This window comes from Chelmon rostratus, chromosome 21 (assembly GCF_017976325.1).
Source record: "Chelmon rostratus isolate fCheRos1 chromosome 21, fCheRos1.pri, whole genome shotgun sequence".
In the NCBI taxonomy this organism is placed as follows: domain Eukaryota; kingdom Metazoa; phylum Chordata; class Actinopteri; order Chaetodontiformes; family Chaetodontidae; genus Chelmon; species Chelmon rostratus.
The window spans coordinates 11,686,878-11,819,658 of NC_055678.1; the positions used below are offsets into that span (position 1 = coordinate 11,686,878).

Below are 132,781 nucleotides of genomic sequence, written 5' to 3' on the forward strand. Positions count from 1 at the left end.
CCAGCTACTGTATCTGACCCACTGAGCTGAGATGAAATGCTTTGTCATCATCCATTTAATCACACAGAAAGCCACAGTTTGAGACCGTGATCACGGAGCAACAGCAGTGATTCTGCTCCTCTCCTCTCTCACTGTCGCAAATGTCTGAACACATCAAGGTCTCTTTGAGCTTGCAACAACCAGGCCAACCAGATGAGCAGAGGGACAAAAGAGAAGTGGAGAAGACAGATAGAGGGAGTGAAGAAAAGTGGAAATAGAATAGGGAGGAATGTAAAGGGAGCTGTGGCCGTCGGTTTTTATGTTGTGGTCCATGATGATTCACATTTCATGTTTTCATAGCACCGGTCCCCCACAAGGCATCTCTGACCATCAGCCAAAACATGTACTGTACCGCTCACTGAGATGCAGACATGGAGGGAGGGGATGAATAGCAATAGATGGATTTGAGAGGGGCGGACCAAAGAGGCATGCGGCTTACAGCATGTGTGCACACTGTGCTCCCTTCAGGAGCTGTCAGAAATGGTACAAACACTGATGGGTAATCCAATAATGAGATTTCCATGATTCCTGAACGGTCAGGAAGTTATTAATTTCATTGTTTTTAGTCAAGTTGGGTAAAAACTGGTGTGTTGGTGTGTATGCAAAGGTTCTACCAAATAGACTTTTATTTTTATAACAGAATATGTAGTGAAAGGAAGGATAAACTTTTACTTTATCATTCAGCAGCTTGATTTATTGCATATTTAAGACTTAGGTCTTAATGTGTGAGTGTAGTTTGTTATGTGGAGTGCAACATTATTGTTACAGCCCAAAAGAAGGTTATATGAGATAAGATAAAATAAGATAGATAAGATAAGATAAGATAAGATAAGATAAGATAAGATAAAACTTTATATATACTGTAAGGAAGCTCATTCCTGTCAGGAAAAGAAAAATCATATTAAAATTTATCGCAAAAAATATAACATGATAAGGCAAAAATACATTTTTTTTTTTAACCAAAAGCCAAATAAAGGTCCCCAATGCCCATTTCCTCTTCCTTATTTTCCATCTAGCTAACAGCTCTCAAAGACGACAGCAGCGTTAGCCTATTTTTAAATCTGTGAAACTGGGATGTGGGGATTACGAGGAGCACTTGAAGGCAGCACAGTGAGAGAGCGAGGGAGCGCGAGGGCGACAGAGGCGATTGACAGAGGGGGAAGGGGAAGCTCATTGGGCGGTAGATCGCGTGGAGCGGAGCAGCAACACCTTGTGTGTGGCCGCCGCACGGAGAAGACGGAGAGGAGGAAAGAGAGACCGCGGCAGAGGTGGAGAAACAGCAGCGCTGTCGGGTTCAGAGAGGAGCAGACCACAGAGAGACGCGGACGCACGCGGACGCACGCGGACGCTGTGGGGAGCCTCGGCAAGGTAAGAACACCTCCTCACGTGCGCTGACCCAACTCCGTGCGCCTCTTCACCGCTGTTTATTTGTCTGACAAAGAGAGGAACTGATGGCTTCAGGGACACAGTCAGGTTAGTCTTTATTTTGGCAAATGTTCACGGAGCAAATAACAATAATAATGAAAAAATCCTATTACGTTTTTGTTATTAAGGCTTTTTTTATTTTAAATAAATAAACGAGGTTTGAGTGGTTGCTTGAGCTGCATGCTAATGCGGGTGTGTATCACCTGTGATTGATTGCAACTCCTGGAGGATAATATTGCATGGGGGTCATACATCATCATAGACACCATTAAGCTAATTAAATGACTGAAGGTGACCATTCTCCTTCTGGTAAATGACAAGGAGGACGCTGAACACTGTTAACAGCACTGTTGTTGTGAGGGGGTTGACAGGACGGGCCTTTAGCTGTGACCGGGTCAGGCTCAGCTGCAGGCCAGGACAGGGTTTTATGTTTTATGGCTTCATTGGCTTTCAGGAGAGCCAGAGAGATTCAGTGAAGGTCAGGGATTAGTAAACAGAGACTTAAGGAAAAATGTGCACCTGTGTACTTAAACCCAGGAAGAGGTTAAGGAAGCCTTAGACTAGAAACGTATCATCTTATATGTGTATTTTTACCATGTTTTGGGTAAAAATGTTGCATTTTTTAAATGTAAATAAGCCAAGAGGGGGAGGAGGACATTGTTTGCCATCTCTAAAGTCTGGCTCCGACCAGTCAAATTGGCACTTTATTAACCATCTTGTCTTGTCTTGTCTGCCCCTAAAACTTATTCGGCTGTTGAAATTCTGAAATTGGCTCCTGAGAGAAGGAGACACACAGACGTTGGGTTTCCTTCACCTCAGACACAAAGCCAAATTCAATCTCCCATCACTGGGAGTGATTCTTTTATCCCGCGGTGTATCAGAGTGGGCATGCTGAAGGTGTTCTGAGGCGATGTTCTTCTTATAAACCTCTTAAAAGCTGTCTGACCTCCTCTGCACTGCTTTTTTTTGTTAAAGTTTATTTCCAGCAGTTTTTTTTTTCATCCTGCCACAATGAAAATCTAAAGTCATCCTCAAGGTTAGCTGCATGGAAATAAAGCGTTAACTATAAATGCTTGTTGCTAGACAGAGAGCATACCGATCTGCATAGAAAGTCCTCTCCTCCATACTGATCCCACACACTGTTTCAGCTGTTGGCTGACTCCAGGATTAGAGCTGAAGCAACTCATCGATGTGAAGAAAAATTGCAAGAAAAGTGAAAAAAATATTCAAATATTCTCTGGTTCAGGATTCTCAGATAAGAGGATTTGTTGCTTTTCTTTTTCATATATCATTTAAACTTGATATCTTTGAGTTTTGGACATCTCTTTCACTATTTTCTGACATTTCATAGACTAGATGATGCTATTAGGGGTGGAGACAGAATGCTTTTTATCCACTTTGTAAAGAGAACAGAGATCATTCAATTCTTTGAAATGTGAAACCCACTTTAAATCTTTTGTGGCGTTGCTATAGATTATCTTAATACCTCTGCGAAATGTACAACAGGCGACTTTTTTTCCCAAATGGATATTGGAATGAAATCTGTCATATCCAGATATGTCAGATCAGCCATGTGGGTGGCATCAATGGGACGCACACACACACACACACACACACACACACACACAGCGTTGGGCAGATGGCATCAGCAGTGTATCGGCGACCTCGCCCCTCTCTGCCTCCCTCTCGGGACCCGTCCAACTGCAAATGAGTCTGGCAAACAGGTGGCGTTTGTGTATGTTTGCGTGTGTGTGGGGAGGATAGACACATAGGTTAAGCTCTCTGACATATAATAAAGTAATGCACTGACTGTAGATGGTGCCTGTGCCTAGTTTAGTGGCGGGGTGAATAATATTGTCGCAGTCAAGTTTTGTGAAGATAAATGACGAAGAAGCAGAGCCAGAGAGACACCAGGGACAAAGTTAACCAGCGGAAAACTCTAATCAGTCCAAGCATAAAAGGGATTTTACAGTCAGTCATAAACCTTGATGCTCCGTGATACACAGCATCTGAAGCATGGAGAAGAGGCTTGTGAATATGAAATGCTGTCATGATCCAGCACGCTCATGTGAGCGCCAGCAGCCAGGGGAAAAGCCATGAGCAGAAACATATTATAGTAAAACCCAATGACAAAACAATAAAGAACACAGCTGGCAGCTTTGCTATGCTGCCATGGAGACCTGCCAGGTTATACAGCCTTATAAGATGAGAAACGCCACAACACCAGTGAGCTTTTAGGAGGTGCAGCAGTAAACAAGATCAGGTGATTACCACAGGGTCAAACAGTCGTCAGCATAATATATGAAACTGCTTTTATTATGATTATACAGACACCCAGCTTGTTGAAGCCCCTTTGAGCAACTCCCAAAGCCCCAATGTTCCTGAGACATGGTGATTAAAAAGAAAACAAATATGAATCATTCATTTTTGTAAAGGTAACCTCTTCTAAAGGGAGGAAAGGGGTTTCACTCTGTACAAGAAATGTCAATCACAAGTTCCAAAAACCCAAGATCTTCCTGTCTGCAGCCGTGCTATCATGTTGATGTTGTGATGCAGGTTTACCATGTTTACCGTCTTAGTTAAGTGTCTGCATGCTAGCATTTGCTAATTAGCAATAACAAAAAGCTGGGGCTGTTGGGATTGTCATCCGTTTTGCAGGTATTTAGTTGTAAACCAAAGTCGGGGATAATCTGAGTTATTGTGAATAATCCTGAGGGAGTGTGGGCATCTGAACCGAATGTCATCGATATTTCAGTCCACAAAAAAGTGGAGGATCAAACGACGAACTGCCATACCTAGAACCGCAGTGCTATTGTGGCTAAACCCCCCCCAAAGCCTGGAAGAGCAGAAACCTACATGTTATTGGATAAATCACTTAAAAATGATCAATCACTCATTAAAAATGTTGTGTTCTATCAATCTCAACATCCATTTTTGTTTGCTGAAGATTTCTTCCTCTTGATGAAAACATCTATTTCCTATCAACCCACACTGGCAAAGCTAGCTGAATGCTTTCCAGTGTAGCCTCTGCTACATCCTTGCTGCCATTCAGTGTCCCTTCTAATCTACCAGTCCTTTCTAATCTGCTTCATTGTATTCATTGAAATCCTCAGTGATGCACACAGCCGCGAGCCCTGCCGTCTTAAATCAAGGAGGCTAGATAATGCCGCCATATGGCCAGTGGGAACCTTAAGTATTTAGACGATAGACTCAACGAGTGAGAGGAAAAAAAGAAAAAACAGAAATATGTCGGGTTTAAGCACTTCTCAGCCTTGTAATTAGAAAGAGTGGGTCGGATGGAGGGAGGATGAGATGGAGGGAAAGAAGGTCAGGAACCCTGACCAAGTGTGCAGGGAGGAGGGCTGAATGAAAGCACAAAGGAGGAGTGAGGGGATTTACCCCAGAACTGTTGCCTTTGTTGTTACAACAAGTTTTCTCAGCAGAGTGGGGTTGTGTGATGGCCAACAGACAGCAAAAACAAAATCAGCTTTCATTTTAAGATGATAAGATAAGATTTTTGAGATTTTTAATCACCTCTAAATGTGGAAATGATAAAAACTGGAGGAGGCTTCTTTACAACAGAGCCAGCGAGCAATTACACAGGCGGAGGGAAAAATGGTGAATGTTTTCAGGGTGGCAGGAAAAAAAACTTAAAAAAAAAATTAACTTTATGCTCACTATTTTCAGTCCATGGTGTAAAGGATTCAAATATATCTCTGTTTTCTATATTTGTATTGATATACATATAAAAAAAAGCTGAGATGGCTGTTACTGCTACTCTGCTAAGCTAGGTAGCATTAGCAGGAGTTCAGGTTGTTTTTTATTCATCATGACTCAATTTAAAAACTGACTGTTCTGGTTATGTGGAATAGTTAACTTATGCGGTAGGTCTTCAAAATTGCTATTTTTGATGTACAGATAACAGCTGGAGAAAAATCAGCAAAGTTTTAGCTAATGCTAGCTGAGGCTATCTTCCAAGCTAGCTGTCCCGATTGCTGTAGCTGTCTAGTTAGCTGTCTCTCAGTGTGGCAGATAGTGGATTGTTGGTTTTGGTGTTTTCATGGGATTTTTTTTAACACTGAAGAAAATATAGAATAACCCAGTCTTATCCTTTGAACGTCATTTCTTGTATGAAATAAAATGATTCTGACTAATCTAATGGCCGCAGTATCAGATCCTAGTTTTTCCCTCGTTGTCCATCATATTTCGTGAATTGTCATGCTACAGATCCAGGCTCTGTATCCATCTGACAGAGAGGCGAAGCATTAAACAAACATGAATAAATATCACCACCTTGGCTTATGCCAGTTGACACTGCAGGCCTGCATGACTCGCCTAATAATGTGCAGAATGGATTTTTTAAAAGTGCTACTTTGTCACTGCCCTGCTGAGCGAGTGAATGAAGGGACAGGCAGGCTGCTGCTGGTGCAGCATTAGACTGAATCAATTATTACTTCAATCAATTATTGATGCCTGATTGAGGGCCACTCATAGGGAGAGGTCAAGGGTTATGTCATGCTTCAGCAGTGATCCTGCATGGACAACACTGATGATGCTAGTCTATCTGTCGTTGATACCACTCTCATGACTGTACAGTAAATATGAAGCAGAGGTTTAGCTTAGCTTAGCATCAAAAGTGGAAAAGGGGGAAATGGGCAGCGTGGCTCAGTCCAAAGGTAACAAAATCCACATACCCACACTTATATTTACATATATAAGTTCTGTTATATCTTGCTATGTTAAACTGTACATACCTGACATTTGGCAAACAACTACACATTATACTTTTATGTCGAATTAGCATAGCACAGTGACTTCCTGGAGACGCCAGTGTTGCTAGGCAACAAGTTACCAAGCCAACCATAAAACCTCAAATTGTTATTTTAACATATTGGTATTTGCCCAGATTGAACAAAAGAGATAAGGTGTTAATTAGTGAGCTTTAGAGGTAAGGGATGCTAGCAGTGCCCCCCATTTCCAGTGTTTATGCTAAGCTAAGCTTACCAGCTGCTGGCTCTAGCTTCATATCTGACTTCATATTTTCTGTACAGATGTGAGGGTGGTATCATTCTTCTCTTTGGACGGCAAGAAAGCAAAAAGGCATATTTTAATAACACATCAAATACTGAAGGAGGAGATGCAAATAGATGTTTCGTGGTTCATTCTTCAGTAGGTTGTATGGAAGGTAATTTTATTATCAAATGTTTCCAATAATGCTGTCAGCATCTGTGTGCTGCTGATAGACCAGCAGCATGGAACAATCAATCACAACATGTGATAGTGCTTTCAGAGCAGCTTAAAAAGCTTTTTTTTTTTTTTTTTGTCATCACCACTCGGCACTCTAAGGCACATTTGAATGCATAATATTTTAAACATGGCTCCAACCTGGGCTTTATGAACACTTGTCACCCACTAAATGAAGGGCTGTTTGTGCTGTGGCTGTTTATTCAAATTGCCACTTTGGCACAATGCCATCCTGCCTTAAATCAGTTTTTTTTTTCCAAACTGGAAATTTCCTTGGCAGCTGGTTGCACCAGAGGAAAATTACAATTTAGAGACAGAACTTGACAAGGAATTAGCACAAGGTAATTGCAAATCACTGTTTTGATATAATTGTCAGAAAATTTGACAAGAAAACAAGAAAAAGTGATTGTTTTTAAAAATTCTAAGATACCAAAGCAGAATTTCTCCTGCCTTGTATTCATAGATAAACCCCTGTGGGTATAATTGATTTCTGGAAATATAATCCGCAGTAACATCAAATTACTCAGGCTGATAGATGTCTCCATTCATCTGTCTTAAAAATAAATAAATTTGATGAGGGCTAGACAGCTCGCTACGTTGCTGACATGCTGATCAGGTGCTTCTGGCTTTTGATTATGGACGTCAAGCGTGTGCTTGTGGTAATTGTGGATGTCTAACAATGAGCCAGAAAATGCTGCTGGATTGTTTTGTAAAAACACAGACTGTGAAAAACACAGCCTTTAAGTTGTTTTACACAGACCTCCATGTCTGCTCTGTGCAGATTTCTCCTGTCTTTTTTGTGGCATCCAGGGAAGTGTTTAATTTGTCTCCAACTACTCCATAGTTGAATCAGTATTTTATCATTTCCCAGTAATGGAGTACCACTTCCTGTGCTGAAAATGTGATGGAGAGAGATTACCAGTGTGTCATGCCTGGTTGTTCAGATTACAAACTTCCTTGAACACATCATTATATTTTACTAAATGTAGACCCAGCTGGTGGCTGCGTTGACTTCTGGTCGTATTTCCCATTTGGAGAGTTGTGTAGAAAACTTGTAGATGTAGACATCTTGTCCATGGGAATGAGAAAAAAACATCACTAAAAATTCATCTTGTTCTACCAATGCTAGTTTTGGGTGGATTGGGTTCAACAGTGGCCGGCATGTATCCTTAATCAGGTTCTGGTCTGCGTATCTAGATAGAGTTAATGCTTGCTGCTGGATGTGATGGAATAACTGCCCTCATGAATGCAACCAGTAGGTTTCAATACATTGCTGCCAGCTGCGAGGGCCTTCAGCCTGCAGACAGTAAAGGGATATGTGTAGGCTGAAGAACGAGCATACTCCAAAACACTATGTTCACCTGGCATCTTATTACTGCGACCCTCCCACAGATGTGTCTGTTAGTGCTCAAAGCCTCCCGCCCACACAGCCAGCAGTTATAAGGTTGGAGCAGGTACACAGCAGGTGATGAATATACAGCTGCTTCACATGATTTACTGCAGGGACTGTTAATTCACTGAAGATCAGGCTGCCATCCAACCAATGCAGTACTGTGTCAGGACAGCTGAGGAGTAAAATGCACATCACCCAAAGAAAGGTGGCATTCTCACTTTAATCTATAAGATATATAAACATAACATCAGCTACCCTTTATTGGTGAATTTATGCTTGTCTGCCAAATGTGTTTCCTCTTGGAAAAAGGTGCTTCAAAGTAAGGTGATGTTAAATCATCATGAATCAGTTTAACTCAAATTCATTGTCAGAAGTTCATTGTTCATTTGTCAGAACTTTGGCAAAGTCTCGTATTCAGGGTTACCAGTAGGGCTTCAATTAATGGTTTATTTGTTTGATTTTTTTCATAATTTATTAGTCTCGTTTTTTTTTTTTGTATAAAATGCCAGAACACAGTACTAAAATATCACAGTTTCTCAGAGCCCAAGCTGACACCTTCATATTTCACTACTTATCCAACCAACACTCTAAAACCCAAAAAGGTAATTTACTAATAATAATGTCGAGGAAGACAGCAAATCCTAAACATTTAGAAGCTAAAACCAGAGAATCTTACACATTTTAGCTTGATAAATTGACTTATACATACCAATCTACATTTACTGTAAATGCTAATGTAAGTACTGAATATACTCTGTGTACTAAACCATCTTGATCTGGATTGCCAGGAAACTGCACTATTGTTTTTGCACATACATACACTGTATGCACGCTGCTTAGAGTAACATATTTCCCTCCTGGATCAGTTTTGTTTGATCCTGTCTGAAATGATTCTTCCATTGTCATTGTTGCCATGTTTTCTGTCAGTTGATTATTTGGTCTAATCTCAGCTGTAGTCACCAGTTAAATATAAAACTGCACATCTCCAATGGCAGCTAGCGAGCGGGCTGGTAAGAAATCTGTTGTTTGGAGACGAGATTGGAAACCTAATGGGAAAAAAAAAGCTTTGAATGAAATATAATGATGATGATGATGAAACTGATGACAGATTGAAGCCACATGCTTCAGTGCACCAAAATAGTGAAGTGAATAATGTGGCAACTCAAATACAATTCAATTAATCTCATCTGCGAGACACTGGAAATGTAAACACACCGGTACTGTGGGGTAGCCATGGTGACAAATGAGGAGAAGGATCCCATTGGACAAAAGTGGTCAATGCAGTCTGACCTCACTTTCCTCTAGTTCGGCAGTCACGCAGTTGTCAGTAGTGAGAGCAGACATATTTATATTGAAACTTCAACACAGTAATGGGTTTATTCATCACTGTTGAAGCATGGCTGGCCGCTTGCCCTCTTTTTATAAATGTATTTACATTTAGCAGTAATTTTAAAGAGAAATTATATGCTGTACTAAGTGAGCTCCAAGGCACTGACACGTATTTGTCTGACTTCACTGTGCTCCCTATTATTAGTCTATGTTTGCAGCAACAACCCTTAACTTTTTGGTGCGCCTACCGTCCAGTTTTTAATCTGTTCTCTATGATATGTGTCACAAATATAATCCCATATCTTAAATAATAACATACTTCAGTTTTAGGTCAATCACACAAAATTGTGAGAGGAAAACCTTAAACTCTGAGAAACTTTGGATGATTCTGCTGTTTTTTTTTTTTTTCCCAGCTGTGTGCCTGATTTTTCACCTTGGCCACACGTGAGGAACAGAAGGATTCCAGTGGAGGGAATTCACCGGCTTTGTGTTCCCTCCCTCCCCGTTCTCCCCCTCCTGCCTCCTCTGAATGATTGAAGCCATGCCCATCGTGTCTGCAAGCACAGGTACAGCCAAACATATGCTTAGGCTTACTTGTTCATTCTCTCTGATGTTTTATGTATCTGCTTATAATTAATGCAAGTGCTGATATAACAAGTAGACATTACTGGAGCTTATTGTACATGACATTGGTACCAAAGACGTTTCTGTAAGGTTACCCCAAATGTTTACATGACAAAAGATTATTGTCATCTCCAACAGTTTGGGATGCATACTGGTCTTTTTGGACGTACCCAAACAGAGAGCTGACATCAAAATACCTACAACAAATGATGGTTTCACTGAAATCAAGTATGCTAAACTGAGCCATACAGTTTCCACTTTCAAGAGGAAATGTTTTGGATGTCAGGAAGGCTTTGTGCCTTAGGGACTTTGATTCATTGTCAGTTCATGCAACATTTAGCTGTTTCTTTGTGTTTGAAACAGTAGACAATCTGATGTCTAATGAGACGGTATCAAAATAGATTTAAGTGTACTTGGTTCTTATTATGATCCCTAAAAAAGACAAGAAAACATCCAGATATTGGATCAGGTAAACAGGTTGATTGGTAACAGGTGATAGGATCATGATTGGGTATGAAAGGAGCATCCTGGAACGGCTCATTCGTTCACAAGCGAGGACAGAGCGAGGTTCGCCACTTTGTGAACACATGAATGTATAAAGGACGTTACTACATGTGCTTAGGAACACATTTTGGTGAACACAGTTTGAAAAATTGTTTCTGTTTTTATTCCCACTTTTTTTGTGATTGGGGTTGTAGTTCATAGTAGAAAATGGATGTTTGAATGGGCGATTAACACAGAACTCCTGTTTTTGATGATGTGTAGGGCTCCATGAGACTCTGGCCCTGCTCACCTCTCAGCTCCACCCTGATGCAAACCATAAAGAGGACTTGGTCTTCCTCAAAGATGTCTTCAGTGAGAAGAGCCTTGGTTACCTCATGAAGGTGCAGCAGACATGTCTGAGTAGAAGTGACAACTTGAGATTGTGAACAACCCGCAATGCTGCAAATAATATCAGTTTTGCACGATCTGAAATGTTTGTCGAGTATTTTCCAGATTTCACCTACTGAAAAACTTGCATGTGAATGCAACAAACATACAATATGACATGTCTGTAGAGATAACTAAGGATAGAAATTCCATATTGTATTTTCTTAAATTAAATGGGTTGATTCAGGGCAATTAAAACCTTCTGTCCTCCAAAAGTCATGTAGCTAAGTCACTCTTTGCATGTGTTTGTGCCATTTGTCCTACAGATCCATGACAAACTGAGGCAGTATGAGAAACACAGCCCAACTCCTGTTCTACACAGCGCCTCCTGTCTGGCAGAGGATGTAGGTGCAATCTTTCCTCAATAGCTCAAAGCCAAACTAAGGCAGATACCAAGTAAACATTTCTTGTAATCTAGCAAAGGCAATTTTTTTGCATTGCATGAGGAGATGTTTTGAAATATTTGGTCTTGTCAGCTGGCAGAGGAGCTTCAGAATGGAGCGCTGGAGGACGATGAGAGAGAACTTCTTCTCCTGCTGAGCACTCCTCACCTCAAGGTACACTCACGCATATACATTCAGTTTCCTTCTTGTTATAGCTGCATGACAGTGTCTCTCTCTGCTCTCATTCCTTCTGAGGTCTGATCTCTTTAATGTCGCTGCTCTCTCCCTGAGCTGCTCTGATTTTCCTCTAAGTTTATCATCTATTACATAACGACAGCGTCAGAGCTGTCTGTACCCCTTCCCCCTGTCCCCTAGACACAGAGCAGACCGCCTAATTAATCTGATCAAGTGATTGTTTTCAGTTTATTGGCTTTCTGGGGAGCGGGAAGAGATGACGGCAGTGAAACCGGAACACTAATTTTCCTTCCTTTTTCTTCTTCCTTTCCTTTTCACCAGATTTCTTCCTTCAAAGCCCACTTTTAGAGCCTTTTCCCTGGTGTATTACTTGTTTTCTTTTTTCTGTCTTTTTGTTGTTGTCAAGCTGTAAAATCTTACCTAATCTAATCTGTGCATGTGTCTGTGTATCATTTTGTAAAGGCGGTGCTGTCAGCCCACGACACAGTGGCCCAGAAGAACTTTGACCCGGTGCTGCCGCCACTGCCGGAGGATCTGGACGACGACCTGGAGGAAGAGTCGGTCAAGATAGTCCGCCTGGTGAAGAACAAGGAGCCCCTGGTGAGGAAAAATACGAGCTCTCCCTTCCCTCAACAGCTGCTGTTCTTGTGCCCTCAAGTGAGGCTTTAAGACTTCATTTACTTTAATGGAGCAGCTTTGAAGCTTTAGAGAGCTCCGGGGTGTCAAAGTGTGTCTCTGTGTGATGGTATTAAAAAAATTCATTCTCAAGGAAATCCTTGAAGCAAAGGACAAAAAATAGATTTGTTGTTAACTGCCGGAGTGACACACAGCGTGCAGCAACAAGCATGCATTAAATTACTAAATATCTGCTGAGCAAAACCCACTTCAGTTTGATCCAAAGGTGTTTGGTTTCTGTTCACCTGTGGGACTGCTCAGCTGTTTCATGTGACGTGCCCGTTGTTTTTCATGATGTGCAGATCAAATATTGTCCAACCCACCAGCTAAACTTAAAGAAATAGTTTGACATTTTGGAAAATTCTGTAAGGCTGAAGCTACAGTCGCAGCTGGTTAGCTTAGCTTCACATAAACAGAAGAATCTCTATCAACTAACTGTACCAGAACCTCCAAAGTTCACAATAAACAAATTATATGTTTGTTTAATCTGTGCTGAGGAAGATTTTGTTTCCTCTGGAATGAAAGCTACCTGTTTCCCCCTGTTTCTAGTCTTTATGCTAAGCTAAGCTAACCATATCCTGGCTGTAGATTCATATTTAGAGTACAGACATATGAGTGGTATCGATAATCTCATTTCTCAACAAAAAAGTAATTACACATATTTCCACCAGGGACTTTCAGTAGGTTTCAGAGATGAGACACCTGATGATCAAGTATCAATATCTCCAGTCACACAGAGTTTTGCCGTTTACTCCAACAGGTTATTGATCTTTCCAGCAAAACCACCAACCTGCTCGAGGATCAGCTTTTTACCAGTCCCCCACAGGACTGCATCAGCTCAGTGAACTATTAGTTTTGTGTTTGTAGAGTTTATCGTTGCCTCTTTTCCGCCAGGGAGCAACGATCCGGAGAGACGAGGCAACAGGTGCTGTGATCGTGGCCAGAATCATGAGGGGAGGAGCAGCTGACCGCAGCGGTGAGACAAACCAGTGCTCACACCAGTAATACTACGAGTAATACAGTTCTAGTGTTTTATTTCAGTGGAAAAAATAAGATGAAATCATGGCTCAGCTGCAGCAAAGTGCCAAAAGAAATTCATCTTGACTACAGAAACAAAGTGAAATCCTCTGTGTTCCACTTAGATGTGGAATAGGAACTTCCCTCCCAACAGGACTTTCTTATCTCTACTGATATACAGGCAGAGAAGTGAGGAGATTACGTTGTGTAACCCCCTCAACTGTTTACAGAGATCAAATCCTTGAGATTAGTGCCACGAGATTGCATATTTTGAGATTACAAACAAGGGTTACTCCTGGCTGTTGCCATGGAGATGTTATCGACTTCATGCCAGCGGAAAATTCTTTTCTTTTTTCTTTCATATCTGAGCCTCACACACTAAAAACGATGTGGTACCACACATGCTGGGGTTTTCCTCTGCTTTATTTTCCTTTTCTGGTTGGCTTGTTTTCAGTGGACTTGTTGTCGTGGGTGTGCGTGTGTGTGTGTTTCCAGGTCTGGTGCACGTTGGGGATGAGCTTCGCGAGGTCAATGGAAACCTGATAACCCACAAAAGGCCAGATGAAATCAGTCAGATTCTGGTAAAGGAAGGAAAAAAAAGCACCACACTAATTCAGATAGTGCATGATTATTCCCTGATGACTGCTGCAGATGCAGAGGATGATGATGCTGCTCTGATGTTTTTCATCAGTCCCAGTCACAAGGCTCCATCACGCTGAAAATTATTCCAGCTGTTGCAGAGGAAGACAAGCTGAAGGAAAGCAGGGTGAGGACTCCTGTGTCTGCAGCATTGTGCCTAAATATGTGACCAGTGGAAAGAGATGTCTATTTTATTGATTGATTGATTGATGTTTTTAATAATTTTCCATCGATGACCTGCACCCACTCTCACTGGCAGTCTCATTAGGAGTGGCAGAATTGGTCTCTTGAGAAATGTATTCATGGATGCGACATTTTGGGAAATATGCTTTTTCTTGCTGAGACTTTGATACAACTCTCATATCCGTCCATTCAACATAAGGCTGCAGCCAGCAGTCTGCTGTCTGAGCATGAAGACTGGAAACAGGAAGAAGCACCTCTAAGAGCCAGGTCATTGATCAGACAGTCACTCCTTGAAGACATTCATCGGCCGTTTGGATGAAAAAATGAAAGAAATAGTTGTGTCCAGAATGAAAAACAGAGAGCCAGAGAGAGTAGTTCAAACCCCGGGTCCTCTCTCACCTCCAGTGTGAAGTGTGAATATCAGATTGTCTGTTTCGGCTCCAGCAGTGGAAAGGTGTGATGAGAGGGGGTTTCTGAAGATTTTGGACCATCAAACACCACCATCATGTTTCTTTAATCTGTATGAGGATTGAAGAGACGGGCTAGCCGGCTTAGCTAACTGGCATCACTATCTTAACATTTAATGGACAGTGGAATCAGTTGTCTCATCTATCTCTTAGCAGGAAAGCCAACATTAACTTATTTCCCAAAATATCAAACTACTCTAAGGTTTCCTTTGCTAACAGAATATTCCCGCTCTGAAGGTCTACCTCCGGGCTTTGTTTGACTACACGCCCTACGAGGACAAGGCCACGCCGTGCCAAGAGGCGGGACTTCCCTTCAAGAGGGGCGACATTCTTCAGGTTGTTAGCCAGGAGGACGCCACCTGGTGGCAGGCCAAGAGGGTCGGCGACTGCAACCTGCGCGCTGCCCTCGTCCCCTCTACGCAGTTCCAGGAGAGGTAATGAGCATCGACTCTGCTGTCAAATCAATAACTTTATGTTGGAAGAATAGGATTTTAAAAATCTAAAACTGTAAAAGTAAATCTTTCCTTCATTGTTTTTTTGTTGTTCCCAGGCGCCTAAGATACAGGATGAAAATGGGTTCTTTCCCCACCCCCGTGTCCCCCAAAGCTCCTACATGTAAGCCCATTTCACGTCTGCAATCAGAACTCGTCTCCCATAAACTGCAGCGTAACTTTAAATGCACAAGAAGCTTAGATCTACAGACACCGTTTGTATTGGCTAAATCTCATCTAGACAAGGAGACGCAGAAAGAGAGATTATGGGAAGAGAACAGGGGATCTGAGATTAATCTCTAAAAACAAAAATACGTAATCCATCCTTGCATTTCCTAATCCAATTTAAAAGTAGAATGAATCATAGCAGTTTGAAAAACACCAGGTGGTGGTGAAGGCCATTCTTTTCTTGCATCTACTCTATCTGCATGAATGCTAAACTTCATGCTTTAACCTCAGTCTACACAAAGGACATAGGACATGTAGAGGAAGAGAGGCACATAAGACCCAGATACAATTTAGATGTGACATTTGCAACACAGCGTTGAAGTTCGACAGTGTGCTTTAGCCGTGTAAACGTACCTTATCACGTACACTAGGAGCAGAACAGTGGTAATATTACAGTGCAGCAGTTTTAATACTCTGTCACCCTCTATAGTGATGCTTTGTGTTATTCCTTGCATTGCTAACCTCAGATGATCGTGCTGAGAGAGGTACGTGGACAAACCCTCATGTCAGAAATTCATCCCTGCATTGCCTCCATGTGTCAGAATTTCTAAGTGAAATTCTATCACCCCGCCTCAAACTCAAAAGACCCACAAATGATGGTTTTCCTCCACAATGACCCTTTTGTTTGCCTCAAACTCTGAGTTGTTACTGCATTTAACCTCAAACCTCTCCTCCCTCCTCTTACCCTGTCTTCTCTTCCTGCATGTCGCCCCACAGAAGACTGTGACAGAGAGGGTGCTCTGAATGGAAAAGACATAGGTGAGGAGGACCGATCAATGATTTTGTACTAATTACTGCAACATCACACTTCTGCTCAATCTGTGTGCTGATCCATCCCTCCTTCTTAGCGACTTCTCTTGAGGTTTTCCCGTGGCGTGCTTTGTCCAGCCGTGGTTTTGATGGAGCGGTTAGGACAGGTGTCAGCTTAAAATCTGCATTCAATGCCTCAGAAAACCATTCACGTCAAAGATTTGCTGGTTCCGCCACACCTGACCTGATCCACTGATGCCTTCATGCCTCAGTTAACAATGTCACCGTGCTGTTCATCAGGCTTCCTGGCTGCTGTTACTGACTTAATGTGACTGTGCTTCTGTGTGCCTGAAAGAGATACCACAGCCATTTTGACCCGGGCCTTGTTTTCACATCTTACTCCATCATACAGACGACTCGCTAACACACACAGACACACGGTCATAAAGATATGTCAAGTGGCTGCTTCATTACTTCATTAATCTCTCCAGCACGCTTCGTGCAAAATAAATGTCATGAATTAACAGTGTGAGGTATAGCATTAACACAGCATAATGTTGTCAAATTATGCATTGGATGCAATGGACAATGATGTGAAAACTATTGAGGTTAAAAATAGCTGAACCCCTGCTTTAGCAGTGACCCATGTTTTTGCTCATTGTGAAACAGGATTGATAAATGGCCGTGTGTTTGTTGTGGGTGTATCTTCGTGCACCGGCGCTTCATGTGTGTGTGAGCTTGTGGACTCTGGCGGCTGTTTGTGCAGTCTGCTGCAGCCTCAGACCTTCTCACAGCAGCTCTGTGGCAGCTCATTTACTTCGTTGTGCTTCACAAACGGCCCGTCCTCACCCTACATGCTGACGGCGCTTCGCTTGTGTTCGGTGAAGAGGCGGACGCGGCATGCACGGCTTGCCAAGCTTCTATGCTGTTGATGAGTTTTAAGCTGGCTGAATAAATGGTCTAATATGAGCTGTAGTTTCTCCCAAGAGTAAGGCAGCCCCTGCCTTCTGTGGCCATGCTTTCTCATGGGATTTTTACTCAGGTACTCTTACTGATTTCTAATGGTGTTGTTCAACGTGTCTGTGTTGTGTGGTGTGTGGCAGGATGTTGATTTTAGTCAGGGAGAAATTTGAAATTGATGGAATCGTCTGTTTGCTCCTTATTGAGTTTGTAACGTAATAAAGGTAGTAAGTAAAGGTTTTCTCAAGGTGTGGGTTTCAAAGTGGCAGTGTGGGCTGCACACTTTGAGAGGGTTTTAAAATGTGGATCCCTTCTTACGTTTGCATGTGTTTGACCACAGCCGGCCTGCGCAGAAGTTTCCGCCTCAGGAAAGATCGTCCGTGTTCACCAGGAGAACCTCAAACTCCAGATGCCAATCACACAGAGTTCCTGATTTACGAAGAAGTAACGCAATACTTGCCCCGCCCTGGTGAAAGGCCTCGGCTCATAGTCCTGATAGGTACGTTCACTGGGGGGTTCAGTGACATTGAAGAGTCTCGTAATTATAGGAAGGAAGTTGCTATTAATCACACAGCACAAGACATGACAGACACAGGAGTGAGAGTGTTTCTCCTTTGATTCTCGTTCTGCCACATGTGAAAAACACTGCAGAGAGTTGAATCAGGTGTTTTCTGAGATGTTTTCTCAGCCCATGATCACTTTGTCTAACTGTCTATTCAGTTATTTATTCACTGATTATGTGGTCACAGGTTCCCTGGGAGCTCGAATCACTGAGCTCAAACAGAAGGTGATCGCTGAAAATCCTCGACGTTATGGTTTGGCCGTGCCTCGTAAGTCTTTTCCTTATTAAATATTAAGTTTTTGGCTTTAATTTTTCTTTGGCCTTACCTCCTACTTATGCCTTGTGAGGGGTGAATATATATATTTTTTTATGTCTGTGGTAAAGGTGTTTTCTGAGCACCTGTTCGTAGCCGCGATGCCGGTCATCTAGGATTTAAATTGATCTGCTGTTGCAGACACTGTCACGCTGTGGATGTTTTTATGTAAAACTACACCAAAGCTAACTAGCTACGATGTGGCAACATTTGCACCAGCCTTGCTCTTTTTTTTGCATTTGTTTTGTTCATCGCCAGCCTATGATTAAATATCGTGATATAAGGGTACAAAACGATGATTTAATTCAGGATGTGTTATGAATTCCTGTTGTCACTGTGAGTTTCTGTGATCAGTTAACGGCTCATCCATTCATTAATGAATGTTAACTCACAGAAAAATTCATTTATGTGCCATCAAATTGGCTGGACTCAGTAACATAAAAAAGCTAATTTTAGGTTTTTAGTTTGCTTTTGACTACCAGTTTGATAAAAACAGCTTTGTATCTCAATGAGAATACGTACTGTTCTGCTTTCAGGGAGTCTGATCAAATGCATGGGTGTTAAACCATCATGACTCATGCATTGGTTCTGCATGTGTTTTGTAACCTTGTTATAAAATGTTGCCCACAAAACCCAGAAACGCTCCGTAATTATCTTCTCTCTCCACCCTCTCTTCCTGCTGGCTGGGTTTGAACATGCGGCCTCAAGACACCACTCGAGCCAGGAAGTGTCACGAGAGGGAAGGAGTCGAGTACCACTTCATCACCAAAGCCGCTTTCGAGGCCGACATCCAGAATAACAAGTGAGTACTGGACGATAGTTTTTCCACTGTGTCTTTTAAATCAAGCAATGAAGTGCAACAATTTTATTTCTATTGTGAAGATTCAGGCTATCAACAGGAAACTGATTAATTGAGGCCTCTGTTCAGCCAATGCACATTAATTTCTAATTCATGATGGTGCTGTGTTTTGTGCAGATTTATTGAATATGGGGAATATAAAGATAATTTGTATGGCACCAGTTTGGAATCCATTCACCGAATTTTGGATCAAAAGAAGGCCTGTCTGGTGGATGTGCAGCCAGAGGTTAGTATCTAACTGACATGCAGCACCGCCAGCCAACATGATGTAGATTACAATTACATTTAGGGTGTCATTTAGAATATTGTCATTGATTGAGAGCGCAAACACATGACTTAACATTGAACAACAATCTGAAAGTTGTACAAGCCTTCAAATATTTTGTGGCATATATGCTGTTCCAGCTGCCTGATGAAATTGATGTTTCCCCCTCCCACACACTCAGGTGCTGAGGACTCTTCGTACCTCTCACTTCAAACCTTATGTCATCTTTGTAAGGCCTCGCATCTATGATAGTCAAAGGAAACCTCTTGGCTCCTCTTCCTCACTCAGCTTAGGAGTCACGGTGAGTTGCTTGAAAACACTGTCCACAGCACCACTTCTTCATGAAGAATGTCTAAATGCCGCATTTTGACAGTAACAGTCATTTGAATAACTAAAACTCATTACTGTACATTGAAGTGTGTTTTTTTTTTTCTTCACCTGCATGCTGCTCTGAATCAACCCCTCTTCCTTGTGCTGACTAGGAGGATGACCTACAGGAAATGAAACAGTCAGCTGAGCGGATGGACGAGTGCTACGGCCATTGGGTGGACTACATCTTGGTGAAGGAGGACCCAGTCAGTGCCTTAGCTGAGCTCCAGGTCGTACTGGAGAGGGTGCAGATGGAGCCTCAGTGGGTGCCTGTGTCCTGGCTGAGGAGCTAACCTGCTTAACTTGACTGGTTCAAGTTGGATCAGTGGACGAGGTGTGGATGTCTGTGTGTGTGAGGACAGATAAAACTGCAGGAAGCCTTCTGAGTGTTGGAGTGATCCAGTGTTTACTGCCATACTAGCCATTCCACAAGTACAGGCTTGTGATAGTTGGCTGACTTAAGTCGGTATCATAAAACGTGTGCAACGACTCAAAGTTTCAGTCAGTCTGAATGTCAAGCCTTTGTTTTAGATTCTTCAGTGTAAAATAACATCCTGTATATCTAAACTGTGCAATGGCAGTGTAACAGCTCTGACAGGCATGTAGCACATGCATGTAGGACAAAGTTCCTAACGCAAGCCGTAATCAAAGATCTGCACTCTGTTTGATCAATTATGTGAGACGTCTACTGTAATAGCAGCTACTAAGTGAAGTGCCATATCCAGCATTTACACGTATAATTGTAAAATTAAAGAATAGATCTGCAGACCATCTGCTCATGCAGGAGACTGTACTTAAGTTACTGTTACCTGACTTTAAAGTCTGAATTAAATAAGTAAAACATGTTGATTTAATGCGTTGCCACTGTTTTTGAGGATGAATCACTGAGAAATAAAACTCAAGAGCCATCCATTATTATGTGGGGAAACAATTTACTTTAGAACGAGTTATGTAACAATTATAAACCAAACCATAAACAAAAGGAGGAAAATATACATGTGTTTGCATTGCAAGAATACACACAGCTTTTTACTTCCACAGCTTCTTGATCGACATGTTCTTCTCGCTGTCTTTCTGCATCACCTGGAGAAGGGAAATATGTCTTAATAAGCAGGTGCTGGTAGAAACATCCCATTAAAAAATGAGGTGAGGGATTAACTTCATTCTACTGAGGACACGAAGATGTGAGGTGGACCTGAACTTCATGTTTAAAGAATTTTGAAACAATGTAAATTAGGCAGTTAGACAAACCTTTGCTACAGCCATCTCAAAGTCCTCCTGGGTGACATGAACTCTCCTTTCTCTCAAAGCGTACATCCCTGCCTCTGTGCAAACACCCTAAAAAAATACATGCACAAGAAAAAAATTAAAGTCCAGCTGTGTGCTCCCTTCATTTACCACCCAAATGCTACCATTTAGCAGGCCAATTCTCACCTTAACCTCAGCACCAGAAGCTCCAGGCATCAGCTCTGCAATCTTCCTCAGATTAATGCCACGTGTCAGGTTCATCTTCCTGGAGTGGATCTTCAGGATGTCCAGACGGGCCTATTGGTGCAGAATTAAGATATGCTCAGATTAAAAAGAAAAAAACTCAGCATGTAGACATTTGTCTATACTGTGCGAGTGTCTACCTCTTCATTAGGAGGGGGAAACTCAATCTTCCTGTCGATCCTGCCTGGCCTGAGCAGAGCAGAGTCCAAGATGTCAATACGGTTGGTGGCCATAATGACCTGGGAGAGAAAGTACATTTTAGTCAAATTAAAGCAAGATAAATTGGTAGGATTTTTAATTACAATACTTGGATAAGTACGATGTATAATATGTCTCCTCAACAAAAAAAAACAGTAGTCAAATTGAAGCTGGGTCTCTAGGTGCCATCAGATAAAACAAGGCTGGATAAACTCCTGGTGGTTGTCGTCATGTGCATGCCAACACAGCATAATGTACAGCTCTATCGCTTTTAAATTAATAAATTTAACAATACAGTCATGGTATTTTAGATTAATTACGTTTCCTATACATGTTTCACAATAAAAGCCTGGTTAAGAAATGAAGGGTTTCTGTCCACTGAAGCGGGCTTTTAATTTGATACAGATACAGGAAGTGTTGAGTTTGTATCAACTGAATGATGACCCACAAAATCTTAATTACAAAAATAACAGGCCTGACTCTAATACAAGCCTATTTCAAATAAAGGCCTATTATCTTCTGTGGTTGAGGAAAATGGTATATAAAATAAAAATAATAAAATAAAATGCATTCCATGCATTTGTTGAGAACAGATACTTTTTTTTTAATGTTAAACTTTAGTTAACTCCTACAGTGAAGCATCCATTAGGTGGATGCTGGTATATAAACAGTGAATAAATGATAATACAACAGTTGTAATAATATGAAATACGTTTCCATAGGAGGAGTTCCACCTGTTGAAACACTGTGCATAATTAACACCTAAAAATGTCCATTTAACTATATTATGTCTTATGTCATTATTTTTATATTCTGCTAAGCCTATGTACACTATAAAACTACATTTAGGCATGCATAAGGACTCAAGTAAATTTTGATGAAAAACATACAAGGGGAACTGTAGTCTGAGTCAGTAAATATAACACTTGCCTTTGATCAAACAACAAAAGCAAATGGAATTATTTCAAAGTGTGTGTGTGATACCTTGATGTTCTTAGTGGCCTCGAAGCCATCCAGCTGATTGAGCAGCTCCAGCATGGTCCTCTGCACCTCACTGTCACCACCTGAGCCACCCTCCAGGCGAGACGACCCGATGGAGTCGATCTCATCCATGAATATGATGGAGGGGGCGTGCTCTCTAGCCATGACGAACAGCTCGCGCACCATACGGGCACCTGGTGCAAGAAAGGCAGGCACAACCATTTAGTTCTGAAAAATAGATCAAGAATGGAAATTAATTTGATTGTTGTGTAAAAAAAGAAACAGAAGACGTCACCTTCTCCAATGAACTTCTGGACAAGCTCAGAGCCGGACACCCTGATGAAGGTGCAGTCAGTGTGGTGGGCCACAGCTCTGGCCAGCAGGGTCTTCCCTGTACCCGGAGGACCATACAGCAGCACACCCTGCACACATTCAAAGCAGAACAGAAATCAGAACCACCTGTACATTGATGGGTGGATACCTCATACGACTCGAGCTGCAATCAATTCTAATAATCATTATTGCAGCCCTACATATTACTGTTTCAAGTAAAATCTTTACATCGCCAAGAAACCTATGTAGTCTTTTATTTTTTGGCTGGACGACAGTGCAGTTTGGACTTTTTCAAAAGGCTTCTGCTAGAAAATATTCTCAACCCTTATTGAAACCTGTAATCTAATCTCAAAATGTGAATAAACAAAAATTTATATAAAAGATCTCATACAAATCAACAATATACAGAGTAGAGACACTCCTTTATCTGAAAGACAGGGGTTTGTGTTCAGTTCCATATCTGCCTTGCTGAAAGCTTCAGGAGCACACTTTTGCATCTGAACCTAATTCTCTAACCTAAGGCAAAAAAAAAAAAAGAGTTTGCTCTCTTGTCAATCACTCACCTTGGGCTGTGCAATGCCTAAAGCCTCAAACAGCTCGGGGTGCTTGACAGGCAGCTCAATCACTTCCTTGATCTCCTTGATCTGCTTATCCAGGCCACCAATCATTTCATAGGTGGAGTCTGGTACCTTCTCCACCATCATAAGGGATACCAGAGGGTCCACCTTGTTGGGCAGGATCTTGTGCAGGGTGTAGCTGTCGTTACGCAGAGCCACGCGGCAATTTGGAGTCACCTGGTGTATAAACAACAAAGGGATGATAAAATATTGCAGCTTTCATGTTTCCTAACATGAAATCCACCTTTATCTTAGTGACTGACTACAGAGGAGCACATTTGACTTGCTATTCAGTCTTGTGCTATGGTAGTTGCAGTTGAAAGGCATGATGTTTGTTCTGCAAGTGTTCAGTTTGGTTATTATAAAGATAACAATGGGAAACCAATTTGAGTAATCTTCCTTGCAACCATTATCAAGATGACAACAACTACAATACTAACATCATTGATGTCGATGTTCTTGTCCACATCCACGACAAATTTCCCTTCTGGATGCACCTGAAAATGACCAGGAGATGTGTTAATTTAAATGGCGAACTTGTATGCAAAATACAGTGTGCTACAAAGTACAAGAACACAGCTGACCTTCACCAGCACTTTCTTTTTGTCCATGACCCTAACCACTTCTCCCACGTAGGACCCCTGCTCCTGTAACAACTGCAGCTCCTCACGAAGGAGACGCACTGAAAGCCGAAAAGTGGAACTTTAATATTACATAATATTTATAACAGGGAAAGTTTACATATAGCTTTGCATGAATGAATGATGAGTGTTGCGGTAATGAAAAACAGCATACCTTTGGCATTGAGCTCATTCCTCTGAGCCTGCAGACGTCGCAGATTTTGGCTCTTATCGTTCACAGTCAACTGTTGAGAAAATAGCAGCTCAGGATCGACAGCGACGCAGTTTCAAGTTGTCAGTTTGCATATATATTACTTTCTTACCTGTAGCTCTTCTATCTTAGACAAGTAGTATTGCCGAAGACCTGAACCACCTTTACTCTCCCCCATCTCCATCTATCAAAAAACAAACAAACAAAAACATTAAAGTTTCCCAGAGTTCCACTACCATCTTCAAAATTCATGCTTTGTGCAACAACAGCTGAAACACTGAAGATATAAAATTTACTAATACATGAAACAGCAAAAAAAGAAGCAAATCCTCACATTGCAGAAGGTAGAGACAGAGACTATCTAGGGTTTTTGCTGGATAAATGACAATCCTAACAATTTATCAATTGTTCAACTATTAACCTCATTAATTCTCTTCAAAATAATGCTAAATTACATCAACCACACAAATATGCTGAATTTATGTGAACACTGACGGACAACACATCGAGCCTCGTTATTAGCTAAAGCTAAAGTGTGAACACAATTGAGTCAGCAAAATACCGTTACCAAGAACCTGCATGTGGAACAACACAATACTAAAGTGAGCTCAAACTTAACGTTACTTACTTCTCCATATCTGTAACTACTACTGCTTGACTAAATTTAACATAGGATAGCGGTAACATTAGCTTACTCGCACTAAGATAACAGTTAGATGAGATCACACTTGGTAATGCTCAAACTATTGATGATTTCAAGTAGTATTTAATAGCCGTTGTATATTGTTAACGTAAAAATAGAGAGGACTGTCGCCGACATACAGCTGCCAGTCATTCAGTGTAGCTAGCTGAAGCTAGCAGTACCTTCAATTGATAGTGAGCCTTAGCTTAGCTAGGTTAGCTACAATGAGACAGCAAACCGGCAGCATACTATACAGTTATTGTTTTGAATGAAGTGACATTTCACTATTTACAACACAGTCGCCGATAATTCCATCTCACTGATTTAAAGAAAGTAGTCAACTTGACGCGCAACAGTAACTTTTCTTTGATAATACAGCAATAAAACCAACAAAACGGCAGAAAAAAATACACCTACATGATCAACACCGTCCACCTCCATGTTGAAAATTTCAGCTTCCGGTTGAGCCGAACTCTTCTTCTTCGGGGTATCTCTATAAAATACATCCGCACATCGCCACCCATAGTCCTTGTGTGAGAATTACAAATTATTTTTCAGTCCCAGACGTTAAACGTGTTGGTTTAGCTCTCAAAAGCGCTTTTATGTATCCATTATCCAAGACCTTGTTATGCTAATTAAACAAAGCTGAGTTTACTCATATAAACACATTAAGTATTTATGAACAAATAAAATTGAGTGTTAATCTTTGGTCACATCCTTGTTTTGTATCACTGTGACCATAGAAACTAACACCCAGAGTGCATGATGTATTTGTTTTGGCCGTTATTTGAGGAAACACACCTGAGATGTTAAATACAAGTAAGACCAGCCATACCTGTTGAAACTGCTGCTCTCAGCAGCACCAGGAACTCTTCAACCAGCCCTAACATGCACACTCATAGCATGACCCCATCATTTATCATAGAGCTGAGGCTGTACAGTAAAGGATTTGAATATAAGTCTTTAACTTGACATTATAATAATAACACTATGGCCAATACTTTAGATAAATTATGTTCTTTTTTTGTAACAGGGCCTACATTGTGAAAAAAATACAGTATGACAAAGATTTTAAGCATATTTATTGTAAAAAAAAAATCCTCCAAATGTATAAAAGATAAAGGCCTTTGATTGATACACAACATGCAAACAATTTTACAAAGAGGCTGTACAAAAAATATTTGTACACACAACATTTCTCAAATTTTAAGTGCCTTCTTCACGAAACAAATTTTGGCACAACAATATCTGTTAACATGGAATGTTTTAAAGAAATTCAGATCATCTCATGCAAAACCATAACAAAACATTTCAATGAAAAGTTAACTCATGAAGCTATAAACTGTACACAACCAGTTGGTGCATTGTTTAGATGACATGCTACAACTGCATTCCTATTTTATTAACACCAGTTAACCTTCTTGGGAGGTATGGATCCTTCAATCCAAACAGCCTGCCATAGTTCCTCTTCCTGGAATTAAAACAATGAAAAACCCCAATAATAAATGAAAATGGCATGTAAACATTCAAGAAGTACAAAAAAGCTGCGGACTTACAGCTGGAAACAGTGGACTCTCGTCCTTGTACAAATAAGGAGCTCAATCTTTTCCCAAAGTAGAGCTTTTCTGGAAATCCTGCTTTCTTACACAGTAAAGAAAGGTTCAATTTCAAATGACATGTTCACCAATATAAAAAAACAGACAAACCAGCACCTAAACTTATAAAATTATTATTGGCATAAAAAGCTTTTTATTAGCTCCCCCTGTATGTAAGTCATAAGACATCTCAAGCATTCTTACATTTTTGTAGAATATAATCCATATTTACTGAATGCATTTTTGAAAGAAAACATATTTCTGGTACTGATAAGTATGAATCAAAATTTTGGCATGAATTCTACCATTCCTCCCGATTCTTGCTTTTGTTGTTACCAGACATCAGGCATTGTTGCTTTCTAAAGATTATGGCTTTGAAATGTGAAGGTAAACAGAAACCCTTTCGAAATAGCACACAACATGGTGAAAAACACCAAGACAGCACCGATGCTTAAAATGTTTTAAGCATATTGTACCATAAACAAAACATATTGCAGAACAAGGCAAAGATTATTTGAACAGGCACAAAATGACAGACAATGCAAGGCAAACATATTATTAAGGACACATTAATCACCACTTTGGTCCCATATACTTTGTAGATTTTGAAACTATTATCTCGGGGACAAAAAAGATATGTATCCCACTTAGAAGCTGGTTCATCATACCATGTCATTGACAATGGCTTTGTGAACATTTAAGCTACAACATTAGCTCAAGTAGGCTGTGACTCCTCTGGTATATGTCTTTAGGTGAGTCGGATACCCAGGACCTGCTCCAACTCTTGTCTTCTCTGCTGCACCTGAAACAAATGAAGGAATGTCAACACACTTAAAACTAAAAACAATCTATGGAAACCTTACAATAAAACATCAAACATGTGTTTTATTAAGTGCGTTAGGCTCTTTCATTCCTTACTTTGGAGTAAACGTATCTGCCCACTGCCTCTGGTACCCAGGGCGCCTGGTAGAACTCAGTCCTCCTCTCCTCCTCTGGGTTTCCTGTCACATCTGTCATCAACTGGTGGAAAAAAAGTATCATTGAACATGAGGAAGCACCATTTCATTTACGCAGAAAATGCTTTCATTCCCATATGTCTGAATAATATTTTAAAGAGTGACTTTTATATTGTGGATTTACTAAAAATCAAACAAGTGACTTCACAGAATATGTGAACAAAAACAAATATTTGACAGGGTTGTCATGAAGATAAAACAGCCATAAAAGATATAAATATGAAAGAATAAAGAAAGTTAAACCTAAGAAATCATAGTTCGAATTAACTGACACTTAACATGTATATTGTAGTACTTTGACACCCTATAAAAACTCCTGTGGTGAAATGGTTACAGTAAGATAGTGCAGGAGAGCAAATGTTTACCTTCAGATCTCTGCTTTGAGACTTGAGCCAGTCCTGGATGAAGTCCTGTGGATTATTGCTGAAACTCAGCATGAAGTCTCTCTCAGTCTTCAGCTGGTTGATGTACTCAATCGTCTCATGTATCTTTAGTGAATACAACCAACAAAATAACAAGTCGGACTTTTTGACCAAGCAAAATGTTTTTTGTTGTGTTTGTTTTTTTCCTTTCCTTGACGTTAGCCTAAAAAACAGTGAGGAGCAGGCATTTGTGGTCGACAGACAGGCCTTACCTTCATCTCCAGCGCAGCAATCTCCTGTTGGTTGGTTGTCGAGGACAGGAAACTGTTCATTTGGCCCTTCAGAGGGTCGTCCACCTCCACATCAATGTCATAGCAGGCCGTCTTCTTCTGATCCGTGGGGTCCACGCTGCTCAGAGAACACAGACAGATAGCAACACAGAGTTAAAGTTGGGCTGTAATCAGGAGGAAGTGATGCAAACTTGTTAGAGCAGACTAGGAATGAACATTGATGGCCTAAAGCATAAAGATAAGGAAATAAAATCAGCTGCTGTTTGCTCATATAGATGCAGTGTGATTGAAACTAAACGATTATAAGTAAAAACTGAAATTTTTGGTAATACTTTAACACACACACACACAAGAAGAGGACAGTGATCCACACTCCCCTACCTAATCATGTGATTGATAATGATGGGGTCAGGGTGCTGCAGCAGGCCCGCCAGTTTCATGGGAATCTCAGAGAACCGCATGCGAGGACAGCCGAAGATCTGCACAGCATTCAGTTAGAAAACAGAACACATTTCACTTGCCAAAAGTTTGGTTGTCACTTTGTCTTTCCACAAACATTAAAACATTAAACAACAAACTTAAGAGTCTAGGACGGTGGTACAATGTGGACCTGAATGATGTTGAACAGGTTGTGCAATTTAGAAAGGATGTTGCAGAAGGGCTGGAGAGAATAGATAAATCAGGGCTCCCAGGAAAACTGAGGTTGTGGTGCTTGCAGTTTGGCTTGTATCCTAGGTTAATGTGGCCAATGTCAGTATATGAAGTCCCATTATCTGTAGCGGAGAGAATGGAAAGGCTAGTTAGCTCTTATATTAGAAAATGGTTGGGTGCTCCCAGGTGCTTAAGCAATGTAGCTTTGTATGGGAAAGGAATGCTTCAGCTGCCAGTATCCAGTCTAACAGAGGAGTTTAAATGCACTAAGGTTAGGACAGAACTTTTATTATCTGGGAGTAAGGACATGTTAGTTAGCAATGTGGTTCCGAATCCTTCTGGGGGGAGGAAATGGAACCCAAGGGCAGCAGTGCAGGAGGCAGAGGCAGCTCTTAGGCATGCAGAAATAGTAGGAAATGTTCAATTTGGCCGGGGAGGCTTGGGGCTTGGCCCAGGCAAACCAGTGCGGAATAAAGCAGGTCTAAAGGAGAAAAGAAAGCTTGTAGTGGAACAGGTGCGTAGGCAGGAGGAGTTGTTAAGAGGGGCAAAAGCAGTTGGTCAAGCCAAACAGGGACAATGGTTGAATTGGGAAGGTGTTGAGAAGAGGAAACTTAGTTGGAGGGACCTGTGGACTATGGAGGAAGGCCGTATTAAATTTCTGATAGGGGCAACATACGATGTGTTGCCAACCCCGCAGAACCTAAGTCTCTGGGTACAGGGCGATCAATCGTGCCCACTCTGCTCAGGTACAGCAAGTTTAAAGCACATTTTGTCAGGTTGTAGAATTAGCTTATCACAAGGCCGGTATACATGGCGGCATAATCAGGTGCTGAGAAGCTTAGCCGCAGGCATTGAGGAGAGAAGGAAGCAGGTGAATTCTGGAAGTTCTAGAAAGGAGAGGTTAGATGTGCAGTTTGTTCGAGAGGGGGAGAAAAATAGAGCTGCTAAGTCAGGGAGAAAGCAGGTAGGTGGCTGCCTGGTAGGGGCTGATGATTGGCAAATGCAGGTCGACTTGGGAGGAAAGCTAGTTGTGCCCCAGGAAATAGTTTATAGTAATCTGAGGCCGGACATTGTCTTATGGTCCATGAGTAAAAAGACTGTGTATTTTATTGAGTTAACAGTCCCTTGGGAAAATTCAGTGGAGGCAGCTTATGAAAGGAAGAAGACTAAGTATGCAGATTTAAAGACAGAATCTGAGCAGAGGGGATGGAAGACCAGGGTCTGTCCGGTTGAAGTGGGGTGTAGAGGTTTTGTTGCAGGGTCAGCTGTTTCACTGTTGAGGGAGCTGGGAGTGCATGGGCAAAATTTAAGAAAGACAGTGAGGGAGATGTCAGATGAGGCTGCTAGGTCTACTCAGTGGATATGGATCAGGAGAAATAATAGTAGTTGGGGGGTGAAATAGGGACAGTGGGGGGGGGGGGGCAGAGGACATGCATGCCTAACCCGGCAAGAGAAGAGGTTAAAGTCTGAACAAGACACCTCTCCTCTGCTCTGCTTTCCCCGCCCCATCTTCTCGCTCTGCCAGTAGGAAGAGAACCAGGAAGAGGAAGTTTAGATAAGGTGGGGGTGTGGCCAGCTAGAGTCTCTCTTTGGGACCATGCGGCCTGTTCAGGTGAGTGTGCGTGGTAAGATACAGAGTTGGCTTGTTTTTTGATCTTTTTGGTTGTTTTCCTGTTTTGTTTGCTTCTTGAAGGAAATGTTAGGGTTTGTTTTCCTGCTCTGTTTGCTTTTTGAAGGAAATGGTACGGTTTGCTGCTTCTTGAAGGAAATGTTAGAAGAGGCTGTTAAATCTAGTCTGTGGTTTAGGCCTCCACCTTCAGCACCCTCTAAATTTTCCACCCCCTACCCGAACAAGGGTCTGTATCCAATCCCTACTTTCATCTTTTGACTCTACCTCTTTATTTTCTATCCCCTACCCGAACCAGGGTTTGTATTCCCACCCCGCTTTTTCTTGGTGCAGTTGGTGTGAGGCAGGGGTAGATGATGGTAGTGTGGCAATCGGCAGTTACATGTGGCATCTAGGCCTGTGGTAGCATTGTAGCAGCTAACAATAGCTAAAGCGGTGAGAGTATGATAGTATCTTAGCAGTTAGTATTGGTAGCTAGCAATTAACATTAACAGTATAGGTGAATCTAGCTTTATTGTCTTCTTCTGTTCCTCTTAGCAGGTAGCGGTTAGCACGTAACATTAGCTAAATGGTAGCATCGGAACTGTATTGTCTTCTTCTGTTCTTCCTAGCGGTTAGCATTAGCATTAGCAATAGTTAAATGGTAGCATCGGTACTGGCCACTACCTGGAGCATCTCTGGGTCAGTTGAACGTGGCGGTGCTGTTTGGATTGTGTAGGAGCAGTGTGAACTGGCACTAGGGGGGGTGACTCTGGGACGCCGGAGTTCACTGCCTAACCTCCTGGAGGTGTAGTGGGACTAAGTGGGCGAAACACTGTTGAAGGGAGGTTTCCACCTGATGACCCCCAGAGACATGTTAGGAATCACTGCTCTTTGGCAGGTATAGAGGCAGATTAGAGCTCCAAGGTTCTTCACTGAGAATGAATCCTCTTTTTGAGCACAAGTATCTTGTGTTTAAATTAACTTAAAAACCCACTACATGTATGTCCGCTGCACATTTGAAGTCCTATGCAGTCCACACGTACCTCATACAAATCCAAAACTATGAAATATTAATTTAATGGTGTGAATTATTAACTCAGGGAACAAATCAGGTAATTACATGCATAATGGTATTCTTGAAATTAATAATGCATGCCCTTAAATTAGAAATTATGGTAAGTCCTACACACTACACAAATTATGGCATTTCACTCTATACTAGGTGTATGAATTATTTATTAAATAGTTTAAGGGAACAAGTTATGGAATGAAACTGCACATTTGATAGAAAACAAAGACAAAATGATTTTTGAGCATTTTCTCCTGTCAAAGCAACACTTTGAAATGCGTGCATTAAGTGCAGAGCTCGTATTCTGCTCTTGGCGTAACTTCAAACCCATTCCATTACCTGTCTGAAGTAGCGGTTGCAGTTGATGTACTCCTTCTCATGACTATCCTGCAGCTTGTTGTTCTTGATGTAGAGCCAAAGAGCTTGCATGATGCTGGCCCGTGTCTGAGTGTGCACACCCAGAAGACGGGCCAACCGCGGGTCCAGTTTGTACTGAGGGGGCTGAAAAAAAAAGAAGAAAAAAAAAGCATTGGGGCAAAGAAAGTCAAGGTTGAAAAAGGGAAGTAAGGTGTACAACTGTTTTCAAGATGGTATCCAAGCAAATGGGCGGTACCTGGTGGTCGAGCATGAGCAGAAGGGTGCATTTAACATTCACATCGCCGGGCCTTTTCACCTGGAAACCATCGGTCTCCTGAGTGGTGGGCATTCTGTGCCACTGAAAGATAAATTCAAGTGAAAAGAGCTCTTTTATTCTCCATTTATTAAAGCCATAATCTAAACTGAAACATGTTAATGAAATAAAATGTTACGCAAGTACAAACAAATGCTCCCAGATGATACTGCTTCAGTGCCAGTTTTACTAAATGATGCAATACTTGCTTTAGCCACTTATTTTTGTGTGTGAGACACTCAGTTATGCAGCTTGGACTCTTAGTCATGCCAAACCATGTTTTTTGATGTTAATTAAAAATATGCCAGTCAAACTCATATCTATAAAGGGCTGGTTTAACCATATATGTGGGATGAATTCAAACATAAGCCACAGTAGGTTGGACTAACTATGGTGAGCTCTTACTGTCAAACAAGTTCAGACATGACTGCTTCCAACATTTCTACTCCACTTTCTGACCAGGGCTCACAATGTACTGGGGCTGGGGGAACCAACAGCAGTCTCAGAACATTTTGGTGTCCGTGTGCCTAGAATGTTCCGAGGCGGTTGCATCAAATGCCTTTCAAATGATGTCGTACCTCTACTAAGTGGTTGTCAGGTCCGTAGAGCTCCTTATCGAGCTCGATCACCAGGCTTTTGAAGAAAGATGAGAACTTCTTCTTTTGCTTGCCAGGCTGGGAACACACAGTGCATAAAAGAGTGTGAAAAAAACAGAGTAACCAGATTGCTATCTATCTATGTCTCCTCGCTGTGCTGTGTCAGTCTGTGCAGCTGCATTGTTTAGCTCTGACCACACTGGGGGTGGTGAAAGCGCAAAACTGTAGACAACTAGAAAAAGCTGTTTCACCCCCGCCCTCTCCCCAGCCCTGACAAAGTCTGTTTGCACAACATGACCCTTTTCTCTGCTCCCCTCACATCCATTTTCTTTTTCTGTTACTCCATGCAAACTCCTACGCATGCCTAAACCAACGAGCCAGGGGAAAAATTAACAGAAAAAAAAAAAAAAAAAATCCTCCTTCATGTGGCCCCAGATGACACAATGAGTTGAGCTGGAATTGGATGGAGGGAGGGGAGGCATGTCAGCTCATGGTATGTAACGGCCAGTGGTTTCAATTCCTTGTTTCAAAAGAGAACATGAGCTTGTGCGTGTGTGCGTGTGCGTGTGCGTGTGTGTGTGTGAGTGTGTGTTAGGAGCTGTGGGGTGGAGTGAGGAGAGCTGTAAACACACATCTGGTTGCGTGGTCTGAGCCAAGGACACAGGCCAACCAGAGCTGAGTGACTGAAGCTCTCAGCAACACAATAACAGACCGAAATACTTGAGAGTCAGACCACACTGGGGCGATGGCGACACGGAGCGAGAAGATGCAGAGGTAACGAGAGTGTTATTCACTCACTTCCTCCAGAAGTTTGCCCTCCACTCGCAGTTCCCATGAGGACACCTTCTCCGCCTCCTCGCCCTCGGGCTTGCTGGGGCTGTACGTGTTGGAAATGTAGATCCTGAGCTTGCGTTTTTGCTGTGTCACAGAGATGAACAAGCAGACATATCAGGAATTCCAGTGAAAAACAAAAAGGAAGCATGGAAATCACAAAGAAAAAGATAGAAAGTCATAAATTGGTCAATCAAGACAACTTAAACTTATGATCCATCAGATTTTCATGAAATGAATCTCATCTTTTTTTGTACTATTTATGGGCAACAATCTAATGTATTTCCATTCTTCTTCATATATTCCTTCTCTTTATATTAGTTTTCATTGTCATGATTTCATATCAGCCTCACCATTGACTGTTTCACTCTCCTACAGCCACACCAGAGCTGTATGGAGTTACTGCTTAAGGACTATTAGGTTTACATGTTAAGGATTACAACATTGAATTTGTAAAGACAGCGCTTGATGAAGCCAGAAATGTATCCCAATACATCCTTTCATTATCTGAAAGTCTGACAATGCACTATCATAAAGAGATACCATAATGGGCTTCTTGATGGCTTCCTGAATCTCCATGCGCTTTCGGGCGATGGTCTGATCCAGTTTTCTCTCAAAGGCCAAGAGGTCCATGTAAGCCTGGGACTCTGGGACCAGGTCTCGGATCTAAAGAGCCAACAGCAAGACATGAATAATAAGGTGCAGCCAACTGCAATCAAACCGGAGCCTCCTAAAGTATGATTCAGACGGTCAAACATTTCTTACCCTCTGTGGGAGAACCTTGTCAGCCATCTTGCGTCTTTTTGCCCTAAATCACACAGAAAAGATAATACATACAAGATGACTTCCTAAGAACTATATACTCATTTGCCAAAGATAGAAACACACACACACGCACACACACAAGAATTGAGCACATTAGCCATATGCTTCCTTTTAAAATACAGAGGATCCATTGGCTAAATACTGCTTGGTCAAACAAGGACATACTGTACTTTGTACAACGTTGTCTCATCATTTACAATTTGCCCTTTTAGATCCTCATTTATCTGTTCACTAAAAAAACTGACTGCACACTGACACATGCATGATGAATAGAAAGACCTCATACTCTTGCTTTGATTATAAATCATTGGTGAAATCTTCATAAAGCGATAACAAACTCTTGGCCAGAGCTATCTCTTCATTAACTCCCCAGAATGAGCACCTCAGGCTCCCACTTACCATTGCTACAGACTTCATAAAAGCTGTTTTGTTTCTTTAATTAAATTACACAGATCCCCCTCATTATGACTAAATTTAACTCCAAGCTCTTTAATGGACATTTAGGAAGCTGCCTCTAGCCCCCGTGGCTCACTAATCCTCCTATACTGACAACGATGTTATGAGATAGAGACAAGCGCTTCATTGTGGAAGAAACTGTAAATGCTGCCTCACATCACGGCTCGCCACATCTATGAGCGTGTTTGATGTTCAAAAATACCCACTAGGCCAGTCATGAGATCCTCTCATCCTCGTGTCTGTGTGATCTGAGCTGTGCTTTTAACAGTACAGTAAACTTGACAAACAGACTGCAGAGAGAAGAACACACCCTGAATGAGGACATGGTCATGTCTTTACACAAGTTGTCTGTTTCAGTCAGAGTCTGAAAATTAGGTTTTTGTGTCTGTGTTTTTTAAAAACTGAACAAATATTAGGGAATGCTATAAATGTATAAAATTGCAAAAAGTATGACTCAGTTGACCAATTAATTAGTAACAATCTTATTAAATGACTACATCAATTATTAAATAAAATGAGCCTCTTAAGCCTCTTAAATGTGAGGATTTGCTACTTTTCTCTGTTTTATATCAACAGAATTTGAACGTGTTGGTTTTGGACTGTTGTCAAATGTCACTTTGGGCTCTGGGAAATTGCAAATGTTTACTTTTTTTTGACTAATTGAGAACAGAATCCGCAGACAATGAACAATGAAAATAAGTTACTTGAGGCCTTATTTATATGACAGTCAAGTCAAAACCTCAGGCAGTGCTATTCCCTGATTTAGCCCCAGACTTTCTTGGTCAATGAACCTTGGCATTACTCCTCCTCCTCTCTCACACCAACACTCTCACTTTTCCACAGTTTACCCTCGTCTTAGGCCTCCCATCGCCTCCTGCTGCTGCTGCTGCTGCTGTTGATGCTGATGAAGGAACCGCTTCCTCGAGGCGTCCATGCTTGGAGGCCCCATGCCTGGCCGCATGGACATGTTCCCACCACCATAAGAAGGACCAGGCAGCTGACCCCCCATTGACCCCAAGGGGCCCCCGACTCTGTTGGGAGGCATCCCTGAGCGCTAAAGAAAAGAAGAGAAGCTGAAGCCATGATTTCAGATCTATAAGAATGTACTGAAAAAACATTGCTGTGTACCAAACAAGTTTCTCTCTCCAGACCTGTGCACTTTCAGTTCTAGTACTCACTACTTCCCTTTTAAATAAATTGTGGTTATCAAATTAGAATGTTTGCTTTGGCAATATTTTCTTCCTGTTTTGGTTTACAAAAGACAGGCTCATGCTCCCATCGTAATGCAGATTTTGATATTAGAATTGAAGCCAAAAAGATTCAATGAATATAATAACATGAAGAATAGAGTCTTTTTTCTTTCTAGAAGGTCTTGGAGACTATTCTGCGGTTGATTAATGAATGACAGTGATAAAATGTGGTCTCAACAATGTAAAAGGGTAAGTGCTCATTCCTCCTTCGTAGAGGCAACGGTCAAATGAATCCACATCATATAGCAGACCCGTAAAGATCTTGCATAGTGCAAGAAGAAACCAGTAACTCATAAAAAGTGCAGGGCTCTTTTCTGGCCTTACCACTATCATTATAACCCCAATGAATTGTGAATTAGTATTGAAACTGTGCTCCTATTCTACTACTCTACTTTATGTTGTAATATGTACTTTATGAACATACATTAGACTATCATACCTTATTGACTGAAATTTGTGAATGAGGGAGAAATTTCTACCCTACCAGAGCTGTGGGCGGGGGTTGGTACAGGATATAGTTTGCTTCAGCCAAAACATATTAAAAAAAAAAAAAAAAAAAAAAAAAAAGGTATGTGCTCAGGCAAACACGCCTGTATGTAAATTTTATAAGACTCGCCTGACTGGTGTCAATATCCTTGTAATCTGCTCAGGACCAACTGAAAGTTTTTTTTGTATATTTCTTACATAGTGTGCAAAAAGAGTGGCGTGCAGAGACGTGCTTACTGTGTGTGACATAAATTATAGTGCAAGTCAGCATCAGCATAAATAACAAGTCAGGCAGTGGAAAAGAACATTTGGTATAAATGCAGAGTATGCGTAGATTGGATAATGTAGTAAACATCAATTTAAACATTTGGCAAATCCTAGCAAAAGCTTTTAATTGTGATGCCTTATTTTGAGGGTGTGTGCATAGCAGGTATTTACTTGATGTTTTGATTTTTATCTTGTTTTACGATGCGGTTATAGTTTGATATAAAACAAATTTACCTGTCACCAACAATGTGTGTGAATTTTCCACCTCAACGCTGCTGCTTACCTTACCTGGTCTCTCCTTTGACAGAAACAAGTATTTGGACCCATATGGCCTCGAACTGACAAACCTGAGACTACTGTAATAGTGCATATTAACTAAAGGCCACATGAGGCTGCAGATGGTGGCAGAACTGGAATAACATATGCAGGCTGAGCTCTGACAGATGGTGCTGATGATAAACTTACTTCTGTTTTCAGGCTAACTGACAGGGCGCACAGGGCAGCCACGTGATGTTCTCCTTCACACATGCACAAAACATTGTTCTGTGAGACTAAATTTAATTAAACATCCAAATATTGAAAGTTTACACAATGACCACTGTAAAAGCCATATTAAAAATGCTACACTCGAGTTATTGGCGGCAGTAAAGACGTATCTTTGTCAAATGCGGAAGTACGGTCCACACCTTGACATTTTAAGAAAAAATAGCTTTAAAGTTGTTCTTACTTTGGTGTCTTCCAGGTGATAGTCTTCACCTGGAGGCGACTATTTTTATAGTCCCAAATTTAGGACTGCATTTACTCTTAAAGGCAGCCGAGGTAAGTGAGAACATAAACTAAAAGAAGCCACGTTAAATTAACTTTACACAACGTTGCCCTCACCTTTGGCTCAGTACCAAGTCTCTCTATTAAATCAAGAGAATTTAAGCAGGAAACCAACCTGGGGGTACTGAGGAGCGTTGCTCATACTGCGGGGGTATCCCGCCGGAGGTTGAGGCATGCCTGGCATCCTCATGCCCGCAGCATGCCCAACACTCATGGGGTGCACATTCGGATTCATCGGCGGACCCGTGAAGCCTCCTCTTGATGCCATCTTCTGGATCCACAAGTGGTTAAAAGTGACGGAAACGTCTTACAAAATTCGGTTTAACAACAAGTCAAACAAGCTACTAAATAAACGTCACTGCTCCAAAGTCGGAAAGTAGCTAGCTAGCTAACCACAGTTACTTTAAATGAGGTCGGAATCTGGTTTGACAGCAAGCACACTGTCAACAAAAAGCTAGCTAATGTTAGCTCGTTTCCTATCGTTTCAAGTTCCGGGATTTGCTTCTGCCCACAACTGCTTGTTTTCTGGACGCCGAGTGCTGGCTGTTGTTTGTCATCTCCTTCCCTTGCTCTGAAGTCTTACCATTGCTATCAGCTATTTCACCGTGAGGCTAATGAAAAACATGACATCCCCCGAAGAACTGAGCGTCTAAAGCGATACCAACTCCTCTTATAACTGCCTACACACTCAACGCGCAATGCTGCCTTCAAGATGTGGGAAATTTAGTTGTTACAACTTTCGTCGTACAGTAACGGTTACCCTCGCCCAATCTTACGTGGCAAGAACATATTAAAACAATGCTTGGCCTGAAATCACATCTTTTTATGTTTATTTTATTAAAACTCGTATTTCCTGAGTTCCTCAGATGTGATAAATACAGGCACTGATGTACACTCTTCTTCATTTTTCCATTTGTGTTACTTTATTTGAACATCAAAACTGTCATACTGTAATTACTGATGCAATACACTTGAATGTATAGTAATGATGTGACTTGACAGCATGGTTTTATTAAACTGTTGCCACCACTGACACCTTACTATCTACCTACCACCCTCCATGCACCGTGTACCACCCTGACGCCTCCAAAAGGATGCCACCCAAGTGGAGGACACCAGTATCCTTTATGGTTACACCCAGTGATGGAAGAAGTATTCAGGTCCTTGAGTACCAATACATCAATGCAGGGCGGGGAATTCACTTTTTAACATGTGAACATCTACCAGCCCCTGACAGACTGCTAGTTCCCACCCTGATCCGTGTAAAAATAGTCAAGGTTCTGCAAAATTATTAATTATTATTATTAAAATTATTAGCAAAATGTACTGTAAGTATCAAAAGTAAAAGTATACAGGGCTATTAATTGAACTGAATAGTAACTGATATTATATATTCCATTATTAGGTGATTAATACTGAGACCTGAGTGTGTACTCAAAAAAAGAAGAAAATAGACATCTGAAACATGACAAAGAGACACAACTAGACACTGCTTTGTTTAAGACGAACCTGCTTGGAACCACTTATCTTTAACAATGCATTGTTTTTCATAAGCTCATCACAGTTTTTTAATGTTAAATCGTAATGTCAAGTAATGTAGTAGAGTATAAAGCATATAATTTACATACCAAAGTACAAGCACCTAGTAACTGTAGTTGTTTTTTGTCACAGATCTTCGGATAATACTGTCCACATCATATGATTTATCTCAGATACATTATTTTTCTATATGCCTTATGGTTCACCAACAGCCAGCATTAAGGACCTTTGACTTGAAGGTTTAATTTTCAAGCCAACTCAACCAGTCCTATGACCTACATGTGGAACTACATCAGAGCTGATGTGTCGGAGTTTAGGATGAGTGCATGAAGGCAGCATAAGTTTTGAGTTCTGAGGCTCAATGCAGAACACTGATTAAAATCTCTAACTGTGATCTACAGCAGTACATGACCAGGGGAAAAAAAACTGTCGTAGAGCAACATTTAATGTCTCAGACAATAGGTGTATTAAAATAACCAAAACTGAAAAAGCTCCAGAGCTCTTCATTCGATGAACAGCCTCCCCTGCTGGCCATTTGGTCTTTACTTGTGAAGCAGTTACTGGTAGTTTTTGAGATTTATTCAGTGTCAGTTCCAAGTTAACATGAGACATAATGACAGGTAACAAATCATTTATTATGTTAGACAGATGAAACAAACTGAGCCATGATAGCAGCAATTCAACTATTGGAATATTTACACTATCACTTCACACCAAGGATATATGTAACCCTTTACAATGTAAACACATGATACAAAGACATTTTTGAATGCTAGAAAACAAGCCGATCTATCCACAAAAAATGAAACAAAACAAACCTGCTTTCTGCAGCAAATACCTGCTTGTACAATGAGAAGTTCACTGACTGAACATTATTAAAACGAGTTTCCACAGGTGAATGACAAACTGTGAGTCTCTCTCACACACACTGTTATTGTAATTCAACGGGACAGCTATGAGCCTGACAGTGAATGTGAAAATAAAAAGACAAACCATTAGTAATGATTGTCTTTGACATTATTATTTTTTTCTTTCAAAAATGAGATTTTAAAAGGTGAGGAAATGTAAGTACACCTAATGGTTAATCATTTTTGTATTTTAAAAGAAAGACCTTACTGTATGTGCACACTTTCACTCTTAACACTGCCTGCCTCTGTTTGGCTGCTGATGAATTACACCAGCATCTATCTGTGTGCAGTGAAATCGTATATATATATCGTGATTTTCATTATTTTGGACTCCAGCAAAAACTTCTGAAACAAAATTAACAACACAAAAGGAAAAAAAAAAGTGTTGGTACGATGATTTTACGGAAAAAAAACAACAACAAATCAGTCAAGTATACAGTGGGAGGTCTGAACTGCTTCTGCAAAGCAGCAAAACGCCATAAATGTCACCTATAACATCCACGTCCATTGATTTCACAACATAAAGAACCAAGGGTGAAGCGCTGTTGGTCTTCCTGCGTGTGTGAGTTTGTGTGTATGTGCACACACGATGGGACGACGAGAGAATGTGTTTTTGTGGCTGAGTGCGTTATTGAGGGAATGCCTCGTCTTTCATCAGCATGCGCGGGCTTTCCTGGTTGTCCATGCGACGTCTGGGACCCATCATGTCTGCGGGGAAAAACAGGAGGCTGGATGTCACCAGACGATTACAGCAACTTAAATGAGTATTTACTTCATCTCATCATCTCTCTGATCATGGTTAGGCATAACGGAGGAGACGGATATTCAAAACAATGTTGACAGGAATGAAAGGAATCCTCATGTAGACATGAACAAAAAGTGGGGTTGGCCTCTTTACTCTAAAATCCTAGAATTAAACTATAAGGCTGCACTCAACAGGATTTGTAAAATATATCAACATGTTAAAGATAACCAGCCAGCAAAGTTACTGTCCAACCCACCATAACTGAAGTATGGTAGGAAGTCTTCACAGTCACGAGAAACTAATATAACAGCAATCCATTTCTATTAAGGTGTCTTATAAGCAGCAATTAAGCAATTTAATACAATAACTGTAATTAAATAATCTCATTTAATGTAATAAAAGCTCATAATGTTATCGCCTTTTGTATATGTACATTATCCACTCTGCGTATATCACTGACCAAGACCTCAGACTCATGAGCAGCGTATGATGAACCTGATGGCAGGTTTTATGATTTCTGACTATTTTGGTTTCGATTTTTCAACAATGTGACTTTCTTTGCAATTTGGAACCACAAGCAGGCAAAGGGTCACAACACAAAAACTGTACAGGACAGAGAAACTGTGTATCATCTAAATGCTGCAGTGTTTATAGTGTATTTAGTGTCTCTACACCTCAGAGGTAAGATAAATACAAGCATGAGACTGTCAGCACTCAGGAATATTACACGAGCTGACACGTGTTCCTCGTGTGCCGGGATCAGAAGTATTTCCATAACTGTCGTGCTGTTTCTCAACAGGTGAGGTTTCCTTAAAGCACACAAAGTACAAACTGTAGAGAAGCCATGAAGAAGAAGCGAAAAGCACTTATTTCCACTTACTGTTCTTATGCTTGAATGATTTGGATCTTCTGGGTGAGTTTGGATTCTGAGGTAGAAAAAGACAATCAATCAATGATGCGGGATGATAAATCAGTATGATGCTCTCCAAGACTGTTGCACTTATCCTTATGATTTTTACAATGAAAACAGAAATTACCTTATCGGATTTCCTTTTCTTCGCTGTAAAAGAAAGACATACATTTTCAGGTTACATGAATTTCACATGTGTCCGACTTCATTCGATCATGCCGATCAGCATTCAGTATCGCTACAAAGAGGTCAAAAGTAGCACCGGTACGTCACCTTTCTTTTCTGCCCCATAAGACCAGTCATTATCATTGACGTCGTCGTTATCCTCTTGGTCGCTCTCGGACTTGTTGTTGGTGTTGTTACCGGTGACTATTCTGTAACAGACGGCAGAACGAGGCGTGACACACTCACAATGACTCAACATTACTCACTGCAAATAACAGCTGGATTATAAAACAAATACTTTCTGACCTCGAGCTACTTTCTAAGATTGTTCTCATCACTTATTTTGGGAAATATGCAGAAAGAGAACATAACGTCTCCAGCACATATAGCTAGAAAGTGTGATTACACGTCTTCAACATGAATACTGGACATGTGCATTTATTATTGTGCTCGTTGTAGGAGGATGAATTTCAATGAGCTTACAGGACAAAGGCAGAGCTGTGCATCAGTACAGCATGCAGTCAGTTTAGTGAAGCAAGCATGCGTTGAGCTTGTGCTGAGATCTCTCGGGGTTTTACCTGCGGTTGGCGATGCGGCTGCTGTTGCGGCCCATCCCCAGGCATTTCTCCAGGTGTGGGGCAAAGCGTGACGCAGCAATGCTTCGGCTGCAGTTGGGACACACACACTCCTTGTTCTTCCACTGGTTGTACACCTGGCCAAACACGTCCAATCCCGGCTGGTCCACAATTTCTGGAAACGTAAAGCACACGATTGATGGTTCTGCTTTATAATATAGTTACAGGGAACAGACATGAAGCTCAAAACACACAAACCTACTGCTGGTTTAGAGATTTTATTGCCTGAATGTATTCTTGCAATGCCGTTGGTCCTTTTTAATCATCTAGAGTCATTCATTTGGACAAAAAAAATGACATTTTCACAACCCTGAGGCAATAAAGTGTGGGCAGCTTTATTTCACTAGAGAGATAGAACAACTTTGTGCTCACCAAAGTCCCTCATGCTCTCTTGGTCCGTGTCATCCAGGAAAAAATAGCCCTGCTTGACAGCCCGGTGGACCTCGAAGCAAAGACCCAGGCATGCATCCTCCACCAGGTCAGACAGGATGTCCTGAGCTAGGCCCTGGTAGGGAAGGGCCACAGACAGACACACACAAGTTAAGCCCCTGTCTGCAGATGTAACGTGCATTTCCAAAGCCACTTGTACTGTTGTCACACTGTGCGTCCTGCTACTGTACCTCCAGCTTGCTGTTGTCCAGGCTGGACATTGAAACCTCCTCCATTTTCATTTGCCAGAACTACCAGATGAGCCGACACTGCTGTGGTCATGCTGTAGCGCAGCAAGCATCGGCTAAAACAGGGCTGCAGAGGGAGGGAAAACACAGTTAGCAGCACGGTGGCATTAAAACCCTGGTTAAATCATGAATGGAGTCAGGGGCGAACACTTGACGCCTCGCATGTGATGCGGCTACTTACAACTGCACGTTGAACACCGCCGGGGAGACGCTTCCCACGCTTATAACCTACGAATAACACAAAACGCAAGAACTTAGCGTCGGCGCCAAACATGACGTTTGCTCAGCTTTCAGAGCAGCACCGTGCCGGTCCGAGCATTTCTGTCTGGTGAGAGTAGCTTAGCCAAAACCTCGGTGAAGAAAACAAAGAGCGTGGCTATGAATAGGCTGGAGGAACCGAACATGCCAAGAGGTTACACGAGAGGCGGCACACGAAACCTCCGGGTCAACAGCGGCTAAAGCTAGGAGTTAAACATGTCGAATGTGCGAGGCTAGGCTGAGCAAATACAAACAACGTTAAGATGTTTGTCGGTGACTGAATGGTTGAAGATTTAGATTTGACTACAGCGAGGCTCGTCCCCGAGCCCAACACTGCTGCTGCACTGCGGCTGTTCGCCTCTCAACCCCTCGTACAAACCCCGAAGGAGACGAAAACCACCCTTGTACCCCAGCACAAAGCCCATCCACGAGGAATCCCGCAATCACGGCTTAGCAAATCGCTAATTGTGTTTATTTACCTATTTCGGCAGGCATCCATCTTTACATCACAGAGATCAGACAGTAGCAATCGATCGACGCACGAGTTCCCACCGATCGCTTCCTTTGCAGCAGTTGCCGGGGCTTCAGTCAACTCCAGCAGTGTTTCCCATCCAGGCCAGCATGTGACTGCGTGTTACCCCATGCAATTTAGGGTTAAAACGGCCTTTTGTTTGGCTCTGTTGTAGTCATTATAAAGCAGCGCATTTTCACATACCCTGGCCTGGTTTGTGCTTTGTTATTTGAAGTTCTTTTGCACGAAAAAAAAAAAAATCTAAGATGAGTCAGATCTTTACACGTTTATTAGAAAGGTCTCTTCTTTCTCCGATTTACAAACAATAAGGCTTCCTTGATAAGGTGAATTCTTTTGTTTTCGCACGCATTTAAAAGAAAAACAATTGGCTATTCCAGAAAACACATAATTACATTCATTCAACAAAATCAGGAAAAATCCTGTTGTCATGCTGTTTTCTTTTAACTTTGTACACACATGTTGTCACATAAAAGTAAAAAGGAAAAAAAAAAAACTTCCTCAGATGCATTACTTTGTGGCAAGGGTCAAATTAAGATCTTTCCCCCATTTTTCTCACCCTAACCCTAATTTGGGGACACATAGCATGTAAATACAACATAAGATGAAATAATGAAGGGATTCAAACTGGATTTTTGCACAGGGATCCTACAGTCACAGCAGGCTGTAAAGCAGGAGCCACCAGGACCTGAAGCTTGATTTCACAAATAGCCTGTTACTATGAGCAATCAACACACAACTCTGCCAAAGTTACAGCCACTCTGGTTATTCTGATTAACTGTTGTATAACACACAATGCAATAACTACATTCAGGAATATCTACTGTTAAAGAGAAATACAGGTTTTCAGGTGTTTAAGACCCTCATCTCGACAGAATATGTTATGCTTTAGTAGCGCATGTTCCCATACTAAACAGATTTTCACATAGTAGGTAACCTGGGGCTTGTGTGGTCGCAGGTCAAAGGCACTTTGTAATCCAGGCTTGGTTGTGGCAAAACGCAGAAGAGCACTGGTGATGGCTACCTTCCAGCCAACATGGTCGCCAAACAAGGAGGCATTAAAGTCAGCAACTGGAGCGATCGTCCATCGTCTCAAATCCATAATCCAGCTCTGAAACTTGACATTTGTGTGTGTCTGTGTGTGTGTGTCTGCTGTCCATCTCATCACCATCTAAATAATCTCAAACGAGATGTCATCCCCTTCTTCTTCTTCTTCTTCTTCTTCCTCCTCCTCCTCCTCCTGTGGACCAACAGTTGACATTTATAACAGATGGATGCACAGCTGCAAAAATACAAATATATATTAATATATGTGTGTGTGTGTGTAAGCATTTAAACCTCTTCATCACTGTCCTCCTCTTCATCACTGCTGTCATCCTTAATGTCTTCATCTTCTGAATCCTGTGTCATACAACACATGGGGACTGAAAATAGAGCTTTTCCACTCTGAGTGCAGCATATAGAATATTTCTTTCAATTATGAATTATCATTTTGTTTGTTTTGTTGTTAAAACTTACTGATGGTCTGCACAAGTTTTCATTTGTCGTGTGTTTGGCCCCAAGATGTATACATTTCTGCAAAGATAAGTATATGGTGAATCTGAGAAAACAATCTTAGAATAAAGACACCAATGTGTACTTGAATGTTCTGTAAGTGCTTACACTAGGGTGATGTGTCTGATAGTCTTCCTGCTCTGCTGGAGTCAATGTCTGAAAAATGCAAAAGTGACACATTTTAAACCAGCTTCCGGTTTACAGTTAAATACTGTAGTTACTAGAAGTTGAGGATTCCTTGTACCTTAAACCACTCCTGGAGCGCCATTGAGTATTTCATCATGTTTTTATTTGCTTTCTTCTTGTAGCATTGCTTCTCATTTTGGGAGAGGCTCTGCCATATTTGATTGACCTTAATGAAGCGCTCCCTCGGGTTTAGGCATTTCTGCTTCAGAAGTTTCATGTGATCATTGTAAAAAATCCCTTTACCAGTTCTGCGAGTAAAGAAAAACCCAGTCAAAGGTTTGACTTCAGACAGACAATAGAGGATTTAATGTGCTGCGAGTTTTAATTAATGCAGGGGCTCAAATTTTGTTCGATGGTCATGCTCACCGAGACGGCATCTTCGGCTCGCCGGGAAGCGTCGCTTCTTCTTGAATGGCCTGCGTATCAATGACATAAATCATTGTTCAAAGAGGAGATCAATCCAATGTAGCTTTCTGGCGCAAAGAGTACATAAAAAATCAATTCAAGAAAAGTTCCACAAATGTGTTTCTTCTCACCTTCAGTCTCTTGATGCCATGCTTATTTAGGATCCGCTGCTGCTCCTTTTTATCCAAAGTCTGAGGAACATAAACACTGTCGTCACACAAAGCCTGTCAGCGCCAGCTCAGCGCGGCACCTGTCGTCTTTTAAATGACTCACCGTTAGATATTCATTCAGCTGGATCCAGTACTGACTCTTCAACTGGAAGAAATACGCATTTTAATTTGGATTTATATTCTTACAGTAACCCACTGTGATGAGTCTTATCGTGCAACAGTTGATGAAAAAGTTATTTTTTTGTTGCGCTGTCTATGTTGTGTGTGTGTGTGTGTGTGTTCATACCTCTCTGCATCGCTTGCTGTACTCGTCCCTCTCTCTCTCAGTCAAATCTCGCCAACGTTGGGCCCACACACTCACAAAGGAATTTCTTGAGACGCCCACCATGGATGCCAGTTGCTCTTTGCAGAACAGATTATAGCCATTGCTAAAGACACACACACACACACACACACACACACACACACACACACACACACACACACACACACACACACACACACACACACACACACACACACACACACACACACACACACACACACACACACACACACACACACACAGCTATCAGTGAATGAACTGCTTGTATATTTGTTATCTTAAGTTAGTTTAGTTTACTTACCCAAAGCAAACACATAATAGGTGATTAAAGACTACAATGAAGCTAAGTCTATGAACTTAAGCTAGGTCTAAAATACGGCTCGACTTCCTCTAGACAAGGGGTGGGCTTCCAGGCCATATGCAGCCCGTGAGGCCGTTTGATCAGGCCCACATGGCAATTCATAAATACAAAAAAAGGGAGCCATTACATTTTTCTGCAATATAAGAAAATAATATAAAATAGTAGACTAAAACAACCTTCCGGGCATGCATGACATCATCATCATCACTTGCATCTGACATCAGACTCGTCACCAAAAAGAAGCACTTCTACCCATCGCAGATATGTGTGTTCAATAATTTAGCATGGCCCTCGTAGGATGTAATAAAAATTAAAATAGCTCTTGATATGAAAAGGTTCCCATTCCTGCTCTAGACTTTAGTGGTGCACCACAGGGCTTATTTATATCTAATGGCAGGCAGGAAATATTTAGCATGTACTCCTAACGAATGTCATCCCCCCAGTGGATGAGGTGATAAATGAGGTCACCTTTTAAGGGCACCAAGTGTGACGCACCCACAGTAAGCACATTTTTCATTTGGCTTGTCATGGTTGAAACCAAATAGAAAAACTACTGTACCATCTCTGCCAAAACTTAAAAGCTGTGAGAAGATTAAATTAAAGTTTTAAAGCATCTCCACAAAGAAGACACATCGCTTTTAGCACCTTCTGGTCTGGTGGCTCCAATTAAATCCTCACTCCCACGATGGTGGCAGCAATTATTTTTCACCCACTTAGATGAAGCTTCACAATAAAAGTCCACTGAATTATTGATTAAAAAATAGAACTGGGGCTTGGCATTGAGTAACTATGATTAAACAAAAGTGAAGGAGATGTGAGCTGCTGATTTATGAATATAAAGAAATGCACAAAACTGAAGTCCCCATAACGTAGATCATTAAACTTTAGGGTGAAGACCTTGAGGAGTGTCTATGTAATGTCCCAAAACATCACGGAAACACGACTGTGTGTGTGTGTGTGTGCGTGGCTTGCCAAGGAGGCTTGGGAGGGAGGCCATCTGCATCTTCACCCTGCTTTAGAGAAGTCACACATCAGTTTGAAGATAGTTAAGATTTTGAAACTCGCCATCAGTGTAATGTTCCTTCCCAAACAACTACTCTCATAAGAAGTGTATAAAATCATATGAATATTATATTAATAGGTATTTGGGGGGAAAAAGAATAAACCAAGTTAAATATACACAGCAGTTTATAATTACAACTGGCTGATGTGACAAACACTTACATCTGGGGTGCCTGCAGAGACTCTCTTCGGTTTGGGGGATTTACGATATCGTTTCCTGAAAAACAAAAAAATAGCTTGACACTGAATTTACATGGGTAGCCTGGGCCAAATCACATGTGTTCATATGCTATGGTACTAATTAAAATGTATTGATTTATTGCCTGTACTCCAGCATCCGTCTGTTGTATTCTGCAGTTGCAAGTTGGTGCTTCTCCACATATTTAGCCTGGAAAAAGTCAGTAATTCATCATTTAAAATGCAAACACCAAATGGGAAGATGCGTTTCCTTTGTAGCAGCCTCTCACTGAATGTACCTTCTCTTCATCTGGAAGCTCCTTGTATGTCTTGATCAGCAACCTGAACAGCTTTTGGTTTGTCATTTTTGGGTGCTTCTCAAGAAACCTGGCCCTGTTCTCCTCATAAAAAATAGCATTTGGAGGGCTGGGTCTCTTCGGGAGTGCTGGGTGGACCTGCAGAAAAAAATCACTCGCTGTTAACTCCCACCTCTCTCTCTGTTGCAACCAAAGCCCGCTTAAACCTGACTGGTCAATACTAATTGGACTACAAAAGGAAAGTAGAATCCTTCCAATACCAAAATCTTTTCCCTTGACAACAGATGTTGCCATCATACTCAGATATCAGGATATCAGTTTATAGCATTTACTACTGAACTTAAACACAACATGAAGGGCTGTGGATTGTTTCAAGACTGATGAGTCAATATTGTTTTTGTTTTGTTTTTTATTGCTTTGCATGAAATACATACAGAAGACACAGTGAACTACATGATATTTAAAATATAACACCACAGAGAGCAAATTTATATTGACAACATGAAGCTGTCTTAAGCTTCTGTGTGCTGTGGTTACCTTCTGGACAGGATTGGAAATGGCACCTTCAGCTTCAATGATGAGCTCTGTGAGGGAGCGAATCTTGCGCATCTGAGGAAGAACAACAAGGATATCACGCTAAACTAACAAAATCTGCAAGACTCCCTTCAGGAACTATTTTGAAATTCTGAATTGTAGTTTGCTGAGGTTCTTCACCATGGAAGGAAATCTTTCAAATGAGCTGTCTTGTTAATTTGAAAAGCTTCCACTATTAAAACCAGTGTGTTCAGTGGGTAGCATGACAGGAAAAAAAAGAACAAAAATGGACATCATGGTGACATTATGAGCTGGAGAACATTCCCCTAACCTGTGGATCCAGATTTAAGTGGAAGTGTGATGAAGAAATTCTATTCCGGGATCATTAAAATACATTTTATCAAAATATCCTAACACTCTTTAGCTGATTTGATATCTCATCCACAAAGACCGACATACAGTCACAAATTTATTCAGCAATTCTCAAATGATATGCGTTTTGTGATGAGAGAATACTTCAGGATATCATAGTTAATTCACGTCAGCTCAGACTGTCAAATGTGAAATCAAGTAACAAAATGGTAAAATATACCATACTGGTAACATATGAAAAGGGATAAATTACAGTGGTGATAAATAGTATTGTTGTAAACTATTGATAAGATAAAAAAGAACAATGAGATTTAAGTGTCCACATTTCAGACAACTGGGCAACTTCTTCTGTTGGAGTGAATTGCAGGATATGACTGAAAGCCTCAGAACAGCTACTGAGTGGAACTTGTGACTCACCTTGTACAACATCTCTGTCCACTTTTTTTGACATGCTTCCGGAGAGAAAGGGGGAAAAGCCACCTTCTTCCAGTCCACAGCTTTCAGTCCTTTGTTGTATGCAGTCATTCTGTCTTCTTCTGGAATGCTGGTTTTCATTGCAGCAAGAAGCTTCTGGAGGCTTTTCTTGGTCCAATCTGTGGTCACAGCTAGGGAAACAGGTAATCATGAGTCAATCAAAGGAAATCCCACCTACTTTTTGTGTGATCTGACTTAGATATTGTGAGAGTTTAGTATTAAACGCCACAGGTACCCACCGGATTTTTTAGTGCCTGCTTTAATTCCGCTCATTTTTCAAAATAAATGTGTCTCCTCGGGATGTTAGCCGGATGAAAACGTTCAGAAATTCGGCTCAATCCATGCGACTCCCAGAAACTGAGTAACGACATTAACTACTTAGATAAACTATCGAGTTTAGGTATAGTTTGATTAGCAAAAGATTAACAAGCAGCTAGCAATCACCACAATCACTTTTGGCAACGTGCAGAGCAACTCCATGTTTGCTAAGCGAGTCTTCGCTACGAATCAGGAACGCGCAAAGAGAACGTCATCCAAAGGAGCCAGAAAATAGCCAATGAGTTTGCTCTTCTTCTTATTTGTGGCTATAGGTGGCTGGTGAGCTTCGCCGATCTGCATTGAGGTGGTAAGACGCCACCTATCGGGCCGGAGGGTGTTGAATCATGGCAATAAAATGTCTGCATGCTGATAAATGATCAACAATATAAATTATAACTTCTATTTTATATAGTAATACAAAAAAAATAACAAAATCCCATTTCCTTGGCCTGTCTGCAGGGGACACCACATTTCCTTACGTGCACTTTTAACCTTCATTCTAATTTCTACCTCATTCATTCTTTAACACTTATTTAAAGTTTTAATGTATCTATTCATTGTGTGGATATTATTGTATTGCTACATTAGATAAATATGTTATAAATAAATATAAATATTGTTCTTTAATGTATGTGTACCAAAATGAAGAGTAATCAATCAATGATTTAATAAATAAGATATTAATAAATAAGAAACAGGATTCCTGCTTTCTTTAACTCTAATAAAAAGGCTAACCACACTTAAAGAAAGAAAGTTGATGGGTCTTTTGGGAGGTAGTTTTTTATTGTTTATAGAGAAAAGGCAAGAAGACAGCAACATAACACACAGTATAAATCTTAACAACACACACAAAAATTCACTTTTTTCTCAGCATTGTTGTGTTGTCCTTTTGCTCTTCAATGTTACCAGGTTGATCGTTGCTTGCATCGTTGCCTTAAAAGTCACTTATTATTTAATTCAGAGTTTGGAGTTTACTTTCATCAAAAAAGTGAATACAACAATAACTTAAGTGGCACAAGTTTAACATTACATTCAATGTGCGGTTGCTTGGAAAAACATCCAACTTTGGCTATAACACTACAATATTTTCCACTCAGTAATTTCTCCACTTTTGGAGTGCTGGTATCACTGAAGAGTTTTTATTTCATTTTGATTTCATCTATTCTGATTGTTTTCAAAAGCATTTGCAATTTTTTGTCTTTCTCTTTTGTAAAAACATGTCAGTGTTTTATAAATATTTCCAGCTTCAGTGGTGTATAAAGCACAGGCTGTCAGAAACAAAACAACATGATGCAAAGAATTTACCTGAGCGACTGCTGAAAACTCTTTGGGAATGTTTAACCAAGACAGTTTTCATTTAAAAAAAAACACTCTGAACATGTTTGTGCTCTTAGGTAGATGAAACATTCATTTGAGCCACATATAAAATAAATATATTCTTGTTAAAATAAAATGTTGCTGGCAGCTGTCATTGAAAAACATCTACAATGGCATCTGAGATTCATAGTACACATCCTGCCCCGGCTCCTCCTCGAAAGTCACTTTGGCGTCGTCGGCATCCAACTGGAACAGACACACAAAAGTTAGTGTTTAACACTAACGCACACACCTCACATCACCTCTCATGCTCAGCTATCCACATATTCCTAAAAGCGCTGCTTGGATCTGCATTTACTTCACTGAATTAATATGAGGTGACCACTTACACATTTCATTTCCAGTTCGGTGAAGAGACGCCCGGTCATGCACATGCGTAGAGGGATGGTGAGGATGAGTACGAAGGGAAGTGCGAGGGACATCGGACTGGACTTAACAAGCCACAAGACTGCAAGGCACACTATCTGGATGGCCGTGAACAAATGCATTCGTCCTGTGCTCACCTGCAGCCAACATGTAGAGATATTAGTCACATAGACATGAGTGAACACGTGGGTACTTTCTGTCTTGTGATGTGATTGAGAGGCTTCAGCAGTGGCCAACGCACCTGACATGATACGAGTTCAACAGTGGTGGAGGAAGTATTCAGATTCTTTACTGAGGGAAAAGTACTAACACCACACTCTGAAATACTCCATAACAAGTATAACTCTTGGATTGAAAATGTCATTTAAGTAACAGTATGTCAGTATTATCAGAAAAATGTACTTAAAGTATCAAAAGTAAAAGTACTCAATGCAGAAAAATATCCCCTGTGAATGTTGTAGTGTTATACATTATATTATTACTCATGCATTAATGTAAAAGCTGCATTTCACTGTTGTAGTTGGCTGAGGTGGAGTTAATTTTGAACTTTATTTGATTTTTAGGGCTGTATAATCAATTTAATTGATTTCTTGGTTTGTAAAATTTCGGACAATATTTACACCTTCGCGATGCTTGTTTTTTCCAAGCAAAGCAAGTCCAAATCTCAAAATTATTAAAAAATAAATTAAAACAATTTATAACAAAGCATCATAAGCTCTTCAGATGTTTTGTGTGTAACAATCAATAAATGTAAATGTTAAATAAATGGAATGAAGTAAAAAGTATTACTATAATATATAATATATAATATTTCCATCTGAGATGAGGTGGAGTAGAGGTCAAACTCGCATGAAAAGACTGAAGTACATTACATTTACCTCAAATTTGTAATCAAGTGGAGTACTTGAGCATAGGCACTTAGTTACATTCCACCACTGGTTGTCAACCACATCACACTCAACAGCTTTCTACACAAGTACTGGTAAAGTAGATATGGAGTATTTCCATTTCCAGGGAAGGAGCAACAGTCCTAACGTGCTCCACAATTATTGGATATAAAATGTTTTCAGAACATGACATAACACATCTAGAAATCAAATGAAAATCAACTGGTGTGATCTGATTCTAGTTGCGCTAAAGGACAAGACATTGTTTACTTAGTTATCGTGTAGTCATGGAACTCTTACTCTAGTGGCGTAGGGTTCATCAGGGTGGTATTTCTTAGGAACGAGCAGAAGCAGCATGCGATCCCACAGCTGGATGCCGTTGAGTGAGGTAACACCCATGTAGAGAAAGATCCCAAACAAGGCCGACATCGGGATCATCTTCAGGATCGGCTCCATCAGAATTGACAGACCTTGCGACAAACAGACGTTCAGATAAAGGATGCGCTTAAACAACAGACCTGCAGATTTCTAGACATGCAGTTGCAGGAAAGACAGATTGAGAATGAAGGATTAGACAGCACCTACCAACCAGCAACGCCACCAGAATGCCGCTGATCCTCTGCTCCATCACCTTCTCAATCACAGGTTTTGGTCCTTTGCTCATGACGGTGAGGGCATTGGCGTGGGTGACAGATCGCACTGTGGCAGCGCTGAGCCATGGCACACCGAAGATTGCACTGAGCCCTCCCATGCCGACTAAAACCAGCAAGTCATAGTGGAACCCAGAGCCTTTGACCATCTTCCTCTCAGGTTTGCTCACAATCAGGCTGTTAACAGGTGCAATGTGTGAATCAGGTTTGGTTAAGGCCAGGACATGTTTTCTGACGTTGATAATTCAGATAGTTTGTTGACTCACGTTGTGATCTGAGACTCCAGAAAGATCAGAATGAAGACGAGCAAGGCCGGGATGCAGGATGCGAACATCAGCCACACAGGGAAAGGCATGTGCTCTCCGAAGGGGTTGATAAGCCAGCCCCTTTTGGCTGGGTTGGAAACCATGAGACCTTTGGGGACAACTAGTTTCTGTAAAGGAAAAGAAACCAGTTTTTACTAAAATCTGTTTCAAGTCTGTTTTCAGCACATAAACTGGACTTGGAAGCTTGGACTCATGGCCCAACCTGAGTGTAGGTATCCTCAATGTTGTAGTCCACGACAATCATGAGGAAAATGGAGATAGGCACGCCAAAGTCACCCATCAAACGCCTGACCTGGAAAGCACAGATCACAAACAAACAAGAGTTTAACATTTGATTAATAACAGAAATAACTTGCTACAATTAGAAACAATCTGGAATCACAGTCCTCAGTCGCAGCCGACTCACCTTTCCAGGAAGAAAAGTGCCGTTCTTGAACTGCCGCAGGAAGTAAGCAATAAAAAAGCAGCCAAGCATGAGGCACATGGAGAGCAGGGCCGTGTTGGGGTACGCTGATTTAATAGTGTTGATAATAACAGTCGTGTTGCCTGTAGCATTGTCATACAGGATCGTCTCCTCCACCTTAGGGTGCCAGGGATTTTCTAGAGATGAATTCAGGTGATCGTAATTCAGCACCAGCGGATGGGCCTGAAATGTCTAAAGAGAGGGATGAGGACAGATTATAATGTGGCCCTGAGAAACACGACTTTAATCACAGACATTCACACCACAATCACACCTGGTGTTAACATGAGCTTTTGGATGTAATGAAATGGATGAAGATGGCTTTACCCTCCCTAGCTTTGCGAAGGTTTCATAAATGAAGATGAGGGAGATGAGGATGGAGAAGATTTCCTGGGTGAAGCGGGAGATGAAACGCACCAGGAAGCTGCCCTCAAAGGCCACGATGACCACCACAATGATGACCAGCCACACTCCGACCCACACCCTGCCCACAATGTACTCAATGCCCTGAGACTTGCAGAACTGAACGAAGGAAACAGGGGATGAGTTGAGCACGGTGGGATCACATGGATCAGAAGAGACCATAAAAAAAAACTACAGTTCCCCAACATGTGGATATAACTTACAGCAAAGAAAGCCTCCTCAAACACTAACAGAGGGCCTGAGAATCCAATCACCAGGACGGGCTGAGCCGCGATGAAGCAGAAGATGATCCCCTGAATGCTGGTGGAGATGAGGAGCTCTGGGACGCCCATCATGTTCTCCACCTTATCAGCTGTCGCGGCGACCATGACGGCAAAATATTATTCTCGCATCTATCACATACGACAACAGTACCACGTCTCAAATAAATATGCACACATACCAAGCAGTCCTCCGAAGGTGATGGCTGGAGAAAGGGCGGCAAAGTAGATGAAGATGACGGCAGCAAGGACCTGGGCGTTAAGAGCATCTGTGATGTCACTCTTGTAGTACTGGAAGCGCCTCTTTATGTCTCGAATCATGCCACCAAACGGTCGACCGGTGCGGGACAGGGGGTCTTCAGGTGGCGGCCCGGTAGAGATGGAAACTTGAGGAAAACAATTTTAATTGTATGTGAATACCAGGAATCAATAATAGAAAGCCACTGCAGCAAATGATTGGTTTGTTCATGTTCTACGACTGCCGCTGTAGTCTTGGGCGTGTTTTGGCAGCACTCACCCCTGCGAGGCTTGGAGTCCAGGCGGGCCGTGGGATCAGAGGCCTGGAACCTGTCCTGCAGCAGTTTCTTCTGAAAGCTGATGATCGAGGTGAGCATCGCTTCGTTCTGGATCTCGGTGGGCGGGATGACGATGCTGCAGTCCATGAAGTCGCCCACGGCGTCGGTCAGCTCGCGGGCGCTCTTTGCCTGAAACGCTGTCTGGTTGAACACCTGGGATGGAGGTTGTGGAGGGGATATTAAAGCATTGGACAAGGCCTATTTTCATACTATCAAAAAAAGCCTGAACTTTTCCTCAGTTGTGACGTAATATATGATGACTGTGATCAGTTTGGTTAAAAATGGTGTTAATCTCTATAATCAGATAAATGCACATGAATGCAGAATCTGTAGGCAAAGATTTTGCTCTCTGTGCTTCTGGTTTCTGTGTGCAGTCTGAGTAGTATTAGCCAATCATTTTTGAGTATGCAGGTAAACAGCTTGTGTGGAGAGCAAAAGAAGCCGAACACATTGGCCAAAATGCAATCTCTGAACCCATCTCTGTCATATGACAATGATCTAGCTTTTTATTAGCTTTTTTTACTCTGTCTGCGTCCATAAGCAGTTATCTGTTTATATAGATTAGCCGAAATGCCGAGTTGTTCACAGGTTTGAAAGTGAAGTTGCTAATCAGACTGTAAACAATGAGGCACATGGACGAGGAAGTCTTGGCAACAACGGCAGGCCATCAGACGATAGCCTGTGGGTTCTGAGCATGGGATGGTGTAACCGTCATGTGCTACGAGAGCAAAACTGTCACTAATAAAGTGTCAGATTCACTTATAGATTGTATTGATGATCAAAATAACCAAAGGGAGAAATGAGGAAGAGAGACATTTGTCCTGTTCTTCAGTTGTAAGTCTCGGCATAAAGGGTAAATTGACTCACTTTATCAGCCAGCAGCGCTGCCATAGCGCGGCCAGTCTCGTGGTAGTCCATGTCAGTCTTGCTGGGGCCCACCAGAACAAAGACAAAGCGCACCGGCACCGGGGCCTCCAAGGCAGAGTCGAGCGCCGCTGATTCCTTCAGACGCACAAACGCGACCGTGGGCCTCTCCAGAAAGTCCAAGGCTCCTGGATCAAAGTGACAGAAATATTACATTCATAGATAAACCCACACATATGGAAACACACACACACACACACACACACACACACACACACACACACACACACTGTACTCCTGATCCTAAATGAAAACAATGCAAACACTGTCTTACCTACTAGCACCATGGAGGCCTCTACACGGTCTGATTCATCCCTCTAAAGGGACACAGAATGAGCACATCATGTGAGCAAACATCAGACTTTCCCATTTCCGCCATAACTTTGAAAACAAGCATTTATAACTTGGAGCTTGCCTTGATCTTCTCTGCTCCTTGAAAGTGGCAGCAGCATTGCATATTATTTAAACATGTAAAAACTTGTGTCACAGCCCTCAAAACTGAATAAGATCCAAAAAGCTCACAAATAAACAATATGTGCAAAACAAACAAACAAAAAAAACTCAATGTCTGCATCTAGAAAGAACAGGGCCCTCTGAAGTAATCACTTTCACCTTTAAGCTCACTGCCATCACCTTTGTCATGGAATCACATTATGTTATCATCACTGACACGTTCAGACTGATGATCTCCTCAGAACTTACTCTTTCCCTCACTGAAAACTTCTGCAGGTCCACCCCATCAGACAGGGCTTGTCTCTCGGGGTCATCTGATTGGCTGGAGGGAGAAAACGGGACGTGTCATTGGCTGCTTTTGTAAGACTGAGTGGCTGCGATGACAGACGAGCAAAATATTCACTGCAATCATTCAACATGATAGATGATTAGATAATAGACGAGGAGCTGGTTAACGTTTTATCTCATCAATTTAATTGATTTTTGTAAATATCTGCTTATTCTGAACTTGATGCAGCAACTGGTTTTAGACAAAAATTCCTGTTTGGAACACTCCACAGGTAAACAGGTTGATTGGTAACAGGTGATAGTATCATGACTGGGTATGAAAGGTGCGAACACTTTGTTTGCAAATGATTACATTATGTTTTTATTCATGTTTTACACAATATAAAGCTACAGCCAGCAGCCGTGTTAAGCTTAGCTTAAAGGCTGGAAATAAGGGGAAACAGCTAGCCTGGTTCCCTTCATAGGTAACAAAATCTTCCCAGCAGCAACTCTTGAGCTCTCTGATTACATATATCCTAATTGTTTAATCTGAACAAAAACTAAAGTGTAAAAATAACAATTCACAGTTTTATGAGGAACTATTTCTTGGCCGGAAGCGTTCCCCAGATCCTGTCATCTTTGGACAGAGCCAGGCTGGCTGTTTCCCACTGCTTCCAGTCTTTATGCTAAGCTAAGCTAAGCTAACTGACGACTGGTGGTAGCTTCACATTTCCCATCCGGACATGAAAGTGATACTAATCTTCTTATCTAACTCTCAGCAAAAAAGCAAATAAGCGCATTTCTCATTCTGATATATTTTAGTGAAAATATTTTAAAATGTGTCTGTGCTCAGGCAAAGGAAAAACTAAATAAATCACAATCAGGCATTTAGTTTTCACCAGAACATCTTTCAGTCTTCTGATTAATGTATTTTGCACATCTGGCAGTGGAAAGAATCAATATTTAGACTATTGTAGATTGACTGAAAAGTTAAATGGATAAATTAAATATGTCATCTTTTTGTGATTGTCAAAAATTCATAAGATTTGCTGGGGCCAGTTTGGACTCTTGATCTTCATGTTTCTATAATTCTGGTAGCAGAAAAGCAAAATGACCAAATACCAATCTGTCATCTTAGTGAAATAGACTTGGGCAACTTGAAGATTTAATTTAGATTTCTAATTTGAACAAAGGATTGAAAACATGGTGATTGTACTGTATGTACCCTTTAGAAGTGACCTGAGGTAACTGCAGTACACGCTGGTCACCTGTAATAAAGACTTGTAGGTAGGTAGAGTGGTTTGGTGGTCAGAGACAGTGCTTCATAATTACAGGTTCGGTCTTCACAATAGCTACGTGTTCACTTTCTCTGAGCAAGAAACTAAAGCGTTCCCGTCTCACTTGCAGCTAAAAGCCTAAATGTAGGTCATTTATGCTTGAGTCACCGCCGACCGATGTCTTGGGGCATACCTGCGGTTCTGAAGCAGAGATTTCAGCACGCCTTCCCGGTCTCCAGCTCTGATCTCCTTCTTGTTGACCATCTCGTTGACCATCTTCTCAGCGATGCTGGGCAGGGTCTGCTCTTCACAGTCGAATATCGTCACACCTGGTGGAAAATAGTCAAAGGCGATCACAAAGAGGAGGCTGTGCAGCGTGGTTGTGGTTTGAGGGCCGGTTCAGGCAAAATGAGCTAATGTAGGGAAGCAAGCAAGACATCAAGGATACAACAACCAGAAGAATCTCAAAATCTAATGCTAAAATATTTTAATTGCATAGCATTATATGTAGAATAACAAATGATACTCTACTCATCGGTGTGTAACCTTCACATTAATTGGCAAATAATCATTGGTGGAATAGCACAAAGTACAAATACTACAAGTACAAGTACAAGTACGTGTCATGCAAATGGGAAATATTATATTACTGCTTTAGGATTTTGAATTCTGACTTTACAATGTAACTAAAGCTGTCAGGTACATGTGTAGTGGAGTAAAACATACAGTATTTCCCTCTTAAAGCAAAGAAATATAATGTAGCATGAAATGGAATTACTCAGTTAAAGTACAAGTACCTCAAAAATCTACTGGAGTAAACATCTTTGATTACTTTCCACGACTGAAAATGATTGCACGCTCATGTTTTCACCGCTTTTCCCTGCTGACCTGTATTCATGGTGCGGCGCAGCTGGATGAGGCTCTTGAAGGTGAGGTAGGAGATGTGCGAGGCCCCCCACACCCCGGACTGGGGGTCGAAGCTCTCCTCGTAGCCCCCCCATCGGCCCGTCTCCTGCCAGTAGGCCTGCTGCTTCTGGTCCTTCATCAGCTCCCTCAGCTCCACGTACCTCTGAAGGCGCAGAGAGGACACAGCGGTGAACACCGGCTGACATAAACGCGGGACGCGAGCATGCTGGTGTCTGCCGGGCAGAGAGTGGAAGTGTGGACGGGGCAGGTGGATGAATCGAGCTTGCGCCTCCCACAAGCAACATGTGGTGAACGACTGTGGTTTCACGGGTCACGTCCTGCCTGTCAGTGTGTGTTGCTGCGAGTGAAGGATGGGAGGATGGGATGTTGATACTAAATGACTGTAATTTTGATAGATTCTCTCTTGATCTGACTAACCCAGACTGTAGGAGCATCTTGTTAGCTTCAGCTGAACTTTAGAGGTAATTTTAAACTTTTTTTTTAATGTGCATAAGAGTATGTGAGTGTCAGCAACAGTCTTGGTGACTATTATCACCACTACTGCTAATATTCAGATGTATTGATAGCTGTAATGTGGCTGATGCATTGAGTCTACACTTTAAGATATATAACACACACTAATAACACTTTTATAATCACGTTCACAAAGAGCTTTATAGAAGAAACAATGAAGCAAAACACTGAGAAACTGTAAAATTTGCCAAAACAATGAGGTACAGAGGAAAATATTAGCAAAATAAACAGACAATTTAAAAAATGTATTGATTTTAAAAAATAGATGATGTATTGGAAGGGCTGGTTAAAATAGGAAAAGTGAGTTTTAGGAAGCAATTTAAAAGTTGGCTGGTCTGAGACTCGGTTATTCGGTTACTGTGTTTGTGATGTTTCCATTTTAATTCCAGGTATTTATATCAGTTTCTTAACAAGAGTAACTTGGAACACGAAGCCAAAGCTGTCATTTCTATCTTTTTCTTGGCTGCAGCAGTGTGGATAAAGATTAGAATGAGGTGGAAAGGTGTTTTCCAGGTGACACTTTGTGTCTATAAGGTAAACATGGTGGCTGTTCTGCCTCAACAACCAGCAGGCTCCAGACTCCGGGCCGCTGCTCGCTTCCGGTGCGGACATGACTGAGGGCTCGCCCTGGACATGTTTGGACTGTCAATACATGTCGTGTGCCTGGAGTGGAGTTACAGTGTGTGTGTGTGTGTGTGTGTGTGTGTGTCCTTTACCTGACACTCTGCACTGGGGTTGGCGTTGGTGTTGATGTTCCAGCCAGCTGGAACAGACACAATGGACCCAATTAAAGACCACTCTGTGTTTCAACACCATCGCATGCTTTCTATTAGCACAGTAAATAACACCTGTTTCATCACTGAATTCACTTTCACACACATCTCAAAGTTGGAATAAAGTGTGTGTATTAACTTTGCTGATTCAATTTCTTTAGATAGGAAGCAGTAAAGAATGAGTTGAATGAATGATAAAGTCATTAACTGCACAGAAAACAATGGTGATTGATGTTCTAGTTGGCAGATGACTTCAGTCTTATGTAAGATATCACCAGAGTGTCCATTTTATGTCAGATTGGACCGAAGCGCTGAAGTTGTGACAACAGAATGATTTATTTCCAAAACACAGCTGAGCAGAGGGGTGGAAGATTCAGATCAGACAGAGCAGACACTGTCTACAGTCCATCTGTGTGTGCGTACGCGTGCATGTGTGTGTGTGTGTGTGTGTGTGTGTGTGTGTGTGTGTGTGTGTGTGTGTGTGTGTGTGAATCACCTAGTGGAAATTTGCACGTTTTTGTGTGTACAATTATATCATGTGAGCCGGTGTAAGTGCAGTGTGTGCACACAGGTGCATCTGCTGCAAGTGTCTCAAGTTCATATCAAGTAGGTAATTTATCTGTGAGGTTATCGGTTTGGTTTTGCATCCAGATATGTTTCTGCGTCTAACACAGAAGAACGCTGTCAAAAAAAACACGCATTTCCATATGTTTCAAAAGCAATGTGGGTGTCCACTCTTGTCTTTGTCGATATGCACATGGGAGGATGCTGCTATTATTTTTCATTCCTTAAGAAAATGTGACTGCACCGGAAAAATTTACGATGCAAGTTCAAACATTTTCTCTTCCTTCACGTTACATAATTTATGTGTGTCAGGCCGACTTTTAGTTGCAGTTGCAGCATCAAATTTGTGTGACAAACTGTCGCACACACTCATCATAACTCAAGCTGGACCTGCCGTGCTGTCTTGAAGATGGCTGTAAGGCTTTTATCAGTTTTACTGACTGGTCACCCCATGACTTGAAATGCTGAGGGCCTCCTTAATGCATTTTGCAATGAATACTAAATTTCCTCCACAGTTTTACACATTACTAAAGCATGAAATCTGCAATCTTCACTGCATTCTGGGACTTGCTTTGTTGTAAAGTGTTTGCAGCTTTCAATAAAGCTGAACACTGCACCGATCTTTAAAATCATCCAACTGCAGCATTGACCATAAGACAACATTCTAGATAACAGTAAGTGTGCAGCGCTCTGTTCAAATGCTACAAAGTTACTCCAAGTTTATTTTTGCACACCTACCATTCATAGCTGTGGCAGAAAAGGTGACACTTACCTCCTGCAGGCACTCGCCAAGCCGACAGCAGTGACAGGCGACTGACCCCAGAATGTCAAAAAAGCGTGACTTTATAAACACCACCTCTTTAAAGCTGTCTCTGTGTGTATGTGTGTGTATGTTGATAATGGGCGGGACTAATATATGCTTGCACGCACACACACACAAGTGGACATGCACGCTCTAATTCTCTCTGAAACACACATCCAACAGAGTGATGCGCTCTGGTCTCACCCATAATATTGATAGTAAATACAGTGGCTTGGTATGCGCAGAAAACCAGTCGCACTGTGTCATTATGCAACCAGCATCTTATCACATTTAATGTCTGTGTTTGGACGACAACAAAGGCTTGGATAACAGCTCACCTTCAACACCACCGGGGCAGCGAGTGACACTTTGGGTGAAGTCGGCTCTCTTTTCATCTTCCTGCTCTCCCTTTAAGACGGTGATGGTCTCATATCTGTCCATCGCCTGAAACGGAGGCCTGAGAAATGACAATTAGTCACCTGTACATCAGAGTTTAGCTCAGAATAAAGCAGAGTTAATGTGACTCACCCACTGACAAGGATGTTAATGGAGCACTCCTGTTCGTTTCTGCTCTGTTCGATAAAACACATGGAATCACATTTAATCATATTGAAAGCTAATTTTTCATCCTTTGGCGACATTTGGACGGTCCATTCATTAAAGGGTTACCAGCAATGCATTACTGTACTCATAAAGGTGGATGACTCACAAAAGACAGAAAGATTGAAGCACCTGCAGGACATGATATCTTGACTTTTAATCCCTAGTTTAGGTCAAGCTCCAAAGCAATTTACCCACAATTCGTTTCTCTAAAATTGATATAAGCGTCCATAACTCACCTGGCTCTTAAAGACTAGGTACTGGATTGGTAAGTATAAAGAGTTTCTGCACATGCATTCACAGGCTTTCAGCCATTAAGGCCTAGGAAACTTCTTTCTTTTATCAATAACAGAACAATACGTACACACATTATGTGCAACCAAAACTGATCACACCAGGGATACAGTCTGAGCATAAGAAATGACAAAATAAAAAAATGAAAACAAGAAAATAAAATAATATGGCAACACGACAACAAAATACAGCCTATAATTTACAGTGTAATTGTGTTGCTTGAATCAGGTAGTAATAAGATACTTAAATTAAGGTACAGAGGAAGAAAACAGAACTAAAAAGGAAAAGAGGAATAAATTGTACTGTATTTATTACTCATTTAACTGGGGAACAAAACTTGATATTTTTTAAACCCTCCATGACTGTTAAATACCAACATGATCCGAATGCCACACTTCCAGTTTAGCAATGCAAGCCATTTGTGTAAATGTATAGTCAGTCACAAGATGAAATTAAAAAATAATATGACTTGAGACAGCAGACAGATATACACCTGTCTTCACAGGCTGTACCTTAATGTCCACTCACGCAGACTTGTGTGTGTGTCTGTACATATGTGTGTTTGAGCTTGCACTTACGGTCCTGAGCGACAAGTCAGAGGCCATCGCACACCAAATCCTTCGCTGCTGATGAGTCAGCAGTGATGCCAGTTACCTGGAACACAGAGCTGTATGTCATCGCTCCTCATAAACACTCAGCAGGGGTCAGAGTCATGCATGACGGTGTTTCAGTGCGTTCGACTGCTTCAACACTCTGTTATCAATGTGTTGTTACCGTCAACTTCACACTGCATGTCGCCTCTGTTCGAGATTTTACCCGAGATACCACAGACACACACACACACACACACACACACGCTCTATATACATTCACACATGCATGGCTGCACACATGCATACAGTATGTAAACAGTATATGTTACAACTTAGTCTTTACATCTTCAAGATGCTTTTGATCTCAGTGGTTGTGAGTTACCCCAAATTTGACAAAGTCCTCGAATAACTGCACGTCTTTGAGGTATTAAGAGCTAAACTGTCGATTTCAAAGTTAACATTCAGTAAATGATACCCTGAAAATGTTTCCAGTATTTTGATAAATACTAAATATTTCATTTCTTCCAAAGAGTTTGTCAGAATTGCCTGTGCTCAGTGGAGGAAGGAGTATTCAATTAAATTCTATTCAATTCAATGTTATTTATATAGCGCCAAATCACAACCGAAGCTGTTTCAGGACACTTTCCATATAGAGCAGGTACAGACCAAACTCTTTAGCTACAGAGACCCAACGGTTCCCTCATGAGCAAGCACTTGGCAACACTTGCCACTTCTGATCCTGTACTTAAGTAAAAGTACTGCAACATCAAAATGCTTCACTGCAGGAGACGTTGTTATTGAAAATGTCACTCAAGTAAAGGTGTGTAAGTATTGTTAGTAAAACCTGAGTATCAAAAATAAAAGAAAAATGCCCCATGTTGTTCCTGTACTAATATATATTCTATTGCTTTTAGTAATTATTGGTGATGCATTAATGTATAAGTAGCAATTCAATGTTGAGCCTGGTTTAGGTTAGCTATTTTCTGCTGCCAGCTTATTTTGTAACAATATGCCACATTTTAAAAGATTGTCATATATATTACTTTTACAAAATCTTACTTTGTAAAGCTGTCATATAAATGTGCTTGATTAAAACGTGCAAAGTGTTGTGGGGGAGAAGCAGAAAGGAATGGGGAAATATTTTGCATGTTTTCATTCTTTGGGAAACTTTCCTTATTGCAAACAAAGCTCAAATAGATACTTTACAACTGTTGCAGTATATGGGGCTGCATATTTCACTAATTTGAGTCAGTAACAATCTAAATTTGCTAACCTCATCATATTTTGACATGAAATTGATTTTACCCCAGTTCAGTTGTGTCATAAAACAGGCAAAATGAGATGCATTTACTCACCCATATACACTGTGTTATTCAACAAATGCAGCAATTCAGCAACTGAAGTGTTTAGTACACATGTATGGAAAGTGTATAAACTGTAAATAGAGGACACCAGCAGCAACCTCCATCAGTTGTGATGCATCATTAGTTCCATAAGCAGAATTTTAGCAAAACTGATTTAATAGGAAGGCAATGATTATATGGTATATATGTGGCTGTTGTCATGTACAATAATCTCTCATGAGTCATGTGCACCAGTCATCAATAATAAGCATTACTATTATTATTATTATTACTATTATCATAGTGAACATCTCTGCAATGGTCTCATTAGACAAATAACTTCTACTCAGAAATAAATAAATCAAGTTTTACCTGTGGAGAGTTTTTTCCAGATGACGTTCAGCTCACAGTTGAGACACCAGGACTCACAACGGTAGAAGGATCTACACCCTAATCTGCCCCTTGTCAAAACTGAATATGGCCCACTGATGAGTGGTCAGCATGCTCATGAGTCAGTATAAACTGACCTCAGAACAGTGTTTCAAAGGGGCTCCAGTACTCGGAGGCCCCAACACCAGTAACCCACCCTTCCTTCACTCGGACAGCAGCGAGATAAAAGCTGTCCAGGGGTGCACGGATGCTATCAGCCATCCACATCTGGCTCACACAAGGGGCTATCCGACTGAAGATGACCCCTCCCTTGACCCCCCAACCGCACCCAGCCAGGGGCCACAGGTAGATGTTCTCGCTCACAAACAGAGCGGTGAAAGTCATGATTAAAAAACATGTGGAAACAGTGATGGTGAAGATTTTTCAGACAGTGTGTGTTTTGTGTAGGACAGGCTTCCAGAATGTGCACAGGTAGCATTAAGGATGAAACCCTGATGAACGCTTGCTCCTTCATATAAAAGATTTGATGTGTCTTTAGAGAAAGAACACACAGACACTCTCAGTAAGATTCATTCACTCAATTTCTCAGTTTGATGAGCAAGTACTTACAGAATGGAATAAAAGCAAATGGTATTAGCGGTGCTGACTAAATCAAATTTATACTAATTCAACATTTCAATTCCAGTGGAGGAGATCTGACACTTAGATTTGAGGCAGAGAAGCTACAGTCGTTGTTGTTGTTGTTGTTGTGGTGGTTGCTGTTGTTGTGTGCATGGTGCTGATATGACGACTCGCGGTGTTATTTTGAGAATATAGTGACAGCATGACAGAGAGAGAGAGGCTTTATCTGCTGAGAGCACTGAGCCGAACAACAAATCCCCCCAAGAAAAAGAAGAAGAAGAGGAAGAAGGTAAAACCACTAGTGCAAAGTGATAACTTTTGCTCAAGTACCGAACTCTGGGACATACACTGAGGAATCACTTCACATAATGAGTAATTTATTTCTGAACACTTTTTTATGCTTTTAACACATAAACACAAACACAATACCAGCAAAACACAGTGGCCACAAGAACTAATCTGAGTTAGATCCTTGATGTATAATGTGCATAGCACATAATATCAATAAATATATCAATATATCAGAAAAACTAAAGGAAAAATCTGTCTGTCATTCCTTTTAATACGCTATTTGTATACTATTTAAAGTAGAATGTCCAGATCTTAAAGAAAAAATCAGTTTTGCATTTAATTCTGTGTATTAATTATTCCATTGGAATTTGCTCAAATATCTGCTTATGTCATCCCCCAAAAAATCATATTTGTCTGTCTGTACTTTCACTGAAGTTAAAAAAAATGAAAAATAGACAGTTTCTATAATAGAAAAGTATCATAATGTTGATATTGAGGCATTCAGGATGTTTCACTTGACTGTATTCTTTAAAATGCTGACAGATGAAGCTAGAGATGAAGTTTTTTACTACGACTATTGAACTGTCACTGGCAATAGAAACTGGTCAGTAGAGCTTCACTAATACTTAGACATATTATAATTTGCAAATTAGTACTAAGAAATTCCAGATCAGTTAGTAAAGAATTGATAAGGACAGCTTTTGGGTTGCCGGGTTGTCGCCATGTTTTGAAAAATCCTTTTGGTTGGTTGGCTCTATTTTATTTTGTCCTTTTAACATTTTGTTATTTATCAATGAACTGTTTTAGTGTTCCTGAGCAGTATGTATGTAGTATCATCTTTTATACAACCATGTGTTCACAAAGTGGTGAACCTGGCTTCATCCTCGCTTGTGAGCGACTGAGCCTTTCCAGGATGCTCCTTTCATACCCAATCATGATACTATCACCTGTTAGCAATCCACCTGTTTACCTGTGGATTGTTCAAAACAGCTGTTTTTGGAACGTTTCACAACTTTCCCAGTCTTTTGCTGCTCCTGTCCCAACTTGTTCGAAAGGTGTTGCTATATCAAAAAATCAAATATTGTCTTCGTACTGTTTCCAGTTGAGTATATGTCAAGCAAAGAATCACATTCTGTTTATCTGCGATTTACACAGCGACCTAACTTTGAAATGGGGGTTGTTTTCGTGTTTGATGACTTATCAGAAAGATGAAGCAACATGTCCTGGAGGAGGACAAACACGGATCAAAAGGATCTTTCTTTAACAATCTGGCAACTCAAAAACTGTTTAATAAACTCTTGAACTGATATATAAAGAATGAATAAATGATTTATTAACCATTAAGCCCCTATAAAATGTAACCTGTCCCATATAAATTACCTTTATATACAGCTGATTATCAGCACTAAACAGGTTTTGAGGGAAACATGGAGACTAAATTATGCCTTCTGTTAACAGAATAATAATTATACCTGGCACTTTGTAAAAAATGTTGATACTGAACTAATGTTCACTGGCAACACATTTTGTTTTCTGACAAAATAGGCAATCTTGCAATGCAGCTACACCACAACATAATTATAAATGATAATTAGCTGCATATAAACGCAATTTCTAAAACTTTGAACACATTATGTGTCGCACAAACAGATTTATCTTTTTTTTTTCAAAGACTAGAATTAGTGCTGATTAGCAGATTGAATTGTAGGTTGCTGTTTCTGAACTGATGTGAACTCCGACTGCATGACCGTCTTCAGCTCAGCAGGGGGCAGCACAGAGCTTAACTGAACTCTAGGAGACACACAAGATGTTGATTCTTCAGCTTCGTGGACAGTCATGAGTGGTTTTCCAGGCGACATGTTTTGATCAACACTAATATCTATATCTTCACAACTAATGCGAATCAAGGCTAATAAAATGAGTGAATTCATATTATCTTCCAACGCAAAACAAGCATCAAACATAAAACAGCATCTTCATCTTCATTAACCATTTTACTGCCTGGACTGAAGACAATGTGGTCACAGTGGTTGAATGTAAGTACATTTACTCAAGTACTGTACTTAAGCACAAATTTGAGGTATTTTAGTGCAGTCTTTTCTTTTCATGTCACTTTATACTTCAACTCTACAGTTCAGCGGGAAACACTGTAGTTTTTACTCCACTACGATTGTTTGATAGTTTTACATGAAAAACTTTCGAAAGTTTTTCATGTAAAAATGCAATTTCATGGGTCCAAATTTAAAGATTTTATGCTTTTCTTTTTCATTAGTTGGAATTTGTGGATATACTATGTTAATTTATGTTAATATATATACATATATCACTATATTGGTTGGACAAAAAAAAGCACTTTGAGCATTTCCCACTATTTTCAATTTTTTTTTTGAGAAAATAATCATCAGATTAATGCAGACTTCAATTAATTAGTTGCATTCCTGAACAAAATAGTTCAAACAACTACAACAGTAAAATGCTGCTCTTATATAAGTATTTTTGCAGAGTAGAATTAATACTTTAACTTGAGTAAAGTATCTGAATACTTCCTCCACTGCTGCCTGGACATAAACTCTGATCCTCAAACAAGAAAAGCCACATTTCTGAAGAGAGTCTATCCTGGAAACAGAAGTGAAATACACCTGCATTCGAAGTGAGAATATATACCCAACGGCCACTTTGGGTACACATGTACAATAAATTGCAATCCAATACAACAATACCCTAAAAAAGACTTGTGTTTTGACTGACACCATCAGTGAGGTGTTAACCACATGTTCATTTTCTTGGCTGTAGTTTACAGCGGTGTTCGACTGAACTGCATTATATTGACAGGTGTTTTTTATATCTTTATTTATACCCATATTCCATACATAAGACGGGCCGAACATTAAGAATATGTTTCATCATAATGCAGTCCAGTACAGCACCCACTAACCTCAATGATAAACATAAAGTTTACTTCATAAGAGCCACAAAAGTAGAATTCATGGCAGAGCTGTTGTACTGGATTGCATTACATTGTACAGTCGTACCTACTGTAGTGGCCAGTGAGTGTATATTTACTGCACTATACTGCAGACTCCTGAGATATGTTCTGATAGTTACATGAGAAAAGAATACAGTTTACCGCAAAAAGAGACGCTTTAGCCACATTTGGGAGAGCAAGTGTTTGTATTAACAACCACCTCCGGCCAGACTACCTGAGGAAAAGAGACGCTTTTACTGGAAAAAAAGTTAATTTGCTCATAGTTGATCAGTATATTAAACTAGTCGAGATCATCGGCTCAATTTGTGATTTTCTTCTGAGTCACTGTTTTATGTTTCATGCATTTTGTGCATTTAATAGTTTCTACCATGAAAAGAGCAACGGTACAACATAAACCATCTGTACCTTAACGCATTTTAATATTGTGTCTGTGAGTGCACGTACTCGCTTCACATCAGCCAGATCTGTGTGCCTCTGAATGCATAATGGGCTGCATTGACCGTCAACAGCCCGAGGCTCATTTTTACCCCCGTGTGTTAAACCGAACTGTGTGTCTGCCCAAATCTGATCAATGCAAAGGCCTGTTCACCCCCCTGCCGAAAAAAGTCCCTTCAACGTCTGCTGAACGTCGACAGAGACGCAAAAAAACCCCCTTTGAAATCAATACTTTTATTATTGATCCAGAGGGCAAACATGTTCTACACAAACACGTGGACATCATGTTTAATGGAAGTACAGACAGGACTGGATGTACAATATCACACGCCTTGACCATGTCGTCGACACAGGCGCTCGCTGGGTTCAGGTCACGTCACAGGTGAAAGGTCATGCCACAAGTTCTTCAACAGGGGAGACACATTCATTCATTCTGAGTTTTAGAGGGAAGTGAGTAAAGCTCATGGTAATAGAGATATGTAGAATAAGAGAGCCTCAGAGCATCACACATATCTGTTTTAGATTATTACATTCATATTTGTGCATTAAAGTTTGTTTGTGCGGTTAGCTCCTTTTCAGTGCCAGTTAAATGTCCAAGAAAAGGTTAAACATCTCATCTGATTAGACAGAGCAGCAATGAAGCAACCCTGCGACTCTGAACAGGGTGAATGGCTAAAGAAAACAAACAGATGAATGCTTTTCCTTCATATTCGTAGAGACATAGATGCTCCGTCCGACTGAATGAACGCTGCGTGGCAAAATATGTCCACGGTCTTGTCTGAGAGATGTTGCAGCGAGCGAACAGAGGACGGAGGGGTGGATGTACAGTAAAGAGAGAGGAAAAAGGGGATCGGATCAATAAAGCGCAGATGAGGGAGTCCCACGGGAAGAAGCGGGGCTTGTTGCCATCTGGCCCGACTCTGGCACCGTGCAAAATGAACCCAATCTTTGATCCGGCAGGCGCACAACGAAGTGAAAGATATCTGCGCCGACTCACCAGCCCAAACCTTTATTGCACATGATGATGCCGCTTTGTTGAACTTGTTGTTTACCAAACACACTACATAACAGGAATGCACCGCCGGCGCTGCAGTGCTCTAAAGGTTCCCTCTAAACACAACATGATATCACTCTCATGCCAGTTATTGGTGTGAGTGCTCTCAGAGTAATTTAAAGGCTTCCTCGGCGAGTCACGTGACGGTCCTCCATCTATTACTGTGCATTAGAAGGAAAGCTCGCAAGCAGACTGTGGATCACGTTGCCAGTGCTGTTTGTGCTCCTGCGTTGCTGCTGCTGCTGCTGTGTGAGTGACAGGTGCTCTCCTCCTCTTCAGGCCGGTGATGGTAAAAAAAAGAACAGAAAAAACAACTGTCACATGTAGAAGATGAATACACATGGGCGCATGTTAGATACAATCATGAAATATAGACATGGGACCTAAACAAGCGTGGAAAGCTTACCGAGGCTGAGGTATATGAAGACGTATGCTAACACACACACACACACACACACACACACACACACACACACGTTTTTCCACAGGACTGGCCACCTGGAACAGAATCCTTTTCTCGGAACCTGAGATGGGACAGTGAACGTCTCCTGGACCACCCATCCTGTGTCCACTCACTGGTGACAGATGGCCTGTGTGTGTGTGTGTGTATGTGTGTCTTTGTGCCCTTGTGCTAGCATCTGTGTGCATGTGGCAAAAAAAAGACATAGTTTTGTTCTCACTTCCACATTTCAATCACAAGTCTGCATGTTTTCTTTTTCTATTCTTCCACTGAACAGAAACTACTGATTGTCCAAACAATAAAGTTGCAAGTTTTAGCTTGTATTATTATTTTCCTCACTCACTATATATATATATATATATATATATATATATATATATATATATATATATATATATATATATATATATATATATATATATATATATATATATATATATTATTTATTTATAGATTATTTTCAGATTTTATTAATTAAAATGAAGAACTCTAACTGTCTAACTGGATTGAAATACACAGGAAATATATTATTGAACCAGAAAAAGCCAGGGCATCATTTCAACCCCATTGTCTGCCCATAGTGTCCTGAGTAATGAGTTCTGATTACACAGCTTCTTTGTAGCCAACAGAAGAGGCCACTCTGTTTTCCTGCTAGTTTATTCAGAGTGTGCCGTTAATCTAAGTCGTCTTCACGTCATCTCAGCATCGAAAGGCAGTGTTTTTAAAGAGCAATTTCAGATGGAATAAACTCTCTCTCTCTCTCAGTCTCACTCTATACATTCATGCATTATTTATCCATCCATAGCCACCCAGCTTCCTCTCTCTCCTGCCCCCATGTCCCCCACTGCCCTCAGCCCTGATGTGCTCTATATGAATCATCATACATGTCTTATCCAGATGATACATGTAGAACAGCACAAAGTTACGATGTGCTGATTTTGGAAGGAATGATCTGTGTCTAACTGAGATTTGCAACTAATCTAATTACTGCTGGATAATATAAGAGAATGTAAAGAACTTAGTAAAGAATATAGACATTTTCTGAGGGCGATATTACAACTTTAACCTTATTATGATTATAAGCCATTTTACACAAAACATGAATCTCCTTAGTGAGTTCTCGCCAATTCTTAAGATTTTTATAATAAAACAATGACAACATGAGCTGCTGGAGGTTAAGAACCCAAACATTGTCATATTACTGCATGTTTCCTTATATTCTTTCACAATACCTGACAAAAATGTAACTCAGCTACACCCCACTGTGCTCAACCTGCTGAAACATTAGTGAGACAACAAGTGGAGCATGTTTTACAGGGAAAAAAAAGCTCTTTAATGGCTTTATTATCGTGCCAGGAATCATTCTGCACCGACTAGTTTCATGCAACATATCAAGTGCATCAAGTGAGCTGTAACACAACAAGTACAGTGAACTCTATTCAAAGATGCATTCATTTATTTATTTTGGCTGCAGGGAAATTCAGTTTGTGAAGACCATGCACCAACATGACAGATCGCAAACCTAACAAACAACTTTGCCAGTTGTTTAAATCAACCTGCTGCTCTTCTGCATGAAACACACTGAGCGGGGTGGCATGTATCGTCATGACCTGAAGTGGAGCATGAGGTGATCCCAGGTTTATGTCAGGCCAACGTTTGGCCTCAGGTGTCAGCCTGATCCAACGGCAGGCTGCATCTTCTTCTGCAGAAAGGTGGCAAATATTTAACATACAGTGGACAGCATCAGTGTTACAGTGATAACACAACAATGCAGTTTGTATGCATCTAATTTAGACTGTGGAGTGATGGGATGAAGGATTCAGGGGCACTCTTAATGCCAGTTTGTTTGTGGCTCAGTTCTGTGTTTCTGGGTTAAAGGTGCGTTCACACAGTCGGTGGTGATGTCTTCATGCCTTCGGGCACTAATATGCAGCCAAACAAGGTCAGAAAAAAAGAAAAAAAAAAAAGAAAGAGTCACCACGCAGACAATAAACAGTGTGATGGATCTCAGTGTTAGATGGGAGCTGCACAAGAAAGGCATTTGATCAGTTGACTGGGTTGCAGCGAGTCACTTCACTTAGTTGGCACTGGCACACTAAACCGCATCCTAAACGGACCATTTACGCAACACTTAATTTGTCAGGTGATAAAAATTTAAGTTGGCTGGTTTGTCCGACTCAGCAAGAACATCCCAGTGCGTGAAGCTGTTGAGGAGAGAGCAGGCTTGTGTGTGTGTGTGTGTGTGTGTGTGTGCAGTGGGCGTGGAGAGGGAGGGAGATGGCTCCTTCCCTGAAGCCGTTGAGCCGAGCGCGTCTGACATATGAGCCCAGTAGGAGAAAAGCGCTCAGAGCCGAACATCCAACGGGTCAATCTCAGCAAGTTTACTCCCTGACTGGATTCTGTCTGCAGCCGCAGCTCCTGGACTGAGCGCTCACCCGCCGCGACGCGCACCTGGCGGCGGAGACGTCCTTGCAGAGTTTGTTTTCCTTGAAGTGAACTCAGAAGAAGCGCACGGACGCAGCGATGACAGCCGGGCTAATTTCACCTCGAAGGCACTGAGACCCGCATCCTGCTGCGCTGCATCCGATTCCACTGACCCTTCTGGGAAGATTCAAAGGAGATAAAGGATGAATTCCGCTTTCGTAGCAGTGTTACTTGGCGTGGTGAGTAGCTCCTGCGCAGTCAAAGTGTGCGTTAAATGTTTGCCCCAAACTTAGCGTGGATAAATCCTTCCAGCGCACGAACCCCTGCGTAAATGCGCGCAGCCATATAGAGGATAGTTACTGCTGTTGTCTGAGTTTGTGGGAAACTCTCCACAGATTTTCCTCCAGCCTTTAACAGCCAGCACCCTTTGACAGGAAACTTACCGAAAAATCTTAAAGTTACAGGCTTTTCCTTGCGTCGAAGTGACATTTGATGCCTTCAGCTTACTTTATGGCACATCAAATGTCACGAGCTTGATCTCTTTTTGGTGTGCCACTTGTTCAAATATCTGCAACAGATCCTTCAGGTCTGGAACGTAAGAATCCGTGTCCTTGCACCTGTCCTGTCCTCAGTGTGTCAGTGCGCAGCAGAGCGGATGTATGCAGCAGCCAGTCAGGTTGACACCTTATAGCTCCGCTTGCTGGATGTGTAGTTCCACCCTTCTCAGTTACATGTGGCCCTACAGCCTGCAGGACAGTGTGGTAGCGGTCTCTGTGGAGGAGCCCGCCAGTCAGTGAGAATTAACCAATGTTTTTTTTCTCCATTAGCAGAAATCAACAGCAGAAATCTTGAGAGGATGCATGAAAACTCAGAGGAGCCACAGCTCACAATCTCCCTGATTCATCTCTACCTCCCTCGAGGCCGTGCAGGCCCAGGGAGGAAATTTATTTTCCAGTGTCTTCTGCGTGACAGGACATGGTCAGTGCTACGGGCTTGTCAAGGTCCTGGTTTAGAAACAGGGCTGCATCACTGTTACATGACAGCTGCTCCCACTGATGGGTATGCATCCTCTGCTGGCTCAGCGCATGCAATATTGATACAGCCTGAACCCCCCCCCCCCCCCCCCCCCCACCTTCAGTGCTCCTTCCCTCTCACAACACTCTCTTCTTCTTCTCTGTCTGCCTCTTCCCCTCGCTGCATAAGGAGATGATGATTCAGCGTTGTTTGGGAGGGCATCAGCTGTAATGTCTTTGCCACCCGCAGTCCCACAGCATTTCAGGATCCATGCCTGGATTTAAATTAGGCCCAGCTTATTGGAAGGCTGGTATAGTGGGCACGCTAATAGCTTAACAAGCGCTGACAGCTGAGGTCCAGAGGTTAAGTGCCTCCAACTGAAAATTGACTGGAGCATTAGTAAGATTGGTTGGAGCTCTGAAGTTATGTGTCCAGATGCTGCTGTCTTGTTGCTGCTGAGCGTGTGATCAACCCGCTTCTTGCTTTTTGCTCCAGGGAGATCGGCTGACAGAAGCTGAAGAGTGCAACCCCCAAGCTCCCGTCTAAAAACCAATTACAGGAAACGTGCGAGTCGAGCTACAACTTGCTAAGTGCGGCGCATCCTTTCCTTTCATTCCACGAGCGATTTGCTCAAATCACATTACCCATTAATTCATCTGCATGCACAGCTCAGCAGTCATTAGTGATGCACTTGAATCTCAGTTTTCGGCCTGTGAGACGTTTTGGTGTTGCACCCACACCCCAAGCTAGAATGGGGTCAAAAGAAAAATGAGTAGAAGGCGAACGCCACAATGGCGGGAGTCATTTCAAAAGTGTCAGTCAGACATTTTGGAGCAGGTTTGTTCACATGCGAAATTGTTTAGGCTCGTGTGTGCGAATGCATGCGTGCCGATGGGTGTGCACAGTATGCAAGGGGGCAGGTCAGGGGAAGCAGGAGAGGTGTGAGCACGCGTGTGATTCATCTCCAACTGAATGCCTGTTGCATAAAGTGTGTGTGAGGTGGAGAGCGTGCCGCGGTGAAGAAAGCAGAAACGTCACTGCCGTCCTGAAGGCTGAAAAAAATCAATTGCTGCGCAGTCACGTGTCGAATGTTTGCATTTCTGCTAAAGTGTGTTGACGGAAAACCTGTTTTGTGCATTTTCAGTGAGTTTCTGTGTGTTTGTTAAGATCCTCGAACAGAAGTGGATGATTCATTAATTTAACTGAAATTAAAACAGAAAAATCACCAAAACTGGAGCGACAGTGTCTGAAGGCTAAGATCAGTGGGGGTTTTTTTGCACATTATCAGCTTGAGGTGACGGACGTGAATTCTTTCCTAAAAGTCTTACGAAACTGCGAAATGTTTAGATATTATCAGGCGAGTCAGAAGTTTCCCCGCAAAAGCCAAAGATGCATTCTTGAACATGGCCACGTGGATAAGTAAAAAGCAGAAACTTAAAGGTGAATGGGCCGTGACACCATCAAGGGCAAGAGGGAGGTGTTTGTGTGTTTGTGTGTGTGTGTGTGTGTGTGTGTGTGATTATCTGCCAGCTGACTCAGAGGTGCCTGAGGGGGCACTTGATGTTTTTTTTTTAAAGCTCTCCTCTCCTGTCAGCAGCATTCCACACACACCTGAACCCTGACACCTGACGATTTATGTTGAGTGTACCTCCTTCACACTAATGTACCCCTCAGTATACACACACACACACACACACACTCACCACTTTTTTATTTGGGTAGTGCATGGCTCCTTACACAACGTTCAGCCAGAAGAAGTGAGCCTTGAACAATATTCAAATCACAGAGGAGTGTAATGACTCACATGCTGCTCATGTGTTTGCAGAAGGAAGATGTATTATGCTTTAAAATCCCGCCCAGGATGCTTTTTTTCAATGAGATGTGGGATCAAAACAAGTCTGAGATGTAGCTCTCTTTGCCCTCTGGTCTGTGGCTGGACTGGATTTTTAAGCCAACCTCATAAATGATTACCTAAAAACAATCAGTTCTGGAGCGAATGAAGGACAGACCTCTCCCCTGGCCCGGTGTCAGAGGGCAATCGCTGCTTTTGTCAAGGTTTGCTTTGGGGATCGAGGTGTGCAGAAGATAAAAAAGACCCGGTGCGTGGAGGATAAGATTTAGTGTGATTTGACGTAAAAGGTTACACAAACAGACTCGGCGGAACATCTACGCCCGGGTGCGAGAGTGCAAGAGTGTACGTCTTCACCTGCCAACGGCCAAAAAGATAAAGCATTCAACAGGTTGCTGTTTGTTTCCAGCTTTACCTGGTCCGAGTGTGTGATTTTGTTTATGTTCATTACTGTACCTGTGAATCTGTGAATTCAGATGTAGGCCTACTTTTAAATTGCATACATTTGATGCAGGATTATGGTTTAAGGCTGAAGTGGGTCTTACATGTGTGTCTGGTCAGATAAGAGCTGTAGATAAGACCAGCAATGTATCAGTGCAAGCTTACATTACAGATCCCATGTGTGTACGGGTTGTAGGCAGTTCAGCCAAAAAGTGCTTTTTTCCCCCCTTGGATTGTTTCATTTGAATACTTTTAGAAGCCCGATAATGAAAATCTATGCCCTATTTCCACAAGGACATTGGAAATAGAGAAAGAACCTGCAGCAATGGACAATTTGCTGAAATCTTCTTCTTTCCCACCCTGCTGATCAATGCACAGGCCTGTTGCAAGGTCCTGACTCCTGGGCTGGGAACCAGTGCTTCCAAAATAAATGTTAGGGGATGCAGTATGATGAAAGGAACGAGAAAAAGATTTGCCTTTCTTTCTGTTGCTCTTGCTTATGAAATATTGGAAGTTTGTACCTCTTTCGGGCCCCTGGAGTGAATAATGAATAATGAAAATAAAAGAAAAACACTGTGGTTGAAGTGCTCACATTGCACAATACTAGACTTTACAAATAAATATTCTTTTTTGTGTGTGCGAGCGTATTGTTATTATTAAGGGTGCTGCTGAATGTAAATGCTACTTTGTTTGTCCCTCTTTGAGTGATCTCTGTGGTCATTGCCAGGTTGGGGCTCTGGCCAATAAGGAGGACTGTTTGTCGGGCCAGTATACGACCAGCGGAGAATGCTGCGTGCAGTGCCAGCCTGGCGAGGGCGTCGTCAAGCCATGTGGAGCCACACAGACTGTCTGCGCCCCCTGCCTGGACAGTGAGTAACACAAAAAAACAGCTGTATGATTGTCATGCGCAACCAAACGATTTATGATAGAAGCCAATTGTGCAGAACTACACGAAAGCACATGTGTGCGTTTGAACGCTGGTGAACGAGCCGTGCGGGCAACGTGCCTTAATGCAGAGATAGCGACACAGGCACACGAACACCATGCCATGCACTTCGTTCTGGTTTTGATGTGTTCTCCAGCGGTGCTGATTTAGCGTTTCATGGGATGCAAAAAGCATTAAATGGTTATCACTGTGACATCCTCTCTGTAAGTTATGTCCTCCTCGCACAAATCCTCCACTGTACCTACAGTCCCTGGAGAGCACACATGGTTCAAGCAGCAGTTTTCCTCTTTTTTTGGACTATTTGAGTTACAGTAGGCCTAAGTATGCAGGGTCATAAATTACAACAATGTTGTTCTAAATTATGTTGCTGACCTATTAAACAGTAAATAAATCAGGACGATGATGGTTTCTGTAGTTTTTGGCAAACAGCTTGTTTTAGTATGACATTAAGAGTTATTTTCTTTTATCTTGTAGTAGCAGTTGTATTTGTTGACGTTATCACTCTATGGATCTCCTTTGACTTTTTAAGTCAGGAACATAAACAAGACTAGTCTGCAGTCAGCATGCTCACAATGACAGAGCAAAGATACTGATGTTTGCCAGGTGTAGCTTCACTGTGGAAGCTCACTGTGGATCCAGTCTTACTTTAAGCATGCTAACATTGGCTAATTATCACTAAACAAAGAACAACTGAGGTTGATGGGATGAAGGTCACATGTTTCGGAGGAATTTGGTCATGAAGCATTGGATGAATTAAAATTTTGACCTGATGATGGCGCCAAATCAAAATTCAGGGGATCACCACAATCTGCCCAGAAGTGGGGCTTGCATGTATGTGCATGTGCAAAAATTTCATGGCTTTGGTCTGAAGCAAAACCACGGACCTCACAGTGGTGCGTGGGGAATAGTCAAGGGGTCATCGAAGTCGTGAGGATATGTCGCCTGGGAATGATGAACATTGGTACCAAACTTTGTGCCAATCAATCCAGAAGATGGTGAGATTTTACATTGGATACGTCAGAATACGCGACATAATAGACGTCAACAACGAGTTTGGATCTGAGGAAAGGTGGCTTCTGAGCCTAAATGTAAAGTCTTCAGCTGCATGTTAGGAAGTAAACTAGATGCCAGAACCCAACTGTGCTCCAGCATTACTGCCCTCCTCGTGGCCCTTACCATTTAGGGAGAGAAGCTGTGTTGGACTGCATGACTTTATGAGGACAGTGATGTTGAGAGGATACAACAGTTGGACCAGCTCCAAATGTTGTTGCAGACAGAAAACTGCAGTGGAAGATATTTAGAGCACCAGACAAGTCGTTATGTCACAGTGATTCAGATGTAAGAAGTGTAGACTTTGATTGGGTGAATGTGAGTGATGACTGAAGGGCTCGGAAGGATATTTAAGGTCACACGTAGGAGGTGGGTTTCTGCTTGAGTGTTGGGAGAACAAATATCAAAACATTTAAGGCTTTTTGTAACTCTATCACGTGGGGTCAAAGGGCGGCTCGAGCCTGCAGAGGCCAGGGTTGGTCCGCAGCCAGTTCCTACGCCGTTCCCAGAGTTTTCCTTGTGTAAATTCTCCGGCTATCCTGCATCCAGGCTAGGAAGTAGCTGTAAACCTCCATGGGTCAGTGAAGGATGGCAAATCATGAGCCAAGGAGCCCCATGCTCAGAAGATGATTCAGGCTTAAGGTCGTGAGAGAAGTCACCGAGACTGTGAACACGGAGAAAATGATTTACTTTTGCACATTTTGCAGGGCTTCTTTGGATTTGATATATGTTTTTATAAGTGTTTCAGATGAAGAGTTAGAGCTCTCATACATCTTAATAACATATTGTTGCCTTGTATAATAACATTTAGCCATGGACCGCTTACAATGAATTATCTTCTGTTCAATTTGTGTAGAAAACGTCACGTTTAAAGCTCAAGAATGATTTTATTTAATGACACCAGCTGCTTCCTGTTGCACAACGTGCAGGCTTTCGCTGCGGTAATTTTCACTCTCGCCGTGCTTGCTCTGTTCAGACATGAACAAACACAGACAGTGACAGGCTCTCAAAACTGTCATGAGGCCAGACAGGCTCTGCTCTGACTCATGGAAAAAGAGAAATGCACCGTAGATAGCTCTCTATCAAGTCACATCATAGCGATATTTTAAGAACACATCAAACGTATCGATTAGATCGCTAATGCGGGCTGATCGAGCTGAAGTGTGTGTGTGTGTGTGTGTGTGTGCAGAGGCATTTTAACAACAACTTGTTTTGAAGTCTCAGCCATCAGTGGGTTGTTTATCTCCTACCTGTTGACCATCCGCTAAAACCCGCCCCAAAACAGTGATTGTCCAATCATAGCTTAGCGACCACACTTTGAATTTCTCCTTTTTAAGGTGGCGTGCAGAGGGCAGTAGTAATTTGGATAGTGGATAGAAAACAGTTTGATCTCTGAAAATCTGTCTTGCTTATTTTCTTTCAACACCGACCCACCACAGGCCCAGTACGGTGTGTCTTCATGTGTGTTGTTTCAGGCCTGTTGCCCACAGTTAATAGCCTCTAATGTGCACAAGCATCCATTTATAAGACAAAGACTGTGGTTTCCAAACAGCGTTCAGGCTTCATGTAGCACAGACAGCGAGCAGGGGACGGCCGGCCGAAACGCACGGAGGAGTTTGGATGAATGAACAGATAAGTGAAGATGAAACAGAGCAATCACAGCTGTACAGCTGGAATGGAGACAAGGCGAACTTCTCAGCCAGTAGCTAATGGCTCACACGCACACACACATACACATGTACAAACACGTCCAGGAAAACACATTTTTAAGCACACACACAGAAGCAGACACAAAAAACTTTCACACATCGCACACACACACACACAGACACACACACACACACACACACACACACACGCGCGCACACACCTTACGCTGAGCAGCTAAAGTCAGGAGTCCTTTTATGGGTGTTGAAAACAAAGCGAAGGACTGGATGTTAGGCTAGAGGCGAAAGTACTGTTATGACATGATATGCTGAGCCAGGAAAAGACCGTCTGCACCCCCCACCTCCATCACCTCCCCCCTCCTTCAACCCCCCTCCTCCATGCTGCAGGCTGGCGTTATTAATGTACTGACTTGCATTATTGATGCATGGCATTATGATAATGGCTCTGAGAGCACTCATGGGGAGGAGGGGGTGAAGGCAGTCTGAGTGTGTGTGTCTGTTTGAGGAGAGGGAGGGTGTTGCAGGAGATAATGGGGTGAGGGTGGTGAGGGGGGGTAACAGGGTATGGACACCAACAGGCCCACATATGAGGGGGGGACAATAGATTGTCCACTTCCCAAAGACATAATTAAACAAAAAATGTGAAGGGCCACATTTGACACCACCAATTTAGGACAAAATTGCACACACATCCATCTCAGATGACACCGTCTCTGCTTTCCCGCCGTCTGTCCAGTTGTCTCAGTGGATATCGCTCCTCATCTCTGTTTTAATCTCTGCATCATCAGAGCGCTCGCCGTGGTTGGTGGGCCAGTGACGCAGACCGAAAACTTGATATGCTGTGAGGCACTGAGCTGCAACCCCCTGTCTCCTACACACAGTTTAGTTCAGATTAATTTAGTGTAGAGTGAAATAAATATTCACCTGCAACATATTGATAAGAGATTAATTATGTTACATTAGACTAATTAATTAAGCCCTTTTTAAGACAATGTCCCACAAAGTGTCTGATACCAGTGTATGAAATGTAAAAATGTAGAGACTTTCTTTTCTTTCTTTATTTCTGAAAAATGAACCCAGTGTGGAAGTGCCTAAAACTGCAGTTCCTCAAATGGCCACTTGAGGCTGGTTCCAAAAGTGAGTCAGTCCCCATAGACCCCATATTAAAATGCCTTACTCTACAGCAGATATAAATGTGTTTACAGCCAGGGACAAAAGATAGTTTTGGTCTCTATAGCTAATTTCCCCATTCATTACAACTGTACAAGGGGTGTTTTTTTTTCTTATCCTATCTAATCTTTACATTATATTAAGGTTTAAAGTTATGCATAATTATGGGCATGGCTCTTAGAGTGACAGCTAATTTTTCATCAGAGAAGGGCTGCAGCTGACAATTACTTTTGTTGCTGATGAATCCAATGTGATCTCAAGGGATCACACTCTTAAAAACATTTTGTGTGTCATTTTACACATTTTAAGCTTTTCACGCATCATTTAACGCCATCATCATGTTATGGGTTTTAGGCTGTGCAAGAAAGATTGCCTAGGTTTATGCACCGTGAGCGCTTGGGTAGGTTAAGGAACAGATAGTGAAATAGTTTGGGTTAAAATAAGTTTACTTTTCCTGACATATACGTGACATGAGTGGATGGATGTTAATTGATGAAACGTATTCATGCCTTGAATGACATAACATCGATAAGTTATTCATACACCATGTGATGAGACCAGGGTCATTAATTTGTCTCTTATTGTCTCGATAAATCAGTTAATCCTTTGGTCTATGAAATGTAACAAAATACTGACAAATTCCCATAATAATTTCTTAACAACCAAGATGAAGAAAAGCAGCAGATCCTCACAAATGAGGAGTTTGAACCACAGAATATTTGACACTACATCGCCTCAGATTAAATAAAACATGCGTTATACAGAATATTCTTCTCAACAGTTTAGACATAGTGTGTGATAGAGCTTTTGAGGTCATACTTTCACAGTCTGTCCTCTCTCTCTCTCTCTCTCACACACACAAACACACACACACACACACACACACACGCACACACACACACACACACACACACACACACACACACAAGCTGCTCTTACAAATAGGTCTGTTGCATAATTTAGTATGTTTCCCAGTTCTCTATCCAGCCGAAACACAATTCCATAAAACATGCAATATTGATTGTGTCCTCTGCAGATATATCTGTCCTAGGAATTTTTTTAAGGGATTCAAAACATTAAGGATATATGTGATTTAAGTAAGTTAATCAGCTAAAAAAGGCCATTGCTGCTGCTTATGCATGTTTTTAGACTTTTTTCTTGTCCAAAATGACCTCTGTGCAGCGACATACATACCAGGAAATCACCCTGAAGCCTTATTCCCGTGGAGGTGTGACTCTGGAATGTTGAATCCAAGTTTGTTCACAGAAAAAAAAAATCTTTGGCAAGATGAAAAATAACATGGTTAACATTTTTGCTTTGTGACAGTTACAGCTAAGTAAAAAAAAATGCATTCAAAACTAATCAAGCGCACATATGACATAATTTGTAACATACTACACATATTATTCTTTAATACACAATATGTACGGCTGTGTTAAACATTTTTGGTGACTGTAAAATTGAAGTAAAGACATAGGCCTTTAGAAATGTCAAAATAACATTGATTCTGACTGGAAGTGTGTAACCTGTGCTTAAATACAGAAGGATTTGTGCAAAAATTATACAGTAAGCAGCCTGGAGGTGCTCTAGAGTGGGTTGCTGCAGGAAAGTTTTTTTTAATGCATATTTGAGGCCTGTATTCAAAGTGCACATTTTAGAGAGGCAACAGAAATTAGTGGAGAGAGAATGAGAATTACAAAAATCAATAGGATGAGATAAAAGCATGAAAAATAATCTCCAAATCTGTAATCGGATAGAAAAAGCTTTCAAAGCTAAGATGTGTAGAATTCATAACTTTGGCCCTTGTGATTTTGGTAGTATCCAAAAAGACACTGCGGCGTACGGTAATGCATGCAGCCACTGCCCACCACCCCAGAGGACTAGGCGGGCTGCATGATATTTTCACTGGCATTGTCTATTTTCTCTATAAAAAAATAATAATTTAAAAGATGCTGTAATCCCATTTTGCAACACACCTAAGAAGGCTTTTGTCATATCTAAAGAGACACTTATTGTGCCAGTATTGTGCATATCCTGTGAATGCTTTTAAATGGAATACCCTCTCCTTTCAGGTGAAACCTTCTCGGAAAACTTCAGTCACACAGAGAAATGTCAGCCCTGCACAGTGTGCACAGGTCTGCTCCGCATGAAGGCGCCCTGCACGGACTCCAACGACGCCACCTGTGTGTGCAACTATGGCTACTATCTGAACGAGGTGTTACAGCGGTGTGAGCCCTGCACCAAGTGTCCTGAGGGCCAGGGCATGCTGTACAGCTGTGACTTTGACCACGACACGGTGTGCGAGGAGTGCAACGGGGACACCTACTCGGACCAGGAAAGTTCTCGGGAGCCCTGCATCCCCTGCGCCACCTGTGATGAGGGGGAAACATTACAGCAGTGCACCTCTGTCACTGATACCGTTTGTCAAGGTAAGAGTGAAGCACCGCCTCCACGTCACAGTGTACCTGCACGGACGTGTTCGCACACGTGTAGTCGCCTCGTCGTGTCGTGAAATGCGGAAGCAAAAGTTTGATGTGTTGGGAAATATGTTTATTTCATTCTCTTGTTTTGGCTAGCTTAGCTTAGCACAGGGAGTGGAAATAGGGGGAAACAGCGAGTCTGGCACTGTCCAAAGGTAACAAAATCTGCATTGTTGGTGGTGCATTTTCTAGAGTAACGAGGACACTGCTTCTGAATCACATCACTGTTGAGTTTTACAGACGTCATGTTTCAGTGCCAAATTAGGTTTAATTCATTCCACTGTATTTAGGTGACAACAGTAATTGATGGATATCTCTGATATTTCTGTTTTATCAGCAGCTTTTTTGCAGTTTGGCCCATAAATAATGGACTGTTAAGTTCAAAACTCTTAAAACACTGAAGTTCTTGTGCGAGATAAATAAGGCTTTCATGGAATTGTTTTACTCTGAGGAGGAAAAGAAGTGATCCTCTTCTTTTAACGAGACAATTAATTCTCTTGTTCAGAGATTTATTTTTCAGCTCTTTAGCAAATGGCTGCGGGATGATCCTATCTAAACACTTGGCAAGTTTACCATGAACGTCTCAAGTTGAGTGATGGGATGTATGGCCCGGGGTCACGGTGGCCTCAATAGAATCCATGTGGGCACATATTCGTTGTCCAGCGCTGCCCGGACAGCGCGATGTGCTGGACGTCCACATTGTCGGCCACATAATCAGATCATCTCAGCGGGACATTGTGGACGTTGTTGGCCCATCGACCTAAATGCCACGCCGAAGCTTGTCTCATTGTCTTCACAGGCTCATCCCTTCCACGGACACAAAGACCACACTCTTTCCGTGTTGAGGGTTTAGAAGGGGGTCATATCTCTGAACGGGGTTCTGAATTTCTTTTATATCATTGCACCCTGTGGGTATCACACTTCAAATCACGAATTCCTTATGACTGCAGTCACTGCTCATTCCAATGACCTGATGCCTCCCAGATTAAATCAACGCTTTTGTGAAATGACAATAAAAGGAGTCTGTTGATCAGCCGGGCAGTCGGTTAGGGCAGCGGTTTGAAGGATGTTGTTATCACAGTGATGAAGACAGAGCAAGTCTCAGGCTAAAGGGAGGCTTTTGTGCCTCTCCCATGATCCCATTTGGCCTGTGAGGGCTTTCAGTTTAGCCCATGGGGCTACTTGAAGGAGCTAGTAATGAATACAACAGACAGTGAGACTATTAAAGATTTGTCCTACATATATCTATGTGACATTTTCTTCTGCTTTGAATATTTTTATATTATGCCTTGAGTTTCAAACTTGAGCCACACTGGAGGGATTGTTTTATTTAAAGGCGTGAAGGTCACGATCTTGTAGACATCAGTGAAAGTTGGCTGCTTGATTTGAACAGACACTGAACAGATTAAACCTGATTAAAAGCCCAATATGTCACCAGTACAGTCCTGTGCTTAAACCCAAGTTCAAGGTAGCTGTACTCTACTTGAGTATTTACATTTTATGCAACTCTTATACTTCTACTCCACTACATTTGTCTGACAGCTTTAGTTACTAGTTACTTTTTTACTTTTCAGTTTAAAACTTTTGATCTAGTGAAAACCATCTCCAAATATGTTGAATATTTGGATTTTGAATTGGATACTAATCCAAAAACATCAGGTATACTGTAATAGTGAAACGCTGGCAGAAAGAAGAAGTAAAAGTACTCATTCTGTGGAAAAATGCCACAGAATGAGTACTTTAACTTTTGATACTTAAAGTACATTTTGCTTACAATACACACTTTATTGAATGCAGGACTTTTACCTGTAGTGGAGTATTTTCTCGGTGTGGTATTAGTACTTTTACTTAAGTAAATGATCTGAATACCTCGTACACCACTGAGAACAGGGCTGAATTTCCTCCAGGGCGGCTTCTTTATGAGGAGCATTGTGGTGCCAGATTCATTGGTTGAATGATCAATGATCCGGCTGTTGGACAAGTGGATGCATGTCAGCCTTGGTGGGCTGTTAGAGCAGCTCCCCAATCTGATTCCTCACATGGCTGCCGCCACTGTAATCGTCCACGGTGAACTTGTTTTGATATTACTGTGGTCGCGTTTTACATGTTGCAGCCCTCGCTGCGAATTAAGGTGCTTACCTAAACCTCGACCAAATAAAAGGAGAAACTCAAGAGTTGTCTTATTTTTCTCAGCTGGCTTTCTAATATTAGCCAGCGTTCAGGAATCAGCTCAGTTGAACAGCTTCATTGTGGGAATGTGGCCTCTGAAGCTCTTCTGTGTGTTATCACAGGGCCAAGATGACTGTTAGAGGCCAGTAAATACATCCAGAGAGACTGTATGTGAAGCCAGTTTATACACGTTCAACACAGAAAATTAGACATGGCGAGGCTTGGAAAGTATCTAACAAATGGATGAGGAGTCAAGGATTTGCTTTTCAATTGATGGAGATATAATGAGTAAACATGGTGCGTTTTGGCCGTGCACAGAGTGATTAAAACATAAAGTGTGAGTTAATGCTTTATAACAACCAGGGGAAATGCCACAGACAGAAAAAGGTTATTTGATAGGCAGAAGTGGGCGCAACATGTACTGCTGTTTTTCTACCACTGCTGTTAAAACATTCTCCATTAGTGTGGTGGTTGGAGAGATGATTCATCCGAGATCAAGATATAAGGAGCCAGAACTCCAATGCTAAAACCTCCTTTAGATAATTAACGCTGTGCACTTCGTGATGAATGTGAACTGGCTGCGATTCCGGGCGATTGCCCGCTGTGTATGGGCTTCATCCTCGTATGTTGTTCCTCACGTTAACCCAATCATGTGCTCTTTATTCCTAATGTAATCTTTTTACCGAAGCACGAGCGTTATCAGCATTTACAAATCTGTAGAGCTGCCAGACGTCCATATCCATTAGTGTTTTGGAGTCAGGCGACACAGGCCTGAAGGCTAAACAGTCAGGAGGGACGCACAGACGGCCACTGCCCATCAAAAGACAAGCTGTAATTTGAGACATTGGAGAACTGAGATCAGAGGGACCAGAACATCACCTTGACTATACTGTAGGTTGCCTTCGGAGAGAAAGTTGGATTAACCGCTGTTATTATTCAGATTATATCTGAGTTTGGGCCAGAGGTGAATTTTCCCTTGTGATGATTCAGCAGCCTTTTATGTGGATGCAAGCTCAACCGTCATGTGAGGTGAAAATCCAATTTCCTCCCACACTTCCAAAGGGATTAGTGGTTTGTTTTGAGTCTTGCGAGGGAAAAAACTTCCCTCTCTTCATCTCTCTCCGGTGGTAAAACATGCTTACACCGACCAGACTTTCTTAGGCTAAACCCACGGAGTTGAGCGTCCGAGGGCGAGATGCTTATCTAAAGAAGTGTGATATGACTTCCACTCTTCTGCAGGCCGCCGAACACGGTCAGAGGTTGAAGGTCATGGGAGACTTTTATGTGGAGGAGGTCTTTGTGGGAAGGTCAGGCAGTATGAGTTTTCCCCTGGGGATGCGCACTGAACAACACGGCATAATCCCCAAAATCCTTTCAGGGGTCACGACAACGCAGGACAACTGAGGTTGATTAGAGCTCTTATCAGCCGCCCTTCCTAGTGATATCTACCGTGTTATACATCAGCAAAGACAAACCGATACTGTATGGGTCAACAATGTCTGCTATGAATTATGCATATATATGAGAAAATGTTACTTAACCTATCTAACAAGTTGCAAAATGTTGAACAGATCAGTAAAATCTTCCATGACAAAATATTTTCTTTTCAGTTAAATATCCTCTGCCTATGAGCATAATTCACCAGAGATGTTTGTGACCATGACATAACTGGGAAAACAGAGTTTGTACTAAACTCCTATGAGACAGGTTAGCCATGGGTGGCTGTCCTATCAGATATAGAGGGGTTGGCTTTGCAGAGGACATGGCTGGATGAGAAACTGCCATGTAAAAGGCTCGTGATAGGTTTGTTAACAGGGTGATTCCTGTCAAGTCTAGAGAGATTATATGAAAATGCTTTATCAATAGGAGTGGCTGCTAACACACTGTGACAAGGCCCTTTCACACCACGGTTAAAGCTGAATGAGCAGTGCTTGTTGAGTTCGTCAGATTGGTTTCTGCTTGTCCGTATCAGTTTTTTTGCTACGAGCATTCAACGGCAGCGGCACACACAGGCTTTAACTCTTTGACCCCGTTCCACGCTGAGATTGTACCCAGGATCGACTGCACACATGTGGGCTGACCTATCACCCAAAGCTTGGGTTTCTGCTCCTGTGGCAGCAGTGGCAACAGGTTGACGTTTGCAGCACACGTACAATTATAGTATTCATGCACATGCACGCACTAAAAGGAAGCTTACAGGAATGCCCAAATATGAGTCACCTGCACAGAGCCGTATGTATGCAGACGGGCACTGATACACCCACTCCTACGCACTGACTGAAATCAATAAGATGACTTATTGAACATTACCGATGTGAGACAGCGTATGGAAGGATGAAGGTCGAGTGGGTGCGGTTAAGAGGAAGCAGGAGGGGGGAGGGTGATTGGACCAAGTGCATTTGGTTATTGAATTGATAGGTGAGCAGGAGGAGGGAGCCGTTTCCTTCCTGAGTTTGGTTGACCTTAACGATTGACAGGCTGCCCTCCAGAAATCACAAAGCATGATCTGCTAACCAGCCCCATGCACAGCACTCAGTGCCAGACCAGTTGAACTTAATCAAGACAGAGAGACAGAGGAAGAGAAATCGTGGAGTGATAGATGGAGGAAGGGAGGGGAAGAGAATAGGGGAATGAAACCTTTCATGGTTTGTGTCAACAGAGGAATGCATGTAGTAGAAGCCCTTTATGTTGCTGCGCCTGTCATGCTCTGCATCCTATCACAGCATATACGCTGTTTAAAATGATAAGAGTGGCATATTTACCAAATAAAATACTTAGTAGTCTTTGAGACAATGGGTCCTTGATTACAGACAGAGGTAGACAAAAGAAGGTGTTTGACTTCAGGGCACTGACAACTGTCCCAGGCAGATTTAATCAGTTGCAGATGGCTATCTAATTAAGATGTTACCTCTATAAATTGGTTGATAATTCCATCTTCTGCTGACCTCGCTGTTTTTAAGCTCACTCTTTTTATAACATGCTAAAAGGCTAAGTCGAAAGCTACACGTTGCGGGCGAAACATCCATATCCTCAGCAGCTGATGATCCATGTAGAAGACAGGGAAATGCTTTATTGTTTGCAGTATTGTGTTTCACCTGTCGCATGAGGCTTTTAGACTTTCATGATGAGGACTTAGAAATTAGTTTGGCAAACATAATGCTATTTCACATAGCTGGGAGAGAGTAAACTTCCCCAAAGTCAATAAAGATCAGGACAGTGCTGCTAACGTTAGCCTAAACTTTGATATAATAGCATCCAGAGGCGACTTCCACACAGTGGTGAAATAGTAATATTGGACCGTGAGCGGGGCTTTAAACAACAAAACCTGTAACTCTACAACGTATGAAATGCTCCCTGGCTTTGGAAGCTGGATAAGGTTACTACTGTCGATAGTAAGGTAGTTTGAGCAGACAAACTCATATTTTACTCCATTTCTTTAACTTTTGCTCTTGTATTTTTAGTTCTTGAAAGGCTAAACTCTCAAAAGAACCTCTCTAGAAATCACTTTTTCATACACAGCGTTTCAGCATGTGGATATTTCCAAAGCTCGGCCATGCTTGGTTATGGTTGCTCAGCTATGATTGGACAATCGGTGTCTGTGGGAGGGGCTTGATGAATAGTCAATTGGAGCAAGCATCTGACAGGCAGATAAAGAGAAGGAGACAAATGGGGAAAACGATGAAGGAAAAAATGCCATCGACATTTCTGATTTCCTGCTCCCAAAGCATTTCCATTTCAATAGCTGTGCAGAACCCTAAATCTGACTAAACAATTCACTGTCTTTGTGTTGCACAGTCACTCATTGTGTGGTAATAGCTTGGTCACACATCTCCTGACTTATATCTCCATTGACTTGGGCTCTATGGCCGCAGTTGACCTCCTCACTTTAACCCTTTTGCTCCCGACTCCACACAGTATGGGCATTGTAGCGCTGAATGAAGTTTTAAAGTCTCCGCTGCCAAACAAGAATCGACCCCTTGTGGCCGTGACTCAGTCTCCTGGAGTCGCCTGCCATCCCTCAGGAATTTACCCCTCCACATTCCAGGGGACATTTTTGGAGGTGATTTGGCAGGAGTGGGCTGTTGTGGTCCAAGGGTGACCACAACAATTGCGCTTTCGCTCGTGCCGTCCATTCATCGGCAGAAGTTCTGCTTGGGGGGCCAAGGTCTTGTCCTCGTGATGATTTACAGTATGTACTGGGGGGGTGTTGTGCCTCTGCCAAGCCAAGTCGTGTTATTTATCTTTTTATCTGCCATAGCAGTCAAGAGCTGAATGACCACACTGTGGCATAAAGAGGGCATTTCATGAAGTTATGTGCTGTTGGCTCATTTGCTGCATTATTACTGTCATCGTTAGAGCCGGTTTTGTAGTTTTATGTGTTTCAAAATTCTTTACAGGCACTAAAATTCCGGAAATTAGGATTGCATTGTTATTCCAAAAATGTGCAAAGTGGCTGGCATACAGTGTGTAAGTGCCAACGCATGATTTTCATGATAAAACTAAAAGGCTAATCTGGTTTAAAAAAGCTCACTATCTTTAATATTTACCCTTTATATCTATATGTCTATTTGCACTGGAATCACAGCCAATACTCCAGTTTGCAGAGAGCAGTGGCACATTTTCACAACAACAAGTTTGGAACCACTTTCTAATAAGGCACCCATTATAAAGAGTGTATATGTTAAAACTAATGGCTTTGTTAATGGTTAATAAATCATTTACTAACATTTTATGGATCAGTTACATTAGAGTCATTAATAAGAATAATTATGAGGTCGTGGAAAATTTCTCTGACTGACAGGGCGCTAGGACCACTTAAAAAGTGGCTGCAGAGAATCTGGACCAAAATGCATTTATTATTACTTATTAATGGTTACCAATCATTAATAGAATTATTAATACATGCATTTAACTGCGTTATTACCAAAGAGGAAGCGTAAACAAAAGCCAAAGTGATTTTTTTCCCACAACCTGGCAACCTGAAACATGAACTTATTAATGGTTTATAACTCATCTATAAAGTATTGTTTACTTTATAAACCATTCGTAAATAACTTTCATAAAGGGTGCCTGTCACGTATAAAACTGAAGTGTGTAACAGAAAATAGATGTAGCACACGGGAGCTGCAGTAAAGAGCGAGATGGAGAGAGCGGAGAGAGGGGACAGATGCTGAGAATGTGGCCCGGTCGATAAACGCGATGGAGTTACTCCTCTGCACTCTCAGGTTTCTCTGGTTGACCTCTACGAGTGCTGATCACATTCTGCCGCAGAACACACACACACACACACACACACACACAAAGACACAGGGGTGCACACACAGGCCCTGTAGGTATTCAGAAACATGCATCCACATTCAGAGGCGTGTTCAGTCCGGAGCACGTGGGCAGAAAAATGAGATGGGTCATGCGAGGTAGGACCCGAGCCAGAGCGCTCAAGGAGAACAGCCAGAGTGTGAGAAAGAGGGAAGAGAGAGCGAATCGTGAGGAATCACAAGTGTTGAAAGCAGATCAGCGAAACAGGGGTGACAGCATTTTTCAATAATCTTTCATTTATCCCTTCACTTGTGCTTGTTGTTGCAACATGAATACCATAAAAATGTCCGTCAAAGATGAAGGGATTTCAGGTTTTGTTGGGCAGGTCTTGGCAGCAGTCGCGGCTGTACTCAGGTGCAATGACATATAATAATAACAATAAAAAAAAAACAGCTTGGCTTGCGTCGGAAGCCCCTCCCCTCCTCTCAGCCTTTAAAGTATATGGTGTTGAAACAGCAGCAACACCTGTTTGCAGGCGTCTGTTTGCAAGAGGTTGGAATGACGAGTTAAAGTCAGGCGTGGCTGCTGGCCCACACATACACACAAACACTCGCTTTGAACATAAATGACACGCACACACACTCACACTCCCGCTGTATATGCGGGGGCACAGAGCAGAGAGTTTTTTTCTTGAAAATTACTCATCTAATGCTGGTAAGTACACATGCTCCCGGATTTCCAGTCACAAGTTAATCATTAACAGACAAAGCCGGGAGGAAAATTCCAGTAATTTCACTAACAACCGAATAATGCTTAACAATAACAACAATAAAAGAGCTGTTGACAGGGGTTACAGTTGGCTGAAGCTGTAATTTTAACAGCTCCACATCTCTCAGTTTTTATGATCTTAATGACAAGCTTTTGCCACATTTTGACCGGTAACATTTTTGTTCTTTGAATTGGACACACACCCTCCAAGTCTGAACTCCTGTAATTTTAAAATGGGAATATCATACATGAGGTTTAGTGTGTCCTGTGTGGGCGTTGACATCAAGAGTGTTACAGAAGACCACTTCAGGACCTAAACTTGTTATTGTCATCTTGATAAGGAAAATATACTGAAAGAGATATAACAAAAGTATTCATGATATAACTTCTGATAATATAGATAAACAGTAGAGGAAAAAATTATTATATAATATTGTTGCTGTCCAGTGCAAACCATGCAAGCTTGTCTTGAAATAGGAAAACTGAAAAAGAGCATTTAGTCAGTTTATTTAGTCAGACCTTAAAAATCACCAAATGTGTGTATTAACCCACATTTTGTAATTATAATTGATCTAATTTCATCTAACATTGTGATTCAGCATCTTAAATGAATGCTGTTTCAGTTATTTGGATTTTGCCAAATCAGTATAATGATGTATCTACGCTCTCCATGCAGTGGTTCTTTGTGTTGACCTGCACGTCTCGTTCTATTTAATTGCACTATAGTCTCATCTTTACATTTTTACTTGAAATGTTTCTGTTTCTGTTTTCTGAAGTTGAATACATTTGTTTTGGATTGTTTACCTGGATGTAGATAATTTTTTTTCTTCTCTTAAACACAAGATTGTACATGTAGTTCATGACTTAAGGGTCCAGTATAAGGGAATCGTCAATCATTAAAATCTCTCAACATGATCGCTCTCTGACTAAGAGCAACGGTCCAGCAATCACTGACCTCTCTGCATAGTGGAAACAAGCTGAGCTCAGCAGGAGAAGGTCACTCCCCTCTGAGGCCAGACCATCCAAACCGAGAGGCTGAGCTAGTGGTTCAGTAAAGGCACTTAGGGCCCTGTTTTAACAGTTAATCATGGAGGGAGGGAGGGAGGGAGGGACAGCACAGTAATGACGAAGAGATGTAGAGTAAAGGGAAGGATGGATGGATGGATGAGATAAATGGTTAATGAACAAAAAGAATAAAGTGATATAACCAGGAAGGTAAGACAACAATGATGTTGTGTTTACCATCAGTGCAGGCGCTCAGGAGGAGATGATGGAGAGCGAGTGTGTTAAAAAAAAAAAAAAGTGCTGTATAGAAGACCGTACGACTGACTGACATAAAAGGAAATGCCTGATAGGAGTGAGGAAAAGTGTAGCCACTGGTGAAATGGATAGAGAGCGGATTGAAGGATAAAGAGATGGGGAGGGGGGCGTTTGTGCTGGACAAAGGAGGTTTCTGTCAGTAAATGGTGTCTGGTTTCGAGTGTGTGCGTGCGTGCGTGTGTTGATTGGGGGGTAGAGGAAGAGAAAGAGAAAGACAGACAAGCCATGGTGGTAATGCTGGTGTGTATGTATCTGCTGAAGAGGACGGGAAGGAATATGAGACTGCAGTGCATCCCCGGGAGCTTGTGTGTGTGCGTTTTGTGTGTCTTATGCTCTTTATTCACACATATTAGCCCAATACATTTGTTTTGCAACCAAGAGTTCTCCACCCATTTAGCAGTGCACTCCTATAACATCTCTCCTGAATGAAAAGAATTGCTGATGCGACAGAACCAGAGATGCTGTTTTTTTATTCCATGCATTCGTCTTCCTTGTCAAAAACTGTTAAATTGGAGATTCGGGTGTGTTAAGCTACTAACGTCTAATGTAGCCTCAAACAGACTGCCTCGAGCAGAGACGAGGAGCGTGCAAGAGAGGTCTGGTGAGGTGCTACATAAATAAACTTACTTAAAAGTCAGTACAGGTAGGAAAGAGAAGGTGTGAAGTGAGGAGACTCTGCGGTTTGGCCACTTGTGAGTAAGCGGCGGTGTGCCGAGTGAGACGAAAGCACCCGGAGGTCGCTGAACCGGAGGGCATGGCTCATTGAACGCAGCACGGGGAGCCTTCACTGACCCGGCGTGAGTGCTGGCGCTGACAAATCAGCAGCAAAACAAAGAGACAGTTGTGACAGTTGTGAGTACTTCACACTTAAAAATGCCACAAACAAAACAAATTGCCACTTGTCACACGTCAAATAAAACTGGCACAGTGAGGTAGCGAACCCTGCAGGGCAACATATTTCCTGTTTGGCGTCTGAGTACTGCGACACAACCATTGCAACGTTTGTTCTTGGTAAAAAAAAAAAAAATCAATGGCTTTAGAAGGCAAGGATTAAGAATGATGGGCGTCCTGCAAAGTTAATAGGATGTTCAGTATGTTGGTGTTGCCATAAAGTACTTATCACATCCTCAAAATTCCTTCAGCTAAAAGCCCCACGGCAGCTCATGCATCCGTCTAAATAAGCTCTCATTAAAAATGTTTTCACCTCATTAGTGAAAAATGGCCGGCTGGCATTGAGCGGCTCTCCTGAGGTATTTAGAGCCCTTGGAAACCAACGGGATGATTTCCTGTTGATGATGTGAATAACTGTAAGTAAGTGACAGGCGAGGATAGGTTTCCACATCCGCGGTGAGGAGCGAACAACTCTGCTTGGCGTTAATGGCTGGAGGAAAGTGGGCAAGACTGGATGGACAAACTTGCTCTTTCCCTCGTTAATGGCTCCCCGGGGAAGAAGGGGAAATGACCGAGTGAAGTGGGATGTAATGTGTGTGAGGGTGTGTGCTTGGTGTATGCGTTTGCAGCAGGAGACACGTTTATGGTTATATTGGCTGTGATAGCTTGAAGATAGATGATCTGTCTTGTTTTTGTAGCCGTATTTAAATCACGGACAATCATATGTTCAAGCTGAAAATATTCTGACCCGCAGCGTAACAAAGAGCCTACAACATGTTTCTCCATCTGCTTCCACTGATGGTGATGGTGGGGCAGCCTTTGGCCTGAAGGAGTTTGTCTCTGATGGCTGCCATTTTGAAGTCTTTGATTCAATTATGTATTGAGGACACACTTGACAAGTGAAAAAATACAGTACATACACTCCAAAAAACAGCATGCACGGCAACTCTCCACCAATTTAGTATTGCACTAGCATAGCATTGCCTGGCTGAAAATGGACAGTTTGAAATTAGCTGCACTAATCAGCAACACTTGAATATGTGTAATGTGAAAGTGAGGAACCCATAGAAGATGAACTCTGCAGCTTTTAGCATCTTTCAGCTCACCGATTTGGTTTTACAACCCTCGGCTTTACTGTTTTGGTTCATTCTCACAGGTCTCATCTGAGTTGTTTCCAGCGTAAAGCAGTTCATAGAGAAATAAATACAGCACCACACTGAAGTCCGACAATGTTAGCAATGACCTGGTGTGTAGCGTTTTGTAGCTAAACAGCCAGTTATTTCTCTCAGTAGTTGGTGGAGACCAAAAACAGAGCTAAAAAGAGAGAGAATACTTGACGGCAAATCAGTAGTGTTGCTCCATAACTGTTGGATGTGTGCATAAATAGGCAACTGTTTGCTGACAACTTTGCCATATCAATTCAGTTGCATGTGTGTACTGTCTTCTAGTGGCCAAAAATCAATCAAGTTGAACTAACCCTTTAATATCTTGACTGTAGAGTAAATGGCTGTTGTTGCTTTGTTTTCACATATTCAGGAAGCTCATAGGATTTCTCTCCTTCACAGTTACCTACCCTTCAGTGCCTCCCACACTCTTCTCCATGCCCCCCTATGATGACTTTTCACCAGATGGGCCCCCACCAGAGGTGCCCATAGAGAGCACCACCACCACCACCACCACCACCACTAACGGCGATTCCCAGGAGCGGCTCTACGATGGTCTGAACGACAAACTCATACCCATCTACTGCTCCATCCTGGCAGCAGTCGTGGTTGGCCTTGTGGCCTTCATCATCTTCAAGAGGTGAGGACAGGAACCATGTAAAGTATGAAAAATACAAATTTAAACCCCACAAAAAAGTGTAATTGTATAAATTATTCTTTTTTTTATTAATCTTGTGATCCTTCAGATTTATCTTTAGACCACATATGCCTGACCTCCAGGTTGAGAACCCCTGTTATAAGGTGGTTTGATGTCTGCGGTTTGCATCTTTTTTACTCTGTCTCTATTTCTTTCGATGAAGATTATTTTTAAAAAAGGTGAAAGTCAGCAGCTGAAGGGAAGTGAAAAGGGATCTGATACTCATTACAAATGCATACGGACAACAAAATCCAATCAGATTTTGAATTTCCGCAGCTTCATATTTAATGAAATCATCTGCTGCTTTTCTGGATGAGAGCACTCTGTTGTCCTGTGGGCCACAATATGGTCTGTTTACTCTCCTCTCATATATTTGAAACCCATGCTTCCTCCACAGACCGCCAACAACTGTTCAATTTTGAATGTACAATATGTTTATCCAACTATGTTGTAGGGCAAGTGTTGCAAGTCTGCGTTCAAACACCCAGACTTCAAGACAGATCAGAGCCAAGGTGGGCCAACACTGAAACAGCAGCATCTTAAACATTTAGCTGCCTCATTGAATAATAGATGATGTTTTACCTACCAGTCACTGCTCGCATTTCAATTTTAGTATCCTAGTTAGTCAGAAACAGTTATTCCATATTTGTATTACCATATATTCATTGGTGGCAACGATTGGCTAATGGTGTCTTAAATCATCATTCACAATCAACTGGGATCAAAATTTCTGGGATCAATTAGTTTTAGGATTTGGAATTTTGTAAATGTTGGAATCTGAAACAGCTTCTACGCCTGCTCTCACCAAACCCGCACAACTCCATTGACAAAAACGGTCATTTTTGTCAATTTCATCACTTTGCAGATCATTGTACGCTCGACAGAAACGAAAGTTCCAAAATCATTGTCAACATTAGTCACTTGGAAAAATAGGGTCGAGGTTAGGGGACCTTCGTCATCATGGTTACAATAATAAACAGCTGATTACAGTTTCAAAAAAGATTGTGGTCATGGTTAAAGGAAACCAGTGTTTACTGTTGGTTGGAAACGAGAAACAAACTAAAAGTCTGATGCTTTGATGACCTGTTGATTCACCCTCATCTCCTTCCTATGTGGACTTTGTTGCTCTATAATAACACCACCTGACTCACTGCTTTGCTCCATACATATTTACTACAGCTGCTAGAAGACTGTTTCACTTGAATTTAAGCCCTTGTGAGGACAGTCCCTCTTACGACTCATTGTCGTTCAGGTGGAACAGCTGCAAGCAGAACAAGCCAGGAGCCAACAACTGCACAGCCAACCAGAACCAGACGCCGTCACCTGAAGGAGAGAAGCTGCACAGTGACAGCGGCATTTCTGTGGACAGCCAGAGTCTGCAGGAGCAGCAGCAGGCCCAGAATCAGGCGCATACAGGTAACACACTCATGCCTGGACCTAACCAGAGGCCACTCCAGTAACACCAAGAATCAAATAGCCTCATTTATCAAACTATCACACTTAATAGGGCATGTTTGTCCGGTGCTGGATTCCCCTGGTAATGACTGTACTCTAATTTTGTCTTTCTGTGACTGTACACACAGACTGCACCCTCAAGTTACCCACCATATCATTCAAAAAAAAAAGAAAAAAGAAAAAAGAATTTTTTGCCCTTGGCAGTGAACCATCTGGTGGCTTCATCAACTCCACCTTCAATGTGGCCTTTCAAACTTACTGTAGCAAATCAGCAAACAAGGATTACAACACTGACAGAGTGACAGTGTTGTTTTTTTGGCAGCACATGCTCCTGGCAGTTTCCTGGCCTGCCCTGACAAACCAGTTTGAGAGACTTCAGGACTTTTAAAACCACATGCTTGCCCAGATAATGGCACAGAAAGAAGACAAAGAGGTGCAAGCGGGAGAAAACTGAACAGTATCTTACAGTGGTAATAAGGAGGTGGGATGTGCAGAGGCATTTCATCAGCGTGGCCAAAGGCGCATCTTTTCCTTGGTTTTTATGTAATGATGCTTTTTTATTTACTCCAAACCATTGTTACTGCTGCAGGAATTATACACTCCATCAACTCATTTTTACGAGTAATTACAGCCAATTGAAACGCTCATGAACAGGATGAGGAGAAAATCCTTACTGTTTTATACTAGTCGGTCACAGAGAGCAGAAAAATGTATTTACAGTATGTGCGGAGATCTCCAAATATTCCTTTACATGAACCATGCCAGTCGTTTATGAACATTCAAAATTAGCTAATGTAATTCAAATAATGAGATGACCTGAACTCCTCCTTCTGCAGTTGTCACCATGGACGAAGAGCCTTGTTTGCTCCTTCCTCTCCACACCAGAGAGAAAGTAGAGAAGCTGCTGTTCAGGGGCAGCGAAGGAGACGACTGCAACCACATGGACGACAGCGACTGGTGCAACCTGGCGGGCCTCCTGGGATACGAGGAGGAGAGGATCGCGACCTTCCGGCAGGAAGAGCATCCCGTCCGCGCGCTCCTGTCCGACTGGGCGAGCAAGGACTGCGCCAGCATCGACACGCTGTGCACGGCGCTGCGCAAGATCAACCGCGACGACATCGCCCAGAGTCTGGTGCTAAGCCCCAGCGCCACAAAGCCGACAGCCACTTCTGTGGTGTGAATTAAGCTTAACAGTGAGCAAAGCACCTGAACCTTAACCTTAATATTCCTCCATGGCCTCCTTCGTTCCACATAATTCACGCTATGAATGCTTTAAGCTATTCCCTCATGGAGCCAGCAGTCAAGGTGATGATCGAATACGAACCCTGAAGAATTATTTCCTGTTTGTTTAAGGGATCAGACAGGAAGATGCCGGAAGTCAGACGAAAGCTTAAATGAATATCAACATACCTAATCAAATCAGTCAGAGGAAGCCAAAACCCTTCACTTAACCATCAGGATGTGCTTCTAAACATTCATTCACACTTTTTAAAATCCACACAATGTAAAGCCTGTGTGGACGAAGGTGGTCTAGAATCATTCCATTTTGAGCCTGGATATCCACCTGCCTGTCCACACATCCAGCTTACCGTCTTCTGCCTTTATTAACCCAGGAGCAGCAATGGCCTTTAAACTGAATTTATCGCGGATACTTCTTTCATTCCTATAGATACAACTTGATCCTCTCCATCTTTGCTCTTCGTTCTTACAACACACGCATAGTCGGCGTGTCCCTTTCTCAGCCAGTGTTGCATCTCAAAACAGTTTACAAGTCTATGCTACCAAAGAGGAGTAACTGTCTCCACACTGTACCTGAAAAGCGGCATTATTGACATGCTGTGTTAGACTTTTGGAATTTAAGTTGTGGAATGGCTTGTGTCTGTTACTGCTACCCGATGAGGCCTGCGCACCACATCGCATCTGGATCTTTGACAAATATGACAACCTGAGGAAGGACGTGTGGACGCATTTCAAATGAAGCTATTGTCCTTCAGCAAAAACAAAAGCTACGTCCAGCTATTTACTCTCTTTTTAAAAAACACTTGCATTAGACTTAAGACATTGAGCTGCAACACGCGTGGACTTTATCCCACCTTCGGCTTCTTCTTGAGTGATTTCTGCAGACTAGTGCTATAAGAACTGCTGGCTGGACTCTGTGGGGAAGGTCATTGACCGAGGTAACGTGAGACACTATTCTATGTGCTCAGGCATATCTGCATAACACAGGAGATCCCACACAGACTGCTTCAGACTGACCCAGAAAAGGGAAGGGCGCGGAACTCAAGTCACCCAGTAACAACGATGTATGTGTGTATGTACAAAGGCAGACAAATAAAGATACACACATACTGTGCATACATACACACATAGGCCTACAGTATGTAACCATGCATGCATTTACTATACAAACAAACACACACACAGATCATGTATACATTTACACTCTTATTCACTGTAGGAGACACAGAAAGCTTCCGATCCTGCCATATACTGTGTGGAACACTCTCATGGGGAGACCATATATTGTTTAATCTCTAGTAGCTAATATAAAGTAAATTTAAAATCTAAATAATTTGCAATGTGTGCTATAGATGGTGAAATAACAGTAAACAGCATGCAGAAACTAGCAACTCATTGTCAACCAGGGCAGAACATCCAAGAAAAATAATAATAATCAGGTTTCAAAACAAAAATCCAGGGTTTTCTATCTTTTTGGCTTTGTTTCTCAGGGTAACTTGAATGATTGTGTTACAACATCAATATCACACTGACTATATTGCACCCTGTAAAATTAACTGAACAATATGCAGTTGTTCAGGGGGGAGGCAGTGTGTTTACCCAAAGCAGTGATTCTTGCGACTGACAATCCTTTAAACAAGTGAACAAGAGAGGGAAACGGGCCAGAGGAAAAAAGAAAAGGAGTGTCTTGTTTCCTCATTGTTTGCAACAATGACCTCTGGATAAAAGGCAAGCCAGTGGAGACATAAGTCAAAGGATGTGGGATGAATTCAGACCGGGGGAAAGCGGAAAAGTTTTGGATTACTTTAAATGGAAGGGTGAAACCCAGGAATCCACATTCGCATAAATCAGCTTGTTTAAGTGTAATCATGCATTTGTGCTGTGCTGCACCTTTTTGGTATTTCAAATGTTTTATTATGTCGTTAACATCATGCTGCCAGCTGAGGACCCCGGCATCTCTTTGTTTTCTTTCTTTTTGCTCACAGGAAAATATTTGAAGGAGCAAATAGCTGACTATGCTAAACTCACTTATATCACCAACTTCATCTGTTACTCTTGGACACAGATTGTACATTGTGACTAACCACTAGCACACTGAGCTTCACGCTGTAGTGTTACTTTAAATGAAGGTATTCTCACTCTACTCTAAGGGTTGTTGTATTTTAATTCACAAATAACAACTGTAAATGGTATTATATTTCTCTTCTTGTCCTAGATTGTAGCACTTAAATATGTAATAATGTGTGTCTGTTCTGCATCACAAGTGCCTGGGAACTGTTTCAGGTGTCCGCTGATGTTGTACATTTTTGTTTTTAGCTGTTTTTGTAAGTATGTCTCTGTTAGTTGATGTTTTTTTTACTTGTAAATAATTTGACTTTTTTAGTTTTTATTTTAGTCAGAGTCTAGAAGGCGCTAATGTACAATATCTATATGAATGGGACATTGTTAGTACTGTATATGAATGCTGTCCAAGTATAAAAGGGTAAGAAGGGCAAAGGGAAGGGAGGTGCCTATGTCAGGTACCTGGTGCAATTAGCAAATTAATCAGCATCAGGTGTATTAATGTAGTGCATCATTAAGACAGGAATAGGAAACACAAATATAAAATACCTTTAAGACTTATCAGGAATGGCTCTAACTGTCCAGTTAGAGAAACATCACCTGCCACCAAACTCAGAAATACAACATTATTATATGCTATGATTTAAGTGCCCTATACTCTAAGTCAGAGTCTTTGCATTAATTGCAGGGTCATATTTTATTTCTTGTTTGCTTTTTTGCTGAGATTAGATGACGAGCTCAATTCCACGGTCATATCTGTCTGACAAATATACAGCTACAGATAGCAGCCAGTTATCTTACCTTAGCATAGCATAAAGACTGGAAACAGAAGAAAACAGCTAGCCTGGCTCTGTCCTGCACCTCTACAGCCAATGAACATGTTATATGTTGTTCGTTTAATCCGTAAAAACAAATAGTTGAGGTGTTAAAGGGGATTACGTACCAGAAAATGCATGATACCTTGGCTCTGTCCAGTAGCATAAATAGCTGGTAGGGTTTTGTTTCCTTTGGACAGAGCCAGGCTAGCTGTGCCCCCCTGCTTCCAGTCTTTATGCTATGCTAGGCTAACTGTCTGCTGGCTGGACCTGTGTATTTATTAGACAGATATATGAGTGGTATTGATCTCTTACCTAACTCTCTGCAACAAAGCAAATAAGCACATTTCTGAAAGTGTTAAACTATTGGTTTAAATGCAAAGCCCCATATAAGATCATTTGCAACTAATTTGCAACGGTTAACAGATATGTTACTTAGTGATAGTACATACTCAGATATCAGATATAGACATACTGCACGGTTTATAACCATCAGATATTTTTCCATTGACACTTGGACTAAAGGAACACATTGCATGCTGAGTAATAAGTTTGAAGAGAAATACAAGTTTCCATGCACACACCAGCAAGATCTGAAGTCAGTAATCTGTAAGTTCTTTAGGTTGGACCTGATCTGCTGTTGTGACACAGACAGACAGACAGACTAATTGAAACGCGACAGTGACACATGAAAATTATTTTGGTTTTTTATGCTCGATATTAGATACTTCCACAGAATGACCTTGCCTGAAAGCCCCTTCATTGTATTAGTCAACACTAATACGAAGTCATAGTTTGTCCTCCTCTCAGAAACTATGACTGCAGATGGAGGCTTTTTCCTTTAATAATATTCCTTTAGTTTGATGAATGTGAGAGATTTTAATTGAGAAATGGTGACCAGACATTGAATTGCATGTACAGTAAACACAGCTGAAGGTGAAAATGTCATGGCATTGCACTTGAGAGTAACAAAGTAACCATGCAGACGGGGTTTGAGAGTGGAGGGTGGGTGTGGGGCTTTGGAGGATAAGTTTATTTTACAAAAGCCCTGATAATAGTGACAAGACTGACAGTGCACCTGGACTGAAATGTACAGATCTGAAAAATACCGAATGTTTCTTGTATACTAATACATATACTGTACTATACGTAATGTGAATTTGCTAAATTCATACATCTGACAAGCAGTAAAACCAGTAATAAAGTTAAAGTCCATTCATCTTCTGATTTGTCTCCAACAGTGCACACACAAACCCAAGGGTGCACACAATTGCATGCACAGGAATGTAAAGTCAACCACAACAGGCGCGTGCACACACACACACAGGCACACACACACACACACACACATGCACATACTCTGTCCTATTGAGGACAGTCATTGACATAATGTATTGCCTAGCCACTTACCCTAAACTTACCCTTCACAACTAAATGTCTAAACCTAACCTAAACCTAATTCTAACCTAACCCTAAACTGTGCCTGTTGTTTTGTCTAAATAGACAACCACCTTGTGAAACTACTTATTTTATCTGTCCCCTAAAAACCGAGTAACCTTTAAAACAGGCCTTTGACGGTGTCAGGACCGGTCCTTACTGTACAAAAATGTCCTCACTCCGTTGGTCCTTCTATGTAGCAAGTACAATTAACTATACCTATAACTAATTAGTGAATTTTTCAAAATGTTATTTAATCGGCCTAGGCTTCAGTTTTGAGAGAGTTCATTTTTACTTCATCAGATTTTTACTTTTATTTTTACTATTTTACTATTTAATTTATTGTTTTACTTGTCACAAGTCACCGCCCTCTCACTTTTCAGCCAATCACATGCCTCCTCTACAACTTCTACCAGCCAGTTAGCTCCCGCTAGCTAGAGCAACAACAATGCCAACGTCAATCTGAATCAACCACCTAGAGGATGCTGCTGTGAATAAACACATTACACAAACATAGTTGCTAACTCTCTTAACAAGGCTAGGTTAGGTTGGGACGTTAGATTATCACTCAGCAGGGAAGAGCAAGTGTTAGCAGTTTTAGCGAGCTCCTGTTAGCTAGACAGACTACAGAGAAAGTCTGTTTTTGATCTTTCGAGAGTTGTGTGTCTTTCTCTGAGGAAAAAACAAAAATTGCTGAAGAATTGACTAGCAGGTTGCTGCTGCTAACGCTGGCTCTTCCTATCAATGCTGAGTAATAATCCATGCTCACAGGAAGACCTGGCTTGGTAGCTGTCTAGCTAGGTACCGTAGCATGTGTAGCTTTGTTAAGCAAATAAAAGGAGGGCTGTGTAGCATGTTTATGTACAGCAGTAGTGTCTAGTGTGTGCCTTCAGAATTACTTTGACAGTGTTGGCAGACAGGAAATAAAAGAGACATCATGAAAAGTGACAAGTGAAAGAATAAGGAAATAAAAGCCAATGTGAAATAAAAACAGACTTTCTATGTAATTTCGATCAGGCAAAATAATGAACTCCAATAAACCTCTGTAATAATGGAAAAAAAGAACGATGAAATTTCCTATAACAATATGCTGAATTTTAGTAATTTCCTAAATGTTTTACAATGTATTGGTTCAAACAATTTAGTCATTTGATTATTTATTTCATAATTATTGATTTATTTAATATTGTACATGTTAGGCCTTCATACATATGCATGCTCCAACACAATCAAAGTATGGTTTGGTCTTGAAACAGCCCAGGATTATTATATATTTTGCCCTCAGGATGGAAAAGGCCTGTGGATTTTCCTCAAGCACCACTGAAGTCCTTCTGACATGTAACCTCTGCCAAATGAGACAGACTGATTAGCCTGCAGGAAGCTTCAACCATTGCAGCACAAGGAGGGATTGAACAGGAAAGGGGACTGAAAAGAGGGCAAACTAGGGTGATCTAGTTCCTCTTCAGCTTCATCAAACTGACTGCATGACTTATGGCATTGCGTGTGGTCAGTGGAGCAACACAATACTATAGTAATAGATTCCAACAGCCTGTCAACGCAATTAGACTTACTCTGGTGAGTGACATGGCAAGGTAATGGTGCGTGAAATGACACATGTTAGCACATTGGTTCCCACTGGTTTCATATTTTTATGTCACTGTGGCCTTAACTTAGTGATAGTGTCACAAGAGTGAAAATATTGTGATGGATTAGTAGAAGAATTAATTTTTTTGTCCTGGAAAAATTCTAATGGATGTCCATGGATATTAATATAAGACTTTATTGATCAGCAGAGAGGAAATTTACATTACAGCACAACAAGATGCAGCATAAAGAGGCAGGGAATAGATAAAAAGCTATTTAAAATAAGAAATATAACAAAATATGTATGTGTATGGCTGTAGGAAGACAAACGTCCTGCTATGGCCTGCCTCACTGTGCTCCCAGTCCAATTAAACCTGATGTAAATTAGCAATAATCTTTAACATGCACACTCGCTCCCTCCAGACTGACCTGTTTCTGCTTATTCAGATCAGAAATGGCATCAACAGGTTCTGACCCGGTCCCAGTACCCAAGATCAGTTTCTAAGTGAACCGCGCTTCAAATGGAAAACACATTCCCCGGCTAACTGCTGCTAACCTCCAGTGAGTCGTTAGCGAGGAATGTTTGATGTGTGAAGGGAACCATGTGTGCAGGATTGACATGTGGTGTGAGAGAGGATAGGCCATGTTGAGTTTGGGTGACCAGTTGAGCTTCACGTTGAGCAGAGTTGTTCTCACCGAGCGACGCCAGTCATCGACTCTGCGGAGCCACTTCAAATCATTGTTTTTGTGTTGACAGAAAATGTACATAATTCTGAACACTTACACTGAAAACCTACAGAGGTTCTCCTTAAGTGATTGCTTCCCAATGTGATTCATAAAAAAAAGATGGATCTGAAAGCTACCTAAATTTTGCTGCAAGGTAACATTTTATGGTAAAAACATTAGCTTTAATGCTGCCCTTTCAAAATAAAATGATTAATTCTACTCTTAAACATTACCTTTAAAAGCACAGTAAGATAAATTCAGTTAGGATGATCGAAGTAAATAAGTAAATACGTTTTCTTAGTTCACTTGATGAAAAGGAAAAGACATTTACAAATAGAGAAGATGGCGATATAAAACATACAAAACAAAAATATATGCTCGTGCTTTACTGCTTATCGACAGACAGCTGTATATAAGTCAGTTTTATGATTCAGCCACAGAATAACATGCCATTTACTTTACAAATCACCACTGGGATAAAGAGAGGACATGGAAACAGGACTCCTAAGGGTCTGTCCAGAAATGTGAGGTTGTGAAACCTTTGACATGAAAAGACCTTCCCGCCGGTGGTTTCACAAAAAAACAGTCACAACAAACTCTGAAGGCTCATCCTTCACGTCTCAGAAGAATTAAGATGAAACCAAGACTCCCTCAGTGCAAAGTCCTGGTTTTCTAAGCGTTCCAGGAGTTTGCGCAGAAACCAAACTTAAATATTCAAATCTATCTTTAAAGCAGTATTAATTTGCTTTCACAATAAGAAGGGAAATATGAAATATGAATACGAAACTACACCCACCGCTGGTTAGCTTAGCTTAGCACAAAGACTGGAAACAGGGGAAACAATTAGCTATGCTCCATGCAAAGGTAACAAAATCTGCCTACCTGCATCTAGTTAGCACATTGTTGTACAGTATATTTCATTGCTTAATAACTGTTTAAGTTAATCAGACTATGTGGTGTCAGAATATAACCCTAATTCACGACCTGGCTGAAATATTTCTTCATGAGTACAAGGTTTTGTGATGAGGTTGAAACTAGTGAAGTCTGAAATACTAGAAATATCTTTTAAGCTCCATGCTATCTATCTATCTATCTATCTATCTATCTATCTATCTATCTATCTATCTATCTATCTATCTATCTATCTATCTATCTATCTATCTATCTTTTCTGCCTCATACCATGCAAGTTAGCACGGTGTTCTTTCAAACAGCAGTCATTGAGATGAGGTCAAAAGTCAGAAGCATCTTCATCTTTATGACGAAGAGGGGAGCATCTCTGTGAGGGTCTCAGCTGACGCTCACGATGATGTATGACCGACTGTAGCAAGTCTGCAGATCATTCCAGATGATGGCACACGTGTTCTCTTTGGTCACAGAGGACTTTGAACAGAAGATCAAACGCGAGGGGCAACCTTTGAAAGTAGCAAAATGGTGTTCCAGGCTGGGACAAAGGGAAGACGAGAGTGATGTCCTCGGAAGTCAAAGGCCAGCGTCTGACAAGAGGCAGAGAAAGTTCCTTTTTTATGGACATGCAGTAATAAATCACTGGAGCATTTCTTAACAAGGTTTTAAGACTTGCAAAAATAGGACAGCTTTAGCGACTTTAGCACCTACTGTTTTTTATACACTTCCTGTCTAATGAAAATCATGTATCTCCAAATTTGGTGATTTGATGCAACATACACATGAATGCAACAGTAATACCAATCCAAAAATAATCCAAAAAATCATATACACTAATATTGACAGGAACCATTTTACTGTTATTAAGTACATTTCGCTGATAATTAGAGACTTTTACTTAAGTAAAGTTCTGGATGCAGGACTTTTACTTGGGGTGGAGTATTGTGGAGAGATGTGTTTCGATGTGCTTACACATTAATGCAAACTCTATCTGAAACATAAATTCAGCAATTTTCAAGTTATCATTTTAACCACACTTCATACATCACTATACATTTGGTCTTATAGGTACAATAACTGCATTTCATGTTTAATCTATCCTGAACGATACGCTTTGTGACACACGGAGATCCCACTCAGTGTTTTCTGCTGTGTTTACACTTGGCTACTCAGAGGGGACCACGTAACCCACCGCGCTTACAAGCTGTCCATCTATCAAAATGAAGTGATGTGGTTTCCCACTCTGTTCTATTATTCCGCTCCTCTTCCTCCTCTCCCACCTGCCTCTGTGCACTGGAACAGAGAGTGAGGCTCTGCCAGCAACGCACACAATTAAGTGAAGAGTGATGAAATTATATCTCAGGCCAGGGCAAATGGTGGGATGAAGGGGATGGAGAGGCAAAGTGGGATGGAGGGAGAGTCCATTCTGCCTCCCTCTGGGGCCAAGGGAAATTCTATTAGGTCTATAATAGAGCCATTTTTCACCTCCTTCCACATCAGTCTGTTATACAATTCCTCCTCCTGTCCTTTCCTCTCTCCTATTTAAAGATGTTGCAGCATGTTTACGAGTCTCCCTCTCATTCCTCCCTGGAAAAGTCTTCTCTTTTCTCTGAACTCACGTTTCTCTGCATCGTACCTCATCTGTCTCGCTCCATTTGTTACACCGGCATGTGATGTAAATAACACAGAACAGGCCCTACAGTGGCCTGAAACTGATCAGAAATGGAGTAAAAAGTACATTCCAATCCATCTAACTATTTGTCTGCGGTCTTCAAGCAGGTGATTAAAGCTTAATGACGGGAATGCGCCTTGGAGAGTCTTTTATTGTCCACAATTGTACCATTTTCTGCAATGATGAAGCTTTAATGTGTTTAGTAGGACGTGACAAAATAAGGAACATTGACACAATTCACACAGCGTCTTTCGGTAGCTCGTTAACTGGCGAGGCATTCCAGGCCGTGGCTTTGCGGCGAACAGGAAAGCATTTATTTGTTTGTCAGAGGGTGGTTCAGGGGGAAATGCCATTAAATCATTGCTAGCTTAATTGCATTTGATGTAAAACCTCACGTTCCCTGTTTCTATTTATGTATCCCGTCTGTTTGCCAGGTGCCTGGCACATACACATCAGCTGCGCAATCAGAAAGCTCAGTTTACACATTGTTCCTTGTCATGTTTACAAGAATTCATAAGAATCTCACCTTGTTTTGAAAGAGGAAATCCATCCATCCATCACTACAACAACAACAGTCAGGCAGAACACGTTGCTCAGAACGTTAACCTGCTTCATCGCTCATTCATGTGAATATTTTGTACATGCTTCCTCCCTTTGATTCTTTTGTTTGCCCGACCTGACAAGTGAGTCTTAACCTTTACCGACAGAGCCTTAATGTCACAACAGTAAAAAGGTCGACAGCACAGTAACAATTGCACATAGGCAACCAAGATCCCTCCAAAGCCTGATCTGCACCTAGAGGTACACACACACTGCGTGAATGACACTGATACTGTGAGCCAGCTGTACTTTTCAAACGCCTGTCAGAGAAGACCGCCTTTGAAACCTTGCAGCCACTAAACATGAAATGCTTTATATTTTAACACTGTTTATGTTCCAGGGACGTCATTAGAAAATCATATTACATCACAGAAGGGTAATAGAGTTATTCTAGACATGAAACACATCTGTAAGGTCTCAACAAGGAAGTATAAAAGCAGTGTCTGTTAGAAGTAATTCAATGAAAATATGTGGGTCTGAGGTAGTGAAGGTACAAAGAATGAGGGCTTGAAAATTAGTTATCTGATAGATGCAACTATTGTAAAAATTAAAGTGACATGATGGGAATATAAACAACACAATTCTCCTCTTACAAATGAAGGAATTTATAAGGAATAAAATGCATCTTTGCTGCTTCAGCTTCAGGAGATTAGCTTCTGCAGCCAGACTGACCAGTGGCTTACTTGGTCAGATAATGTATGCAAAGTTTAGGCTGATTTTGCTGTATGACTGACACTTGTGGACATTTTACATTCTTGCATGTGTTGTCTTACCAGATATGTGGCATCGACTGGGACCTGTGGTTCTGGCACGTAGTTAAACTAGCTTTAAGTCTGGGATAACTCTGCGGTGAGGAAAGGGATGAGGTGGTTGTAGCATTGCATGAATGAGTTTTATTTCTCTTCTGTGGAAACAAATACAACATGCATCCTTAACTTAAATTTTGGGCTGACTATAGTAACTTAACCACCTTTAACATGGACTCCATTATGGCTATGGCTATGTGCTGGCATGTCAGGTTACTCACAATGGAACTTTTCTACGAAGGGACAGGCTAGGCACAAATAAATATTTCAGTGTTTCTATCACAAAGGTAAAATGAGGACCTCACAGGAGACATTTTTGCTGCTTGTGGTCCCGTTCCACTGGTTCTTAATGAGGCTGCCTAATGATGATGTCTTTAAAGAAACTGAATGAAGGAAATCTGGGAAATTCAATGTGCCATTACAATGTAATTGTGGCTGTAGATCATCGAAAGTTACATTCGTCTGGCATTATTGGTGATAAATTTGTCATCCTGACTTCAGGCACGTTTCTTCAGAGTCATTTTAATGGCTCACTAAAGTAAATGGAAAGTAAGTAAATGAAGTAAATGGAAATTGCTGCCTGCTTTTTTTCAAGAAAAGGTTGTGCAACTAACTCCCCGCTAAACCATAATGTGTTGTTTTTACACTTTTAGACGAGAACTGAGTTTCAACACTTTCATTAGTGAGCTTTAGAGGTGCTGGCAGGCGGCTGTTACCTTTAAACAGATCCAGGCTAGCTGCCTCTTTTCAGGCTTTTTGCTGAACGAAGCTAATCGACTGCTGGCGGTAGGTTCATATGTGCAGGCATAAGAGTTCTCAACAAGAAAGCAAATTAGTGCATTTCTCAAAATGAATAATTTATTTGAACGTACTGCCCCACATTTGTGTTCTTGGTCCTTTTGGTAATCCAGTCTTGGCCAAAACAAGTCAAGTCAAGCCAAATTTATCCATCCCCTGCCCACCCACCAACATTAAGATTAACATAGCCACCCACACAAGACATGCGAACCAACAGGATGATCTCTTCAAGAAGTGTTATTTGTGAGACATCCACTGTATTTGCTAACTGGACTGGGTTTTCTGCACAGAGCGTACAGGAAACTGGAACTCTGTCCCCATACTCTGCCTCATGAAATGTGATTAGCCTTCAGAATAGCCAAGGACAAGCATTGATGTTCCGCATCTCATATAATATACAGGCTTGAGTTTCATCCCAGCGACCCGTCTCTGTGGTGAATGCAGGTATAGAGTGATGATCATGATGTCACATTGATATGGCCTCTAAATAAAGGAGTGATGTAATGTTGCACTGTGGATGTGGAAGAGGACACGGGAGCAGATTATTGTACTGCAGAAGATAATACAGCTCGCTAGTATGTCATGGACCTTTTCCCACATCTATCTAGACATCTAAGAAAGAGAAAGAGCCTGTGGGTTCTGGTACTTCATCCCTGTGTTTTTTATGCAATAAAGACACTGATACCATGTTAAACAAGAGTTTTCTTAATAGCTTCGTGTGAATAAGGAAAGCATTGTGCTAGAGACGCCAAAATCTCTTATATAAAAGGTTAAAAACGACTCTCCTCAATGTAACAAAATTTCCAATAGTATGTGAAAACACTCAAACCTCTGATGGTTAGAAAGACTTAAATATGACCTAACATGGTGAAGAATCCCACAAATATGTGTTTCTAGGTTTTTTCCACTGTATTCTTCTGGTATGTTCATGGTTTGTGATGACAGACAGAGGCCCAATCGGTCAACATGAGTTTTAGGGCTTACCTGAGGCAGAATGTGCTGCAGCTTGTCTGTTTGTGATGTATGCAAACTGCATTAGGGGTCCTGTGAATCGAGAGTGGCAGGCCCGCCGTTAAGCGTTTCTAAGAAAACATAAGTCCAACCCAAAGCACCTCAGTGACACTTGATAAGCTTGGTTAGGCACATACACATAGAGACAAACGCAGGCCTTGCTGTGTGAATGGTTGAGAGACAGCTGATTCATTGCACAAAAATACGGGGAACAAATGTCTTTGAACGCCCCCGTGTACCCCAGGGAACTTGGGATAGCCACTGTTTAAAAGGCTTTTCTCTCAGTTTAATTCAGGAAGGCTCGGATTGCTGATGGCTGAGTACCACTCAGCCAATAGCAAAGCTTTGCAGCTAATGCTGCAGGGGCCCGTCTGCAGCACCTGTGGAGAGCTGGCCATACAGACTGATTCTGAAACATCCCTCCAGGAAAAACACAGCTGAGAAAAGAACTGTAGAAATTAGATAAGTATTAAGTTAAGGCCTCTATCTGTTGTTCAGATGTCTTCTGAAATCTTCTGAACTTCTTGTGTATTTAGGTTTAACAGCCTTTTCTTTAGTAGCTTTTTACAGAAGTCATGGTTGATCTTGGCCGGCTCTGACCACCCACTCTTGGAGGAATTTGTTCTTCTCCCTTCTGGGCGGAGATGCAGCTGCATAAGCATAAAAAGACAGAGGTTTAAATTTTCCTTTGTTCCAAGTGCAGTAATAATCTGTTGATTTGCACTAAACCTTGACTGCACTGCATCATTCCAGAGATCTGATACTTGTAATTAATATCTTTTTGTAACTGTTCTGATCAATGCCCCATGTCCTCTTGTATGTCGTAAGTACACTGTAAACCATTCTTTGTCTGACTAAATAATGTTTTATGCTGCTTTTCTCCCCTATTTCCCTTTATTCTATTCATGCTCTCCACTGATTGAGACTAAGATTTTATAGCCCCAGACTGTATGTCTGTCCATCAAACATATCTGAGGTCTTCATTGGATTTAGAAAAATCTCCATGTTTCTCCAAGTTTTTTCTCTCTTCTGTCTGCTCTGACTGACTGAAAAGTGTAAGGTTGTGTCTGTATATTATCCACAACATCACACCTTGAAGAAAAGACTCCTTCTCTTATACAGATGCTGATACAGAATCCCACATCACCATCATGTCCAAGTTATATAGTATGCACCCATGTGAAGAGATGAAAGTGACAAAACCATCAGGAGGCACTTGTTTACCCTCGGGGCATTCCTCCTCCTCAGTTTGGGACGTGACCTCTTGGGCTGAGTTTAACCAAGAGGGTCATCGTGTCTGTCTGGCACACAAAACAACAGATAGTCTGGCATTCAGCCCTGCTCTTCTCAAACCCGCTCTCCTCTTCCCATTCCAGATTTGTACAGAGGCAGCGCCGAGTGTCAGGTTCACCTACAGTATCGGCTGTCAGGGACTGCAGTCAGATCAAAGAGGGATAGTGAAAAGCCTGAGATCCACACCCCGACTCCTAATCATACAAAGAAGCTAAGGAGCAAACCCCCCTCCCCCGGGAGTTGTAATGGGAGCGTCCGATTACCCCTGTGTATCACAGCCATTTGGGCCAACAGGGGAGGATAGCATGCACCCAAGGATGAGGCCTTGCATAGCATGGACCAAAGGTAGATGGTATCTCTAACCTTGACAGTAGAGGGAATATTATTTTCCCAATGAGCTGTTCAAATATCATATATGACTGTCCATAATAGCAAATGCTTTTCAATTTTTTGCAAACACAACTGCTGTGCTGGCTCATCAGACACCACACAACAGTCCCACCTTCACCCCATCCGTGTCTGTGTCAGTCTGGTGTTATCCTGTCTGCTGCATCATGAGGAACTGTCCTCTTCCCCCTCAGAAAACAAGAGAAAATTGAGTTAGGACCCATCCGCTGCCCAATTTATCTCAAATCCTCAGCGATGCAGATCTAATTTCAGCCTCTTAGTACCACAAACAGGAAGAAGAAGCCAGTCGATAAACAGCCCATGGTCACTGTTGGAGGGAGTGAAGTCGTGATGGTGGTGGTGGGGTGGAGCAGGGCTGAGGTAAAAGAATATGGTGGCGCAGTGGAAAATGAAAACAGGAGGGTTGTCATTATCCTTTGTCCAGTCTATCACTCACTGCATCAACCTCTGGCCCTCTAATTGCTGGGATGAATTTAATTAGAGTATGTAGGCAAATTAGCTAAAAGCATTTCAAGTAAATTGAAAATACTGAGAAAAGTGAGTGTAATCTGGTCTGACCAAACGACCTGAAAACTGGGAATGAGATTTCAGTTTTTCATTCATGTTTATGCAGAATAATGAGGATTTATAGCCACTGTAAATTGAAATTAATAGTTCCACATTCTGGAAAATTTGCTTTCTTGCCAACAGTTAGATTTGAGAATGATGCTAATATCATGTCTGCATGGTAAATATAGAGTGACTGCCAACTGAATGTTAGCTTAGCTTAGCACAAAGCTGGAAATGGGGGAAATTTTTTTTATTACATCGTTCAATTACATCATTTTTACACTTTTCACATTTTGTTACTGTTGCTCCTCTTTATGCTAAGCTAAGCTAACTAGCTGCATGGCACTAGTTTCATATTTATTATACAATCATTGATCTTCTCACCTAACTTTTGCCAAAAAAAAGTGAATAAGTGTATTTCCAAAAATGACAATTTTCCCATCCACATTTTGTGAATAAATTCCAACAGCCAGAGGCAAAACTGCCAAACTGAGGCCTGAATCTTAAATGTGATCAGAATGCATCACCTGAAGTTGCACCGTGAAGCGTGAACTGGAAAACATTAAACATGCCGGGGCAGCCAAGAGGCTTCTTGAAGGATGAGATGTACATTTTATATATCACTTTCTACCATTTGGTGACAATGTTTTTGAAGAGGACAGACACAAAAACAGCAAAACGCCACAAAGCTTATTAAGCGACTAACGGAAGCAGGGTGACAGCAGAGCCAGATGGCAAGAGGAAGCCCTCTGGTAAACCTCTGATCTAATATTTCAAATGGACGGCTGATGGAAACAGCAAGTCACAGACAACATAATTCACAATTATGGCATCTTTATCATAATGGATTTTTGCAGAATTAATTGATGAATAAGCATGACCACATACGAATAACGTAATAGTTATTTTACCCATAGCTGGGAAGAGGGGCTGATAAGATCTGATTAGATTTTTTGGTTTTATTTCAGTTTTAATGGGACATAATAGTGTTACAAGAAAGAGACACAAACACAAGACTATACGTACACTAGATACACAATATTGAAAAGCATGGATTTTGCTCTTGTGAGATGTAATTTTCATGACAGTAAATACGTCGCAGTAAATCCATAAAGAGCACAGCATGAAGGAAAGTCACGGTGCGTATATTTCACTTTACAAAGTGCTGATTTTTCACACATGGTTTGCTGAGTCAATTTCATGACTTCTAGGATTGCAGCTCCAGTCCCCCGACTGTCCCGCCTTCTCAGGAGTATAGAATTCACCAGGGAAATCTAATTACAACACAGAAACAGTAGATGGCCGGATAGGTCTACATCAAGAAAGGTCCTATCAAAACAAAAGGCCTTGTGAACAACAAGGAAAACAAACTACGGAAAAGAAAAGTTGTTCCATTCCAAGACTTTCAGTTCAGGCAGGAAAGAACGGACAGGTGCTGAGAATACCTGCTGCTCATGTGAATCTAATGCATTAGTGTTAGAATTCCTTTACCTACTATATTTTCACAGGTTGCTGAAATAGTTACTTTTGTTATAAAAATAATTTCAAGATTACACTTTAAGTTAAATTATCAAAATATTGTGATTTTTGTCTATTCCCCAGCTCACAGATTACCTGTTTCCTGCTCTTTGTAATTTGCTGAGACACAAATACACAAGATAAAACTATAATGAGAAAATTCAGTCAAAATGACAAAAAGTAATCGCAGTTGAGCTGGTGTCCTTCATCCTTAAGGTAAAAAAATACTCAATTTATTTTTTCCATTGCTTTCTTAGAGAAAATTACTATTATTTCTGTATTAGCAGTACAAACCTACAGAGTAAATCTCTTGGCCTCAATATGTCAAAATACATGGACAAATTAATGGAAATCCATAAAACATTAAAGACTTTTGCTTTTAAACCGTGGCTTTTATCCAGAGAAAGGACACAAATAAGATTGAGCCTCGTCGTTTGTTCTGCAGTGGCAGAATAAGCCTGCATCCATCCTCACAACCAGACCCTGAACGTGTCTTTAAAACAGGCAGCATTCAACACACTGGTGGAGGTGGGATGTGGAGGGAATGCCTGCTGGGAAATAAAATGAGTTAAATATCAGTACGACACTTTGTTGATTAAAAGCTTAAATCCCCTCTTCATCAAGAATCCCAGAGGCTGCAATCTTGCATAAAAGGACTCAAGTTCAGATGTAATTATGCTGCAGCGCATTGTGGTCAGTGGTGCTGACATGAGGGGCAGTATGAGGGGAACAGGAGAGGTCAAATGTCAGATGGGACCATTCCTGACCCCTCCAACACGCCACACAGGGGACTTTACGAGCGAATCCAATTTAGCCCACTAAGCACTCAGCGTCTTGTAAAAGTCAACAAGCTGTCACTCATATTTCCCTCTCTTCCCCATCCACCGCCTTCTCCTTCTCTTCCACCATCTTCCTCCTGATTCTGTCTCTCTCCTTAACCTCCCTGCTGAGGCCACACAAACTCCCTCATTGCAGCACAGGCCAGCTTCTAAAAACAGTCCGGGTCTAAAGCGGAGGGAAGAGTTGAAAGTGGATGATGCTGAAGGATCTTTAATGATGGCTGTTCAGATGTATATCAATGCAACTATTTTTAAAGTACAGCATATTTATGTGTTTAGATATGTAAGTTTTCACCAGCTTGTTCCTTTTTCTCCTGGTCGTCTGATCTCAAGGCAGTTATAAGAGCTCTCTACATCAAGGAGAGCACGGTAAAGTGATTATACGACAGCAGTTTACAAATGAAAGCTGAAGTATGACTCGCCACATGTGGATGTTGTTAAGTTTGACATGTGTGGGTGGGTTCAAAAAGGTGGGACAAAATCTGTGAAACTTCAGGAACTGCATTTAGTTGATTCGATTACGTGCAAGACAGATGAGTTAAAGAAAAGGACAGAATAAATGTGACTGAAAAGACCATATGAGAGCGACCAGGGAGGGATTAAAGGGTCACATGCCTTTCTGAAGGCTACATTATGCCCTTTTTATTTTGAGGGTAGAGGAATATTAAAAAAGGGTTTGCCATTGTTTACCATTCTTTGCAGCAGTTTTGGACAAGCTGGCTCTAGGGATGGCAATGCTTGTCTAGTTGGTCCACCACTTTGATCCTGACTGAAACATCTCAGCGACTATTGAGATATATGAGGACAAACTTTCAATCGAATGGAAAAGCTCACGGCATGAGCATTGTCAGTGTGTGGGTATGTTAGCATTCTGCGTTAGCATTAAGCCCAACGCTGTCTGAGTACAGCCTCACAGAGCGGCTAGCGTAGCTGTAGCCTCAATGCTGTTTGAATACAAGTAACAATTTACTAATGTGAAACGTACATGCTAATTTATATCTCAGACTAACATTAACTGTGGGAATGCTGCAGCTTCTGCAAAGCCGAAAAAAGATACCGTATAGGCCTGCCGCGCATGTAAAGAGCATTAATGTTTGTCATGATATATTTTTGGAACTCACTTGTACATATCACTTTGGTCCAGCTCAGGCATTTCTCTGTAGAATTTTATTCATTCCTCTTATGTTATTTTCAAAACTTTTTGCACTACCTTTAACAAAAGATAACTTAGTTAAACTAGCCACATTTCCTTTAAACTGAATTTTCCTTCAGCCATTTGTATAGTATTTTCCAGTAATCTGCAAAGTAACTGATTTTTACACTAAAACTGCCTTGTCATCCTATGTGGATGAGGCACGTGGTTTCCTGCAAAGCCTGGACATGACATAAGATTTGCTGTGAGTTAGTCCCTCAACAAAGGATGTCTGCTAAATAATGACTTGCAGATATCAGTTCCATTGTGAGCTATGTATTATTTCTTGTGCATGAGTCTCCGTTTCTCTCCCCTATTCATGTTCACACATCGACCCAGAAAGCCTGCAAATGCCACATAAGACACAGGATTAACCTCCCAATGGCACACAGTCAGAAGAGCTAAGCTATTACATGAGAGACACAGAGTGATCAAACAATGGCTTCAATATAAAGAGGGTGTTGGTCCACAACACTTCGATATATTTGGGTACAGCAGAAGCTAACCATGAAAACTTCTTAATAAGATTACACACATGCACATTCTTTTATTGAGCTAACAGACTTGAAATATAATCTGTAATGTAATCTGCTCATAATTTACCTGAGTTGTCAGGAATGGACTGCAGAGTCTGTGTATTGGGCCATATGGTATTGGACATATTGCCCCACCAATGACAAATTACATGTTGTGGGTGTGTGGTAAGTGCTGTTATGTCTACTGTAGGTCTCATCCCATACTGTTGAGGACACGCTGACTGACAATGATGAATGCTGCCCCCAAAGAGGAGACACAGAAGATATCTGCTCTGTCAGGCTCCAAACTCAAAGGTGGTTCAGCACAAAAGAGAGAAACCTGACCTCTTGTATCACTGGCAGCTTCTTCCAAGTCAAATATGAACCATCCTGCATTGATGCGTTGGACTGTGGTCACTGTTGTATTTACATGTCCTGTACAGAACATGCTGGAATAGCATAGTGGAATTTGCTTACTTATTTACTAAGAAATAACTCCAAACTTTAAGTAAATACCATTTTTATTTAAAAAACTGTAGACAGTCCACACACAAACATCAATCAGCATCAGAGTCAGTGGGTAATCTGCAGGCCAGACTATATTCTTAATTGAAAATATATACAATAGGATTCATATTTTGCATAGAAATTACTTATTATTTTCATCTTTGCTATTATTGATTCTTACTAATGAAATATTTGATTAAAATAAAAATAATTTCAAAATCTGGAGGATACAACTGATATAACTACACTGAACACAACAAGGCAAGCAGCAGACCCAAGTTTGATGAAAACTGACCCAAACCCGTATTTGATGTATTGCTGCCCTCTAATGTTGAAAAGGAAAACTTCCACAACTTCAGACAGTTTGAGGTTTAACACGAGGAGCAAAAATCAGGAGCAATTTTGAAGATGTGTTTCCAAATATATTGCAACATATTTAACTTTTTCGGGGCCCCACCATGACAAAAAAGGCATTTCATCCCATTTTTTTGTGGATCACAACACACAAAAGTAACTGACCATTCTTAAATCTATACACAGCGATTGAGCTGCTTCTGATGAATATGCTGTGTGTAATGTGTATATATTCACCTGCTTACTGTACGTGTGCCTTCTTTTATCTCTAGGTTAGACTTTTTGGCAGTCGGCAAACAGGGTAACAGGGTCACCATGGATCTGGCAGCGCAACTATATGGATGAAAAGTTGGTAAAGGTGAACATCCTGAAGGAGAGTCAGGCCACAGAGCACAGCACCCATTGGCTGGAGTGTAGAGGCAGAGATAGTAGATACAGGAACTGAAAAATGGCCATTGGACAACACTGTCATTTGCAGGATCACTAGTGAAGTTTCCACACATCCCTCTGCTGTCATGGTTTTGACGATTCTGACCACTAAAGTACTCTGGACATCAAACTGAATTTTCCGGTCAATAGCATTGACTACATACCTGTGAATATTCTCATTCATCCAGGTCATTGTAAGCTTTAGGGCATTCAATTGTTCGCAACTGGACCTCGTCAGTTTGTCTTAGAAGACGTTTCGCCTCTCATCCGAGCAGGCTTCATCAGTTCGTACGCAACCAGACTAGATAGGACAGCTCTAGTCCAATGCAATGGTGTTAGGTTCAAGTATTTATCCCCTGAGTGAGACCAACCCACAAAAACCAAGAATGGTATCACTCTATTGGGAGGCAAACGATCCCCCCATTAAGGCGGGGTGGGGTGCAACCCTTTGGTGTCAAGGCTAACGACTGTCGTTGAACCTAACACCATTGCATTGGACTAGAGCTGTCCTATCTAGTCTGGTTGCGTACGAACTGATGAAGCCTGCTCGGATGAGAGGCGAAACGTCTTCTAAGACAAACTGACGAGGTCCAGTTGCGAACGATTGAATGCCCTAAAGCTTCATTGACTACATAGGTTCCCTGCCTTACTACCTGAGCTAATGTTCCTGCAGTGGTGGGAAGAGAAACCTCATTTCCATTTACTTCTGGGGATGAGAAAGGGAGGCGGACAGGAAGCGAGGATACTTTTTTCCAATGTTTACACCACACAGATATAGAAAGTTATTCATCAAGTAATTAACGGTTACATTTGTAGTCATGTGATATACCACATATTTATGGAAAAATTGGCTACATTGCTCAGAACAAGACTGACATCCAAAGTCGTCACTCAGTCCTGTTACGTGCCGCTTTTCTGAAATGTCTGATGAAATTCAGTAGACCAAAAAATCTCCTATTAGCTAAGCTGTAGACTAGGGCCACAGGAAAGTCTCAAATGCTATTGTCAGTTTCACTTTCTTTGTGAACTTATGCAACATGTTCATATAAAATCTCCTTCTCACACGGTGGGGTGGTATTTGTGTCATCCTCAAGCTCGGGTCCTCTACCAGAGGCCTGGGAGTTTGAGGGTTCTGCGCAATGTCTTGGCTGTTCCTAGGACTGCGCTCTTCTGGACAGAGGCTTCAGATGTTGTTCCTGGGATCTGTCGGAGCCACTCTCCCAGTTTGGGTCTTACTGCCCCGAATGCCGCCACTACCACAAAGAGCACGCTAGCCTTGACCTTCCACATCCGTTCCAGCTGCTCTTTCACCCTTGGTACTTCTCAATTGTCTCGTGTTCCTTCTTCCTGATGTTGGCTTCAGCTGGGATTGCCACATCTATTACCACCACCCTCTTCTGCTCTTTGTCCACCACCACTATGTCCGGTTGGGTAGCCAGGAGCTGTTTGTCAGTCTGGAAGCTGAAGTCCCACAGAATCTTGGCCCTGTTGTTCTCAGCCACTTTCTGTGGTATGGCCCATTGGGACTTGGGTACTTCCATTCCATTGCAGATGTTTCTGTATCCCAGCCACTTGGTTTAGCCTCTCCATGTATGCTGTTCCAGCTAGCATCTTACATCCTGCTACTATGTGCTGGACTGTCTCAGGGGCTTCTTTGCACAGTCTGCATCTTGGGTCTGATCTACTCTGGTAGATCCTGGCCTCAATGGCTCTTGTGCTTATGGCTTGTTCTTGTGCTGCCATGATTAGTGCCTCTGTGCTGTCTGTCAGTCCTGCATTTTCCAACCAGGTAGGATTTCTTGACATCAGCCACTTCCTCTATCTGACGGTAGGTGGCTGATTTTTCCCCCTCTACGGAATCGGTACCCATAGCCGCTCTTTGTGAGGATCTGACTGGGGGGGTTCAGGCCTATGCAGAACAGCAGTGGTGATAGCGCATCTGCTTGGTATATGCCACATTTGATGTTGACTTGGGCAATCGGCTTTGAATTGGCCTCTAGGTTTGTCTTCCACATTTCCATCGAGTTCTGGATGAAGGCCCTTAGGTTCCTGTTGATCTTATACAGCTCCAGGCATTCCAGTATCCATGTGTGTGGCATCTGAGTCGTAGGCTTTCTTGTCGTCAATCCAGGCAGTGCACAGGTTAGTCTGTCTAGTCTTACAGTCTCGGGCGACTGTTCTATCAATCAGTAGCTGGTGCTTGGCTCCTCTGGTGTTACTGCCAATTCCTTTCTGTGCTTCACTCATGTATTGAGCCACATGCTTATTCATTTTTGCCGTCTTGAATAATACCTGACAAGTTGTTGATGTAGTGCAGCATTGATAGCCTGGTAGAGCTGTAGTAAGAGCTAATCAGCGGTTAGTGTTGGAAAGACAGGGAGTAAAACTGTTCATTTGTGCAGAGCAGTTAGTCTGGGTCTAATAATTGAAGATGCTCTATACCGAAAGATGATGCACCACTCGCTACGCTAGTTTTATGAAATGGTATGAGTTTCCTGTCTGGCGAAGTTGGCTCTCCGGCCCCCATCCCCATCAGTCATTTTTAACACTAGCACATAACTGATGGACTATTGCTTGTCTATGTCAAAAGAATTGAACACTAGATCCAGGACAATTTGAATGTTTGTGCCTTATTTTGGCTCTTGTTTTTATCTGCTATCTTAATACACTTGGTCCAGGTTTCCAGGTCAGATGACAACACAATCTATGAGATTATGTGTACAGCTAAAACTAATATTTGATGTGGAGTTTATCTTTAACCCTTTAAAGTAGCAAATGTTTTTTCCAGGTTAAAGTAATTTAATGAAAATTCACAAATGTAGTGTAGTGTAGTGTGCACACTGATGGTGATGGTTGGCAGAGACAGGCAGATTAAATGAGACACTGGAATTCTGACACCTATGATGTAGGAGAGCTGCATAATGACCCTTGACCACAGGAAAAATACATGTGCAGAGATAATAGAAAATGTCAGATCAGTTATCCAGGCATAGTTATGCACATTAGGGGTTTTGTTCATTCATAGGTATATGGCTTACATTAAAATAGAAGCCATCACATTGGCAGCCACAGCTTTCTATGGAGATACAATTTGCCCCGCTCATTAATCAGATCATGAGTTTGGTCATTCAGTCAACCTTTATTTGCAGTGCACCTTTCATATAGGTTAGTACAATTCTTACAAGCTCTGGAGCTCAAGGCTTTTGGACTCAATTGCAGACACAAATCACAGAAAGAAAGGAGGTTGAGCACGGAAACTAGTTTTAATTACCAAAATGAACAGGTTCACAAGGGTAACAAAAGGCTTAAGGATCTTCACAAAACAAACAAAATGAGTCTAGGTATTTCTAGGCAAAACCAAGATTTTCAAAAGTTCTCTTATAGCAAGGCAAAACACAGGCTGGTTCACAGCACAAGGGATAAACACAATCTGCCACAGGACAAAGGGAGACGCAGACTATATATACACAAGGTAACAAGGAACAGGTGGAAACAATCAGGGCGGGGTAGACAATCAGACAGGCGGGAAGGACACCAGGAAGTCAATCATCTAAAACGAGAGGAGATTTAGGTTTCACAATAAAACAGGAAGTTCATGACAAGACATGACGCTGGTGAAGGAAACACATTAACAGACAGGACGAGACATAACAAATTCAAAGTGATTTATGAATGCACATGGGAAATAAAAATGACCAAAATATAATAAAAGCAATAAAACAGATAAAATACAATAAGACATAGGAGATAAGAGAACATGAATCCAATTCGTGGGTTTTAAATTTCATAAACCTGTAATTTGAAGGCACGGAGATAGACACTGTACTCCATCCATCATACGTGACACTCAGGCCAAAATCAGTACTGACAAATGTGTGAGATCCACTTGCAAAGATGGACACTAGACCTCCATTCAAGAGAGCTGGTACATTTTTAGTTATTCCATTGACCTATACCATTGGAAAAACAAAATTGGTATTAGAATCTGATTGATACCCTTATTGGTAAAGCTTAACATATCTGCTCACAGCAATAACATACTGAGACACTTTTTAGAACGATCCCTTTTTACTCTTACTCTTTTCTACTCAGTGCTCTGAGAGTGTTGAACAAACTATCTTTTATACCTGTTCTGCCTTTCAGGCGCGTTTAAATGCATTTTAATGTAGAGAGTTTTATTTTTGAAAATACCGCTTTTATTTTGACGTGTCACTCCACCGGATGTGCTGCTGTTTTTCTCCTCTGGGGCATGAGAGTGCTAAGTTGATGCAGAGAGACAGTACAGAGCGTCTAACTTCCACATGTTTCATGTCTTTTTGTTTTATTCCTGGAGAAGCAACGCCTGTAAGTATTTTTTAAGGATTTAGTGATAGTTTGCTGGTTTAATTCATTGTTTGTCCGTATATGAAAGTGTAAGTTTTGAAGTTAAGCCACAAGTTAGACATTTAAAGTGCTGTACTGAGAGATACGTTGTCATGGTTATAAATTAGAGTTAAAAACGTTTGCAATTCATTTGGTGAAATATTGTTTAAAAAAATAAGCCACTTTATGGGTAATGCTTGTTGTTGTCATCTCATTTTATGCAGAGAAGTTAATTGTTGTTTTCATTTCTGTATTTTTTACAGTTTCACATTGTTTTGTACTCGAGAATGGCAAGCCTGTGCATTAAAACGCCACTCCAAGAACACGTCTTGTTATTGAGTCAAACGTTTAGCTAGCTGTCTAGTTGAAACACAGACGTCTCAGCGAGGACAGTATAGTGAAAAGGCGAAAAGATCCAGAGTTTAACAAAGAAGAAGATGGATAGCAACACTGAAACAGCAAAGTCAGAAAAATCATCAGGCTCTAAGACCTCAAGAAAAACAAAAAGCTCTCGGTCATCCGCATCCAGTGCAGCAATCCATGCACGAGCTGAAGCAGAAGCCGCAAAAGCACGGGCTTCATACGCTGAAAAGGAAGCTAAGCTTAAAGTGGAAAGTGCAGAAAAAGAAGCAGCACTACAGCTAAGCAAGGTAAAGTTAGAAGCGGAATTAAAAGCACTGGAATTTGAAAGAGAGGCAGCGGCAGCCATAGCCCAAGCTGAAGCATTAGAAGCAGCTGTGGAATTAGAGTTTGATGGATCAGATTCGATTGCTCAAGAAAATTTGCAAAAGGACATTGAAATAAGAACAAAGGAATATGTTGAAAAACAAGCACAGCAAATCCCGCGATCTATAGGACATTGTTCAGACCAGACTTTTATTACATGGCATGGTGCATCTCCAGAGGACGTGCGAGTACAGCACGTGACCAGTGACAAGCATAATAATTCACGAGAAAATGGACTTCTCAGCAATCACAATGATATCAAAGGCTGCAGCAACTTCAGCGGACAACAAGCAAAACCGAACAGGCTTTCACTAAACCCATCTGCATTGTCGTATGTCCCGCAAGGTATAGCCATGCCCAACAGTGTGACGCATGAAACAGAACATCTGGCCCGTTACCTGGCCCGCCGCGACTTGGTGAGTACAAGTCTCTACAAATTTGATGACAGACCCGAAAGTTACCAAGCATGGCAGTCATCATTCAACAATGCTACTGCAGACGTAGGACTCTCAGCTACTGAAATGTTGGATTTGTTGGTTAAGTGGCTTGGGACAGAATCTGTCAAACATGTGAAAAGAATTAGATCAGTGCATGCTGGCAACCCAAGTATAGCTCTAGAAAAGGCCTGGGCACGACTCCAAGAGTGCTATGCTGCACCCGAAGTAGCAGAAAAGGCCCTGTTTAAGAGACTAGATGATTTTCCAAAAATACCTGCCAAAGATTATGGCAAGCTGAGAGACTTGGGTGACTTGCTCATGGAAATCCATGGCGCTAAAGAAGAGGGGTTCTTAACAGGGCTTACGTATTTGGACACTGCCAGAGGCATTGGCCCCATAATAGAAAAGCTTCCCTACGGGATTCAGGAGAAATGGCTCACAGTCAGCTCAAGGTTCAAGGAAGAATACAAAGGACTGTTTCCTCCATTTGACTACTTCACCAGTTTCATCTGTAATGAAGCACGCAGAAGGAATGATCCAAGTTTTATGTTTTCACGCAGCACTGAAAGGACACACGAAGTGCCCCCAAGGAGCTTTGGGAGCAAGATATCTGTCCACAAAACTGACATCTCTATAGGGACCAAATCACCAACAAGTCCACAAGTAAAACAACGCGACGGACTGGAGAAGAACTGCCCCATCCACAACAAAGTGCACCCATTGAGAAAATGCAGAGCTTTCAAAGCAAAGATCATTGGAGAAAGGAGAACTATCCTTAAAGAAAATGGATTCTGTTTCAAATGCTGTGACTCAACCAGTCATCTTGCAAAGGACTGCAAAGCCCAAGTAAAGTGCTCAGAGTGTGACAGTGACCGCCACGACACAGCCATGCATGTCAGCGCGCCACCACAAGTTTCTGCTAGGCCTGCTTCCCCAGCAAACAACGGCGGGGAGGAGGAACAAACTGTCGCCAGCACAGCAGTAAGTTCACAGTGCTCTCAAGTCTGTGGCCCTGGGCAAACTGGTAGGTCCTGTTCCAAGATCTGTCTGGTTCGAGTGTATCAACAAGGTCAACGCGAAAAAGCCATCAGCATGTATGTGATTTTGGACGACCAAAGTAATCGTTCACTGGTCCGCTCAGACTTTTTCAAACTGTTCAAGATCAAAAGCCCATGGTTCCCGTATAGGCTAAAGACTTGTGCTGGGCCACTTGAAACATCTGGACGCAAAGCAGAAGGTTTCCAAATCGAATCGCTCAATGGAAAAATGGTCCTCTCACTCCCGCCACTAATTGAGTGCAACAAGATATTGAACGACCGCTCTGAAATCCCCACGCCAGACGCAGCCCGCTGTCACCCTCACCTCAGAGAAATAGCGCAGTACATTCCAGAGCTTAATCCCAATGCAGAAATCCTGATCTTACTGGGGAGAGACATTTTGAGAGTTCACAAGGTCCGACAGCAAGTTAATGGTCCCCACAACGCTCCTTTCGCCCAGAGATTGGACCTGGGATGGGTCCTCATCGGAGACATGTGTCTGGGAAATGCACACAAGCCAACCGTAAGCACGTACAGAACTACTGTGTTGGAAAACGGCCGACCCTCTATCTGCACACCCTGTAACAGCACCATCAAGCTAATTGAAAATGCTTGCCAAGGCGAGGAGCAAGTGAGTAAACCCAGCAATGCATCAATAGAGTCTGTAGGACAGAATGTTTTTAACGAAACAGCTTCCGACAACAAACCCAGCCCATCCATAGAAGACACAATCTTCTTGCAGCTTATGGACACAGAAATGTTTAAGGATGAATCAAATCATTGGGTCGCACCCCTTCCTTTCAGACCCCAGCGTCAACTCCTTTCCAATAACCGTGAGAATGCACTGTCTCGTCTCCACTCACTACAAAAGACTTTACAAAGAAAACCAAAGGTCAAAGATCAGTTTCTCAAGTTCATGGACAAAATCTTTCAAAACAACCATGCTGAGGTCGCCCCGCCAATGAAAGAAAATGAGGAGTGCTGGTATCTGCCAACTTTTGGAGTCTTTCATCCACAGAAACCAGACAACATACGTGTGGTGTTCGACTCGAGCGCAAAGCACTCAGGGATATCTCTAAATAATGCTCTCCTCAAAGGCCCTGACCTCAACAACTCCCTCGTAGGGGTCTTAATTGGATTTCGTAAGGAACAAGTGGCTGCACTTGCAGACATTCAGCAGATGTTCCACTGCTTCCTCGTTCGCAGCGATCACCGGAACTATCTGAGATTTCTATGGCACCGAGACAACGATATGTCCAAAGAGATCATCGACTATCGAATGCGGGTGCATGTATTTGGAAACAGCCCGTCTCCCTCTGTGGCCATCTATGGACTCAGGAGAGCCATCCAGGAAGGTGCACACAAATACGGAGCAGACACAGTCACGTTTGTTGAGCGCCATTTTTATGTTGACGATGGCCTCATCAGTGTGCCCACAGACAACGAAGCCATTAGTCTCCTTCAGAGAACCCAAGCTTCCCTCAGCGAATCAAACTTGAGGCTGCACAAGTTTGCTTCAAACAGCAATGCTGTTCTGCAAGCATTTGCTCCGGAAGACCGAGCAGTCCTCAAAGATCTGGACCTCAGTGGTGAAACTACACCAGTGCAACGCAGCTTAGGTTTGCTATGGGTCACCACTACAGACACCTTTACCTACAAAGCATCCGAAGGCAAAAGGCTTTTCACACGCAGAGGTGTTCTGTCTACAGTGAACAGTGTCTTTGACCCCCTAGGCATGCTCGCCCCAGTAACCATTGAAGGTAAACATCTGCTCAGAGAATTCTGTGGTGACAAGTGTGATTGGGATGCTCCCCTCCCTGAAGAAACGCTCAAACAGTGGGAGCTATGGAGGGACTCTTTGCATGATTTGAGCAAGCTGCACATCCCAAGAGCATACACTCCAATATCACTTTCCAAAGCTCAACGCAAAGAGCTAGTTGTGTTCTCCGACGCATCCGTCAAAGCCATCGGAGTTGTGGCTTACCTTAGGACCATCCAAGCTAAAGGACAAGTAGAAGTAGGTTTTGTGCTCGGGAAAGCTATATTAGCTCCTCTCCCCCAACCCACCATTCCTCGGTTAGAACTGTGCGCTGCGGTTCTGGCCGTAGAAGTTGCTGACCTCATCCAAGATGAACTGGACCTGAAACTAGACTCAGTCAAGTTTTTCTGTGACAGCAAGGTTGTGCTTGGATATATTCACAATCAGACCAAACGCTTCCACGTCTACGTTCACAATAGAGTTCGGCGCATCCACCAGTCTACAAAACCAGACCAATGGTTCTATGTTCGCACGGATGACAATCCTGCGGATCACGCATCCAGATCAGTTCCAGCCTCACACCTAAAACAGACAACTTGGTTCACTGGACCAGCTTTCTTGTGCAACCCAAAACTTGGTCCTCACAACACAAAAGAGACATTCGAACTTGTAAATCCAGAAACAGACACAGAGATACGCAGTGAAGTCAGTAGCTACTTGACACAAACTCAAGAAAAGGGTCTTGCCACACGTTTTACACGTTTTTCATCCATGCAGTCACTCACCAGAGCGATTGCAACTCTCATCCACATAGTCAAGACTTACAAACGAAACAAGTCTGGCATGTGCAAAGGTTGGCACCACTGCAAGCTCTCATGCTCACCTGATGCATTAATTCAAGCAAGACATGTGATTATTAGAGCAGCTCAAGAAGAGTTCTTTTCCCAAGAAATGGCAGCTCTGACAAGCACACAGACTGTGCCCAGAAATGGCGCATTTCAAAGACTGAACCCCATTCTAAAAGATAATTTAATTTGCGTTGGTGGCAGACTAAACCACGCTCAGATAAGCACAACAGAAAAGAACCCCCCTTATCTTGCCAAAGGACAGTCATCTTTCCCTCCTTCTTGTGAGACAATGCCATGAACAAGTCAAACACCAGGGCCGCCACTTTACAGAAGGTGCCCTCAGAGCTGCAGGCTACTGGATCACTGGAGGAAAACGCCTCATTTCTTCAGTTTTGTACAAATGTGTAACATGTCGTACTGTGCTCAGTACTCAGTACTGTGCCCTGCGATGATTCTCACCCAGAAAGTGGGAGTTCCCCCACCTCAAGGACAATTCACAAACAAAGATCTCTACAGCAAACAGTGGAGACAAGTGCAAGCCTTCGCAGATGAGTTCTGGCGTCGCTGGCGTCAGGAATATCTTCCCACTCTTCAGACTCGGAGGAAATGGACAGAAACAAAAAGAAATGTGAAAGAAGGAGACATCGTGCTCTTGAGAGACTGTCAGAACACACGCAACAAATGGCCTATGGCAAAGATTACTGCTGTTCTCCCAGGGAAGGATGGCAGAGTCAGAGAAGTTCTGCTCAAGACATCGGAGCAAGGAACTTTAAAGATTTTCCAGAGACCGATTTCAGAAATAGTTCTTCTTTTACCTGTTGATTAAATATGTAATGTTTGCTAAGGTTAAATTGTGACCTGTCAGGTCAGGCGGGGAGTGTTCTACCTTTCAGGCGCGTTTAAATGCATTTTAATGTAGAGAGTTTTATTTTGAAAATACCGCTTATATTTTGACGTGTCACTCCACCGGATGTGCTGCTGTTTTTCTCCTCTGGGGCATGAGAGTGCTAAGTTGATGCAGAGAGACAGTACAGAGCGTCTAACTTCCACATGTTTCATGTCTTTTTGTTTTATTCCTGGAGAAGCAACGCCTGTAAGTATTTTTTAAGGATTTAGTGATAGTTTGCTGGTTTAATTCATTGTTTGTCCGTATATGAAAGTGTAAGTTTTGAAGTTAAGCCACAAGTTAGACATTTAAAATGCTGTACTGAGAGATACGTTGTCATGGTTATAAATTAGAGTTAAAAACGTTTGCAATTCATTTGGTGAAATATTGTTTAAAAAAATAAGCCACTTTATGGGTAATGCTTGTTGTTGTCAGCTATTTTAAGCTCTGTCATCTCATTTTATGCAGAGAAGTTAATTGTTGTTTTCATTTCTGTATTTTTTACAGTTTCACATTGTTTTGTACTCGAGAATGGCAAGCCTGTGCATTAAAACGCCACTCCAAGAACACGTCTTGTTATTGAGTCAAACGTTTAGCTAGCTGTCTAGTTGAAACACAGACGTCTCAGCGAGGACAGTATAATACCCCTATCCACAAATTATTTTTTGTAAAGCCCCTCTTGATTTTTCTTAAGATGAAGAATGTCATTAATGTGATGAAACAACATCACACTGGCAACTGGCAAACAACATCACACTGGCAACCCCAACCCTGACATGCAGCGTCACAGGAGAAGGGAAAGGAAAGACTGGGGCAGGCGGAAGGACAAGTGGTTCCACAGAGTTCATAACGGCTGTTTAGAGGGCAGTTTTGTTCTAGAGTGACACACACACACACGCACGCACACAAAAATGATTCAGCAAGGTCACTGGATTTATTTATATCAACAGAACAGAGCGCTCCCTATCAGAGCAGAGTCAATTTAAAACTTTGGTTTTACCCCATGACAGTAGTTTAAATTAATTAGTTATGAACCCAACTTTTGCTTGTCATTGCCCAATTCCTGTTATAAGAGTCACATGCTGTAGCAATAAAATTGTTGGAGGTAAAATATGTAATCTGCATGTTGCTGGGGTACACAGTGGGTACTTTGTGGAGGCGCAAACAGACGCTGATTTGTCCCAAATGTCTCTGAGGTAGGCGGTGCGCTCGTTCCCAGAAAAGTCTTACTGTGCATGTCAAACTGTCGTCGAGTTTGTCCGTGTTTTCGCGCTATCCTAGCTAGCATACCAGTGCATGTTACAATAGTTAAGCAGTGTTCACAAATTAGGTTGAAAATATTAATTATGCTAACAGTTCACCTTAATGTAGTTTAGTAATTTGCCTTTCATAAAGAAGCTAACCTAACGTTTAAGTAAAGAGAGGTTTGGGATGCCACCAACGTAACGTCAGTTTACAGTACCAGCAGTGAAGAGAGAAGCAGCAAACATAGCTAACCAACGTTAGCATTCTGTAAAAGCGCTATTTTTTGCTTTCTTTCTCTGCCACTTGGTGGAGACACTTTTTGGCCATTCTGTAAAACTTGAGTTGTCGACATCAGTGCTGGGCTTGCCTAACGTTACGCTATCATCAAGGATTAGTAGGACAGGGGTGCTAGCTAAACAGGTGTCACGTGCCCTGTCTGTAGCAGGGATATAAAGCGCACATCATTAGAAGTGCAGAAGAGAATCGTTTGCAGCGTGAAAGCAGCGAAAACAAACATACCTGCAGCTTTTGGGGAAAACGCAACATTTCCAAGGTCAGTATGAAAACAATGTGTTGTGCTACTACTCAAAATCATCACTATGACCACACAAGAGTCTGAGTTCAACTTTTCCACCCAGACCATACCTTCAATACAAAGCAGTGCAAGGAGGATAAAAGCCACGTTGTTAACGGAAAAAGTGTGACGGAACTCCCTCACAACCTGTGAAGAAAGGAGGTCAGTCACATTTATTTTCTCGACTTCCTCATGTCGTTGCTCACCCGCCATGGTGATCTGGCTTTAGGTTTTTGCCTTACGGATTCTTGTAGCAAGAGTCATAATCACGATTATTTTGTGTGATTATCAGGTGGATTCTGTTTAGCTTTTAATTAAACTGACAAACAAAACCAGCGATGCACTGTCGGCTCGGGGTGTGTTAAGTCACGTTCCCATAGATACTGTAACTTATTTGTACGAGGTTTTGGGAGTGTGCGTGTGCGCTGGGCTTTTATGTTCTTCTTGGATGTATTCAATTTAGGTTCTGCGTTTGTAACTGTATGTGCTTGGGCTGCTTGGAAGGTTGATTTAGTCATATGAAATCAAAACTAAAATGAGAGGGAATTTATATTGCAATGGAAAGTCCAACATCAGTAGTTGTTAAAAAGAAATGCAGCAAAAGTGCCTTCTTGAATGCCTCTATGGCAGTGATCATCAACTGGCTTCCCACGGGCTGAATCCGGCCTGCCGAACCACCACTCCAGCCCACAACTGGATTACAAAATTGTGTGGATCAAAGAGAAAATATGGTGTGGTCCCTTCTATTAAAGCAACTGAACTATTAGTAATCCCACCATTTATGACTCTATTTACATTCGACAAACTCGCTGCACTGTTCAACATTTATTCTTTCACATTTCTTTTTTTACACAACTTTTCCTCATGCCCTTGCTTAACATTTAGTTCTTCTTTCAAAGTCTTAACGACAAGCTTCAAACAAGTAGACTTCTCAGCCTAGGAAACCAACTGGCACATCTTAAAATAGCATGTTAAATAACCTGGTATCAGAACAAAACACATGTCACAAATAACGTTCGGCACATCAAATAAAATGTTATGTAGGCTGTAGCGATTTCAAATTACAAGGCTGAAACAGGCTGTTCACACTGCTTAATAGCTGAAATTACATTTCCCCTCTGACACCAGCTTTTTCACATCAGGCAGCTTTTATCGAGTTCATCTTGGAGAAGCAGCCACGCAGGTGGAGGTTGCACCGAACATGGTGAGCACCGACACATCGTCTTTAATGTGCCACAGTCCTCGGGGCAAGACAGCCAACATGTGCTCAGGCTTTCAGCACAACGGAGAGCAGGAATTTGTTTGCTTAGTGTGTGGCAGATTATATTTTATTGAGCATAAGTTTCGCTGCAGATGAGGCAAACAGGTGACGCATTTTGGAAGGATGGCAGGAAAAATGAGTACTTTTCAGTCCATTCATCATTAAATAGTCGGTTTTCCGCATCAACTTTTCGTTTCATGGCCTTTGACAGTGCCATTTTACCTGTGTTAAGAGGCCTTTTCCTTCCACTAACTGGTGCTGTATTAGCATTGAAGCCAGTGATTGAAATGACAGCCCCATCCACCCAGCTGAGGCTTTGTTTCAGCTGTGTTTATTTTCAAAGTGCTCTACAAATAAAGTTTACTTGAATTGAGTTGAGGCAAAATGTCTCCATCACTCCTGGTGGTTGACTGTGGTATAGGTGATAGGAGCCTGACTGATAAAGGCTAAAAATGCCTTCAGTTTTGGAATAAAATAAAAAAAATATATAAACAATAAACATCAGACAATAATGTTAGGCCAAAATATGATTTTTATCTCATTTTATTTGAGTGTCCAATGTGATAAAGGGACCTGCAAGGTGCCCTTTCAGTTGGCAAAACATGATTCTATGCCATATTGGCTGCTGTATATGCAAGAAAATTAGTTGGCCTCTACAGTTAAATACTGAGTCCCCTGTGTTTTATTTTACTGTTCTGGAGACATCACAAAGACAAAACTTCTGTGTCAAGTAGTAACTGTGGATTATTTTGTATTTAGTGGATTGTTACTTACATTATAGTAGAAGACAACATATTGTCAGTCATGCCTTTCCATGGGGAGATTTATGGAATTTATTTGCT

General features: G+C 41.7%; 7 protein-coding genes across 8 annotated transcripts; 2 read left to right on the forward strand and 5 right to left on the reverse strand.

Annotated features, from left to right (window-relative positions):
* Positions 1 to 9,959: 9,959 nt before the first annotated feature.
* Positions 9,960 to 19,633, forward strand: LOC121624959 (MAGUK p55 subfamily member 3-like). The gene is made up of 19 exons (XM_041962945.1): positions 9,960 to 9,996; positions 10,820 to 10,938; positions 11,251 to 11,328; positions 11,461 to 11,541; positions 12,025 to 12,162; positions 13,132 to 13,213; positions 13,750 to 13,835; positions 13,946 to 14,020; positions 14,781 to 14,977; positions 15,094 to 15,158; positions 15,730 to 15,747; positions 15,980 to 16,021; positions 16,989 to 17,054; positions 17,313 to 17,471; positions 17,722 to 17,802; positions 18,556 to 18,649; positions 18,824 to 18,932; positions 19,153 to 19,272; positions 19,454 to 19,633. Exons 1-19 carry the CDS (start codon positions 9,960 to 9,962, stop codon positions 19,631 to 19,633), a joined length of 1,827 nt encoding a protein of 608 aa, XP_041818879.1.
* A 625-nt stretch (positions 19,634 to 20,258) lies between these two features.
* psmc5 (proteasome 26S subunit, ATPase 5) lies at positions 20,259 to 24,929 on the reverse strand. Its single transcript, XM_041962376.1, has 12 exons — positions 24,891 to 24,929; positions 23,904 to 23,975; positions 23,756 to 23,825; positions 23,545 to 23,642; positions 23,401 to 23,457; positions 22,907 to 23,137; positions 22,306 to 22,432; positions 22,014 to 22,204; positions 20,972 to 21,070; positions 20,775 to 20,885; positions 20,592 to 20,678; positions 20,259 to 20,423 (listed from the first exon to the last, which is right to left on the reverse strand). The coding sequence occupies exons 1-12, from the start codon at positions 24,912 to 24,914 to the stop codon at positions 20,370 to 20,372; spliced, it is 1,221 nt and encodes a 406-aa protein (XP_041818310.1). The 5' UTR covers positions 24,915 to 24,929; the 3' UTR covers positions 20,259 to 20,369.
* Positions 24,930 to 25,538: 609 nt separating this feature from the next.
* Positions 25,539 to 37,946, reverse strand: smarcd2 (SWI/SNF related, matrix associated, actin dependent regulator of chromatin, subfamily d, member 2). Its single transcript, XM_041963008.1, has 13 exons — positions 37,387 to 37,946; positions 35,292 to 35,497; positions 33,928 to 33,970; positions 33,706 to 33,828; positions 33,130 to 33,249; positions 32,314 to 32,409; positions 31,679 to 31,780; positions 31,405 to 31,566; positions 28,118 to 28,215; positions 27,719 to 27,854; positions 27,450 to 27,572; positions 26,987 to 27,088; positions 25,539 to 26,870 (listed from the first exon to the last, which is right to left on the reverse strand). The coding sequence occupies exons 1-13, from the start codon at positions 37,537 to 37,539 to the stop codon at positions 26,817 to 26,819; spliced, it is 1,518 nt and encodes a 505-aa protein (XP_041818942.1). The 5' UTR covers positions 37,540 to 37,946; the 3' UTR covers positions 25,539 to 26,816.
* Positions 37,947 to 39,430: 1,484 nt separating this feature from the next.
* Positions 39,431 to 43,678, reverse strand: atxn7l3b (ataxin 7 like 3b). Its single transcript, XM_041963112.1, has 9 exons — positions 43,588 to 43,678; positions 43,032 to 43,078; positions 42,794 to 42,917; positions 42,546 to 42,678; positions 42,117 to 42,288; positions 41,647 to 41,747; positions 41,501 to 41,523; positions 41,344 to 41,389; positions 39,431 to 40,426 (listed from the first exon to the last, which is right to left on the reverse strand). The coding sequence occupies exons 3-9, from the start codon at positions 42,842 to 42,844 to the stop codon at positions 40,347 to 40,349; spliced, it is 606 nt and encodes a 201-aa protein (XP_041819046.1). The 5' UTR covers positions 42,845 to 42,917; positions 43,032 to 43,078; positions 43,588 to 43,678; the 3' UTR covers positions 39,431 to 40,346.
* A 212-nt stretch (positions 43,679 to 43,890) lies between these two features.
* LOC121624885 (nucleolar transcription factor 1-B-like) lies at positions 43,891 to 50,070 on the reverse strand. 2 transcript variants are annotated; one of them, XM_041962843.1, is made up of 16 exons: positions 49,814 to 50,070; positions 49,518 to 49,705; positions 48,732 to 48,803; positions 48,177 to 48,332; positions 48,024 to 48,088; positions 47,863 to 47,917; positions 47,611 to 47,648; positions 46,239 to 46,380; positions 46,056 to 46,097; positions 45,914 to 45,973; positions 45,744 to 45,793; positions 45,436 to 45,625; positions 45,300 to 45,347; positions 45,156 to 45,212; positions 44,975 to 45,038; positions 43,891 to 44,879 (listed from the first exon to the last, which is right to left on the reverse strand). In XM_041962843.1, the coding sequence occupies exons 1-16, from the start codon at positions 49,845 to 49,847 to the stop codon at positions 44,809 to 44,811; spliced, it is 1,332 nt and encodes a 443-aa protein (XP_041818777.1). In that variant the 5' UTR covers positions 49,848 to 50,070; the 3' UTR covers positions 43,891 to 44,808. The 2 variants fall into 2 exon arrangements, with proteins under 2 accessions (XP_041818777.1, XP_041818776.1); XM_041962842.1 differs by having other exon boundaries at positions 43,891 to 44,877; positions 44,976 to 45,038; positions 47,611 to 47,651.
* Positions 50,071 to 50,654: 584 nt separating this feature from the next.
* On the reverse strand, positions 50,655 to 61,794 carry slc4a1b (solute carrier family 4 member 1b (Diego blood group)). The gene is made up of 18 exons (XM_041962493.1): positions 61,690 to 61,794; positions 60,297 to 60,343; positions 59,029 to 59,209; positions 58,334 to 58,469; positions 56,846 to 56,918; positions 56,418 to 56,460; positions 56,087 to 56,271; positions 55,162 to 55,372; positions 54,827 to 55,030; positions 54,588 to 54,736; positions 54,289 to 54,483; positions 53,905 to 54,153; positions 53,701 to 53,790; positions 53,439 to 53,605; positions 53,108 to 53,349; positions 52,823 to 52,992; positions 51,599 to 51,772; positions 50,655 to 51,455 (listed from the first exon to the last, which is right to left on the reverse strand). Exons 3-18 carry the CDS (start codon positions 59,183 to 59,185, stop codon positions 51,375 to 51,377), a joined length of 2,526 nt encoding a protein of 841 aa, XP_041818427.1. The 5' UTR covers positions 59,186 to 59,209; positions 60,297 to 60,343; positions 61,690 to 61,794; the 3' UTR covers positions 50,655 to 51,374.
* An 11,272-nt stretch (positions 61,795 to 73,066) lies between these two features.
* Positions 73,067 to 102,647, forward strand: ngfrb (nerve growth factor receptor b). The gene is made up of 6 exons (XM_041962599.1): positions 73,067 to 73,449; positions 77,242 to 77,383; positions 83,420 to 83,776; positions 95,797 to 96,034; positions 97,344 to 97,507; positions 98,383 to 102,647. The coding sequence occupies exons 1-6, from the start codon at positions 73,414 to 73,416 to the stop codon at positions 98,724 to 98,726; spliced, it is 1,281 nt and encodes a 426-aa protein (XP_041818533.1). The 5' UTR covers positions 73,067 to 73,413; the 3' UTR covers positions 98,727 to 102,647.
* Positions 102,648 to 132,781: the final 30,134 nt, after the last annotated feature.

What these genes read in the sequence shown, in the direction of transcription:
- LOC121624959 (XM_041962945.1), top strand. Translation starts at nt 9,960, where the DNA reads ATGATTGAAGCCATGCCCATCGTGTCTGCAAGCACAG. An exon ending in ATGAAATCAGTCAGATTCTG is followed by an intron (nt 13,836 to 13,945) that starts GTAAAGGAAGGA and finishes GTTTTTCATCAG; the next exon opens with TCCCAGTCACAAGGCTCCAT. An exon ending in TCGGCTCATAGTCCTGATAG is followed by an intron (nt 17,472 to 17,721) that starts GTACGTTCACTG and finishes ATGTGGTCACAG; the next exon opens with GTTCCCTGGGAGCTCGAATC.
- psmc5 (XM_041962376.1), bottom strand. Translation starts at nt 24,914, where the DNA reads ATGGAGGTGGACGGTGTTGATCAT. An exon ending in AAAAGAAAGTGCTGGTGAAG is followed by an intron (nt 23,458 to 23,544) that starts GTCAGCTGTGTT and finishes GGTCATTTTCAG; the next exon opens with GTGCATCCAGAAGGGAAATT. An exon ending in CTTCTGGTGCTGAGGTTAAG is followed by an intron (nt 20,679 to 20,774) that starts GTGAGAATTGGC and finishes GTATTTTTTTAG; the next exon opens with GGTGTTTGCACAGAGGCAGG.
- smarcd2 (XM_041963008.1), bottom strand. Translation starts at nt 37,539, where the DNA reads ATGGCATCAAGAGGAGGCTTCACGGGTCCGCCGATGAATCCGAATGTG. An exon ending in ACGCTCCTCAGTACCCCCAG is followed by an intron (nt 35,498 to 37,386) that starts GTTGGTTTCCTG and finishes TCTTTTCTTTAG; the next exon opens with CGCTCAGGGATGCCTCCCAA. An exon ending in CTCAAAGCAGAGATCTGAAG is followed by an intron (nt 27,089 to 27,449) that starts GTAAACATTTGC and finishes TTTTTCCACCAG; the next exon opens with TTGATGACAGATGTGACAGG.
- atxn7l3b (XM_041963112.1), bottom strand. Translation starts at nt 42,844, where the DNA reads ATGAAAATGGAGGAGGTTTCAATGTCCAGCCTGGACAACAGCAAGCTG. An exon ending in TTATGGGGCAGAAAAGAAAG is followed by an intron (nt 41,524 to 41,646) that starts GTGACGTACCGG and finishes TTTCTTTTACAG; the next exon opens with CGAAGAAAAGGAAATCCGAT. An exon ending in ATCATTCAAGCATAAGAACA is followed by an intron (nt 40,427 to 41,343) that starts GTAAGTGGAAAT and finishes TTTTCCCCGCAG; the next exon opens with ACATGATGGGTCCCAGACGT.
- LOC121624885 (XM_041962843.1), bottom strand. Translation starts at nt 49,847, where the DNA reads ATGAGCGGAATTAAAGCAGGCACTAAAAAATCCG. An exon ending in GGACAGAGATGTTGTACAAG is followed by an intron (nt 48,804 to 49,517) that starts GTGAGTCACAAG and finishes GTTCTTCCTCAG; the next exon opens with ATGCGCAAGATTCGCTCCCT. An exon ending in ATCAGACACATCACCCTAGT is followed by an intron (nt 45,213 to 45,299) that starts GTAAGCACTTAC and finishes TTATCTTTGCAG; the next exon opens with AAATGTATACATCTTGGGGC.
- slc4a1b (XM_041962493.1), bottom strand. Translation starts at nt 59,185, where the DNA reads ATGAAGGACCAGAAGCAGCAGGCCTACTGGCAGGAGACGGGCCGATGG. An exon ending in TCTCTGCTTCAGAACCGCAG is followed by an intron (nt 56,919 to 58,333) that starts GTATGCCCCAAG and finishes TTCTCCCTCCAG; the next exon opens with CCAATCAGATGACCCCGAGA. An exon ending in CACCTTCGGAGGACTGCTTG is followed by an intron (nt 54,737 to 54,826) that starts GTATGTGTGCAT and finishes TCGCCGCGACAG; the next exon opens with CTGATAAGGTGGAGAACATG.
- ngfrb (XM_041962599.1), top strand. Translation starts at nt 73,414, where the DNA reads ATGAATTCCGCTTTCGTAGCAGTGTTACTTGGCGTG. An exon ending in TAGCAGTGTTACTTGGCGTG is followed by an intron (nt 73,450 to 77,241) that starts GTGAGTAGCTCC and finishes GGTCATTGCCAG; the next exon opens with GTTGGGGCTCTGGCCAATAA. An exon ending in CCAGAATCAGGCGCATACAG is followed by an intron (nt 97,508 to 98,382) that starts GTAACACACTCA and finishes CTCCTTCTGCAG; the next exon opens with TTGTCACCATGGACGAAGAG.